This window comes from Phaenicophaeus curvirostris, chromosome 20 (assembly GCF_032191515.1).
Source record: "Phaenicophaeus curvirostris isolate KB17595 chromosome 20, BPBGC_Pcur_1.0, whole genome shotgun sequence".
NCBI lineage: Eukaryota > Metazoa > Chordata > Aves > Cuculiformes > Cuculidae > Phaenicophaeus > Phaenicophaeus curvirostris.
The window spans coordinates 8,405,222-8,515,327 of NC_091411.1; the positions used below are offsets into that span (position 1 = coordinate 8,405,222).

General features: G+C 40.3%; 1 protein-coding gene across 1 annotated transcript; it reads right to left on the bottom strand.

The window, feature by feature from the left end:
- Nucleotides 1–492: 492 nt before the first annotated feature.
- On the bottom strand, nt 493–82,244 carry MED27 (mediator complex subunit 27). The gene is made up of 8 exons (XM_069873373.1): nt 82,016–82,244; nt 80,270–80,414; nt 52,111–52,241; nt 27,528–27,621; nt 18,348–18,455; nt 11,948–11,989; nt 3,087–3,164; nt 493–987 (listed from the first exon to the last, which is right to left on the bottom strand). Exons 1-8 carry the CDS (start codon nt 82,219–82,221, stop codon nt 853–855), a joined length of 939 nt encoding a protein of 312 aa, XP_069729474.1. The 5' UTR covers nt 82,222–82,244; the 3' UTR covers nt 493–852.
- Between the last annotated feature and the right edge of the window lie 27,862 nt (nt 82,245–110,106).

The following is a 110,106-nucleotide window of genomic DNA, read 5'->3' on the forward strand; positions in this document are numbered from 1 at the left end:
ACAGTGATTACCGGGAGGGATTTTACTCCTTGCTGGTGCATTGCATGTACATTTTAACTCCTTTAGGAAACGTGCTGTATGTGTCTGTGCTGCAGAAGCTGTGCTTCAGGGCTGAATTATTTTATTACTTTCAGTTGTAGAACATGACGAATTACACACACTGTCACTGCTCATCACACGTTTTCTAACCACTTAATACATGCAGACCATGCTAACATTTTTCATTACAATTTCAGGAAAGGGAAACATCTGTTTCCCCCCCGCCTCAGAAAGTACATTGCATCTTCCAAGCTGCCACATGCCTTTGAAATTCCACATTTAATCAATGCCATACTCTCTTCCAGAAAAAGATCAGCACTCAGATACCACCCCCCATCATAGCAGCACGTGTGTTCATATGTTTCCAGATTTTCTAAAGAAAAGAGCAGCACTGTAAAATCCACACAAACCCCAAGGATTTTGTCAATCAAATAACGCAATAAACACCACAAATCCTGCAATACAAAATTTATTTCAAGCTTATAAAAGTCTTGAACGTTGCAAATTCTGTCATAAAACACAAACTGTACATGGGTATTTTCATTAGCGTTTAGAACAACAATGATTTCTGTCAGATCTCCCCAGACATATCCTTTCACCTCAGAAGCATCAAGCGATCACACAGCTTCTCACCATCTTCTTCAAAAGGCATCAGTCTCACGTGTGCTTCTAAATACTCAAATATATTAGGGCAACCTCATTACTTGGTACTGGATGAAAGGTTCATATTTGGAACCACTTAATTAGACATCAGCTCTTTTCTGAGCCTAAATGAATGCTCACTCCTCACGTACCGATGTCTGGGTTGGGCTACTATTGCCTGCAAGTGTCATGAAAAGCTTCAAGTGTTCGGAAATCCCTCCACGTGGGTGGCAGGCCATCCTGCAGAAACTTTCCGCAGCGCTGGCATGGAGCCTGGAACAGCTTTATGTAACTTCTTAACCAGGTCTAAAAGGAAAAGGGAGAGAAATTAAGAAAACTGGATATGGATGTTTGCCTTTGTCATCATTCTTGTCAAACAGTGATAGCAAGGACAGAGAATGTACTTTGGCGAGGCTCCAGCGAGGTATAGAGTGATTTTTATAAACAGAAACATGCAGAAGCTTACAAGGTCACTGCATAGCTGAATTCCCACTTTATTAATCATCTTTTGCTTTTTTTAGTCACTTAAGCAGATTTGTTAATAGAAAATTCATGCACTCTGAGCAGAAGGCATATGCAGCTCGAGAATCACGACGGAGAGCAAGTATTGTAATGCTTCTCATATTTTTACTGGAATATAATTGTTCTTGATGGGTACCTTCTTCAACCGAATATTGGTTTGTCTCTTCCTATGATCATCTATCACACCCCTGCTGCAACCATACTGCAATGGTCTGAAGTCTCCACGGCTGAAGATAAAAGCACTTTCACAGCAAGCTAACTAACTTCCTCTCTAATGTGATTTTAAGATCAATACTCATTGGTCATAAAAATACTGTACCATTTTAAATCTAATTACACCCATGAACATAAATATAAAACAGGAGTGCTGAACAACTCAGAGTAAGTTCAGATGTTCCTAGGTAAAGCTCCTGCTCTAAACGGGATTGTTCCCATCGCCATACGTAGCAATGAGCATTACATAACTCAACACCCAACTCAGGGAGATATACAGCTAAAAACACCAAGAGCAGCAGATTTATACTGTGAAGGATGCACATGAATCTTGTCATTTTAAGTCCTATTGAGTTACATCGATAAGAGAAAATTGTTCTCTGAAGAAGAGGTCAACGGAGTTTATTGAAACAAATCCTTCCATCTTCATCAGAGCCTTCTCTATAGCAACCGAACCTTTGGCCGTCAATAACTCTCCTCCAAAAGAACTAGATCTTCTCTGGTTTAGCAGTAAATATGGGGACAAGGGCAACAGAACACTACAAGTAAATTGCTGTTATTTACTTCAGCTTGGATGGGCTTTGCTTGCACTACAGAGAAATCGAATTTTCTGAACCATAACACAAAAATAGGTAAATGAAGTTAAATTGTGCACTTGAGACAACTGTTGAAAGAAAAATTGTGTTCTTCATTCCCGACAGAAAATTAGGGCTTCACTACATCCTGTCACGTGGATTGCACACCTGACAGGCAAAAGGACCAACCTATTGACATTTCTGGTGCACATCTGGTTTTGCTTTGTTAAAAGTTTTAGTAGTGCTTTACCAGATCAATAAGGCAGGCCCATAGCTTAAACAAACGCGCTGCATGTTCTATTAAACATTAATTTTCAGAAACATGTTGAAACATGGATTTAACCAGTAAGGGTTGCTTTCACCTTTCAAAACCTATTATCTTCAGATGCGCTCCAAGAGAAGAGACCTTCGCAAATCTCTCATCTTAGTAGCCTTTTCATTAAATAAGCAAATCAGCACAGCAGGTAAGGGAGCCTGACTGTTCTGTAATTACGCAATGGAAATTAGAGATAGGAAAGAACCAATGCTGTCGCGCACACCTAAAGACAGTGAATGGCAAAATTACAAGTTTGTTTTTAGAAGTCTCAACAATGTTGCTTCAGGTGAAGGTGTAACAGAATAGAAATAAGCAAAGGTAAGCCTGAAAATCAGAGGAAACCTCTCTCAAAAGCCTCCTCTGGAAGATAGCAGCAGAGAGAACAGCAAGAGTCTTCACGGCCAATATTCGCGTTGGTAGAAGGAATTCTGAATCATAAACCCTCGTTTTCACTCTCTGATTAACCAGGCTACAGAAGCTTATGAGTTTATTTTACAAATAAAATTCTAAACACAAGTAGAATTTGAGGTGACAAAATTAAACCAGTATACCAAAGTACAGCAGTACTTGATTGATTTTACTTAGCAAGGAAACTTCTGAATACATCAGAGAACAAACTCTTCATCCTTTCCAGGCATGAGATACAAAGAATTATAGTCATTCTCTACTTTCTAGCTTGTTTAAATAGATGAAATTACAACCGCATCAGAAGAGCTTAATGTCAATCATTGTAAGCGTTATGAAGTCTACCTGGAAATAATCTTTCCCAATACACTTACCATGAAAGATCTGACTACCACATCTGGCATTTGAGGCAGCTGGTAGTGCAACAGAGCAGTGGTTGCATGATCCGTAACCTGCATCAGATGAAAGGAGAACATACCCTTATTCATTCTGTATTCATTCAAACAGCGTTAATCTGCACAAAACCAGTAAAAATCCCATGGGAAAGTAGCAAACCAAGGACTACATGACTCAAAACACATTCTTGAAGTATTTTTGGGTAGCTTTTGCCAGCTAGCTTCCATTCCCTCTGCCAACTTCATGCAAAAGTCAGATGAAGCATTTATGGTAAATAACTTCTTGTGCATACAGTAAAATCAAACACACCTTTGGAAGTTCAAAAACGTGATAAAAGCTAAAAGTGTTGGTAAAAGAATCTAGTCTGATAGTTAATGTGAGCCAAGTGACAAGGAAGGCATCCAGCTCTGTGCCACATGGAACAACACTAACCTAACATGCTTCACCTCCCACTGTGGAGCACCAACCCAGCCACAAAAAGGAAAAACCCCATCCTCTGTACTGTATAAAATAAAAGCATCCGTAGCAAGTAATATGCCTAATTTTCAAATATCTACAGCATAAAAGCAGAATCTGTGCTTCTGTGATTGAAATCCCATGTATTCTGTGAAACCATAAACAAAGTCACTAAGCAAATCAGGTCAGAGGAAAGCACTCTGGTTTTCTCGTTCTATGTTCCTGTTTTTTTGCTCTGGTTATTTTTTGTAGAGAATATCTTCTCTCTGCCTAAGCTGATTTGCTCATCAAAAGAAAAAAACACCGTCAATAACATAGCTGAATAAAAAACTTCTGGAAGACTGACTTATTAGCATAGAGGTTATGACTTCCAAAAAAGCCAAAGCTTCAGGTTTGGTCTGTTTTATTAAAAAACAAATCCAAACCACTATGGTAAAACACCCTAATTTGAAAATACATTTTAATGGAAAAATGAGTGCGCTCCTCTCCAGTTTTTAATGGGAGAGCTTAAAGTATTTAACTCTTGTAGTCCTATTTCAGGTTGCTTACATTGAACGAACAGGAACTGAGCTCTTGGTTTCATTTCCTCTGAAACCAGAAATCCATTAATGTGATTAGGGTTTATGAATACTTGCATTAGTAACAGATTTCTGATAGAAAGCTTTTTTATTTCCCAGACAGAACCCTAACAACATCTTACATCTGGGAATTAGTTAGACATAATACATCTAAAATGTATATTTATAGCAACAAGACTAATTAAAGCAAAATTGGGAAAACTAAGCACTGCTTCGATAGATTCATTTTTTACTTAAACTGCTACCATTACTAAATTACTCTGGACACGCGCAGCTTATGAACAGCTATGATACAATTCACCAGCGGTGTCCAGCTGGTCAGCTGTAGGTTTATAGCTTCCTAAATCATCAGCTCGCTTCTTCTCCCAAGTGCTAGGTTTATAAAGCTGAAGGGACTGGCAAAATTCTCTGGGCTGGACTACTAAAGAACTCAGGACCACACAACTATGAGATCTTTAGAGGTCTTGCATCTTGGAACCTGTAAACCTATTTTTTTTGCATCTTAGAATCATAGAATAACCAGGTTGGAAGAGGCCCACCGGATCATCGAGTCCAACCATTCCTATCAAACGCTAAACCATGTCCCTTAGCACCTCGTCCACCTGTCCCTTGAACCCCTCCAGGGAAGGTGACTCAACCCCTTCCCTGGGCAGCCTCTGCCAGTGCTCAATGACCCTTTCTGTGAAACATTTTCTCCTAATGTCCAGCCTGAACCTCCCCTGGTGGAGCTTGAGGCCATTCCCTCTTGTCCTGTCCTGTCACTTGAGAGAAGAGGCCAGCACCCTCCTCTCTACAACCTGTATCTTGGAACCTGTAAATCTATTTATGGTCCCCATCAGTAATATCAAAGCATCCAACAAACTACAGAATGTGTGGTTAGTAACTAAATTGTATTTTCTGGTTTTAACATGGAGAAGTAGTGCTCTTCTCAGGGCTCATCTGTACGGTAGAGTAAATTTTGAGTAAGATGAAGCATGAGCTGAAATGATAATTGCTATTCCCAGCAAACTGTGCTTGTTCCTGATTTGTAACTAGTCAGTTCAGCGATGTGAGTTGTGCTAAAGTGCTCAAAACTTCCACTGGAGAAAGTGTGGCTCGTGCTCGAAGCTATTCAGGGAGGTGAATCTGCAAAAGATGTATTCCCAAATAAATCCGTGTACAGACGGGCTCTAATTCACACCATACAACTCCCTCCACAGAACACTTCATCAAATCAGTCTGTCCTACACCGAATCCAGTTTTAAGTCACACTACAGTTTTCGAGATGTATTTTGTACCCCATCGTTTGGGTACAACTGATTCCAAGAGCAGGTCTGCTCAGCGTGAATAAGGACATGTGATTCTGACATTTGGAAGGGAAAACTTTCAGGGCTTTGCACACTCTGGTGAGTTTGAAAAAATATTCACAAAATGGACCTCAGCCTGTTTAAGCCACTTATATGTAAGAAATATCAGCAATAAGGTGATTAACAGTGCATTAATAGCACAGCATAATTCAAATCAGTCACTTCCTTTAAACACATCTCATGTGGTGTTCAGAAAGGACTGTAATCCAAACCCTACTCACTATTAGAATTTTTTTTTCTTTTAAGATAGTGTTTTTAGAGGCTGGTACCTGACATGTCAAAGAATAGAAAGTTCTGAAGATATTTATGAGCAGCCGCTCTCCTTCTGCTGTTTTTCTACTTCTGAAAAAACTCTTTTTTTTTTTTTCCTGAACAACAAAGTTGTTTTCTCCTGGCACTGAAGAAAGTTGCTCAAAAAATATGGCTATTAACAAATTTAAATTGACTGGCCACTTTGGCAGAGTTGCACATATGCTCTTCCTATTTTAATGTAAAACTAATGAGATTCCACGGGGAGATAAAAGCCATCCCAGCATTGCTAGAACACTAATAATGTTTTCTGAACAAAAAGGAGGCGATTTCTACCATAAGCGAGTGCTGATAAAATGCTTGTAACACAGATCAAAGTGGGTGTCAAATGTGAGGAAGAGGAGCAGGGGAATGACCCACCTGGGCCAGCAAAGAACAGAGGAGAGCTGGGCAAACGATGAACCAGCCGCTGCATGGGGGGGAAGGAAAAATTACCACCCCAAGGTAACAGAGACAATGAAAGAAAACACAGATTGGCCAAGATTAAAAAAAGAGGGAAAAAAGGAAAAAAGAAAAAAGAGGAAGGGGTGAGGAGAGGAAGATCAATACCCGGCTTTACTAATGGCAATCCGATTGCACAACAAGGCAAAGCAAAACAAACTGCTTATGCGCCAGCTCACCTAAGGGAGACGCTTCTTCTTCCAGCCAAGTTGGAATCACAAACTAATTTATTCTGGGTGCAGGATGACATTTTGTACATTTCAGGCTTTTCTTTTATTAACTTCACTTTCATTGCTCTACCTTACCCACTGCTCTCCAAGTTAGCGGTTACTTTCTAATTTCTCTCCGTGTTCTTATAAAGGAACGTACTCCAAAGAGCACACATTGATCGAGACAGCTGCTGCTCTGGATCTTGAAACAGATTTTCAAGAGATCTTGCAGGAAAGCTCAATATATCACAATTCCTATATTGAAAAGCACTTGGAATTTTTGTCTGAAAAAAAGGCAAACCAAGGCAATCTCCTGAAGCACCATTTTGCTAAATAGAACAGCTATTGTTTTACTTTGAGACAGAGCAAAAAGGACTTGAGTTACATGGAAAAAAGAATTCTGGCAAAGTGACTCAATTTGAAAAAGAGAACTTCCCTTCTCGTTAATAGGCAATTATATCGCCCAAGATTTTTGTTTTCCTCTCCTTTTTGCTTCCAAATTCAAGTTGACACTAACCATGTACTCCTTAAATGTGTCTCTGCTCCTTGTCTAGGGTGCCGAGTACATTGGGAACAGTGAACAGACTGATACTGGATCAAACCTCTTCACTGCTACTTTGTGCAAATTCCATCCTGTATCTGTGCTGCTCTTGGTGAACAACTAGACTGCCACGAGGAGCAACCCACTGAGCTCACAACACTCTGCTCAGTCATAAGATTGGATATTAGGAGAAATTTCTTTACTGAAAGGGTTGTCAAGCACTGGCACAGGTTGTCCTGGGAAGTGGTGGAGCTATCATCCCTGGAGGTGTTAAAAAACCATGTAGATGAGGCACTTCAGGACATGGTTTAGCAGGCATGGTGGGGTTCGGCTGATGGACTAGATGAGCTGAAAGGTATTTTCCAACCTTAATGATTCTATGATCTCTGGTATAGCTTTGCTCCATCACAGACTAGGTATCTTCCAGAGATGGATGAAGCTATACCATGCATAAAAACTAAACAAGAAACCTACAAATATTGCATGACTGTATTACAGAAGCTGTTTCTCTCTCTCCTAGTATTTTACCTCACTGCCAGTAAATGTGCTCTTCAAAAGCCAGTGCAAAACTTCCTTTAAGAGTCATAACTTTCCTTGCCACTTACTTATTGGTTTATTCTCTCAAGTACGGCACTGACAACTCCATCCAATATAAAGGGATTCTCTAAATCCCCTGGAAGTTTTTTAATTTTTTTTTAAACCCTGCTAAGTTCATGGCCTTAACAGCAGACAGTAGCAATGAGTTCTGGAGGGTGAGCACAGCACTGAGAGCTAAAAGAAAGGAAGTTATTATATTAGTGTTTAGACATTTTACAGTGTGGAAAAATCACATGAGTGCTTTTGTTCATTTCCAAGGATTTCCATTACTCAATCTCCTCTCCAGGAACACATTTGAGTCTCTCTGGAAGGAATGTGGTGCCTGAGAGGTGTGCAGAAGGATGACAGATGTTGCCTCTATGACCAGGCACTGATGAACTCCACACAAATCCTTTATACACCTTTCCCCACTCCCAAGTCAATAAAGCATTACCAGACTTCTCTGAAGCGTAGGATTTATCCATTGTTTTCAGAGCTCACAGTGTGCTTAAGTTTCTAGTTTGGTTGTTCTGTCACTGGGTCACTGAGATTTGATTTCCCCTAAGCAGGTCAAAAGCCCTGATCATGCAAAGGAGCAATCACAGGAATGACCCTGGAACAGTCCATCTCCTCTCCTTGAGCAGACATCATCAACAGCCCGATAGCTGTCTCATGCATGCATTCATCTTGCAAGTGATTTTATTCCAAGATTATTGACAAGAATACATCTTCATACATTACAATACTTATGTGTCCTTGTAGTGGTGAAAATTGTGCTCCGAGTTCCACCGCTTTGGGATTGCACAACTCACAAACAGCTGGATAGGTACAAAGAGCTTCTCAACATTTAGGTTAAAACGTGCCTATCAAGCCAAAACAAAACCAGTTTGTGGCATGCCAAAACTAAACATTTAGGTGAAAAAAAGAATAGGACTGAGGTCAGAGAGAAATGTGTGGGTTTAAAGCCTAGGCATACGACTTGAAGAGCCAAACCGGTCGTATCACACAGCTAAAACAGCCATGCTGCTCTTAACTGAGACAAATGAAACAAGTAATTTTTGACACCATCTCCCACTTTGATGCACTCAGAGCAGTCCTACTATTTTGTATTTTTGCCTGGTTTTGAATGCAAAATTATAAACTTTACACCACTCTCTACTATATATATATATTCTCTATTATATACATATGTATATTTAATCCTCTGCACAATGACCTGGAATTATGCAGCCCTTGTACACTCTTCTTCCCACCAAGATTTAAGCCCCAAAATATTTCCTCCTCTTGTGCTAGTGGATCAAGAGATGCAAGGTGTTAAAATAAGAAGGTTTAAGATCAAAACAGTTGCCACTCCTGCAGAGTTTAAATGTCAGACCAACATAGAAGTCTGAAAAACCTTTTCTTTGCTCCTCGTGCTTTTGCCCTTTCAGCCTCCCCTCTCTTTTTTTCCCAGCTCCATTCTCTGAATCTAACCCTGCTGGTGGATTCAATGCCTATAAAGCTTATTCACCCCAGGATCAGATGCAAGAGGTCTCCAGGGAACTTGGAAAACGACTGCTCACTTTAACAGTAATGGGCCCGCCGGGAGCCGTCCCCCGTCACATTATACACACTCGGGGATCCTGCCTAATAAGAAGGAGAGAGAAAAGGCTTGCTGACACAGCCAGCGTTGGCAAACAGAAAGTCAGGACAAATTTAGCTTTGTTTGACAGGGTTGGATTGAAGATCAGAGGTCTCTGGTCCTTAATCCAGAAAGTCATGCTGCAGCCCTGTGAGAATTTGACAGTTACCACCGGCAGGTATCCCGTGAGCTCCAGATGCTGTTATATTATCATTGAAGATGGAGTTGGAGAACTCGGTTCCGTTTTAAAGAGAAACAGCCCTGCCCTTCAGAGGGATGATTGACTTTACAGCGTTAAAGGCAGAGCTGGAAGGGCTTTCCAGCCTCGGCAGTGGGAGCAGTTGCTCATCCTTCTCAGCACAGTGATTCTACATCGTGATACTGGTGACTGTCATGAGAAATACACTTCAGGAACATTCAGATGTGCTCCAACACATTTGCTGATGATTTTATAATGGCATGAAAACATTTGTTCTGGAGATCCTGCAGTATAGATCTTACACCTATAACAGTATCATAGTTTCTCTACCACTACTGTTTCTATTCCCTTCATTTCGCTACTGCTAAATCATTAGTCCTGGGTATTATAAATGGATACAAGTGCAGCTTCAGAGAACAGAGACAAAATCAAGTAAGCACAGCATCACAGAGAGAAAACTTACTATGCTGAACCACAGCATTTTTTATCATCTATTTGAAAACTTGACTTAGGTCTTTAGCCTTAACTTTAACTATCAGCTCGATAGTACAGAATCTATTGATTAGAAAGCACCATCACCTTGCATTTTTGTCACGTTTTTCATGCAAGAATCTGAGAGCACCAGGCAACCAATTCAGCAATAGCTCCTGTGAAGTCAGCAAGTATTACCCTAGCCTAAGGGATGTGGAAAACTGATCCAAAGAGAGGTTAAGTTGCCCAAGGTAACACAGTGACAGAGCTGGGAACACAGTGGATAAAACTACTATAAAAAAACCACAGGTAGTGGTTCAATTGCTCACAGGCAACCCTTCCTCCTGCAGTCTTATCTTTCTGTATTTTGCTGTAAATATTAATGCATTTGGTATTATTTACAGAACAAGAACTTTATTTTCAGGGCACATCACACTGTTTCAGGGAATTCGGAAGAGAATAAAGGTTCTTACTTATTATCCACAGTGCAGCCACACTAGCAGCTTACTGTTGCGTTTCACACCTTCTCACTGACCTCTTCCACTTTTGGCCTGCAGGCCACCACCTGGAGCTGAAGAAAAATTTATTTATGCTCCTCAAGTCCTTCACTTGGACTCCTAAGCAACCCTGTACATTTGTTCTACTCAGTTATCTTGCATATAGACAACTAAAACTATGTAACAAAAACCTCACTCTTTAGTACAAATCACACCAACATGCCTTAACCCTTCCAAGTTTTCCTAAACTAAAACATCCAGGAAGACAATCCTATGCCCAAATGAGCTTACAGCCAAACGTGCACAGGGAAACTGAGATAATGCACTTAATTACAGAACCTTAAATTGAATCCGTTGCAAACACTACTTTCAAGCACATTGATAAACTAAGTTACCACAACACATGCTGTTTCACTTCCTGCTGTATTACCCTACTTGACACTAAGTATTTCTGAGCAGCAAGAAAAAGGAATATTTAATCCACCAATCTCTGGGGTAAAGAATCAACTGCAGCAAAATTTTACTTTAATGCTAGGCAGAGAAGGAGAGAAACCAAGCTCCCCAAAAGCTGTCCTTTCATCTCTAGCAGGTTAATATCAAAGGTCAAACGTCTTCCCTTCTGACTGCATCTGAAATCTTTCAGGGAAGATGCGCAAATACAGCTGATATGCCACACTTTTGACCCCTGCTTTTATGCCCTTTCGAGTCCCTGACCCCCATTTGTTACACAAACTACCCAAGTAGATGAAAGGAAGCTAACGTGCTGGCTGGAGACTGAAGCTCCTTGAACTGTGCCTTGAAGGTAAGGAAACCGGAATTTAAACCCGGATCAATCTGAACTTACAGCATTCTGACAAGAGGCCTTCAAAGAGAAATCTTCTCTTCCCTGCCTGGAAAATAGCGAGATACAGATCCTTCCAAAATACACTTTAACCTTCTTAGTAGTTTTATACTTATCGCTCCCACTCTCTCATTGGTCTATTCTTACTTTCTGCAATGGCATTCCTTTCCGTAGGTTATTCTTTTAGTTTACACCATCATGGGAGGAGAGGCTGGCAAGATAATGTCATGGAAAATATTTCCAAACTCATTTTGAAAAGTGAGTTCTACTGATATATATCAAACTCAAGTCTACAGGAATGGGGAGAAACCAAATCCAATGAAAATAACAAAAGAAAATTCAAATGAACTTGAAATAGTCCTTCCTACCCAGAAAGATTTAAACTGAAAAAAAAGTACTTGAAGATTCTTCATGATGTTTTAAAGGTAGAGTAGAAGAATCTCCAACACCCTAGTCCAAACCAGGGACTGGAACTGTAACGTGGATTTATCTCCCATCAAACAGCAGCAGAAGAGATCTCCTTTTCTAGTCACGCGTTTCCACTATTACAGATTATTGTTTGTAACATGCAGGATGTAATGACAAAGGAACGGTTGGACTCGGTGATCCGGTGGGTCTCTTCCAACCTGGTTATTCTGTGATTCTGTGATTCTGTGAATAAATTCAAAATTCTTTTACATAAGAGCCCTGATATCTAAAATGATATCCACATATCTTCTATACATGATGTAGGGAGAAATAACATGGGCCTTACCTTCTGAAAAACTTGATAGTTGGATTTAGACCATATGTCAAGCTACAGTAGGGGGAAAAAAAGAAAAAAAAGAAGTGTTATATACACGTGAAATTAAGAAGCAGCTGTTCAAATCAAAAAAGCAGGCAAACAGATCTGTGGATACGTATTTCTCGATTTCTCAGTGCACTGTTTTGACCCATTGCCTTTACCTGTTGCAATCCAAGAAAGGGAATTAATGACGTGCAATACATCGCAATGAAGGATCAACGTTGTTCATCAGTTTCAGGAAAAAAATTATATGTACAAGACCTGTTGAATTAACACATTTTCTTAAAAAACAAGCAAAATCTTCATTTGTATGGGGTTGTGGCTGATCTATGCAAATATTCATCAACTTCAGTCTGTCTCTAAAATGAGGGCATTTTTACTAACTTTATGCTCGTCTTGTGTCTGAATAAGTGATTCAGTTACAGATGACACAAAGAACGTTTAGCTGAATTACGCCAAAGCAGTGGTCTGCTGGGGCTAAATAAAACGTCCCTTAGGAAGCTGCATTTACATTTGCAGACAAAAATCACACTAAGCGAGACTTAAGGTTGCAGATCACTGCATGCATCCATGACTCGAATGCATGCTCAACTATAGACAAACTAAAAGATCAATCTGGAAATGTTTTATTAACCCCAGAAAGCAGAAGGTAAGGCTGTCCTTGTTAAACGACCAAATAGCTCACACCTTAAACAATTTCAACTGACATGCTAATGTTCTTTTAGCCCAGCCCAGCAGAATATCTTGTACTATATCAAGGAAAAACAGCATGAAAAAACACGACAAACTTCAATCAGCCCCAAAGTTGCAAATAATTTTTTTTCTACAGATCCCATTGCTACAGTATTAACCTCGGGAATCTTAATTTAGACAAAAAATCCCATTCTTTGGAGTGAATTTTTGAAGCAGGTGCAGCTCCTCTAGTGCTTGATAATACGGTCAGGCACATGCTCTCCCACATGGGGGGTTCATCTCTTGACTATAAAGTACCACTGATTATGTCAATTCTGTCTTATAATAGTGCCCATAAGTTCTAGCTGAATTTACAAGTCTTCTAAAAGGCACAATATTTAGAGTCTGAAATGAAATACGAAGCGAGTAACACACACTCGAGTGGGTGAAGGAGGAGAGGAGGAAGGATGCTGAACCCAAGGAATTAATTCAGAATGCTCAAAGTTCCCATTCCTTTAAGAGCGACACTGTTAAGTGGCCCACATCCAAATCCTGGTACAGGAGTCCCCAAACCTCAGACTGGAGAGGAAACGACGTTAAAGACTAAAAATCACTTCAGGATAGATGTTTTATGGCTTAATACTGCTGACCTTGCCGCGAGACAAAAGGCAGCTGATGTCTCGATGCCTTTTCCAGGCTAGAGGAAGACAGAAGTAGCCCGAGGCATGTACCTACAGGCCTTTTTACATTTACTGGCTCTTAGGGTGGGATCAAGAACCTGTGTGAATACCAACCCCACTTATTCTCTAGAGCCCACAGCAGCGGTTCAGCCTGGACTTGGGTCTTGAGCTTGATTTAATAACAGCCCTGTGCCTGTTGGGAAAGAAGCACTGCATTTTGACATTAGAAAAGCCTACATTTGAAAATAAAAAATTAATGCGTATTTTTTAAAAAACTGTTTTCATGTAATTTAAGGCTTTCTCTGGACAGAGTTGCTATAATTGGAATACATACATGGTTTTGCTAATCTCTAGTGATCAAACCAAGTACGCGATCCTCTCTAGTTAGACTCAAGATCTGAAACAAAAGTCTGCTTCAGATGCTGCATCAAGATGAGTCCAACAGGTTCTGAATGTTCATTACTTGACATAAAGGCTGAAAAGCAGAAAAAGTAAAGAATGTTTGCCTTACAGACATGATGTTATCCAAGTTAAGAAAAAAATAAAAAAAGAAAAAAGAAAGATAAAAAGAAAAATAGAAAGAAAAGAGAAACAGCTACTACCCCCCAAACCACACACACACATCCTAAACAGTTGTGGTCGGACTTGATGATCTCGAAGGTCTTTTCCAACCAAGCAATAATATGATTCTACGATTCTAAACAACTGCCCACCTTTCCCCCTGCAAGAGAGGATTAAGGCAGAGGCAGATTAAAGAATGCATCGTTATAGGTCTATTATTCTTCAACTTTTCACTTTCAATCAAGACACACATTTGTAACTAAAAAACTGCTGAAAACACAATTTCAGGGCATCCTCTGCATGGGAATTACACTGGGGCTTTTTTCTCCCAGTGCCCCACTCTCCCCACCCTCCCCCGGCACAAGTAACAAGAGGCCATTTTCTGAAGGTCGTCTGAACGATTTCAAAGGCGATAACAAATCAGAATGTTCCCTGCATCTAATATCAAACAGGTCCGGTGCCAACACTTATTAGAGAAATCGGATTCAACCCCCCCGTCACCCAAACACACACACATCCAGCTTTGAAGTGGAAAGAATGCAGGGATCAGAAATTACCCGAGAGACAGCTCTGCCTGTCTTTGAAGCTTTCCTTTGATACTACTATTTCTTTCCCTCTCTTACGCTAGGAGGCTAAAAGCTGCCTTTTCTTATTGATATGGGGTAATTAATGAAGCCGTAGCATTAACATAACCCAAGTTCCTTAACATGATAATTCAACAGAGACTCTTACGTTTCTTTAGTTAAGTCTAATGGATGCAAAAATCAGAATTTGGCTAGGCAGCGATGCTAAGTTCCCACTCTCAATACACCCCATCAAGGTGGTTCTTGGTTTCTGCATCCAACAAAAAGCACTTTCTAATTATGCCAAAAAATCCCAATACGTTTTTATTTTTATTGGCAGCCTAGGGCTACTAATGGCTCAGCTGACAATAAGCCTGCCCTGCAGGGGTGAGCTGTACTGCCTCATTTATTCAGGAATCAGGACAACACCGGTAATTAATTACTATCCATGGTTAAATTCCAGTGCACAGTGAGTATGTCAGTCTAAAATTAAGGGTGGCACAGTGCCATCACTAAAACCACGGGGCTAATTAAAATGCATCAGTATGTGGTGGATGCAATGGGTTTGTATGGTAAGCAAGAGCGTCTGCAGAGCAATCAGCATCCAGAACCCACGACATGACAGAGGCTGCCAGATCTCACCTATTGTTTTTGCAAAGTGTCACCAAAAATGTCTAAGTTATGCAGCTGGCAACTTGGCAAAGACATATTCTGCAGGGTTTGTGAATAATTCATGAGAGAAGTACACAGAACACTCAAGAAATGCAATGATTCTTCGTCTGTATAGGCAAAGCCTGAAAATAAACCACCAGAATGCAATCTCTTATTTTACTCACTGCAACCTTAAGACTTTTTTCCACCTTAACTTTAGAAGTATTTAAATCTCTAAGAGGGAGTACCCAATTTAACTAGACTTCAGTACAGCAGAAACCACGTGAAGCTTTTCACCTGTCAACCTACACAGTACGATGTACAAGCACGCAGCAAGCTAAAGCAACCCCGATCATGCAATGTCAGCGTTCCCATGTAACTGCTCGAATGGCACCACGCACAATTCCACGACTATGAGAAACAACTGTATTTGTTTTATTTCTAGACTTGCCTAAGGAGCCAGAAGACTATCAACACCTCTGCTATTTGCACTCACCCCTTCCCTTTTTCTTCCCATAGTGTGAAATTTGCTAAAACAGTTGTACTTCCAGAGATGAATGATGACTCCCCTGACCTACAAGCAAATTGTTGGCCTCTCCTGTGCACGGGCTATTTTTCACTTACCATCTGTGCGATCAGTCTGCTAGTGATGGCCACTCCTTCTTTTGCTGAACACTGCTGGATATGTTTTGTCACCCCAAACCTTGCTCTCCACTTGGAGAAACTTCCCCCACTGAATTTTACTTGTTACTTACAGACTCTCCTGCCACGCACAGTTGGGAGGATTTCTCAATAGACCCTTGTTCACCTCCTTAAGTGTAAAGGACTATGACTTATCCACTGTGCCTTTTTCAACACGGCTTACGGAAAAGACAGAAGCTTCAGAATTGCCATACTGTACGCTACCACCTAGTTTGTCTTATTGCTGATGTTTACAGTTGTTAAATGTTTCTTAGGAACACAGAAACTATCTCCCAAATCAGCAAGGACTGTGTAAACTGCTGGCTGGAAAAACGATCACCTCCTACCGTGATCCCAAGGGTTCTCCATGTTTTTGTTACTTAATAAAAAAGATACTCGCTGATTTTCTCATTTTCATATTCTTCTGTGTCTCTTTGGAATGCTAGTGTATTTTCCCCCCATCAGGCTAGAAACTAAGAAGCCAGAATAGTACGGTGAAACCTCACTGGAGTACTTTCCCAACAGCATCTGTTGTGACAGAGCAGGAATTGGAATGGACTGTGTTTGCAATTGACTGTAATCGCTCATTCCCAGCAGGCACAGTAAGTAAAGCGAAGCATTGCGAGAGAGCACAATCTTATTCTTATTCTCCAATTACCAGTGTAGTTAATTAGTGAAAAAGAGGGAGCTCACTGTTTGTCAATATGTGCTCCAGTTGGCAAAATTTGCAAGCTACGCATTTATTCAATCTTCCAAGCCAAACTTACTCATGATTTAAGTGGCTGCAACTCCAATTCTACATCGGTCAAATAGAACATTCCTATTTATACCTAACAGGCAGACCGTCAGGTTTGTGAAAGCCCTGGGATGCCCCAATGGAACAGCAAACTGCCACGTAAAGGTCACGGGATCACACAGCCTCATGGAGGCAGTCGCATACCTTGGCTTTGGACACAGAAAGCTGAATCGGTAGAAAACAGACTCCCCTGCAGACTGGCTTAAAGCAAAAAAGTAAGCCAGGTGGTGGCACCGATGCTCTGGAGAAGCTGAACTGCTCCCCACTGACACAAGACAAAGGTTAGCGCCTTGTGCCCAAACCTGGTCTTGGCGAGTCCCGCTTTCCCCTCGCAGCAAACGATGACAGAGGAATGGTATGTGGCTCTTGAGAGAGTTAACCTTGAGCTAAACAGACGCCCAATGCCAGATGCTGAGTTTCACAAAGGAGCTCTTTTACTTAGCTTTTCGGCACATATAGCATTATTGTATTTCGAGGGAGCTTCAAAGGAAACTGGATTCATCAGAGAAAATGAGCCCACCCAAATGAAGTGTGACACAGGAATCCATCAAGCACTGTCAGTGCTCTTTAGGCAGACGATTACTTCACTTCCGAGCAGAATTTGGGGTGAAGAGGGGCTGAGGCCGTAAAGTCTGTATTTCTATGCTAATATGCAGGGAGTACAGTGCAGCTGCTTCTGCGGCAAAGTGGTATTTAAAGCTGCTTATCTGAATAATGCAAATCAAAATCAGGCAATTTTTATTTTACTACTTCTTAGGCCAATTCCCCTCCCTCGCGGTGTGAATCTCCCACCTGGGAAATACAGCTGCACTATTTCCTTCAGCAGATCAGCTCCTGGCCTTTTCTAGGGACCGGAGGGTTCAGACTCAGAGCTGCTGAACTCTGGGTCAGTACTCAACGCGCTTCTGTGTGCTACAAAACAGTTATCACTTTTGAAAGGGAAAAAAGTCTCACCTCATTATAACATGGCCTATGGGTGCCAAGTACTCATCTTGATATAATGAACTTTTTATTTTAATAGGCTTCATAATCGGAAAAGAAAGCTCCAGAGAGAAAATGTGAAACATGGAGGTATTTAGTACTGTTACTGGCAAAGGAAGAGTCTTGGCGGATGTCTCGATAAGAGAGACCATTCCACCCTGGAAGAGAAACAAGCTGAGCTGAAGGCCGTCAGGTCCCATTAACATCTCCTGATGCACTAAAGAGAGCCATATGGAGAGTGTGCAGTCAGAAGGAATTTGAGGGTTCAAGCAGGGTGAATTGTTCATAAAACAAATCACTTGTGGAAATGGATAACACTTGCCGTAATAGCTACTGTTCGAGAAATGCTGTTACTGACGAGCAAATTATTGACGACTATCACGCAACAATTCACACCGTTGTGTTTATCACGTTGAGCACAAAACTAGCCCAAGATTTCCCAATGGCTCTCAGAAAAGAGAAATCTGAACCTTGGGCTATTGATGCTCTGGCACACTGAAAAAAAAAATGTTTTCTCAGTAGGCATTATTAACGAGGCAACTGGGGTCTAAGGTGATGAATTAGAAATTCAAGTACAGGCTTCAGAGCTTAGAAAGAAGCCTGACATTTGGGTATGAAAAATCCAAGCAATGCACGATAGATTTAAACCTGAGCATTCTGCAAAACATCTACAGTCTTCTGACAGTTTTATGTTTCCAGCGTACTTGTGATGGGATTCCTGTTCCCGGTCATTTAAATACCAGGCAAAAATAAAACCAAATGCTGCTGGATATACAATAACCTACCTTGCCATCTTCAGTGTAGACATTTTCATTGTACCCTTTCACTATTGTCCGGTCAATGAAAAGGCTCCGCATCACCACTATCACTTTTAGCACTTTTCCCAAGGTAACCTGTAAAGAACAAGAGATGGGCAAAAACAAGCTGAAGGAGAGTGGATGGTGTCTGAATTCACGAGATCATCAAGCTAACAGCTTAAGTTGATGCAATTTGTTTTCAATATTTTATAGACAGACCAAAATAAAAGACCTAAAAATACTGCATGTGTTACAAGGAAGAGACAGACTATAAAGTGCAGAACAAACATTCATTTGCAACTGAAAATGTATGAATTCACAGAATTCCCTTGTGTAGACGTGACACTGCCAAGCAACTCTCGATTTTATTAACACCGCAACTCAATAACTTGTCAAAAACAATGAGAAAATGTGATTATTTTCAGTGTATTTGATATTCTCCAATATAAGTCCACCTAGTGAGAAATAATTTGAAAGAAGAATCAGACTCTTCCAATGCCAGCTGTTAAAAGCATGCCATGACGTTAATGGAAAACATTTTAGGTCCAATAAAAATGTAAAATTATTTAAAAGGAAACTATGGTTAAAAAGTAAAAATGTTACATTGTCAAAGGTTTAATTGTCTTCTGTGGAAGCAGTAAAGTGGAAAGAATAAAATTAGTAAAACAGAAAATATATAGAGTCAGAGTATAACAACAGAAATAAGCCTAAGTTTATATTATTGACAAAAATGTGATAATGAAGGCATTTTAATCTAAAAATCAATTTACATTTCAAAGATGAACTTGCATTTCAATGTAGCTGTGTGCCTAACAGTACTTCTTTGTGTTTTGTTATACAGAGATTATTACGGTTTTTCCTCATCCACAAAAGCATAAAAGTGAGATGAAAAAAAGAAGCAATTAGTTCATTTTACTATTTCCCAGCCAGCAGTGGCTCATTTTCCATTGTCTATGCTCCAAGGCTTCATTCACTATAGATCAACACATGCTAGAACAATTGTGTTTTTGTTGCTAACCTCAGCAAACAAACCCACACCCAAAGACAGGAGTCAATATGCATCTTCATTGATTTGTTACATGTTTCTCCATTTTAACTCCTGCTAATGACTCCTAACTACCACTTTGTTTCATCAGAAGCAACCTCAACTTGACACTGACTAACTAAGAGACTAACAATGGGCAAATCAACTCTGAGGTGCCAAGATCTTTCCTCCTGCAAGAGGAAAGACAGAAAATCTGGCACAAAGATTCCATCTCAAAGCTGAAGAAGGGGCTGTGCAGCTGACGAAGGATTAGGAGGGGAAAAGGTGGTAGGAATGGGATGATGATGCAGGACTTCGTAGAAAAGTTACCCAAACTACTCTAAAGTCTGCTTATTACATCACTATATAGCAGACAGTTAAAAATCCTGAAAGGAACTGATGACAGCTCTTTGGCATGGGACATAGAGAAAGCAACTCTAGGAGAGAAGAGTCTAAACAACAGGCAAGAGCAAGTTGACAGGGAGAGAGAAGGGAAAAAGGAGTCAACAACTTGCTGGAATAAACTGACTGCTGGCCACAAACCTCCCCACAACATTTACCTGCACAAAGTTTTCAAAATGCTTCCGCATTAGTTCACTGTTCACCCTTTAAGAATCCATCACAGCTACCCGGACCCCAGCTATCATCCATCATAAAATACTGAAAGGTCAAATTCTGCAGACCGGGCTGGGTCTGTAGCCTCAATCACCCGCTTGCTTGACTGTCAAATGAGCAGGGTTACGCACACGTGGAAAGGGCTGTTGAGACAAGGACCTAAGATTGTGAGCTCCCCAAGGAAGGCACTCCGGTTACAATCTCAACTTAGACAACGGTTTGTGCAAGCAGGTCTTCTCCAGGAGCACAGGCACCCAGGCACTGTGGTAACACGAATGACTGAATACATCGCAGCTTTGGCTGGGTTAACATTAGTACTGAAATAGCAAACCTTCCTATTTTGTGCCACTGTTGTTTTTACATGGGTTTCCTGTAGATTTTACACTGGCTGGAAGGGAGGTCAGGACTTCCTGATGATTTTTGCAGGACTGTGTCGTTAGTTAAGTCTGACAAAAGCCGAAATTTCGGAGAACTACATGTATCTCAGAGAAATTATAGTTCATCATTTTAACAGCACTGAAAGAATGAGGCTAGTAGCACAAAGAATGAACAACAGCCTGTCTCTAGACTAGAGGATGCTGTTCAATTTGGAAGCCAAAAGTATGCTCCACAGCTATTTTCAGGATAAAGCACATTCCGTATCGTACACAATAAATGGGATATCCTTTGTTTTTTCCTCTAATAATCAAGACTTGTAACAGTTTTTGGGGCTTAATGTTTTTGTTCACCTCAACCACATTTTACAAATCACGTTTTCCAGCAAATCATTTTCTTTCAATGCCTGTTCGGCCCAGCTAACTGGGGTCCATGTTCAGAAAAGATCTATGTATGGAATATAATTTGCACCTATAGTCATACAACTGCGTCCCTACAGATCTCCGAGAAAAAGGTAATAAAAACCTAATGGCTCTGGTAAAATGTAGCTTGATAGTTCTATTCCAGGCTCCAGTCCTGCAGGTCTGTCCTTCTGGAGGTCAAGACTCACCCAGATGGTCCCTGTTTAACGGCCACTAAAATGTCCCTGCATTTCCACAGGTATCAACTGAAACTTCTTTCATTATACAGAAAAGACACCTTTCAATTGTGACAAAATGGCAACAATTTCCTTTCTAAGCCAACTTTTCCTATTAAATTTCAACTTCTTCTGTCGATATCCTGTTAAGACAGCACTTGGCTTTTTAATATTTTGCCTGAAGGATATATGCCAACTCGTCCTTGATGTAGAAAATTTTAATTCAAATCAATACATGTACAAGGTCACTTTAAAATTCAATTAATATGAATGAAAAAACATGCCCCACAGTTCTGTGAGCTGAAAATGGAACAGTTGCAAGTTAAATACTTCTGTAGCTTCTGTTTTGGTCTGTGTAATAACAATGTACTTCTAGTTCCTTTTAACTAAAATATCCTAAATTCAGACAGTTAAGTTATTCATAAATCCTCTGTTTCCTAAAACGGCAAGCTCCAGAAGAAGGTAGGACAGGCAGCTGATTGAAATCTGCAATATTATGCAGCTTTTCTGACAAAGATATATAAAATAAAAATCTTCTTGAAATACCCCAGTTTTAAAAATATTTTGTCTATCACCAAGATAATTCTCAAAGAGCAGATGACAGGCAATGTGTGCCAAGAAAGGGGGAGGGGGAACAGGGTATCAGTGAGAATGGCTTAAATAATATCTTGTAAGACTGCTAAGAAAAGTTCATATTTAACACAGACTCATAGAATGGTTTGGGTTGGAAGGGACCTTAAAGCCCACCCAGTTCCAACCCGCTGCCTTGGGGAGGGACACCTCCCACTGGACCAGGTTGCTCAAAGCCCCATCCAACATCAATGAAAATTACTTATGATCAGAAGAGAAGTAAGTACCTCTCCAAATAAGTCAGAATCAAGGTCAAAATTAGTCTACAAAATGAAAACTATCAAAACTAATTGATCACGCTAGAATTCTGCCTGGAGGAAATAGTTTGAAATCCCCTCCTTTAATTTTGCCTCCTCAGTGATGTGGATACCACATGAAGAGCCCTATTATAAACAATTAAAAAAAAGTCATTAACAAATGCTCTTTCTTCTTATTTATTTACAAGATTTGTATTAGGAAAACGTATGCTGACAACACCAAGCGCCAACACTTTGCAAAAATTTCCTGAAGCTCCAGATTTCCTCTCAGTATCCCAGGGAATTTGCTGCTGGTTTAAGCTGCAGATGCTCTGCAATGCAGAGCCTGAAGAAAGAAAACATTACTTTTAGCTAACAGGGGTGTCTCCCGGCTTGTATAAAAAGGAGCACAAATTTTTAGGCTCTTTTTAGTCATGCTAGAAAGCAATGAGGCACCAAAGTAATCGAGATGTAACCAAGCCGTATGTATTTCCAGGAAAAGGCCAGACCTTCTCCTGCCATCCAGCAGCCTTAAGCTTGTCCTCCCACTTGTGTGTCTATCTTATTAATCACTACAATGGAAATCACATATATATATATATAAATATATATATAAAAATAAGGTTTTACATCAAAAATAAAGAAAACCCACCCAGACTTTCAACTAGGTCTTTTCTTTCTGATGTCTCATCTGCAGGTTTGAAGGCTGCACTTTTTTCCCTCACACGCTCGTTATTCTTTAATGATGCCTATTTGTAAATAGCAAGATAAGATGCAATTAAGCCATTAGAGTCTAAATAAACAAACATACTAATTAGGTTCTTTACAAGGATTTCTTTTTTTATGTAAGGGCTGGAATTTACCTTTCATTAATCTAATCTAATTGCAATAGTCCATGATAAAAAGTCAACATAAATGAAGGACTTCCACCATATAAGGGAAGGGTCAAGGATCCTCTCCCATGGCAATATAAGATATTCTCTTACTAGAGCCAACAAGCTGGCACAGAATATTGTTCAAAGATTAAAAGACAGATTTTGCCCACGGCCAGTCACACTTGGGAAGGGTCACCTTACTCCTGCATTGCTACAGATGATGACATCGACCCCAAGTGCTTTTTAAATGCTGGTTCTCAACCTTAAGATACTAACTGTGAAGCCACCACAATCACAACAGTCCCACTGTGAGCTCACAAGTGATTCCTCAAGATCCTGCTCACATATAAGAACCTTAAGCATCCCAACAGCTTCACCAGGCACCAAACCCAGCCTGTGTCTCCAAGAGACTAAATCCCTAAATTCATGTTCATCATATGTGTCTAAAATTAGGAGCCTGAACCACCAAACATGATCATCAGGTCTAGATCTCCATCACAAACCTGCCAACCTCTACCCAGTGCCTCTTGCACGCTGATTTCCTAATGAACCATCCAACTGGTGAGGATGAATGCTCACGCTGCTAAGCAATTGGAAAAAAAACAGATTGTTTTGAGAAAAACAGCATTAAATTGTTTCCGATCAAGTATGACATCAATATTGACTTCAAATTGCTCAGCAAATTCCCCTCCCTCCCCAGTTCTTCAAGGTCAGGCTCTCTTGAATAAAAATTAGTTCAGTGGCCTTTCTTTCTGGGCAAAGAATAACTTTCAGAATCCATTCTTCCAACAGAAAATAATAACAATTTTATGTAAACACTGATGAACAAAAAGGAGACACAGAAATGATTCCATTTCAGTGAACAGATGTCTAGCCTATTTGCAATTAATACAGCCTACTTCCATACAATGTGACTGTTTAAAATGCTTGGAACAAGACTTGAAAGTTGAAATGCAAATGTGTCTGACTTGATGGAGAATAAATAAATTTGTATAAAAACATGTTTCATATTTTTATATGAAAGATCTAGAATAAAACTAGGCATCAGTATAAAGTTACAAAATTAATTTATCATCAAAAATCTGTAAGGTAATATGAAAGGAAGAAATCATCTTTTCTGCCATAAGCAGAAATGTTTATCAGAAATAGTTTTGATTTTTGAAATTAGAAGTTAGTTATACATATCATGATTCTTTAGAAACAGCTCAAATTATAGAAAACTATTCAATTATCTGTAAAAATATTTACCCACTGTTTCTCACTTCTATAGTGGTGCTTTCCTGTAGCTTTACAAACACCGGGGAGAGAAGAGATTTAAAAGACAAAGTAGTTTCCAGATGAACAAACTGGAAAATTAGTTTCTACTCCTGACTAGGGCTGGCTCGGTACATGACCCTAAGGAAGTAATGGCTGCCAACTAGAAAAGCGAGGCTAATGGTTAACGTTCTCTAAAATATTTCTGAATTGATTCTACACAGGAATTAAATCTTTCACACTGAAAAAAAGTATTCTGAATTATAAACAGAAACAAGGCACGTGAAGCAATCATATAATTATCACACCATGAAGTTATTTTGTTAGTAAAATAGCATATATCTAGGAATACAGCTGACCATTCAAAACAAGCAAAAATCTAGTTATTTTTCATTAATTAAAAATCAATTAATGTTTTCTTAACATACAAGATGAGGTTTATCTCGATACAATTCCTGGCATTCAACCAGCAAAATCACAAAAAAGCTTAAGGACCCCGCAGTTCCCTCTGCTGCTGCTGGCAATTAATTTTGCATAACACTGTTATTAAAGCCGATATAATTCTATGTTTAGTCTTTTTTATGCATAGTGCGATTAAAAGATTAATTGAAAAATCACTAGTGAAGATTGGGATTAAACAGCACCTTGAAATGCGATGATAAACTGCTTTTAAAATCAGTTGAGGATTTCACACAGCTCTGGAAGGTTTCAATTATTTATGTATTTGGTCCATGTAGCATAAATCCAGCCTAATGAGGTGCAATTGCTGTGTATAAATCTGAAGTATAAAACCCCTCCTTATTGTCTGGAGGAAACTGTAACCTCAAAGGAGTAGGAGGTAGCAACCTTTCAAGACAGAGCATTTATGCTCTCAGGAATGGTTTATTTTTCTCTTTGCTGAAAGTTCTCAGCTTGTGTGAAAGCTGCATCGTGGTCAGGGAGAACTTAGCTTAACACAAAGGTACGTGCCAGAGGAACCTGACCAGCCGGCTCACACGGCTGATAATTATTCCTCTTGAAACACTGGCTGAACCTTAGACCGTAGAAGTCCCATCTCTGCCACTAAGGACATAAATTGATTTCTATGTGCACACAAAGTTGCATCATCTGGGGCTGAAATTTCTGCATTGGGGCTTTTTTATTTCTGAAAATGATTTATGTGGCAAAGCCTCGGGTCATTCTGAAACTTCAGAGAATCTCACAGGCGCTCCCCTTCCCTTTTTACCCCATCTCCTTCCAATCATTTGCACACGTTAAAATACACATGTTGCTCACCAGGGCCTTTGATGATGAACGCATGCTTTTTCTGATTAATGGAATGACTGTGTTTAAAGATACTTCAATATAACAACTAGACCTCTGTGTCCAAGGCCTTCGTAAGCAATCACAGGTAGGATATTGTTTGATAGGAATGGTTGGACTCGATGATCCAGTGGGTGTCTTCCAACCTGGTTATTCTATGATTCTATATGAACAGTCCAAGGATGGAAATGGTTGAGGCTATAGTTAGTTAATTAACTCTGGGCACATGGTATGGCCGTGAAGTGTTTTTAAATATATTTTTATCCGAATCCTGTGGTATCATGGCAAAACGCACTGCTGCAAGGGAGCAACTCTATATCTAACTTGGGAGAAGTTCAGTGAGAAATCACAAGTACTGGAGAAGCCTCCCTTCTTCTGGGGGAGGTGCTCTTCACACTGCCCATCCTGCAGCACCTTCCACTGAACGATTCGTGGCTGAAAACAGCAAAAGCTTTTGTAGCAGTCGGGGCCAGATGGAAAGTGCCATATTGGCAACATCAACTGAGACAGATGGGAAAGAGGGAAAACCTGCCTAAAAGAAAAAATTATAAACCCATCACACAATCACACACAAAAATACTTTAAAAACAATCATTTTGATCTCTGATCCAAGGAGAATATGCATAGCACTGGTTCAATACAGGGCTGCGGTCTTGTAGCAACAATAATGACCTTGATTTTGACATGGAATTCACCAAGTTACTAATGTTTGTAAAAGGGGCTTCTCTTCCAGTTCTCATTCTTCCAATCTCCCTTATTCCTAATCAGTCACATCCAAGATAATTTACCTAATTGTGCCTGAATCTTGAAAGGTGTCATATTTTCTGACTCAAAAAGCCATCAGAAGTGGAATACACTTACAATATGCAAAGAGAGGCTCTAAGAGAATGGAAAGGGTTTCAAAGTAAGGAAGTAAAACAAGACAGAGCAAAACAGTTAAACGTGAAGTCAGCTTAAGGAGGAATACAAAAGCTTCCCTGACTTATAGCTTCTTAAGACTGTAATGATGAATTCAATTCTTTTCTGGAATATATTGTTCCACTTGGTGAATCCAACAATTGCAGATTAAATTCTTTAATGCCAGCTGTTTATTTTAACCTCTGACTCAGTTAATCTCTTGCAAAATTGGAGAGGTTGAACAAAAGTTAATAATGGGATGTTATAGAGTTGATTAATTAAAACTAAACATAATCACAGCTATACTTTCCATAGAGAAATTAACAGAAGCCTTGAAAAAAATACAGGCAAAAATCTAATCATAACGATATTTTAAAGTCAACAAACTCTAAAAGCAAAATAAAATCTAAGAAGCAATCCCACCATTAATTTGCATTGAGTCAACAATTTTGTTTCGACAAAATATCTGATTTTCAGATACAATTTACCATTCGCTTGGAAACAAGAAATACACTCACATGTACGCTACAGCCAAGTAGTAGCATAGGTGAGAAAGTGGAAAAAAATACGAAACGCTATGAGAAATCTGAGGTGGAAAAATATTTATTTAGTCCTCACCTGTGCATACAGTGTATTTTCTAGTCTTATTTAAAATTTGGCATAAGAGGTGACTTCTGCCTTTCATTCTACAAAAGGAAAATCAGCATCCAAGAGCCATGCTACAGACTCCGCTTCCACGTTACTGTCTCTGAGTGAAAGCTTTAGAAACCCTTACTATAAGCACAACAGCTGCCTGTGAAAATTGATGTGAACAATAGGTTCCTCTGCAAAGAAATCTTGCTTGGTCAGGCAGAAATAAGTCGAATGTATTGGACTTGTTTATCTCTAATCCAGCCTTTACTGCTCATTTACTTCAAAGGCAAATTCTTAACTCCATCATATAGCAGAAATGCACTGACCCAAGAATAATCTGAACAAATTTAAATCATATTGGTTTTCTCCTCCTTTTCTTTCTCCCACCACTCTGTCCCTTTGTAATTGTCATGATTAAGACTCACTCATGGCCAAGACTGCTGTGAATATTTGAGATTGCGCTCATATTTCTACAACCATATCTAACAATAAAAACCAATAGATCTGTCATTTGAAAGTGAAATTCTTCCTATCACTCATTTGCCTAAGAGCAAGAAAGATCCAGCATTGCTGTGGTGAATGAAGAACAGTAGAGTTGTGAATAAAAATATCTTTAATAACTTGTGTTTTCAGAACAGTAATTCAATCCCTGAAGAAATTAATCTCAAGAGATTAAATGGTCCAACTTACCAAAAGCATTGCAGAGGTTCCGTTTGGCCGGGAGAGCTGGATAGACATTTCAGGAAACATCCTGTCAATGCGACTGATCACATCATCAACGTACCTACCAAACAAACCAAAACAGCAGAATTACCACGCATGCTCCTTGCCACAGACTTGGACTATTACTCCTTTTGAACAACATCCACAGGATTTGCCTGAATTAATTTCTCATCCTCACATTCTTTAAAAATGCATGCAAGCATAATTAAAAAAGTTATTGATACGAGGAAACATACCAAAGCCCTAAGTTGTTTTGAAAATTAATTACTCTGCCCTTAAAAACACACACTTGCTTAATTTTTCGATCAAATATTTCAGCTCCAAACTCCTACCATTATATTTCTATCCTTTAGCCTCTGGGGGTGGAAAGATACATTACCCAAATTGCTTTTCTAAGGTAGGCACTCATAGGTTGTCACCTCCTTACTCTCTCTAGGGTAAAGTAAACAAATTGAGGTTTTCTCAAAGTCGTCATACTGTTCATAAGAGGTTTTATTTATCCTGTATCTTTCAAATTTATTTCCCGCACTGGTCATTGATTTAAATTGTCTCAATTGGATCCACAATCCATGAGTTTCTCCAGGGTGATCAAACACAGAGGTAAACACCATCCTTTCTGCTGGGAAGAATACGTCGGCTTACGCACGTCAAAGCGAGCTGGCTCACGTTTGTCTTTGTTCCCTAGTATCACATCAAGAGCTGACAGCCATGAACAGGGAAAACTTCCTTTCAGAGACTTTGTTTCCCAGGACACATTGCCCCATACCACAGACACGCTTCGCATCCTTCAGTCATTCCTCTGGATACATTAAAATGCCCAGTACTGGCTTCAGCAGAGTTGATGTGTCAGTCTGCACCACTCGCGCACCTATCCAGCACCCTTTTTGGTTCTCCTGAAGTTTGTAGCAGGGAGGGGCACCACTGCCTTTGTTATCATCTGCATCTACAAACTCTGCAACTTGATCACTGAACCATGAATGAATGCATTGATAAAACCGTTTTCATGCTACCCCACACGCTGCGAAAAAAACGACTTTGGAAAAATCGGTTGCCCCAGTTACATTAACAGTAAAACTGGAAAAAATAATTATTTCCCTTTAAAATCTAATTATTTTCCTGCTTAAATCAAGGCAAAAAATGTTAACTTTCTCAAAATTATTCAGTTCTAATGTTAGTTGCTAAAAATATCCTAAGAAAAATGAGTGCTATGCTCCAGTTATTATTTTGCAAGGGATTAAAAATAATCAGAAAAAAACGAAAATAAAATAAAAAAAGCTACACTTGTACAGTTGGTAAAGTCAGCCCGCTTTTAGAAGTAACAAAAGAATGGAATTAGTTATGACAATCCTACATAAAAATCTTAATCCGACTTCTAGTTGCGCAGAAAAGTTTCTCCATTCATTTGAATGACTCATTAGCAGCTTGTGTGCTGATAAGCGAAGTCAAAACATCCATAAGCCAAGAACTTCCTTAGCGCGGTGAAAGAGGAGACGTGCAAGATGCTGCTTCAGGATGAATAAGCTCCTCACCAACAGCACACACCTGACTGACATTAAACATTACTGAACCCCATGCTTTCTTTTATAGAGCAGAAGAGTTTATACTGGCAAGTTGCATTTGTAAATGCATTTACTCCAGGTGAAATAAATTTAGCTCTCACTTGTGTGTGCATTGAGATGACTGAGAAACAGGCAAGAAGAGATTCTATGCTTCTTGACTGGTACGTGCTTAGCAACATCTCTTATAACAGCTTCGCACACAGTGATGCAAATTATTGCATAACTTAAGTTTTCTAATTTTCCAAGCTTTGGGCAGTAATAAGTTAAAACCTATCAAAATATGAAGTTGCATAAAGCAAGGGCTGCTTACACACCGACACAGTGCATATGCAGTAAGGGAGGAAAATTCAACTAATATTCAAACACATAAACAACAGTAGGACTTGGGCATTTGATATGCTTAGGTCTTACAGAAAAGTCCCAGGGGACATGTACATTTATTATCTGAAAGTGTGATCCAGGCTGGTTGGAGGTAACCATTTCTTCAACTCTTTCTTACATCTGATTACTTTTTAAATGTAAAAGTTACCTTGACCGCGTGCCTTAAAACCTGACTCCACGCCAACTATCACCTTCTACTAGCTGAGCAGTAAAAGGCAGAAGAGGGAATTCACAGAGAGCTTGTGAAAAGTCTTCAAGTGAAAACACACATACAGCAGAACCAAAATCTTCTAATCTGTATTAACCAGTTCCTGAAACAACTTTAAGATGAGTTCCTAAGATGCTCTGGGTTTAGAAGCCTGTTAATTTTGTACCAGACTTCACAAGTCAGTTGACAATAAAATTAAAACCATGAACTCCGGAATATCTAATGTTTTACTTTGGCAAGGGCTCAGCAACTCTATCAGGATCATCCAGCCAGCAGCCTTTTCATTCTCTTCTCAGTCAAGATGTCAAAAAAAATCCACAACCACCATGGTCAAAGAGCACTGATGTACACATCATTGTTTTGCCCCTTTGCCTCTTTTCAAGCAGACATCAGGGCTTCCTGAGGATTCACGAGAACAGAAAGATTCTTCAAAGATGCATATATAATTACTAAATTAGCCTGACTACACGGTGGCCTCAAATATAATATGACAAACAACTTCATCTAAGGCAAAATTCTTCTCTAGATATGCCCTTCAGAGAGGACATCTGGTAAAACATCTTGTTAAGGGAATGATATGATAAATCAGATGCAGTAAAGTACTGTAAAAGTGTAACTGGTGACGACTTTAGAGGAAACTGAAGAACATATGATAAAGACAAGATAAAGTACACTCCTGAGGCTGTCTGGAAAGAGGGTCAGAGAAAAAGCTGCTGTCTGGAACTTATTTTACAGAACTGAAATACATTAATTTAGTGCCAAAATAAGCAGAGTTACAATTTACTCATCTGTGCAATCAGTTTTAGCCTAAAAAATATGATAGTTCCTATTTAAGTCACAGAATCTCTTACACAGCCTCAGAGAAGCGTAGCACTTCAGGATGGAGAAGAGTCTAATTTTACTTTGCCAACAAGCATTTCTAACTTTTAACGTACTTACCACATCTCAGTTTTCTCCTCCTTACAGGAGATGCTGGCTGGAATGCGCATTTACACATCCAGGAGAAATAACAAAAAGCAAATGGAAATAGATTTGCTCAAATATTTATCATACCTTAACCTAAAGAAAAGAAATTTCATGGAATTCCCAGAATTAAATATGAGCTGAAATTATATGGTAGGAGCTTCTCCTCTTGTCCTAGAACAGGTGTTGTTCCACCTACAAAGGGTTAGATGGAGTGTCTAGGCAAACTCCTTCCCCACAGCTCCTCTTTCACGGAAAGGCACTCAAAAAGGTCCAAAGACAGATGGAAAACAACTGCAAAGATCATGCTATTAGCCTATATGTTCAATTAGAACACAGTATTTAAATTCTTTAAAGGCTGAACGTCTTGCTCTCAAAAGACAATACATTAACACCTTGTAATTGCAACATCCTAAATGAATCTTATTCCTTCAAAAAGCTTCAAGTAACTTAATACCTGTGTCCTAATCCAGATCCTTATGCACCTTGGTCAGAAAAGAACAACAGACTCAACTGACAGGACTTCTGATCACTAAATTGCATCAAATACTAAAGCAATTTTGCTAATATAATTTACTGGTCAGAGGGAGGATTTTAAAATAAGCTTTAATAGCAGATATGTGCCAACTTCCTTCTCCCGTTTTTAACTCATCCCTCTCTCCGTCATGACAGAGAGTCGTAAGATTTAAGAAGGTTTTAAAACCATGTTTTTGACAGAAAAACTTTATTTAAAAATTGGTAAACAGTACCATTCAGGGCTTCATCAGAACCAGACCCTGCTAGCAGGATCGGCTCTGACATCAGATGCTCTCCAGGGCTGTCAATACTAAAAATCCTTACTTTTATTTTCATGTAAAAAAGTTTTTCTACAAACATGCTATAGTAACACTGCAAAAGCCAAAACACAACAACCTACTTCATGATTTAGCAAAGACTAAAATTAATTTGAAATGTTATATTCCAAGTGAAGCCTTGTTACGAAGATACAGAAAAATCAACACTCGAATGCAGCAGCAGAATTACACTGTTTTGCCAATAACCATGAAGGATTTATCCTCCAGTTCATATCAGAGGAACAACACCTGGGACAGAAGATGTTTTTGGAGCTGATTAGAAAATACTGTTTATAAGGGACTAATGAGTTATGCAAAATGCTAAACAAAAATCTTCATATTAAAACATCGGGTTGATGAAGTAGAAATAATTCAGGAACCATCTTCATAGATAAATGGTCTTGTAACTTCTCTCTCATTCACACAAAGGCCCCCCAAAGAGAGTAATACAGAAAAGTAATTCATTATAAATGCCTTTCAATTCCACACTGGACAGATGGCTCAGCTCTCTAATGTGACCTCTCCTTTTTGTTTTTTTCTTTTATCTTTACTGGATTAGATCCAGCGATCCAGTGTTAGTGCGATGTTTAACAGCTTAGACAAGATTTAAATAGCATTTATCCCCCACAGTGTTTAACGTGCATGTTGTTAATTTTTTCCATTCAATACAACAATTTAAAGATAAGAAATATAAGTATTAATAATAATTTTCTGAGTAGGTCTTCTGAAAGAAAGAACATTTTGGTAAATGATCTTGGGAAGACAGAGAAAGAGAGAAAAACCACACATTTTTAATACGAAAGGGCATAATCTTTCCTATACACTCAGGGGAAAACGGCACATGTGAGATGAAGAGAAACTTTGACTCTGTTGAATCTGGATTTGTAACATTCTGGGAAAACTCTCCACCCATTCACTCACAGGCACAGCATTTACTTGCTCCCAGATTAAATTTTTTTTTTTTGGCTTTCAGTTACTGCTTTCACCACAGCATTTTCTCATTTCACATGTCTGATATTTCAGAAGCATGGGCTGGCCCTGCAGACTCTTGCTGGTAGATGTAGTGTTCGCTAATAAAGGCATGGGTGCAAAAAGCCTACCTGCACTCTAAGAGTCATGGAACAGCTATTTCTGCAAATCCAGATTCAAGCTTGGAGCAGTGGCAGGATTTTAAATATTATAGATTTTATAAAGAGACTAAATAGTTTTCAGGCAACCTGATTAAAGAAGTATTATATTTTAAACCATACAAGGTAGTCACAGTTTTAGTGTGATTTATTAATCAATGAATTAAAGTTTTAATTTGATTCAGCTACCTGCTGAGCAAGTCTCTGCAGGTAGCAAATTCAAGTTGATGGAAGGCTTTTCAGAAGCATCAATTAACAATAGTCATTAAAACAGTGACCCCTGCCAGATTTTGAGAGATGACACTTCCTGCTTGGAGCGGCGGCACGGAGTGTGAAAAGAAATTCAACAACTCTCATGCTGAGAAAGCGCCTTCAAGTCTCATGACTAAATTACAGCTGGCATAATCCGTGACATCCGTACATCAATCTGGGATGTCTCTGTCTCTTCCCCAAATTCCACGGGTTTTGCTGGTTTTTTTTTTACTGTTACTTCAAGCTTTCGCTCTTTTCTTCTCTAGAGCCTCTGTAATAATGCTCACACTGCCTTGATTCCAGTATTAAGATCACTCGCTTGTTTTGAGCAACTCCTCCTCCAGTTAAACGCTTCCTTGCCAGGCTGTCTTGTCTTACAGTTGTTAACACTGTCCTCTTGTCCTTTCTGAACAAACTGCTCCAGTGGTTTCTTCCTCTCTCTTTTCTCAGCCAACTTCAAACTTTCTGTTGGTGGAAGACTCCAGCCAGGCTCCTCCTGGCTCTTCTTGTTTCCTTCTGTTCCTCTCTCATCTGCACACTAACTCACTCTTCTGCTATTCCTGCAAAGCCTCCCTTCCCGCTGTGAAATCTTTATTCATCATGCAATACAAAGGAAAAATGGTACCTTTCTCATATAACTAACTGACTTTAAGATGAAGGCAGAAGGGGCAAACCTGAGTCTTTCGAGTTACATGCAGTCCATCAGTCTTGTGGCTACAACATACGATGAGCATGAGGGAGTTCTGGCACTGAAGTGTCTTGGTAATATGAATCCACAGCTGTGGGAAGAAGCAAGCCAGAATGTATAGATTGTAAGGAATAAGTTTGCTAAGGTAACTTCGATAAAGGTCCAAGGAACAAATTTGCTACGATCCACGCCTGACCCTGCTGAAATGGAGAAAGAGTCAACTCCAAACCTGAAAGGCAGCAGCTTTCAATTTATTCTCTCAAGTTAGTTCGTTTTCAACTTTGCTAGAGATGTTATTTCGGTCATAAAGGAATTGCATCTCATTATTGACTGAATGTAAAAGATTAAGTTATGTGCTTAAATAGTCTAGAAGTGTTTACATATAAACACAGGGTGGTCTGCTTCAAAAGCATATGCACATATAGCAGTACCAAACACTTAACCATCTGCACTTCTCACTCAAAAAAGGCCAAACCTGCTACAGCACTTGAGGATGCATGTGAAGTCATTTGGACAGTTCTCTAAAAGCCAAGACAGAGTGTTTAAGGGCTGGATTGACAAAGACATTTAGAAACCCAAGGCTGTGATTCAACAATTTTCAGTCTTCAGCACCAATAGTGACATAAGGCACTGACACATCCCCTCCCGCAGGCTGCGGCGTGCAGCCCCCTCAGCTGTGCTGGATCACAAAACTGAGCTGGCTTTAAAAAAAAATAATAGAAGAAGAATGTATTAGTTTAAAACTAAACTGGTTTAATGATTCAGCTCCTTGCATGGCTGCACACTATGTGCCAGCACGATTCCTGCTGGGACCACACATCACTGGCCAGGAATATTGTACACTGGGGTCATTCTATTCCAAAAATAAAATATTGTTTTATGGGAAAACATGTTACTTATACTGTATCATTTATACAACAAACACAATTCTGCATTCTGCAGTGCTACTGTGAATCCATTGATAACAGATGTAGTGCAAACCTGCGAGGAATGTCCTCGAAGGCATGAGCTGACAGTGATGTTACAGCTGCATGCAGGTTCGCATGCTGAAAGCTCATGAAATGCAAACCTGCCCCTTAATCAGTCTCCAGACATCTGCACATTTAAGTTAAATATGAACACCTCTTTCATGCACTCTGAAAACCCAGTTTGTCAGTGCACAGTTTGTTTTCCAAGACAGAGCAAAAAGACATCTGTTCAAAATACTGAATTCCAGTGCACCACCTTAAAAAGCATAACTTCAGTAAGGAAAACTTTGTGTTACAAATAGAGACTTTGCAGTCAAATTCCCATAGATATTTTATTATATTGTTGAAATACTCTTCTTTGTACTCAGTGGAATGCTCTTCAAAATGCCTTTAATTCACAGCAGTAATCAAGACAGGAATATGGATATTAGAACGTGTGAAAGCTGGTTAACAAAACAAGCAGGCATCTGCTTTACAGTCATCACCAGGATCTTGTCCGAGCCTGTTACTAGTCTGTGCTTTACGGAAAGCATTAACCCCTTTATACATACCTCAATAGGAACAACAGCCCTCCCTAACTGTGCACCATCAGTAGTAATGGAATTCCAAAAGCAATACTTCACAGCACATATGTATTGCTTATATTTCCGCTTCCTCATGAAACCAGGCATTGCTCCACAGCCCAACAATAAATGCCAACGACAGAGATTTTCGGGGGCCTGGATGAGAATCAGAATTAACTTCAGTGTTTATCTACAAAGATGGTGCTTGAATTATGCCTAACGTGTCATGCGATTTGTGCCCCACCTGTTAGCCTGAATTTATTTGCACGTGCACTCACATTTCCACACGGTAAAGCTAAGCCAAAGGTCCTGAGGAGAAACGCAAGCCAAGAGATCCAGCTGGTCTACACAGAAAACTGCTTGCAGAAGCTACATGCAGTTCTCCCACATGGGATTTCAGAGAGGTTAAGTCCCCAAACCTCTGCATCCCCTTTAGTTCAGCAGAGCTCATCTGAGGTTGCTTGGGTCTCTGCCGTAAGGTGAACCAACCGCTCTGCACTCCCTAGTCAGCCGTACAGCGAGGGAGAAAGGATTAAATTGTGACACCCTGATGTTCAGTAAACTCCACACGGTGCTCTGACAAAGGACTCAAACTAGTGCATCGAGTTCAGTCTTGCTCCCAGAAAAGATGAGGGGCAGGGCTGGTTTTCAGCCCAGCTGCCCAGTCAGATTCCCAAAAAAAGCACACGGGGTTCCCTGCAGATGGGAATAGAGTAGACTGGCTGCCTGATGGGATCCTGATGCTACACGCTACTCCATGCTGTCATGCCTGAATTCATCCTTCTAAAGCTAGAGTTCAGTATTTCACAACATGTTATTTTCAGCTCTGCTATTGAAGAATTACTTCAATAGCAAAGTCATCTCACTTACTTTCTTTGTGCTTTATTTCTCCCTCAACAGAGCAGAAATTACAGCACTTACCTCTGATGGAAAGCAACAGATGATGCATGATACCTATTATGTATTCTATACCTATCAAGAGCAGCAAGATTTTACCTCTGGTTGGAGAGATTGATGAATAGGAAACAACCGTGTTGTGCACAGTTAGACCTTTTCACACACTGTGCTTGACCATATGAGAAGCACTGCTGGAAGGATCCCAGCGATCATTCGTGCCAGGCACGTCAAGTCCCAGAACTCGGTGAAAGCAGCACGAATTCCAGAGGGTGGGAAGAAGGGAGACATAAGGATGTAACCCTCGGGGGAGTGGCTAAATATGGCTTCAGTTATTTAATCCAAGTCTTTGCATATAGACCTAATTTCTTGCTTTAAAATTATGTTATTATAGAACAAGATGTTGGAATACATAGGACAAAGGATTAAAGACTCAAATTTTAGGCCTCACTGATTGACTTCAAGCAGGCACTCAAAAAGAGCACTCACTTCAAGATCTAGCGCTGTACTAAAACCCTAAACTAGGGTGAAAACAGGCAAGTTCTAACAGCACCAGTTCTAAGGGTACTTAGCCTACTTGAAATCACCTTTAAGGACACTCCAGATCAATTTGTTCTTCTGTAATTAAGAGGGAAGTAAAGGTGAAGGAAATAGAAGAAAAGATTAAATACTCTTAACAAATGACTGCTTGTACAGCCCAGTGCAATTTATTACACAAACTTTTACCAAATACCCATTTCAATTTCTGTGATCACCTCCTTTCCAACATTTCTTGAGGGAATTTCATAATTAGTTCTTATTTTTTCTCTTCAGGATTATGCTGTGACCAAGTATTTTGATCTGCCTGGAATACTACAGAAATGAAAAATCTATCTTAAAACTCAGAGGTTTATCAAAAGACTCTTTCAAGGTCATCTTTACAACCCAGGATGAAAAGCGTGCATAGAAAGTACCACTAAACACTTAAACGCACGACTCTCCCAATACAAACATTTTGGGGCACGAAGCCCTTCAAAATATTATTTTCTAAAAAAATATGGTTTCCTCAATTCTTCCTCCAACACAACAAGCTCGTCCTTAGCTTGGACTTTTATAAGGCTCGTGGAAATTAATTGTGTGGCTTCCACTTAAAGTTAGTGGATACGCGCTGCGCTTTTTAAATGCTGGAGCCTCTGCTTTGCCTGTGTTGCTCCACTGTCCAGAACAGGCTGAGCAGAGCTAGAAGTACTTCACAAGGCTTAAACCTGGACAAAAGCCAAAGCAGTACCAAGGTAAGCAAATACAGTTCTGTTCAGAATTACCTTCTTCTACCTGCACCTTCTCACTCCACCTGTAGAGTTTCCTTAAAAAGTGAAACGTAAAGCATCTTTTATGCCAAATGTATCTGAGTACAATAACTCCTTTTGAACTACTGTGTCCAGTGCTAACAGGGAGAAATGTTCAGCCTATTAAAAAACAATACAATTCTGTTTATGTAAGTGCACTCACAGAGAAAAGTGCCTAAGTGAAAACCAAGGAATTAAGATCTCCTTCGGTAAATACAAACATGATTTGTAACACAGCCTAGCTTTGTTTCTAGATATGTCTTCCTAATTCTGAGCATCCACTTCATGAATATTGAGCCAAAAGCTTGTTAAAAGCAAGTCCCTTTAAGAATGTCAAGCTGGCCAGCCAAAGTAAAGAAATGCCATATTGTCAGATAATTTCTAATAGAAAAAAAGTCTTTGTGCATTCACAGTCCTCAATTAAATGAAAAAGAAAAAAAAGACAGATTGCCCTCTGTAATGTGAATCAGTGGCATGAAACAATCCAACACCTGATGGGACCGTACATGGTCCCAAGTGAGAACTCTGACTTGGCCAAATTGCATCTCGAAAGTTCTGCTACAGAAGGGACAGTAAGAGATTTCTTGCAGACGCTGACACCACGACCAGCCTGCCCAGCCTTTTCTAATCAGCAGCCAAAGTGTCTCGCCTGCCTGTCAGTGACAGCACCTCTCAGCAGGGAGTGGTTTAGTATTCTAATAAGACGCTCCAATAAAGAGAGGGTCAGCTATGAACCGCTACCATGAGAAGATTTAATTAGATTCTTACACTGACTAAAGATATTCCCTGCACACAGACAAAATGTTAAATATGGAGATGAATGATAGCGTATTTTAAGGCAAGGTTACTTCTGCATTTATTTTTTTTTTGTTTTGAACTTACTGTTTGTATTTTTCCTTTTCTTCAGATGGCTGTTCACATTACACAGATACACTGGCCAAGCTTCTTGTTTCTTCTGAAAAACAAGTCAATAATTTTTTGACAAAAAACTCTCTAGGCAAATCTTCCGAAGTATTCCACTCAGAGAGCTCTGTATTTTCCTCGGAAAAGGTCTGCTGACACCAGAAATGAAAAATCATACCCAATTAAAAAACATCAGAGTAAAGGCTACAGAATAGTTTGATATCAAACACATGTCCAATATATACCCATGTATTATTGTAGTACAGTGTTCGAATTAAAAATATACTACATAAAGAAGAGAGTGGGACTCAGCTACATTAATACCTACAGTTGCAAACTATCTATCTCTGCAGACAGAGCTCTCATTAAGAGTAACCTTATATCAAAAACTTCTCTAAAAGCAACCAGAGGAAAGTTGAAGTCGACCACAAGGGCCAGGGCTATTACAGCTATTTCCATCGTTAGGAAACCATTACCTCAAATTCATGCTGCTACCAGGATAGAGGTTCACCTACTAACATGACAGCAAATCATAGGATTAATTAGCTAACATGCAGCCATTGAGAGACAACCAGTTAGAGCTGATACCCTACAGAAACAGATTAAATATTACCAAGCGGTATCTATCACCTCAAAAGACTGTCCTGCAGTTCTGTTTCCAAGCAGCAGCGCGTTTGCAGGTGTTTCAAGGGAGCTCTCTGTTCACGCTCACTTTGCATTCACTGCTCACCGCACTGACATACCTTTCTGTATTTGACCTCTGCCTAATCATCATATTATTCTTCACTTTTTGCCTAACTGCAATCATGAAGTTTTCTGTAGATTCAAACCACAAACACACAATAAAATTGCAGTGAACTAAGAGGGCAGGCACATTCTTAATAGCACCTGATAGATTTTTTTAAAAGTGAGATAAACCTATTAGCCCTTGACTGCATCGTACAACCACTTTGCAAAGGACACAATGGGGCAAACATTGTAACATCTCTGAAAATGCAGCATAAAGACGGGAAAGCAGAAAAAGGAAGCTTGACTGAAAACAAATCAAATGCAGTTACAGTTCCACCCTTAGCTGCACTGCGAGAGGTTTGTTGCTGTGACTCTTCTAGCAGCCCACCTCATTATCTTGAAAAGAGACTTCTTCAAAAGCTGCAACAGATATATGTGCAAACAAAACAGAGGGCTCATGTACTTTGTTCAAGGGCCTAAAAAAAACCCTCAATTCTAAAATACTGGTTTCAATACATCTGTGTACACATTTCCCAGGCAAGAAGCAGCTTCCATCCTCACATACTACACTGCACCAGTGCCAACTGACACATCTGGAGGGGCTCCATGCCCAAATCATGGCTCGACTTTTCTCAATACACCCTGCCCTTCACACTCGGGAGATGGAAGCAGGCTGCTTATTTAGGATTGGAAAGCAAAGGGAGTCAGCTATTTGGACTGACCTTACATAGGGGAGAGAACACCTTTCTTGAAATTCTCCGAAACAACTTGCCAGAACAGGTTAAAGATAAGGAAATACCTGAAACAACTTGAAATCTAAGGACCACCCAACAACCAGGTTCTCTATATAGCTTGTTTACAGCAGCATTTTAAGATATGTGGAGAACTTCAGCACAAGGTATCTGGGAGACCTGCAAAATGCCAATCTTTCAGATCCAGTACACACTTAAACTTTAACAAAGCAATTCACAGCAAAAGAAAAGAGTGTTCACTTGCGTAAGAGCTTGCTGGTAATGGATGATGCCTAAAACATTATAAAAATTAAGTGACTTAAATACAAACAAACATAGAAGCAGATGTTTTGACCATGCTACTGTACCAGCAGACAAATGCAGAAGTAGATAGCCGCAGAGAAAGAAGGATATTAACACACTCGGGCCTCGATATCAGAATTTCTATCCCCATTGATGACTTAATAAAAAACAGAGGGAAGACAGCAGTTGTGGAACAACAGAAAGAAATTAGTAGCAACAGATAATATTTTAGCTGTACTAGCAAAAATTATAATTGATTTTCTGTCTGTGGTGTTAAAGTTGCTACCTTTGCACTGAAAATAAATTTTCATTTTAAAAGCATAATCACATGTTAAAATAGTTCTACCTGGCATTTTCTGTCAACAAGCTCATTTTACAAGTGGCATGAAAGAGCCACCACTGCTCTGTTATGCCGAGGAATTAATTTCACTTCCTCAGAAATACCAACGATTAGATAGCGTTAGATTTCCTTCCCATCTATTATGCTGCAAAATCAAGCTGAAGTAGTAACCTTTTGTCTAAATGAAGGGCAACTTTTAAAGTAGAAAGAATTGTGGAAGCATCAACATAAACTGCTTAAACCAACTTGGAGATTTAAAAATCATATTAATATTATTTTAAACTCCAAGCACTTGTTGTAGTGCTCCTTTCAGATCAGCTGCTTCTCACTGTCTGTTTTTCAAAGATTGTTCTCTTTTCTTTCCTTAACTTAAATTTAAAATTGAACCATAGAAAAGTTAAAAGGTAATAAATGTTTAAACTTAGGTATGCCTTATAATAAAGGTAAAGTACTGTTAGATATGACTATGATTCTTTAAACTATGAATCTGCCATGCAGCTGATTAGCCCCAAATTTAGATCCAGGTTTGATTTGTCTTTCAGTTCTTCACAAAAGGCTCTTTTATAAGATCTGTCTACAAGGCGCGTGCAAATTTGTCATGAGCAAAAGCATCATCTTTGCTGAGCAACTGTCAGAATGGAAAAGCCAAAATGAAAGGAAGTTCTGCATGTAAAACAGAAAGTAGAAAAGTCCAGGTTTTGGCTTGAGGGAAGCTCAGTTTTATGATGTATTTTGGACACAGACATTAAATTCTGGTTTAGGATACATCAAAACAATGCAGTATTTTTTGCCACTTCTAGAGCACGTGTGCTTTTGATACCAAGCACTGAATGCAACAATCAGCAAAAGAGCTCAACAACTCAGAGATTCGAGAAGTCTGGGGAGCTTGACACAGACTGACAGGCTCCAGCCAAGCCTGCTGTGTAATTATTTCATGTGTCTGCACTTTGTCTTCCATCACTGAAATGAACACCTAAAGGCAAGAACACAAAGGATACAGAATAAAACATCACCACTCATTTATCAGAATGAACGCTGACAGTGGGTAGTTAGAGATTCCTATTAGCTCTTGCAAGCAGGAATGATATGGTCATTCATTCTCATGACACGACACACTTGGACATTGAATTTTGCAAAAAATTAACTGGTCTTGAATAACTGACAATCAGTGACAAAAATCCAGACTTTTCCCCTGTATGCATTGTAGGTAATGCCTTCTCTTATCCCAGCTCTCTGCAAATATTACTTGAATCAGGCTCAGCACTCCTGCACAGTTCCCAGATAACACAATTCACGCAGTTCACTGGGGAAACCGAGGCACAGAGTAACTCAACAAAAGAGTCTTTTCCTCTGCAATAAATTATTCAGGAATCCGTGTGTCTTTCAAGTGCTTTTAAACGTACATGGTACTGAATGAAAAGGCCAACCTTACACCACAGCCATATTTTGTAAGACCAGGAAACCAAGTATTACAGGCAATAACAGCACAATGAACATGCACAGAATGCAATCCTCAATTCCTTTCATTCAAGGTGTCTACGTAAACTTAGGAAAGGTTAAATATGGAATTAACCACTTTACTGTGGTCTCTGTGCCAAACTCTTACTTTCTTTCCCCAAACTGAATTTTTAAAACACGATCCTGAAAAACAGAGAAGAAAAATTGAGTTTCAATGCAGAAATTGCTGCATGGAGATGCTACCGGTTGCCAAAATTAGAGGACTTAACAGAGGATTCCCCTGCCCATGACTCACAAACAATAAAGAGACTACATGCAGCACAGATTAAGTCAGGCAATGTTAATAAGGTTTTCTCTTTCCCCAGTGTTTTACTCCCTGTGTTATTCAAGCAAAAGACAGAATCATGGAAATAAACTAACATAAAAAAGCAAATGTACCTATGTCCAATTGGAAACGTGCATTACACTTAACACACTTGTTTTTGAAGTGACACACCCATACGACTGAGAAACATTACTGAAACGACAAAGACAGTGCTAAGGCTTTATTAGGCAAAACCTATACAGCAAAGAGGAAGAGCTCTACAAAATTAAACCATTAGGAATGAAAATAAGAGTAGAACAGCAACTATAAAGAGATGAAAACCAAACCACTCAGTGAAACTTCTAATGGTTGCACTTTATTTCTTCCTTCCACTGGCAGTTAGGGAAACGGGACAAGGGCAATAATTGTACCGAAATACTTCAAATCATTACAAATGAAGGTTATGTTTAGAGGAAAATGCTATGAAGTCATCAACTAGAATTTGCTAGCCAAGCTTTTTTCATTTAACCCATCCATAGGGTTCCTTGTAAACATATGAATACTCAGAGAATGCCCTAAAGTGAAATTAAAAAGTAATAACAGTTATTTTTAACATGAAGTAAAGAAAGCGGAGCAAAGCAGTTCTCCAACTCTGTATCCTTTCTAGTTGGGAAGGACATTTAGCTGTTTTTCCTAAACTCTAAAGCCCAGCAGGCTGCGGGGTGCTGAGCAAAGCTGCTCGAGGCAGCGCTCCAGCACAGCCCATCACCATGCACCGTGGTCCACGTGGAAGGGAACAGCCACTGTTACCCATGTAAATCCCCATCTGCAGCTCCTTACTTACGAAAACATCCCCTTTTTGCAGTTACTCACCAAACTACAGGGAACTTTCCAATTGCCTTTATTTTCAGGTACAACTTATATTTCAAGTCGTCCTTACTGGGATGCATCTACAGCTTCCTTCCTAACAGTACAGGTTTCACTTAAAAGCGCTTCGGTCCCCTCTCACAGGACAGCTGTTCAGTTTTCCTCTCAAACAGCCAAAGGTTACTTGGAATCTTGTAGAGTTACAGCATCAAGTATTTAATAAACACCTTCACAATTCATAATACTAGACGATTATGTAGTAGCGCCATTCTTGCTATGCCACCAAAACAGAAAGACCTTCTCCTTCTATCTTACTTCGTCTCTGCTCTTCTACTCGTCATCTTTGACAAGGGAATATGCAACCGATGCAGATGGAAACACCTGCTGTAGCGCGTCTCAGAATTTGGCAAGCGGCAGTTTTAATTTATTCCTTTCAGGTTGACTGTCTGCTGCAGCAAAGCAGCCTCAAATCATCCTCTCCCAAACAGTCCAGCTAACAAAACAGGGTTAAAGCAATCATATGATAAAATCACAGCTTTAATAAAAGCTTTGATATCATTCTTAATTTCATACAAATTTCCTCTCTTATCTAGCTTGTTCTTCACTGTCTAATTAGTCCAACCACTGGTAGTGTATGTTCCTTTCTCCCTTTTTTTTTTTTGACACAGAAACAAGCAGTTAAACCAGTATTTGCAGTCTTTAATTACACATTAAAATCTTCATCCTTAACTTTTTTTTTTTCCCACTGAAAGTACAGGGATTCCCTACAGTGCAATATTATCGTTCTGCTGTAAATGCTGCAAGGGCATCGTCTAACGGCTGGGACTGTGGAACAACTTCTAATTAATTGCCACCTTTTAATGGCACGGTTCTCACACAAACATTACCTTTAAGGCAATCATACATCAAAGAGTCAGAAATTCGCTGTTTTACAACAGAGCTGTGATCCCCAGTAACACTAACATTCACTGAGGGCTACACACTGCTCCGATCTGTGCATATTCTGGAAAATGAACATGCAGATCGAGGCCAGTAAAGGGCCTGGAGTTTCCAAAGCGATAGAGTGTTCCCATCGCCCAGCCATGGAGCGTTCAAGCTAACCTTCAGCAAAAGAGATAGGAATTACGTCGAATCACTGTGCTCAGTCATACAGGGCTGCGTATCACACTCGAAACACACCTATTTGCAGAATTAGTTTGTGGAGTATGGCACAGAAATATCAACAGCAATCAGCTCCAGGCCCCTTCTGGCTACTGTCTTCAAGCGAGACACGTTCATGGAGAGATTCACTACAAGGACATTCAAGTTAAGGCTATCAGTCCATAACAGCTCACAACACACCACCAAGTGATGCTTTATACACTGTGAAGAAATCATGGAATCTTAATTACAACCACTCTCCACAGCGGTTGGTTAGGATATGTGTTGAAAAGTGAACAAACAAAACAGATTTTCACTCCATGTTAAAACACACTGTAAAGTTTTACAACACAAGTAATGCACATTTCAGTAACTTCCTGGGGTTAAAGCAGCATCCAAGATCTTTGCCTTTTGTACTTGCACGGATAGAAACTATTATCTTGTTAATGAATATCATAAGGAACATTTGGCTTTAGTAAAAAAATCTTTTTCTTTGGACAGTCTGCATTGATCAATGCCTGCTGTTTTTTGTAATTACTTTGTAAGGAAATATGCAGCTGTAGGTTACTTAATGGAATGAAATAAAATTCAGCATATAACAACAGCCAAAAAAAGCACTGATCTTGTATAGCAAAACAAAGAGTATTATTACAGAACCCCCTGCTGCAAGATACGTCAGTGTATTAAGAGATTAGATCAAGATTAAAATTTTTAAGAGAATGGTATCTCTAAAGATGCACAGAACAGCCAAAGTGGTGACTCGGTACGGAGTTCCCAACCATTCTCTTAAAAATTTTAATCTGGGGCTCCTACTGATTGGAGATAAACGTAAATGAAAATCCACATTATATAAACACTGTAAAAGTTTCCCCTGTTTAATACTATTGGAGCGATTAAGTTTATAGCGTAAAAGACAATTGGATTTATGTCGTATTAGCAACCCCATATAAAAATTTAGAAGTCGGAGATGCAGAAGTGGGCTGTGGTCCCAGCAGCTGTCTGTGGTAAAACTGAGTGCTACTGCCCATTTTTATCACCTACAAACTTTAAAAGCAGGTCACATTGTTTCCTCAGATTTCAGATTCTCATTAAATCTGCATTGGTCCACTATTCAAAATTGTCCCTAACTCAAGAAACCACATACATCCTTAATAAAGCACAGAAAAGGACAATCAACTGACCTCAAGAACCCCACAGACTGAAAAGGAAAGAAAGACGGGAAGAAAAAATAAGAACAATAATCATCTGCCTGCCTTCTGTATCTTTGGCTCTGACCAGGATACAAGAGACATGTACGGTTCCAGATTTAAGACAACAGATAACCAGCAGTGAAATCAAACCTGAGACATAAACCCGATTAACAGCACTTTATTTCACAATTTACCTTTTACACCGAAATCGAAAGTTCAGCTACGTTACCCCCTTCTCTCTTTTTTGGGGCAGGGTTGATAAAGTATCTTTGGCTACAAAGAGTAAGATGACTGATCAGTGTAGTATCCCCGGCAAGTTATTGGATTTGATCTCATTGCAGCTGTCTAATAAAGCCCCTCATGAATCAAAACCGCACTTGGATTTTTTTTCTTTTCAGTTAAATTATATTGAGTACTAAACAGTAAATACCCCATAACTAAAAGAGACAGACTGCCACTACATTTAATAGCACACTGCTTCTCGTCCCTAATATTTAAACAAAAATTAAAAAGGCAAAGAACCAACTGGCGAAGAATAAAGGAAAGTAGAGTTATTTATCAAGCTGAGGCAGCACAACATAGAAAGTTCAGAAGTCTTTCTATTTAGTTGAACACAGTGAAATATTACAGACTTGAATACCTGTGCACGATCCTGCACGTTTATGTCCACATAAACTCTGAACATGTTAAAATCAGGATAACTGCAATCTCACTGTATGGCAAATACCCCACAATTAACACTACAAGAGCTTCACAAAACACCTGCAGGACAATGGTTCATGCATTCACTGAAAACTATGAGAAAACAGTACAATGTGCTCCAGACTGTGCACAAGATACTAAATACTAGTGTTCAATCTACATGGTACACAACTGCAAAATAATTAAACCCATTTGTGTAAATATTCTTGTCTTACAATATAAAGAATTAACTTTTAATCTCTTTTCTTCATATAAAAAAGGGATTAATTTGCAGAGTAAAAGGGTCGTGTACTGTAGCAACACGTTCTTTTACAGTTCCTGTTGCACTGTCTGGCTGAAGTCAAGCTAAAGGAATACCGTGAGAAACTTAAACATGAACAGGGATATTAATTGAGCTCCTAGTATTGAAAGTTATTGGAAACAGATCTCTTCCTTATTAATACAATTCCCCATCATGTACAAAAAGATATCTCCATGTTCCAGAATGCAAACAGAGTTTTAATCTTTAATTATATTCTCAACCTCAGCTCTTCTGGAGAGAAGTACAGATGCGGGCCTGAGGATTATTGCTTTATTACATTATCATCTCCATGGTATTTAATGAATATTGATACTTAAGGCAGCTTTGCCAGTAGGGGGAAAGAAGAATTTTAGAACTGCAGAGAGAACTTCTGATGACTTTTCACAAGAAAGAAAATACAGCCACACGCTTTGCTCTTTTACTCCTGAAAACTTCAAAGACGAGGCCCAAATGTCAGAATACAGCTCCTAACACTGGATTATTGCATTAGCAACACTTGTGTGTTAAATAATCACACCCCCCACAGCCTATGCACCATGTGTCCCACTGAATTAGTGCATTGGATCCTTGGTTTCCAAGTATGAAAGTATGAAAGCTAGGGTTTCAGACCTCTGTAGCACAGCAAGGTCAGACTACACAAACAAAATTTAAACATACAGTTTAAAAACCAAACAAAACCTATGAGCGTTTGTTAGCTTAAGCATGCTTTGTCATTACCTCTACAATAATCTGCCTCTTTCTTTCATAACGAAACTCCCTGAGCCTAGGATGCAATTAGATACTGTTTATAAAACAAAATGTTGAAAAAACCTCTTTCCTCAAAAAACCCTTGGCAAAAGGCTCATCTGGATTTTTCTTAACACAAAAATGATAATTTACACAAGTTAAGTTCCAAATAATTTATTCTGGCACATCTGATGCCTGGGTGTACAGTTTATATAAACACACACACCTTTCAGTTAACTGTTAAAAACAGCAATGTTTTTTGAATAATACACCACTGACTACTTTAAATGCAATTCTCTCCTCCAGACTTAATTTCTGTACCCTGAAGAAAGCTCTTCAATAAATACAATAGAATCTTACAGTACTACTTACATGACAGAAACATTAAAAATAAGGCATTAACATTATGAATGAACAACACTTGGACTGTGCTGGTACAGAATCAGCTACAATACAGAGTTTGGGATATCTGTACATTTATTTTCCTAATCTGGATGGCAAGATACCCACTGAGCCAATAAATTATTTTTTTAAAGGAGGCCACTCACTAAAGAGCATCTTTTACTAATGTAGCTCCAAAAGATGAAGCAAGTATAGATTTCTTTTGAACACATCCTCCTTCTCTTGAAGAATCCAGATGGATTCTGAGCTGTACAGAACAGAGTAAAGACCTCCTCCATCTCACCAAGAATGAGTGGCAGAAACAACCTGACCCTCTGGAGTCTCTGCCCAGCACTCTATCCTCAAGTCCTTATTATCTCCAAAAATAAAAACTGTCTTGACAGCTTTTTGTTGCTCATTTATCTGGAACAATATCACGGGCAGCAGTGTCTTTTCCTTTTTTTAATAAAAGAAAAGTAATTTTGCTGGTCTGCTCCCAGCAATAGAGAACAAATTCACAGAGATTTTTACTCAATCTATTACAATGTTTTCACCGTCGGAAAGGGCATACATCACAGCACAAGAGATTTACAAGACAAGTTGAAGAGCCCTAAAACAAAAAATTGGACTCTGTTTTAGTCAAGCCTCTGTCCACTGAGCCTGAAGTTGTCAAACAAGAATCAGACTTCCACTTATTTATTGTTTACAGCGTGCTTATTCCCCCAAAACCACAAATGTGACAACAAATGACCCTAAAAGGCACCATAAAGGGCATAAGTCTCTGTACCTTTTGTGGTGAGCCAATTCTTGTTCTGGAAATTTGCTTTCAGGCAGAGAAGAAAGATGATTAATCTGGGAGCTCTGAGAAAGCCTCATGAAACAGAGCTATCAAAATCACCAGGTTTTCAGCTGAGACCCCTAAAAATTCCCATTAAAACTAACTGACCCTCTTCCGTGTGCCAGTGAATGGAACCGCACACGGTCAATGTCCTGTGCTTCCTCTTTCCTTTCATCCTCCTCACCTCACCGTTACTCATTGCTGTCATTTTTCAGTCACAGACAGCACCGCACCAGTGTCTGCTGGGCTCCCAGCAAGATGGTCACTGGCTGAGACTCCTTTGCAGGTTCACTGCTCTCGGCAACTCCAGAGTCTTCAGAACACAGCATTGTGGAGCCACCTTCATAATTAGGGAATCTGCTTTTGAAATGTGATTCCAAGCAAAATAATACAAGATTAATTAACGGTGTCAATTGCTACATTTCAAGAAGAAAGAAAAAACCTAAGGAAGCATTATTTCCTATTGTATTTATGCATTTATTTCAAATCAGAAGCAGACATCCTGGTTTTCAGAGGGGTTGCGTGTATATGCTTTCCTAGTTGCTTGGCAGGAGCTGACAGCTTTCAGCACTTCAGCAAACTCTGCATTGAGATTTTTTAACAGAAGGATGGAACCAGCAGCCAGATGAGAAGCATGTGAGGGAACGCATCTATTAGCAAGTACAGGGAGATGTCTTGTTAATAGAAGACAGAAGGAGGGACAAAGGAGGGAGAGAAAGCAGCCAGCAGTTAGTCATTTTCTCATACAGATACATTTTGGCTAGAAATGAGATGCATATAAATCTAGTATTCCTTTCTGCACTTTCAGAGCCACTAAAACCCAGTGCTTAAAAGCAAAATACCAAAAGGTCTTCTTCAAAACTGCTCGGCACCTTTAGAAGCTCTCAGATAATGAAAACAGTGGGAAAACTAAAATGTTCCCATTACTGGCTGCATAGAACCAATATCTTCCATTTTCAACCATACCTTTTTGATTCAAAATTGCTGCTTCTGTTTCAGATATCTGCTAGTGAGCTTCTTGCTTCCAAACCAGAGCACATCAAGCGACGGCCTAAGGCTGGCAAGGGACTAATGAGTGGGCCCACCACAAATCACTTTGCCTTAGGCAAATCTTTCTCCAGCTGCTTTTGTAAGCATAAGGTAGGAAGAGATGGCTGAGTCTCCAAGACAGGCTGAGAAGGGTTTGGTTTGTTGTTTGCTTTTTTTTTTTAATTAAAAAAAAAGTTATTTAGGAAAGGAAAGGAGAGGGAAAAAAAAAAAAGCCTAGCAGGGAGAAAGACTAAGGGCTCTAGTGATGAGTTGACACAGGACAAGAATCGAGTTCTGTATGACCACCCTTATGAGAAGGGTCACCATTTGGACACATTCAGTCTTGTGGAATAAAACTCAAGTCTCATCACAGCAGTAAAGATCAGAGATAAGGATTAGCAAGATAATTGCTCAGCTTGCACCACTGCCATTAAGAGAACATCATGTGCAAGAGCAAAAGTTACCCATGCAGCTTCTTCAAGGAACAGGAGCATTAAGTAATGCTCATCAATGCTACCTTTAACTCAAATTAAGAGTAGTTTAATATCTAACTACCAAGATGAGAAAACTGCATAAAAATTTTTAGAGGATTCTTCGTTAAAACCATCACCTATGTTACCTTCTGAGCAACAGCCTTTCCTACATTCCCTTGCTGGCTCAAAAGGATTACTGCAGTGTTGCTATTTGCTCCTAAAATGACATTTTGGCACATAGCCGGTTTTAACTGCTTATGTTTAAGAAAAGCTCTAGATAATATAGTTGCTCTGAACAACATTTAATATACACTTGACTCATAGCACATTGTTACTCAGTCCAAAGACTTGTCACTGAACTTAATTTCAATAGCATACATCAAAGCAAAAAAAGACAATGTAATAGTTACCCCTATCTTGATTAATCAATAAAGCTAAAAAATAATCCCTGAATAGCCATGGGAAAATTAGTTTGCAGCATGCGCTTTCAAGGAGATATGTAGTTTTGCACCAGGATTTTTTCTTCCTTTGCATTTTAGAGAGAATAAAGAGAAAGAAAAAAAAAATATCACAGCATGATTCATCATTATTTGCATGAAACTACAGCAAGATCAAGATATTAAAGTCTATTTGCCATACTTTTTTTTTTTTTAATACTTCTCATAAGCCTGTTTTCATAAGTCTTTTCATAATCTGCTTCTGCCCTGTGTTGGACACATGATATTGCACTCAACAGGTATCTGATTTGATTTAATATAACTATTATTCTCTTCTTAAGACACACCAAGATAGCAAATAAGGACAAATACAGAAAGGTCAAAGAGAAGCCAAAGAAGAGGAAACTAGGGACAGATAAATGGTCAGCTCAGCATAAACATATTTACCCTGTGAATAATGCTGGATGTGGTAATAAGATACTGAAACATAATTCAACCACTGGCTAAAGTTTAGTTCCCACACTAAAATTTCATTCTGTCTGCAAATTCTAGATAAATGCATCATTGAAGAAAAAATCATCTGCAGACAAAAAGACATGAAATACTTTTCAATGTGTATATTACATACCTTATATTAAGATTTATACAGCTGCTACTGTTGAAATACAGACGTTTCTATTCAAAAACAGAAGCTAGCTCTTTCTCTCTCACTATACATAGTTCCAGTAACTGGAGAAGCCATGACTTTAAAAACCAGCAAAATATTTTAAGACCTCTGAATAAGAACTGTGACAACTGGTATCACAGTGCTCCCATTTATAGATTTCTTCGAGAAGTCCATTTTAACTACTGATAAACCTGATACCCCAGCAAAAGAAGAAAACTACTTACTTAGTCACAAAATACCCCTACTCTTTCACAGACAGAAAAGAAACAACATCTGGCTTTCAAATCTGTAGGTCTGCCAGAGCTAACAATTCTTCTTCATCTGACATATCAGTAAAACAACAGAACATTTTATGGATTCCCAAATTAGAAGCTTTTCAAAGTTCATATAAAAAGGGAAGGCTCTGTTGACTCTCATTTTTTTCTCATCTCACATAAGGAAAAATCCTCTTAAACTGCCTTTGATTCCTCCATTGACTTAGGCCCGTGGACTCTGGTGACAACAGGGAACTTTACTATTCCAACTATGAAGTTTTTAGTAGCACAGCGTTTATACATCAGTGGCTCTTGTTCTGTGCAAAAAAGCAGGAGGTTTCCACAAGCTGCAAGGATGCTCAGTACAATGAATAATTGCTTAAACTTCATTTTCTACATAATAATCATTTTCTTATATGTAACTAAATATTTTAAGCAGTTTATTAATTTATAAGCTTAGTTGTGGGCATCACTGTGGTTTTGGCATCAGTACACAGACTGCCTGAAGTGTTGATACTCTGTGTCCTCAAACAGTTTCTAAGTGTCCTCATAATTGCTTGTCACCTGTAAAAGAGGTTTAGATCCAATGCAAAATTAACATATGGTGAACAGATGGACTTGGAACAGGTGTTTGTCGAGAAAGTACTCACACCAAAGACTTTTTGGCTTCAGCCTTTTAGGACCTTCAGAAAAGTCCTACTTGAAACTCCAAGTCATACTAATGAGAGGAACATCATTCCTCAATGACAATCACATGTTGCAAAAACTTTTGTGACCTGTTACAAAGGAGAATTCTTGCAACATTCCTGTTGTCACAGTGCCTCCATAAACAGAAGAAACAAAATATTGTTTCCACAGGGTACCCCACCCACTCAACAAGAAGGATTCCACTTTTATGAAACAAAAATGCAAGCATAATGTGGCTATTATGATGATTTTAAAGAAATAATTACAATAACAAAAAATAAACACCGCCCTCCCTCTATGTAAACTCTTCAAAATATTCCATTACTTACTGAGGAGGTAAGACAAGAGTTGTTGGCTGGGCTTTTGGTCTGCGTTTTGCAGATAATCCCATCTGGTTGGCTGAACGTTTCAAAGACTGCTGGTTCAAAAGGCCAGATGCTAGCCCGGCATGGTACTGCAACTGGATAATAAAACACATATATATTAAAATACACACCACTGCAGTACTCGATCTATGTCAGACCTCTACTATCTGTACCACCTGATTCAAATTACAGCCCATCAGTAAGTTAACGTATGGTATTTCATATATATTGCTTGGATAGAAGATGATGCAAACAAAAGTCAGATGTGAAACAGATATTACAAGGAAATCATGCTATAGGGCAAGTAAGATGATGAATCGGTTTTAAGACAAAAAAGGGGAGATTTAGACTAGATATAAGGAAGAAATTCTTCAGTATGAGTGTGGTGAGGCACTGCACGGGTTGCCCAGAGAAGTTGTGGATGCCCCATCCTGGAGGTGTTCAAGGCCAGGCTGGATGGGGCTTTGAGCTCCTGATCCAGCGGGAGGTGTCCCTGCCCATGGCAGGGGGTTAGAACTGGATGATCTCCTAAGGTCACTTCCAACCCAAATAATTATGTGAGTCTATGAATCAAAGAATTCCCCTCGAGTCCAAACTCTCCCAAAATCTGGGCATGCTTTTAAATGTTAAGACTGTTTCTCCTCTCAAGAGATCAAGCATTCTTACTTTTTGGAAGAAGACGTGAGAAGTCCTTTTACTACATAAACCAGCTTTTTTAAAAACAACACTCCTTTTTTTTCTTAAACATAAAACCACAAAAGATTCACAAGTTTCTACCACTGTAAAGAAAACTCTAGCCTTCAGAATACCTGCTAGCACATCTCCACAGCATTGCAAAAGAGTCACATTCACTAGCTTTCTCCTCTAACCTTTTATTTTGCTTCCCAATGAAAGACAAATTTATGAAGGACACAATGTGAATCTGCAAGATTTTGAGTGCATTCCCACTGCTCACAGATTTAAGAACAGCTATCGTGCTGTGCCAGTCCTGAAAGCAGATACAAATGCAAGAAATTACAAAGCTCACCCCTAAATCCCTTGAACATTCCCATTTCCCCAGTTTTTTGAAGAGAAAGGGATGGGGGAAAAAAGCTTAAGATTCAGTGTCAGACAAATGCAATTCCCCTCATCATTCCAGTCCCCACAGCAACGTGTTCAATAAATTGTCTAAAGATTTGTTCTGAATGAGGTGAACTGTTTTAACCCATTAACAACTAGAATCCCAAGATCTGCATATAAGAAATGTCACTGTTTAGAAACTATGCCTTACAAAGGTTCAGAAAATCAAGTGGTCTTAAAGCTGTTCTAAACGGTGCTGACTGAAAATGAGGGAAACAAAGCTCGGCACAGTGATCTACTTGAAAATGGCTATTAAAATGAGTGAAGCCACCTCATGAGACAATCTGACTCAAATGTCAGTGCTCAGGGCATCTGGAAGGATTTTTCACGGGCTCCTGATTTACTTGGCTGCTTTGCCACGTGACTTTGGCTGTGGCACAACACGAAGACACATCGCATTCCTAATGGGAAGAGAACCACGCTCCGCTGGGGCGGGGGGGTTGGATTGCCCCAACAGCTCCACTTAGACCGAGGGATTTTACTCAAATTTGTTTTTCTCCAGCAGCTTTCTGAAATGAAAAAAATCAATGAGCGCAATGGACAGTACATGTTTGAAAGGCAATGTTTCAAAGTGTCAGGGGCTTAGTTTTCAATCTTCACTATCAGAATTGCAGCGAGTGCAATATGCAGGGAATTAAAGGGACAGACAGCTCTGGCAGAAGACCCCTCTGACTCCAGGACATGCTTTCCCTTCTTTTTCTTGCATCTTATTACGAGCAGCTTTCCTTCAGCCATTTTGTGCTGCTGACACCATTCACTCCTGTTTGCTGTGCAGAAAGACAGACAGGTATGTCAAGTAAATAACACTATTTGGACACTCACTCAAAGACTGAGGTAATCACAGGTGCTAATCATAGATAAATTTTAAATGTAACCTTTTAAAACATTTCATAACCTCCTGGCTCGTCTGACATTTAGTGGTCAGGCATTAACAAAAAAAGGGAATTAAAAATAAATATATTGTAAAAAACAATTCTGTCCTTCAAGGCTGGCTCCCAGTGATGAAGCTATTTTTATTAATTATAAGTATTTCTTTATAATCTACCTTTGCTCCCAGGAATGCAGATCCGACTGTCAAAATCTGTAAGGGCCATTAAATATTTACCAAACTATCCTTACAATGGGAGAAAAGGTCAAAGTTAATAAAACTGACAGGCAGCTTCTGTCCAGCTTGATTTATACATTATTAAAGTATCACATACTGTCCTGCAAAGAATGCATTCCTTTCACGGGGTGGAGGGGTGTTAACTGAAAAGACTGGGAAATTGTTCCTTAATCATTTGTTCTGAGGAGCAGAAACAAGATTGGAAATAGCGCCATAGCAGTGCCATGAGCATCAAAAGTACAGCCAGGAGATTCAGTGGTCCTGATGGATAATAAACCTGCCATTCAGTTCCTTTATCCTTAGCAAAATAAACATCTTTCTCATGACAGCAAATCACAGCTAGAAACATACCAATCCCCTCAAAATTTTTTCCTTACTAACAAGAGAATGCTATTTCCAAACACATCTTTACCTTGGGAACTCATGTGAAATATTCTGTCAGAGGATATTACGGGTGCTAAAAGGCTCATGGGGGCAAGCTGAGATGAGCTCTTGGCACACAAACCTTCTGAGGGTTAATAAACACAGAGAAACCACATTTAGCTCACAAAGTCTGTGAGCCAGATACGGCTTACGGCTGGAGGAGTGTCGGGGAGAACACTGCATACAGGCAGGTGCCCACAGCATCTGCTGAACAAGGGACACCAAAGGCTCGTGGTGCTCCATTCAACCTGGCAAAGCAGCTGTTTCAGTCAGTGTCTACCAAGGCGTAAGGGACCCTGCGACCCAACACAGCCAAGTCGGGCACCTGTGGATGGGCATGAGCGCCTTCTGTAAGTGTATTCCCAACAACCTTTCATCTGCTTTTCACATCTAAGCTCATTTAAACCAGCAGAACAGTAAACAGTAATAGCTTGAACCAAAAAATACGCTAAACTTAACTCAAGTATTGGTGCAGCACTAGGTGGTATTGCAAAACCTTTCTTTATCCGACACTAAGGAACTCCTCATCATTCAGAGGCTTTAATACAGCAAGCATCCACGTCTTTCAGCTTTGGGGAATTCCAGCTGGTTCATGCAAAGCTAAGCTCTTCGTTCCCTAATGAAATATTCCCCTGTAAAATTTCAACATTGATCTTTTTTGCCAATAGATGCAGATGAAACAAAATCTATTTCAGAAAACTAAGAAAAAGAAGAACAACAAAATCAATTTATAACGGTTAGCAGCTAGGATGTCCACCAGTGCCAACTTGTACAGTTCCATGACAAGTCTCATGATAGCAGATATTTTTCTTAAAACTGTGGCTCCACGTAGATGCGCGAATTCCACATTTTAAAAATAAAGACACCAACTCTAAAGTAGATAGGAAAAATACTGAAAATAACATTTCAGTACAAAAGCTTTGGCTGAAGGTAAATAAAAACAGAACTTGGATTATTTTTGAATGTCATTATTTTTGAGACTTATTGTTCTACATTAATGGCAATGTGACCCATACTTTCTAGAAGTAAAGATTAGCAGTAATGTTTTACAGGTGCCATGATTCACAATTTCACAACATTGCTGAGTATATAAATTCATATATTAACAGCTCTCAATCTTCCTCACAAAGTGAAATACATTGTAACAGAGATGGCACTTCAGAGCCACTTTTCTCACAGTTGAAATTGTAAGGAGGGCAATTTCTTCTTTTCTGTAAGATGGCTTTCACGTTAACTGTCTAAACAGAGAAGGTGTGTTAGAGAAATACAGACTAGATTTAGCTCCAAAAGCATTAATACTCTTTTAAATCTTAATCACAGAATATCTGTTATTTATTCCTGCATCAGGGATTTTCTTCTTATCAGAAACAAGGCAACATAACCCTAAAACAATGAAAACACAAAAAACACAACCCCTCCACAAACCCTTCACCCCTCTCCCCCCCCAAAAGATCACACTGTCCTCTGCAGATGATTTTGAAGGTCTGAAGGAGAGAATTTCTGGTACGGCCAAAGGACTTAGAATAATGTTGTAGAGGCCTGTCATTTGACACAAATGTACTGACTGTATCGTGCCAGATTATATCTGGGCCTATAGGGCTGCTCTACAGAGTATGTTATGAAACTTCAAACATGTACACAGCGTTAATTTAAAACTTCGAAAATTAAAGCTTCATCATTCATATCTGGCTGGGTCTAAAGGTCTTTTGCTTACATAATTCATGGGCTGAACATTTTGCATGTGCTGACTGCTGACCAAACAAGTCCTTACACTCCACTAACTTACAAGGCCATTTAAAGTTGCAAAAATCAGGTTGGATTGGAAGGTGGTGAGAATCAGGAGTGGGGCGGGGGGGGAAGATAAGAAAAAATTAAAATCTTATCACTTAGAGCATTTACAACTGGCTGTGTCAACTCACCGATGCACATTAAATTTAGATGCTACCACTATTTAAAGCTTTTTAAGCACAAAAGGTTTTATTTTAAGGTGAAGTCAGAATGACTTTTCTTTGTGATCACATTACCTTGTGATTTTTTTTCCATTCTCATGTAAATACTTACAGACTACACACAAACAGAAAAGCATCTTCTCAGGTATAGGTAACAAAAGATGTTTATATCCATTCCTCCAAGAAATGGAGTTTGACAGAAGTGGCAGACAGACACCTACTCATCATGGAATTCCTGGAGTTCACTGTGATACTGGTGAGCACATGCACATTTACCTCTTTTTAAGATGCACAGTACTTTGCCCCTCATCATTAAATTATTTCTCCCTTGCAGCTAATGAGGGGTTTGTCCATTCTGATAAAACTCTAGTCATTCTTTTGAAACGAGCAATGAGCAAGCAAGGAAGACACTCCCACAGTTTCATCTCTGCAGACTAAAGAAGGCAAGAGAGAAACTACATTACCTTAATTGATATTTTTAAGCTTCTCTCGGATAATGAGGCCGGTTCAGAAATTCTCTTCTCCAAACAATGTTTGATCATTTTAGGACAGCCGAATTCTTGACTTGGCCAAAACAGCATCAATAAACCAAAAGAGCAGGCTCCAATTTATTTACCCATTGGCTGTCCTCTTGTGGAACTGGGTTGCAGAGTTTTCAATTAACAGGGAAGACAGACATTGCCCCTTTGCTCCTTTGCTCTAGTTTACAAATTAATTAGGAGACTTTGTTCTAGTTTTTTCAAGCATTTATGCCCCCAAAACATTTTCCAGTTTACAAGAATATTAAGCAAATATCCCTCCACAATGGGGACAAACGCTACCCCATGCCAGTCTTTTTTAAATCCCTGTGCAAAAGTCACTGCATGTTTTTTTCCTAAACACCCTGATCTGATTCAACTGTGAAACTAATGAGCTCACACTTCTGTAAAAAGTCTCTTGCATGCCACAGCTCTCATTTGCATTGCACCGGGGTGCACAGTGCCACTGCTTCACACTGGTCAATAAACCAGGAGGTATGGTACATTTTGAGGGCATTCACCAGCACCTGCAATCCTGCCTTTCCCCTAGGTCTCTCCTTCTCCCAAGGCTAGGGAGTCGAAAAAACAAGTGTAGACATTGTTCTATATAAAAAGACACAATAGCAGGAAATGTATGGATATATATCCCTCTTTCTTTTAATATTTTGTCTTCACTACATCTTTTATTCCATTGTCTTTGAATTCCTGTTTTTGCTGAGAGCGCTGTTTTAATTAGTGTCAAGTTTAACCTTTAAAGTGTGTTCTTCCCATACTTTTCTTCCGAAAACATTGAAGTTCTGCTGATGAATGACTGTACCAATGTTCCCTCACTCCAATACTGCTTGCAAGTCTTTGGCTTTTTACCATGCAGAGATAGCAAATCTGGTGACAGTTCCTTCAAGGAATTGGTCAAAACTTCAGCATCTGCATCCTTGCTGCCAATAAAATTATCTGAGCTGTTCTAAGTCTCTGCAAAAGCCATGATTCCTCCTCCTTCATGTTCATTGGTTGTTTGCTTTTTTTAAAGTATTCTATTCTGGAATCCATGTAATAGTTACATCAGTGACATATTCTTGCCTTTTAGATAATGTCGATAGACATGAGCACCAACAGAGCCAACAGGCTCAGAGGTTTAAACAGATCTAGTATTAGAAATGGATAGAGTCAAAGTAATCATAGAACTGCTTGGAATCATAACGCTACCTTATTTACCTCTTCAGAAGCAGCATAAAATACTGTTAGTAAGGTGTTTACATACCCTTCCAGGTGCTCTGAAGGGTTGGAACATTTCTATTTCCTGACAGATAACTGAATGCACTAGCATTTCATTGGATATGCACCTACAACCCAGATGCATAACAGAACTGCAAAAAGCAGAGTACAATTATTATACGGCATTCACATCTAAATGACAGAATAAAACCATGTGCAGTAACAAACAGTATTTTCAAGTTACCTGGAGCTCAAGGGTAGTAGCTGGTACAGAGCTTGTCTACTAATACAGAAATGGTCTCAGTGTTGCTCTATGTGACACATTCACAGTTGCGTGTTCATTTTGTAGATTTCATTAAAGTCCCAGGAAGTGCACTTATGAATACTTGACAGAAAATCCAAATTCTTTTTTGACAGAAGTATTATCCCTGCGTAGGACAAATAATCTGGAGCTGGGAAAACTCATCATTAAAACTCAAGACTGAATAAGGGCATAATTAGCATCTTCCCCCAGTGCTGCCATGCTCCCTTCAACAGCCTCCAGAACTCTCAACTCAAGACACTGCTCTCATGGAGATATTAATATTTTCTACGGCCTTCAACTAAATCTTCGGTGTCAGGGGCTCAGGTGGCAGCTATGTCAGTATGAAGAATGGCCTGCTGCCTTGGTGACAGGGGATGCTCAGGTGCTTATATAAGAAATCTGAAGATACTTTAGAACTGAGTGATAGAATGAAGGCCTGGAATAAGTGACAGAAACTCTTCAAATTGCCTAGCAGCATGTCGTGATTTGCAGTGCTATGGCTGGGCTTTACCAACAAAGCAAACAAACTACTTTTCAGACAAATAAAGAAATTAATACTCCTCTTCAATGAAATGTCTACGAGGTTCAGCTTATCTGACTTCACTAGTTCCACTGCCGCGACAGGCAAAAGGGGAGAACTTTTCCCCTCTTCCCTTGCAGCAGTGTGAGCTCTTCCTTCTCAGAGAAGTTTCACTGAAAATCTCCAGCTAAAACAGTATGCGTTAACTAAGAACTCTAAATTTTAACTCTGGGATTTTTTAAACCTTTCAGAAGAGCCATTCATGACTTAAAGCAGGGACTTTCAGGATTATTTTCTGAAACAGAGCATCAGATTTCAGGAAAATTAGTTCTCTGCATTTAATTAGGGTGTTTTCATGAGAAACTGGATAATCATATATCTGCAGTCCTTGTCATTTGTATGCAACACAGAGAAATCATCTTACTCCATACTGCTAGAAACCAAAACATATTTTACTCCATCAGTTTGTGCAATGCACTATTGAAAAAAGCAGCATATGGCCAAATCTTATTTAAAAAGACTCCAGATCCTTAGTGATTTTTGAATGTCTCTCCTTTTAGATGACCACGCTGCGCATGGAAAAGCCAACTTGCGAAAAATCAGTTGAAAAGATACTTCAGGTCAGACATCCGAAAAACAGGAAGACATTTATAAATAAGTCTTAGTCGAATGATTTCTTTAGACTCCAAAGAGTTAAGTTATGAATGTTTTGAAGAATGAAAAAAGAATCTATCAGGTTTGATTGATAAAAGTGTAGCTTTTAACTAAGACTGAAAAAACTGAAGACTGGCAACATTTCTTCCAGAATAATATGCTTCCTCTGCTTTTTTTTCAGCACTATGCACATAAATCAAAGAAATGTTAAAGAGGCCCATACATCACAAGTTGGCATTTCTAAACTATTTACAAAATCTGTAATAGTCAAGAGGATGAAAAATACAGATGTGTGACCAGCAAAGTTGCTGGAAATAAAGAAGGCAGCTCTGCCATTCCAGCAGGGTTAATTAAGGCTGGAAACAACTCTTGATTGTAGAATTTAAAAATACTAAATCAACACAATCCTAATAATGCAGGGTTACAAAAACCAAACAAGACAATATGTCAGTCAAACCAGAAAAAGGTGAATTTGAGTAACATGCTTGTTCCACTATTAAGCACAGACTTCTGAGACTAGATAGAGCAAATGCTCTAAGGCGGCTTGATTTATGGTCAAACGCGGGGCTGACCTCTCATCTGGAAAAAGACAGCCCAAAAAATATCAGTAACTCCAGTGCCAAGCTGCGTATCCATCAAATTTTCCCACCCCGACATCCAAGCATACAACAGACTTTTACAGATGAGGTTTTCCTCAACAAGTTTTACAAATGAGAATCTCATCTCCTCTTCTGAAAGGAAAGACACGGATTATGGGAAGTTTATCTGTCCATCTGCTGCAGATGTCACATTCTGACTAGGGTGTGCAAAAAGCACAGAGATGTTTTACAACCAAATCCAAAAACTCACTGCAGTCTGAACTAGTGTAAAAGCCATATGCTTTGCAAAAACACCTCTTTTGCTACACGTTTTTTCAGCGCAGCACAAAGAGTAACAGTTTGAAAGCTGCTTTAATCTTTATTTCTGAAAATAGATCTCATATTCTTACTCTCATCTGCCACGATTGGGTAGGTTTACCGATCAGGAACCAGAAAAACAAGGAAAAACTACACCATGCACTGGAAGCTAAAGAAGACACAGGCCATGGCTAAAAGGCCCCTGCTGCTCACAGGTAAAGCAGCTCAGAGCCCAGGTCCAGGACACTGCACTGAACAGAAGCGTCAAGTAGAGAGGCACATGCAGCAGTTTTGCACTATTCTATCAATGTTGAAGACTTGCAGCAGGAGTATTTCAGATAAAGCCAGGGGACCTCAGAAATGTCTTTAGGAGTAAAGCAAATGGAATATGGTTCATATTACTTTCATGGGAGCTTATAATGATATTGTAATTAACTCAATTACACCACAAGATGAATAGCGTTTAAAACGCTCCCAGTCATTCATTACAGGCTTAATTAAAACTCACTTTTGGTGTTGAGCCAGCAAGAAAATGAAACTACTTGCTAACTACCTATACATAATTATGTATGGTATTATCTTTATCATGCCGTTTGTTTCCATGTTCACATTCCAGTGAGCGGTTTAGTTTCTAAAAAAAACAGTATCAAAAGTGGACAAGGTGCCACTTCAGAAGCTTCTACATCTGCAACAGCATAGCAGCTCACTAAGCTCACCAGTTTATTTCTAGTTTTGCTGCAACAGTTAAGGTCTTCTACAATAGCAGATGCCTTTCCTCCCACACATCAATTAATTTGCAAATGCACTCAGGTTGTAGAAATAATGAAGTGCTGAATGCTTTTCTATTGGCAAGTTTTGCTGTCAGGAGGTGGATGCTGTAGGCGAGGTGCTAAAATGTGCTGCTGCTATATGCAAGCCAAAGGGAAGACATGCCACATGAAACTTGGTCGACAGCTAACAGGGCACGTCAATTATTTTATTTACCCCTTTCTCACTGGAACCAAAAGGAAGAAATCCTCTCTTTCTATTGTATTTATTTAGGTATTTATTACACACCATTTACAATGAGATCTGAACTTTTAAGCTTACCCAAGAAACATTTCATGTTCAATAAGAAAAGTAGTGCTATGTATGCTAAAAAAGCTACTTTAAAATTGTTAAGGTTATAAATAAAGAATTCAGTAACTAGGAAGTGCTTGAATTCATATTGCCTAAGCAACATAAATCAATATGCTTGTGCTAAGGATTCAGACTCTGATTACGTGCTTCTCTCCAAAGTACCTCAAATTATGACAGTCTGGAGGATAGCACAGATGAAGAGGCCTTTTTTCAGCACCCATATTCATGCACAGAACGTTATTTACAATATTCTACACAATGCCCACACTCATCTTCTCAGATGTCTTCTATGATATTCTCATTCTTTATCTTGCTTCTTTACAAATACTGTTAAATTTACCTTCAGATTTCTTATTCTACTCATGCTGGTTGTGCATCTGTGGAATCTCAGCTTTTTAAGAATACTACATGTTTTTACTACTTACTAGATTTGTAGTAGAGTTCCTGCAGACAATAACTGAGTCAGGTGCTCAGCACATCTTCCAAGCAGCCAGAAAAGGCTTTAACCCAGCGGCAAGGTTGGAATCTCTACACCCACCTCTATCATTTGAAATAAAGGAGTAGTTGCTTGGAGTTCTTCACGGCTTTTCAGCTTTATCAGCCACCGATGGGAACTGAAGCACATATTGCTACCTGTTCTCTGAATATTCAAAGTTAAAAACTAAGATTCTGAACTTTCAAATTAAATTCTCCGCTTTGGAGGACAGCATGTTCTCGTGTGCAGACCATTCTAAGTCTTCTGTTTAATAAAGAATATAGTTAGTGAGGACAGGACAGATTGAAAAAACCCAAAAAAGTTACAGCTGGAGTTGATCCTTTCCACAAGCTTCCTAGGAAATCTTAAGTCAATCAAGAACATTTGTGAACATTTAGTCTTGCCCCTCACCTAATTCAAGTTACTTCTGTATTTATACTTCAGCAAATGTAGCTGGAAAAAGCAGAATTTGCATGTGCTCAGCCTTTCAAGTCTTCCAAAGAAGGCGAGTCCTGTACTACTCCCCTCCAGTTCTTCCAACGCTTAATTACAAGTGCTTAAACCATGCACCTCAGTTGTAGTTTGAATTTGTTAAACTTTATTTTCAATTACTAACTTTTTCTGTCTTTGTTTGCTATAATGAAGAAGCCTTGTAGTCACTTTTTTCCATTTCAATGAAGACATTGGTACAAAGTGAGTCATCCGTTATCTTTGCTTTCATAAGTGAAATAAATTGAACTTGTTTGATCATACAGAAGGAGCATAGGAACCCAAATGCTTTTGATCAGTTCTCATGTCTCTCAACTAGAAAACCCCAATCTAACAGGCACCTAGACAAATGATAATTAATTACTTTCGCAATTAAAATAATGATTAAAACAGTTTTCAAGTGTTAATAACTTAAAACAGTATTAGTACAGGTACAAACAGGTAAGGAAATTTGTTGTTAAAAATACATGATTTTCTGCTTCGTAGGATATTCAATTTTCAGGCTGACCTTGTCCCTTTTAAATTTTTATAGCATCTTCAGTTACAATTTTCATATGGGGCAGGCAAACCTTCTTATGTTCTATATTAAATGCAAGACACCTTCTTGGCGTGATCTGCAACATTAATAATATAAGAGTACCAATTTCAGGAGCAGCAATGTAGCGTTAACACACGCGTACCTACATGAATGGAAATTAACCATGTACATCATGGAACTCTTTAATACATAACAAAAAAAAATAAAGCAGGTCTAAGACAGCTCAGACACACTTTGAGATTTCCTCTTCTGGCACACAAACATATGACCTTGTCATGCTTCACAAGGTAACATCAACATAGCTGATGCAAGAAAACATATGCTTCCCTCTACCGGACTCAAAATAGGAATAGAGGGGAAAAAGACTGACACTTGGGGCCAAACCTCAGGTTTGTGAAGACTAGACTTGCAGCTGTCACTCCATCGAGCACAAACCCTCTCCACCCACACAAACCCTTATTTTCAAAAAATAATTTTTGGAAATGACAAACACTACATATTCGTTATTTAGCTAGGAATCTACACTGATGTTATCAAAAGAGTTTGAAGACTTTGAGGCTGAACCATTTTCAAGTTGCTGTGGGACACAGTTAAACTACAGGAAAACCTAAATGATTAATTTTTATGGATATCAAAGGAGACTGACACATATTTGACTTTTCATGCACCAGCTGGCTTGCAAGCACTCTTCAATAACCCTATTACCACTTAAATGTCTACATCTAAACCACAGACATTTCAGCTTCTCTTATAAAATTGGACATACCTTATTTCTATAACTTGATAATAACTAAGAAAATCTTACTGGATCAAAAATCAGCACTTTGATAGCCCAATATAAGGCACCAAGTAAACACCAAGCAGCTTACAGAGACTCAAAGCCTTCAGCTGGACTTGAGCTGCCTGACACTGTATCTGAAATACGTAAAGAGAAGAAATGCTTTCCTTGCTGCTCACAACGCATTCAACATACATGCTCTGCTTCCCTTCAAAACTTGCCATTCGTTAACAGCCAGAAAATGCTGTATCCTATATTCTCACTTATTCTTACCTTTCTCACCTCAAACACCAAAAGCAACCCCGTCTCCTCTAACAGTTTTGAGCAGCCTGGAAGCAAGCCCTGTATGGAGCTAAGCTCACCGTGGTGCCCAGCGCAGCAGCTATGGTGGGTGCAGAACATCAGGAAAATATCACAAGCAACTAATTTAGCCTGTGAATTGAGAATGTAAAAATACAGTTAAGAAAAAACCCTGCATCTTTTTGGTCTTTAAAGATAGAAAAGGAAATTGTATTAAAAAGCCCGCACAGCTGTTACATTACACTTCAGTTTTGAAACAGACACAAGCTGATAAATTGAGCGTGGAATTTCAGCATAAGTAAGTTTTCCAGTATCTCCTTAACTCTGCAGCAGCGCACATAGTTACTTAAGCAGCCAAAAATGATCTTTCTGTATGAAATCATATTGCCAGCAACATGACAAACTGGTGTGCGTTTAAGGAAACTGGGGCTGTGGGGGAGCAAAATATTGCTTTTTGCAAACCACGATCGCTCCTCTAGCTACAAAACCCTTTGTAAATGGGGACCCTACCTACCTACCTCTCAAACTTTATTTTATAGAGGTAAAAATTCAGCAACACGAACAACCAACAATTCATTCAACTACAGTTTTTGCCCAAGGCTTTAGTAAAAATAAAAGGGCAAGGAAAACTTATAAATGGTGCTGAGGAGCTGAAAACTTGCTGCTGGCACACTAAACAAAGGGGAACAACTGAAAGCCAGGGAGCAGTCTGTAATTTATACTACTGAGCCTAATGCTTGGACAGTAAGGAAAACAGATGGCTCTGCAATATGGAGATGGGTCCATGAAAAGCAATGGGCACAGGGATGCTGCAACAGCAGAGTAGCAATAGTTTGACTGGTTGGTGCAACAGCCACAGCCAATTGAATTGCATCATTTCAGGGTATACACCAAAAGTAAACAAGAGTAAAACAACATAGAACTTCTTTTTACAGTTAGCTTATATTCCTTGATAGAGCACGGTGTAGTTCAGGGGTTTTTGGACAGTCCTGTGTAGTTCTACGCAAATAAACGAGGCTGATCCTCCCAGCCTCTTCCTGTCCCGTCCCCCTCCCAGTAACTCTGCATCACTCCAAACGGCTGTGAACGTCAGCTATTTAGTTCTACTTTTAGCTTTGCTTTAAATAAAAGTGTGCGGAGTGCAAGCTGCATAATGAAGCCTCAAAACCATGGTGATGGCACAAACTGCAATTGGACAGCATCACCAGGCTGGGGGTGGGGTGGTATTTTTCATGTTTCATTCTAGCAGATGAATTGAATTTGTGCAACAAAGCCAAAATTTGCCAGGGTACTTTCCAGCTACAGGCTTGAGCTGACGAGCAGCTGGTTCCAAATGAAGTCCTGTTTTAGACCTCGAGGACAAACTCAGAAGCAACAGACCCACAGTGCACAGTCACACACGAACACATGACAAACAGGACCTTCCGACAAATGTGTAAGAAGCTCAAACTGTTTTCTTCAAGTATCATGCTTCAAGACCATCATGACTAAAGCAATAGGCCAGTCATGTAAGGACTTTTAATAACCTAAAAATCTAACCTGCAACTTTTCAGAAAAACCAAGTCATGATCAACATTTTGACCACGAGAACCTCTTAAAAATGTGTGTGTGTATATATATGCTTTCAAGGGAATCAAAGCACAGATGAAAACCTAGGTTTAAAGCCCAGCATAAGATTCTTCATCTTCTGCGGCTCTCCTACGATAAAGCAAGTTGTTTAAAAGGAAAGGTCAGTTAATTGTGGAGTTAACCATGCCCTGCACACCATGATGTGATGCCATCCAGCTACGGATGATGCCGACATAGTCTCCATTTTGGTAACTGGACTATTTTAATTTTAAAAAATCCTTTCAAACAGGTGCTTTACTGTAGAATATGTCTATTATTTTTCTTAAATCAAAACTAACTGACACAATCGCTGATGCTGGTAGAAGGCAGATTCTGTATTGAACTGTTTTCACACAAAACAGCAGTCTGCTGCTTAGAATTACCAGACTGAAGAAAGGAGCGATGCCTGTGAGGTGAAGGGAAAACAAGAGAAAAAGGCATAGAGGTCACACAACACTAATAATCCTAATGACAAGGTTTTTTTACCTTGGAAACTTCCTTCCACACAGAAGCAGTCTTTTACAACCTGACAATTGCCTGTAGCCCGGAAAGTTCATGAATGTACCATGTATTCTTACTTATAACCTCCCTGAAGTCCCTGCAACTACGGCTTTCTAACGTGCTGATCAGGATGACATACAGCTGCATACATTAAAAGAACAACCACATTTCCAGTACCCTATATGCTCAACTGCTGCACTTCAGAAAGTTAATTGTTTCCATAAGTACTCTCTTAATTAAGACAGACACCATTAAGGCTTAAAAAACCCCCATACATTTAAGCAACATGTAAGAAAACAAAACTCAAATCAGTCAGTCAGGGCACTGACTTCCTCAGCCACTGAGAAAATCACAAAGGATTTGCTGCTACTCTGAGCTGATCATGCAAGCCTCTAAAAAGTTTGCCTAGTCCATTATTTATTTAAAAAAATATTCCCTACCTACCATAAGCGTAGGGTACATGAAACATTAGTTTCCTAGACTTCACACTGTGGCTGACAAAGCAAAATGCACACTGAAGTTAGAAGGCCATCAAAGCAAGAATGCTGGAAAAGGCCACCTTAAATAAATGCACAATAAACCTCAGGCCTCTCAAGCAGAGCCTTAAGCACTGCTGTTATGTCAGTGTCTATTTTAAAAACAGGTCATGGATGCTCACAGAAAAGCCACAGACCCTTGATTTCCATACATCTGGGAATTACTACATTTTGCAAGTTAGCACATATGAAAATGCACTAAGGACAGTGCTCTAAGTTAAATTAAACTCTGGGAGTTCTACTACAAATAACCTTTGTAAAACAGTTAATATTCCCTACAATGGATTTTTGGGGAATGTGACCCTTGGAGAGTCATCCTTCCGTGTACTGTTAACGCAACAAAACCCTTACTCTAGCATGACCATCATCAAACATGTGTTTACTCAGCACATAACATCATAAAGTTACTTTGAAATCTGTTTGAAGATTAGCTAAAAGCACTTGCAATGCAGTATTCTCAGATTCAGGAACAGTTCCTATGCCATTAGTTTACTCCATTTTATGCACTTTCTCTTCTGTTGCTGTCCTGCTGTGCAGATCTTCCATAGAGCAAGCTTACCAGAAGAGAGCAAAATTTAACAAAGTCCTACCAAATTAATATAGCAATAACATGGTTCACAAGGGAAAAAATCTTGAAGAGTCATGTGCTTTAGTTTATCAACTTGAATGAAATTTTCTCCCTCTCCCCATCAACTCCTGTTTCATTTCAGGACTCCTTTTGCTTTGCTGCAGGTAAAACTAATTGTACCTGAGTAGGTGGATGTTGTACGTCCTCAATTCTTTGAGTTCACGCAGCTACAGCGAAGCACTTGTCTCACTTGGGTTGTTGCAAGAAATTAACCAGAAATTTATTCACCTCTGTATACAAATACACTTGCCCATTACACAGAAACATGACTCTGAAACACCATATTTACAAAACAAAATATGTCAAAGCTGCTTGGTCTCTATTGACAGCCATACAATACCAACCTGCTACATAAAACACTACTACTGAGATATTCTTTTGATTACCCACAATCAAAAGTCTCCACCCATGAAGTATGTTACACTCACTCTCTTTTGTCCATGCTGCACTTTGAACTGACAATATCATCCCTTGGATGTGTCACCTCTAGCAGCTGAACCGATGATCCAACAAGACAACTGGACTGCAGCTTTCCTCACAGCCTTTCCCTGGAAGAGAGATTTGTTTCTCCCACTTGGGTAGAGTGTAGTGGACTCCTTTGCTCTGCTTCAGCTCTTCCAAAGGGAAGGTACTGGCTTGGAGGAAGTACAACTAACTAGCATCCTCATTGACAGGAGAAAGCAAGCACATTGACTTGTGCCCTTTATGTATTGATGCTTTAGCTGAGTAAATTAAGATGTACAGGGGAAAAGCAAAGAGCACTAGAAGCAGGTATATGACCCAGAAAAGCACAGTAGCAATTTTATATCTTCTTCAGTCTTCCTGAAATGTGATTATAGTTGACCTTTAAATCTAGTAGATCAACGAATCAATTCTGCTGGAACAACCCTGTACGTGTGATCTAAGAGCATACCCACACTTAAGCTTCCAATGGCTGCCTTGGCGAAGTCATTTTATTTTGCTGTAAAAGTTACTAAGATTTGTCTCCATTGATTTTACTTGCAAGAAAAACACAACATCAGAACTGCAGCATCAGCAGACACTAAAGGTCTCAGCTTCTTGCAGGATGAATGCAATATCAATAGTTATTAGGATGTATTCATACAAGATACACAAGAGGGATAGAAAGAAGATGCTAGTAATCTCACTTAATCCTAATGCAGCCCCAAGTCAGGCTCTTCAGGCTGTGGGAAAAAAAATACACAAGGAAAAAGATAAACACTCTACAGTATTTGCCAAGCAAAATGCTGAATTTGGAACTGCAAACATCTTTAACAGTTCTTTAAGTAGTAAAGCTTTCGTGTCATGTTAGATGTTAGTTCTATTTCAGCTGATAAATTGTGCTTTAACAAAATAGCCCAAAAGAGGCTTCTGGACGGTGTTTGTCCTTAGTGGGCTCAGAACTGAGACCAGCACCCACCAGTGATCCTGCTCTGTGCAGCTGTCTCTCGGATTTCTCAGAGTAATTACTCCATAGCACAATTGTATGGAGGGAGAAAGAGAGACGTGCATAACACAGCAATGTGGGAAACCTCACCCAGCAACCTAAGGACAGTGGAAAGAAGAGGGAGTACAACTCCAGAGTCCCTCCAGTTCCACTATAAATCTGACAACACTTCCACTCCGGAAACCTTCACCTTCCTCCTCAGAAATAGTTTGAACTGTCCACACGCGGTATTGTCACACGCTTTTGTTCACAGTCAACCACATAGCAAGTTCTTTAATGCAGAAAGTCATTAACTCCATATTACCTGCTACGGTGTCCAAAAGAACCTGAAAACTAGAAATGAAAGCTTGCACTTTATGAGGCACAAGAGAACTTACAGACGTGATCAGCTCTGTGATCTATGAAATTTCTACAAACAGTTTTGGAAGACGCACCAAACAGTGCAGCCAACCCCCCCAAAAAAAGATGGCACTGAGCAAACTGAAAATGCTACACTGAAAATTCTGAAAATAAAAGATTAGACTCCAGAGTAAAACTGAACCATAAGGCGAGCCAGAGAACTTGTGAAGCCTAAGTGCAGAGACAACTGCAGAGAAAACTCTAAATAGAACCTAACTGAAAGCATATGGGTAGGGCAGGGAACGTCGGAATAAAAATCTAACTAATGGTAAAACACACAGGGATGTTTTTTCTTCAAGTCATGTAGGAAGAGAAACATATATCCAGCCTCATTGAGAGATAACCTCAGGGGGAGGAGGCAGCTATTTTTCTTTTAACTGCAGCTTACTTGGTACAACTGACATTTTCTCTGAATGAAGAATTCTTTTAACGTAAAGAAAAGCCAACTTCTGAAATGACATAGAGCCCAGTAACACTGCAGTAGTTGAGAATGTCATGAGTTCCATCAAAAAAACCTGTTTTGCAGAGATTAGGAACAGCTGTTTCAAACTGAATTAGACTAAAACTGGAAACAAGCTGTCAAGACCCAAAAAAATAATATATACATAAAATAATATATTTGATTCAGCTGTTTTATCATGGTGGTCAGCCAAAAGAGAGAAATAAAGTAACATTCTGAGATTCCAGACGTTGTCACAAAGACTTTCTCACTTTTAACACTCTTTATGTAGATTTATTCCTTTGAGCATTTGGAATAGGAAAAATGTCAAACAGCTCATATCACAGATTCTTGAATATTTTCAAACCATGGGTAGCTTAAAACAGTTTAAAGACACCTGAAGACTCTTTCTGTTTTAGTCTATATTCTCTACATCTTCTATAGCAGTAACAGGATACTGTTACAAGGAAAATGTACTCAATTGCTGTTGACATGGAAAGATTAAAATAATTCACTTTAATTCGCCACTTGTGAGTAACAGTACATGCATACAGCTCCTTTTTGTGCATGCTTGCAGATCCTGGGAGGCTTTTAGTGGGTATTTTCAATATCGATTTCCACAGGAACTGTAGTTTCATATAATGAGAAGTAAATGCATCTATTTTGGAATACACTGTAAAATGTCACATCTAGATAACAATTCCTTTGTGTCTAATGGCCCATGCAGCGTACAGAGCACCTCTTGTACTGTGCCACTGTCAGTTATAGAAGCTTAGGGAATCCAAATACAACCACCAAATTCATCAAGACTGGTGCTCGTTTGAATAGAACTATTTGTTCCAAAGAGCAACTCTGAACATCAAAGGTCCCTGTGATTTTATTCCATGCTGCAAGATGTAACCATTGCACTCCGCTTTCCAACTAAATACAAAGTAATCTTGAAAATACCCTTAACATTTCAACATGTCCGTTACTTTTCATAATAATGATAGACACTAATTTTCCCCAATAAGTAAATTAGTTATTCATGTCAGCTTCTCAGTATATTTCCTATTGAATAGGAGGAATCTGGGAACAAATTAACTCACGAGCATATAAAAATGTGCATGCTCCAAACCCCACATTTTTAACCCACTAAGACACCAAACAAGGGCACAACTGCAGTCTTGCTCCACATCAGCTTTCGGACTGCTCGAGGTATTAAACCAGAGTATTTAAGTGCTCAGAAACTTAGTGGAGCACCACAGCATGATCGAACACTTCATACTGCTCAGGGTACATAAACATTTGATCTCTCTGTGAAAAGATCAAAAATGTTAAAGGGCAGCACCTGCTAGTATCAATCAGCTTTCATTAAATCTTATAGTAATTCAGAGGACACTTCTTTGTAGGATACTGTAACTGAACAAACAACAGTGGCTACAAGATTTTGCTCACGGGTTTTTTTAAGTGGAAACTTTACATCCAGGCATTTAAAATTAGATAAAATGAACGGCTATACATGTTTGGGCTAATCTTGTATTGGCAGAGAAAGTGATAACATGTACTGATTAAGTCATCTTTATCTCCAGAACCTCAGGATTTTACAGCTCTGATCGATTTAAATGCTAGTTCTCACCAAGAACGATGTACCAACAACAAATGGAGTTCAGAGTTAAGTAGCTCTGAATGCAATGTTCATATTCTTGTCTCTACTCTACACTCCTACTGGCCCTCAAACCTGCCTATGGCACTACTCAAACTCCTAGGACAGCCAAGATATATTTCTGCAACTACAGGACAACTCTGACAGTCAGCCATAAAGTTATATAGGCTACAGTTCTTATTACCACGTTTAGAATATTGTTTTTACCACATTTCTACTCCCAGCTCACTCAAGACAAAAGAGCATAATTACAGCGAGTATGGGTGAAGTACAAACTCCAAGCCCATTTCTCAAGAGGCAGCATTTTATATCAGAAGCAGTCTTGGTTTTCTGCAGAAGAGTCATTCATCAGAGCTCCTGTAGAAAGCAGAACCTCAAATTCAAGTACCCCAAAATGCTGGGTCAGATAATCAGCCAGACCTGAAACAAAGTTCATCTCTAAATCCAAACAATTATTTCCAGAAGACGGTAAAATAACCACATCTACTGTAAAGTGCGGGCTTCCTTAACAGCTCGCTTAATATTATTAGTGAAATCCTACAGCTTTGGGGAGAACAGGTAGCTTGTTCCAAATCATTAACCAAAATTTTATTTTATAACAGGAATATTTTGGAAAGAGCAAATTTGCTCTAAAGGATCATTTGAGACCAACTGCACCTCTTTTTCACTACACCTCTACTTCCAAAGCAAAAACCAGTAACAGATGTGGACACAAACAGTACTGATGTCATGGTCTGTCATTTCTTATTCACATTCTTCAATTGCCACGGCATCAGAGCCACAAAGCGCCACAACTCCTGCAGGGCAGGATTATTCTTTCCTGCCAGGAAAACACAAACCAAGGCGTATTGATCCCAAGAGGCAAGAGATTCAAGAGTCACTACAGACCTTCCGGGCTACACCCATTCAACACCAGCAGCTCAGAATTAACTACTGCTGAATATAAAACCACTGCCACATTTTTGCTAAAAGTACATTTCCATGAAGCAGTAGCCCAGTGGTCTGAACCGCACTTTGATTACACACAACTCCTTACACAGATTATTTTCCATTTTATTAGCTTTTAGGTGATTTCCGTGTTTTGCAGCCCAGTTATCAACAGTATCTGATTAAGATACAATGGGGAAGAATTGAATATTGCTTATATGCAATTCTAACAATTAAATCACTCTGAACTCTCTGAGCAGGCCAACATTAGTAAGTCCAAAAGAGAATTCCAAGAAAGATTAAAAAGATAAGCACACTACTGTATTAAAAAAAAACCAAATAACAGTCACACAAAAAGACCAGACAACAACAGTAGAGAGCAGCAGGGTGACATCATTAAATTTTCCATTTTATTTGATTTCCTCTACGAGCCATAAAAAAAATAAAAATCTTTTCCACATAAAGAATACCAAAGGGATGTTTATCAGTTATTTTATATTAGCGTTCATTTTCCTTGAATGCCCTTCATATGAAGGTCCCCAAACGCTTTACAACATATTTAATTTGCCTCAAACAAAGTGAAATACAGCTTCGAGTCTCTAAAAACATCCTCTGTGCTTTCATGGTGGACACCATCAATGAGAAGGTAAGTCAGGCTTTCATCACCAGCAACAAGTCAGCCTGAGCCACCAAGAGCAGTGATAGCAGACAAACATGACGTTCAAAGGAGTTCTGGGTCTGAGGGTTTCTTACAATGCTTCCCTTGTTCTGCAGTCTCACATATTTTTCAATTAATCCCTAGACAACATGGATTTCCAATTATACTTTGTTGGATTTCTCAATGTTTAAAAGTAAAGCCTTTTCTTCTTATCTAATGGTTGTACCTCAACTCATTCATCTCTGTGCTGCATTCCTGTGCCTGTGCACGGGTTATTTTGATTCAAAGTCTGTTATTAATACAAAGCAATGCAGTTTTAACCCATTTGGTTGATGGACACATTATGCAGCTTAGAAAGGGAAAGGGAAAGTGATCACTAACTACAAACTACATAATCCAGCTACCCAACATCAACTATATGAAGAGTTCTTGCAGAGGAAAAAGGAATTAGGGGAGGAAGAACCAGGAGTGAGCAGGTTAAAACAAAACATCAATCATTTCCATTGTGAAATAGGCCAACTGCTAGAACACTAATACTTATCAAAGGAACAAGGAGAAAAAAACCACTCATTAGCAAATAAAGGTGTTGCAAAGCATTAAATAATTCCCTCCAGCTGACAAGGGGGCTGTGATTTATAATACCATGTATTGATATATCACTTCCTATAATTAGGAAAAGTGAGACTGGTACTGCATACAGCACTATTTTAATCAGAGCCTTGAAAAATACTGTTGAATAACAATAAACACCAGGCACAACAATAGAAAAATACCATGCCAGGCTCTCTGGCTGCTTCAGTCTGAAACCAAGTATTCTAACAAAATCCAGTCAGAAAGGCAAATTGTGCTTGGACACAAATAACTTTATCTCACAATAGCAACCTAGTGTGAATTATAGCTATAACAATTCTGGGAAAATCATAGATATAAAACATTCAAACCACATAACAAGCAAGCCAGAATAAAAAGCTTATTATTTCTCGTATCTTTAAGCAGCAAGATACTCATCATCACTCTTCTCTTCCTGAAGTAGCAAACTAACCTCAGTCCACTAAATCGTCAAAGAAATCCAACTAACCTCCTTACTGGCAGAAGGCAGCGTATGTAGCAAATTCTCACGTGCCGTAGCGCCTTTCCGGTAGTGCAATGGAAAAAAATCAGTAATATTCATGTACTTTTGTTCCAATTAGGTGTCAAACTCACTTTTACAGTTATGCAGGGTAACAATTTAAAGTTAAGATAGCCCTCGGTTGGACTTTTGTTCAAAATCAGCATAGGAATCACAGGCAAAAAACCATAAGAATCCAAGACTTCAAGATTCCAGAGACTCCAAGTGGAGGAAGGAAGATGTATCCTCCAGAGAGACAGACATAACCCATGTTATCCACCCCGATGCCCCAGTTGCTGTGTTAGGCAGGATCTCTAGGGAGAAAAAAACCCACCCAACATCAGTAGCTGGTGATTCTGCCTTTACTTTTACTGCCGCTGTTATTACAAGAGCTCTGTTTTCATTACAGTTTTCATCACTTTCACCATTTTTCCCTCTCACGACATTATTTTTTTTTCCACCTATCATTGAATAGCTCAGAGACATTCAGAAGGTCCCACCTTTTTCCTTCTTCAGTAAGGTATACTTAAACTATAGTAATTGCTACCCCACCCCCTCACATTTTGGTACAAGCATTTTTTTTCTCATCCTAGCTTTTCCAGTGCATTTTCCCCACCCTCCCATCACTGTAACATCAAGGATAATTTGCACCCTTCCTGAATTTGCCACTCCTGCCATTGCTGGTCACAAAAATCAACCCTGAAATAATAGAAGTGAATATTCTCCAGGCAGAGAGCTGAGCAATAATTAATAACTACAGCAGTTGGAAGCAGAGAGGTAACCACCTGTTTCCTAGTCACACTAAAACAAAAAAGAACATTAATGTAATTCTGAACAGCAAGGGCATTTCACCAAAACACTTGCCTAAAATTGCACAAAATTAAAAGCCCATAAAGGGCATTTTTCCAGCCTCCCAGGCAAACAGTATTAGTCACGAGCTGTAGAATACTTGGCATCTACAGAGCATTTCTGTCCAAAGAACCCAATGCACCTGAGACACATTTAGGCTAGAAACTCTCCCAAGAAGTAGGTTAAGTATTATTATCCTATTTTACCCGTAAGAAAAATGAGACATAGGAAAAATAACGCATCCTGCTCAAGGTTACAACAAAAATTAATAAGTAAAGTAAGAACAGAATCCAAGTGGCCCAGCTCCTATTTTGTGCCCCGTGTAGAAGAAAACACCAGTTCATGCATCATTCATTTCTCCAGTAATAGGAATACAAACTCCCATGGCTTATCCACACAGGAAAGGAGCTTGCAGCCAGTAATCCCTAAGCACCTTTCTGCTTCAGCTCCCTCTATGAAGCGCTGATTCTGCTCTTACAAAGCAGATTAAAATGTGCTTTTCAGAGTGCAGCAGAAATACCCTTGTAGGAACTCGTCACTTTGCTTCAATTCAAATCTTATTTTACTTTGTTATTTGTTCTCTTGTGTAAGCAAATCAAGGGATTTTGTCACTCCAGATCTCTTCTTTATGTAACTTCTTCAGAGCTCCTGCTCACTGAGAGTACCAGTAACTCCAGCTGTACCACTAACCCTTCCACTCTTACCCAGCAGACATTGGTGATGCTCAAAAGCGACCTCCAGAAGCACTGGGCAAGCAGCTGATCTTAGTAGAAAAAGCTGGATCTCCATGCAACAGTATGTCCCAGTATTCCAACACAGCATTTTTGTAAGGAAGAAGTCCTGAAAGGACAAAATATTGGCCATCTGCCTGAAGTTCCACTGAACTGCCAACATAATAATTCAGTTACGTTGTCCGTGCTACTGTAAAACTACATTAAACTCAAAATGTTTGAGCACATCTAAAATTTAAAATTAATGTTCCTTGGAATGAACACTTCGTTTTAAATCAAGTTGAACAAAAAAAAATTACTTCAACACTGTTCCTCTACCACCGTGATTAACATTTAATGTCATTTATTGTCATTAAACTCAATATTTGTGTCTAATCGATACTAAGCTACCAAGGGCAGTCATAACAAGTCTGGACTTTCTCTACAGGCTCTATTGATTTCTTTTTTTGAGACCTACAACAAACACAATTTATACAAATAATTTATCAGGGAACACATCACAATAATTTAATAAACAAAAAAATATATATTCCTTTTCTCTTTTGTCATGTGATAGAAAATCATTTTAACTCATTAATCCTAATGACCTCAACAGCTCAGTTTTAAACTTGCGTAAAAACAAGAGGAACCTATGAAGTAACAAATTTAAATGCAAATATTTTTAGTCAATTTCAACATACAGATCAACAGGTTGTTTATTTTCATTTTGTATTTGCAAGCCTATTATTTTTAAATAAATTTATGACAACTCCTGTCCAGCTTTGTTTACAATATACTGATATTGTAAAGGTTATACAAGTTGCCAAAAATCTTCTTTTCATAGACGAGTAAATTAAATTTAATCTAAATCCTATTCACTCAGAGTGTCATCAAATCAGAAAAGTTGATTTTTTTTTGCTTTCTGCTTGTAGTGGTAGGTAAGAGCCTTCAGAAACAGATGGTGACCATGTTTTTTAAGTACCATCTCATGATGACAAAACACCACCACCCCTATACACCTACCCACAGAGGTTCAAACTACAGAAATGCTGGAGTTGCAGTAGAGCAAACAGACAAATGCAGCTCTGGAAACAGTAGAGCAGGCAACGCTGCTCTTGGTGGAGTGACAAATGGAGTCTCGAGCAGGTGATGGGATTTTAATTTTTTTCCTTGACAAAACTGAAAAGGAGGAGTAAGAAAAATTATCAAGTAGACCTAAATACTGTTCCATGGCCCAGTGCATCCCACAGTCAAAGTAATGTACTTGTATGACTTCTACTGATATACAGAAGAAGCCAAAGCAAAGAAAAAAACCCAACATTTCACTCTCACTTACAAAAAGATTGACTTAAACTTGCTGTGTTTTTCAGCAATAGCTTGTGAGTTCTATTAAACACCTGGAAAATTAAAGTTCCTTTACAGCTGCAGGTGTATGTAATTAATGCATTTGACAAGTTGTTGTGTTCCCAAACAGCTGCTTCCATTATATGGACAACTTTACCATCTGCAAAACTACTGGGTAAACTACAGTAAGTAAATATCAGGAGAGCAGGTGCTAATAAACAACAAGAGCTGCCAAGATAACACACTTCTATATGGAAAGTTTTGATTTTTCCCACTATACTTTTCTGTACCCCTGCAGCAGGCAAACTTAGGATACTCAGAAACAGAGGAACCAGTGTTGCGACTCACGGAAGGAGCAAAATAGGGTTTGGAGCAAACACCTCTGAAATCACAATTAAATGCAATTCATCTTTACTGCACGAAGCCACAGAGTTCGGTCAGTAACTGTGCACCTAATTGTGAGTTTCCTCATAATACATAAACAGCTACACAGATCAAAAGTGGTAAAGAAAACAAGTTGACAAGTGTCAGGTCAGGTTACTCTCCTATGCTAACATTCATATCTTAAACAAAACTATTTACACTTGTGAGTATGATCTTCACTACACTTTACCTAGCTAGCACGGATACTTAACCCAAAAAGCTCGTCCCTGCATCCAAGTTCAGATCAAAATTTGGTATTTGCTTGACCCAGCATCAGAACAAAGCTGCAGACATAAATAAATAACAGCTTTAACAACCAGTATCTCATGAACCACAGGGAATTCATACACCAAAAAGAGAACCAATTTGGTAGTATTGTGCTTTACAGTGTCATGTGGTTTACAGTATTTGGAAGGCTAGTGCCACTGTATTCTTTAAAAACTAGCAGAGAATATCATTTCCAAAGCAGAAATATTGATATAGGCACACAGGCTATCATCTAGGACAGCTTTTGAAATGCAGGGGTTTTGGTTTTTTTTTTTGTTGTTTGGGTTTTTGGTGATTTGGTTTCTTTTTTTAAGAATTACCATTTCAGGCCTCTAACTGTTTATCCAGTTTTACATGAAAAATAGCGCAGAAAGCTCCATTCATCCTCCCCTGGCAGCCACGCAGCGATCCCGGCCATCAGTAATGCATGAACAACCAAACAGGGAGGAAAAGACCTTAGCTCAGCTCATCAAAAATACAGGCAAGGCTGCCCCAAAGGGGTCACAAATTAAAAATTAAATGTGGACAGACCTAAAGCGTATTGACACATCCCCACATTTAAATCCTCCCTTTGAACATCAGCAACATAGTAAGAACAGAAGGTGGCCAAAAGATGGAAAGAAATAACACTTACTCCAGAAATGTATTCAGCACTTAAGAATTCAGCAGCAGAGTATGAGCATCACAAGGGTCCCTGCTGCTAATGGCAAAACCAGCAGCTAATACCTCACACACGTGACATTTCTGCTGGTAGAAATAGGGGCAACCTATCCATGCCTGCTAGTTCTTACAAACCCTGGCAAGGATGCTATCAAAGTTCAGAAGTAGCATTAGGTAGAAAGTAGCTATTTAGATACAATCTAAACAGTATGTTTTATTTCAGCTGTAAAACAAAACTAAGAGATAAAAGAAAAAAAAAGTATATTGTTTTTCTCCTGGGACATTTATGGCTATAAGTGCACCAGAGGCTAAAACTTTCTGCTTTCTGAAACCTGAATCCAGTATTATAAAAACCTGCTCGCCAAAGCTCTGTAAAGCTACAAGTTAATAAAAAACTCCATTAGGACAAATCTGCCAAAGCTATTTCATTATCAACTGAGTTGACTCTGCTAATGACCTAAAGAAGTCATTAAGTGAAGAATTAACCGTATTACAAGTTTAGCAGTTTTTATGTATACGTGTCAGATGGGGTTTTTTTTCTGAAAGCAGCAAATTAATTATTTTTCTTCAGTGCCAATAATTTGCTGCTAACAGCAGCAAACACAAGCAAATAGAAATCATTTTCTCAATGAAGAAATTTCTACTTAAAAATCCTTCCTGTCCCTCATTTCCCAACCACACTACATTTCTATCAACACTAAATTCTGCTGTTTAGACACTAACACTTATTCATATTCTTTGACTTTACAAACATTAATGTTGCATTCACACGAAAATTACTGTAGCATTCTATTTTTAACTTGGAATAATATTAGACTGGTTCACCCAAATGTGTAAGAAAAATTTGCGTATGAAGTACTTGTGCAGTCTGAAAGCCTTCCTTGCTTGCATATTGCAATAAATAATTTAAAGTAGAAATGTTCCTTTTAATGCCCTAAATATTTTCAGATTTATTATTCTTGTTACTCCTGTTGTCTTGTATAAGGCTGTTGGAAGCTACAACTCTGGAATCTCTCACTACAAACAACTATCATAACAGAAATGAATCCATCTTTACATTTTGTTACAGCTCACTAGTATTGCAAAAAAAAAAAATTAAGAAAGTTTTTAAGTATTTGTTTAAATATTTCTATAAAAAGTAATAAGCATGCTCAAAAGCACGCTCATTTCCTCAAAAAAAAAAATCAGGTTAGGAACAGGCAACCTGAAACATAACGGTGCTCAGAGAGAGTCCAATAATAACTGCAATAATGCAATGTTTACCTGTTTAATAAAATCAGATGTGAGGTAAGGAACATTTTTGACCCACGAGCAGACTATGTTCAGAACAAAGAAAGAAAGATCCAATTTCTGTCCCTAGATATATTCAGCATGCAGGTTTGTGCTGATGAAAAAGAAGCTTCTTTCAACAAGAGCAATTTTACCCTTGAAAGGACGTTCAGGTACATATTTTGCTCCTCAATTTCATAAAAAAACTCAGCAATTTCAACAGTCTCAAACTCTCAGAAGTCCATTATGACAAAGCAAACATTCTGCAGGAATACTCAACTAAATTACACTGACGTGTTCCATTACCTTATTTGACCATTTGTAGGCTTGAAGAAGTTGACTGTAAAGTGGTGTTTTGTCCTGAACAGGATCGAGGCTCAGCAACCCACTATTGTGCAAGGGGTGGTTCTCGGATGGTTTACCAACCAGGTTGCTCAGACGCTCCAGTTCACTGAAAGAAAACAGAATTGCATTTTATTAAAGTCAGCTCTGAAGACTCCTGAATGTTACATACTACTCTTGAACTTCAGGTCTTCCACTAAATTAAAAGTGGGATTCGGAACCTTCAGAGGCCAACTTCTTAAAATCTCAATTTGCATTTAATGAAGGTTACAACAATAAATGCCAACAAGCAAGGAACTGACAGCCGAGACTACCACGAAATTCTCCTTCATAAATCCTCATTCCTTCAAGTTTCCATGGCCTACATGCTTTCTAAGCCTCTAGTGCTGTGAGCATTCAAGAACGTGCTTAATATTTCTTGACAAAAGAATAGACTAAAATACATATGAATGGACACAGTAACTAAAGAATTCTTGAACAAGGATCCCAGTCAATACTTTTGCAACAGGAACAGAAGTCCACTCAGTACACCCTGGAGAATTTCCTTACTACTGGAAATCTGCGCTTTCCAAACATGTAACAGAATCTATAACACTTGGAAGCTACATAAATCACAATATTTGGGGCAGTTATGTTTCAAAAAAGATAAATTAAATATACTCCAAAATACTCTTAAAGAGAATCCAAGAGTATGTAGCTGAACCCAGCAGTCTTCCAGCAGGATCCGTGTGGACCATGGGTGGACTTGATGATCTTGAAGGTCTTTTCCAAGCTAGTGACTCTGTGACCATTGACCTCAACAGCTGGTGCCCATTCATGTGAAACATGTCAGCTGTACTAAGCAACCATACTTACAGAATCATAGAATGGATTGGGTTGGAAGGGACCTTAAAGCCCATCCAGTTTCACTCCCTGCCATGGGCAGGGACACCTCCCACTGGATCAGGAGCTCCAAGCCCCATCCAGCCTGGCCTTGAACTCCTCCAGGGATGGGGCAGCCACCACTGCTCTGGGCAACCTGGGCCAGTGTCTCCCCACCCTCAGAGGAAACCATTTTTTCCTAAAATCTCGTCTCAGTCTTGCCTCTTTCAGTTTAAAATCATTCCCCCTCGACCTATCTCAGCTCTCCCTGATCAAGAACCCCTCCTCAGCTTTTCTGGAGCTCCTTTCGGCACTGGAAGCTGCTCTAACATCTCCCTGGAGCCTTCTCCAGGCTGAACAACCCCAACTTTCTCAGCCTGGCCTCAGACGGGAGGTGCTCCAGCCTTCGGATCATCACTTAGTTTCCATCCTTACAAGTTTTAGTTATAAAATGCTCATTCTTGACCTACTTGGATGTTACTGAACAGTCAGGGCCTAAAAAGCATGTTTATTTTGAATGACTTTTAATAGAAAACCTCGGGGGAAAAAAACAAACAAATCCAGGAAAATCTCCCTGAAACCAAAAGCAGCCACCGTACCAACGCGATCCCTTTCTTTAATACAAAACAAGAACAAAACGCAGGTAAACGAGCCATCCCCTCACCCCTCTGGGGGCTCGAGAAAGAAAAAGCATGGAAGGGGAAGGCGCAGGATGCTGCATGGGGGGCAAGCCGGCACGTTTTCGCGTTTCTTTGCTTGATGCTTCCCCGAGAAGCGGGGCCAGGCCCGGGGATCCCCGCCCGCAGCCCGAGGAGTGAGGGGGGAAGCGGCCCCGGGGCCGGCGCTCACCTCAGGTCGCGGCTGACGGAGTGCAGGCTCTCCTGGAAAGCGGCCACGAAACCCTTCTCGCGGCCCTCCAGCGTCTCCTTGTTCCGCATCCCATCCTTCAGGCAGTCGAAGACCCTCGTGACGCTGGAGCGCAGAGCCTGGATGGCGGCGATGGCCTGCGAGAAGGCCTCCAGGTTCACCCCGGGGCTCAGCACCCCCTCCGCCATCTTGGCGGGCCCGGGACAGACCCCGCCCTCCCCGGGGCGCGCGGAGCACGCTGGGAAATGTAGTCCTGGCCCTGACCTGTCCCCGTCCAGCGCTGTACGAGGCGCGGCGGCCGCGGGGCACGCTGGGAAATGTAGTCCCGGTTCCCGCCTACGGGGGGTCTCGGGGCCAACAGCCGCGGGGCCCGCTGGGAAATGTAGTCCTGGCTCTTCCGGGTGGGCTGCCCGGGCTGGGGAGGGGATGCCCGGCACAACAACTCGTTTTTAAGCCTCTTATCCCCTCGCTTTTATCCTTCAGCGAAAGCCACGCGCCCTGTGCCCACCGCCTGTGAAAGAGCAGCCAGGGAGATCACAGAATCATGGAATGGTTTGGGTTGGAAGGGACCTCCATCCCATCCAGTCCCCTGCCACGGGCAGGGACACCTCCCACGGCATCAGGGGGGCTCCAAGCCCCATCCAGCCTGCCCCTGAACCCCTCCAGGGATGGAGTGTCCAGCCCTGGGCAACCCGTGCCAGTGCCTCACCATCCTCAAGAGCTGTTCTGGGATGCGCATCCCTAAAACACCTCTCTTCTCTTCCTCGGAATAATTTGTTCCAGTCCAATTCTTTTCTTCTGCTTTCCTGTGCTGTGCATCATTCTCTGCTCATAACAGAGGGCATAGTCCTTCCTCTGGATGCTCTTAGTGGATTTTTCCAGGGATAGAGACAGAAATGAAACTATTTAGAATAAGAATCCAGAGCCTGTGTCTCGCTGCAAGTGTGCTTAGCTTTAAGCAGGCAAGAACACTTCCATGAACCTTATGCTCATGGAATCATAGAATGGTTTGGGCTGGAAGGGACCTCAAAGCCCATCCAGTCCCAGCCCTGCCATGGGCAGTGACATCTCCCACTGGATCAGGGGCTCCAAGCCCCATCCAACCTGGCCTTGAATCCCTCCAGGGATGGCCAACCTGGGCCAGGGCCTCCCCACCATCATAGCAAAACATTTCTTCCTACTGCCTAATCTAAATCTCCCCTCTTTCAGCTTACACTGTCCCCCTCATCCTATCCGTGCTCTCCTTGACCAAGAGCTCCTCCCCAGCTTTCCTGAAACCCCTTTCAGCACTGGAAGCTGCTCTAATATCTCCCTGGAGCCTTATGGTTCATGCCTCAGTCGTGATTGCTGCTGACATCAACAGAACAAAGACCCAGCCTCCATTAGTGAAGATTTGCAAAGAACATCACAGTTTGAGAGTGCTGTCATGGCAAGAAGTAGTGCTAGTTGTATTTTGTAGGGGCTGCTTATGCTTCCAATGCCACTGCCAGCCACTTTCACCCTTAGAGTGCAGCTAAAATAAACAGAGCTAAAACAAATGAAGTACTGCACAGACCACCAGTCACTGCACCCAGAGTAAATTGCAGCACAGAGGTGGTGGTTTTGTTTTCTCAGTTTCTAAAGTAAATACCAACCTCTTTCATAAAGGTATTAAATAAATTCAGTACAGACAATCCACACAGTCAGGTCCTTTAGTCAAGGGGTTTTTTTTTTAACATGTAAAATGGAAATGTATACGACAAGGACCAGCAGAGATGTCACTGGCCAAGTGAAGCGAGGCTTCGCCCTCCACTCAGTGACATGTTCCTGTCTATCATGCAGAGGGTTCTGAAAATTGCATCCAATCAATTCAACGTTCCCAGACAACATAGAATCATAGAATTATAGAATAACCAAGTTGGAAGAGACCCACCGGATCTTCGAGTCCAACCATTCCTATCAAACACTAAACCATGTCCCTCAGCAACTCGTCCACCCGTGCCTTAAACAAATAGGTGAAACCCTATTACTGAGCATGAAGAATGAGAAAATTAAAAGGCTGCGGTTCTTCTGCTCTTGAGCTTAGTAATGCTTTTGTATCTAAGTGTAGAGGTAAAGCAATCCTGGAAGCAACATGGTCTGAAGCAATGTAGGTCAGCCCACATAACCAGTGAAATACATAATGGTGCACTTCAAAGAATCAGCAGTGGACTGAGCACGCTTAATAAGGCAAATACGAGCAAGACAGGAATAGTTCTTAATATAATAAAGTATTGAATCAAGGAATAGCAGCCAGGGGCAGAAAGAACAGGGTTATCTCAGTCAGACTGTGAAGTTAACTAATATTTTACAGATGCATAAACTGTTCATGTTAGACATAAACCACCTTTCTTTGGACCATAATAATTTTCTCAAGAAGATACTATGTTATTATAAGGGAATACTCATAGGCTGAAAGATCCTTCCTGCATGGCATTACTCTTTTTTCCTCTCATTGCAAAGTTCAGATGCTGGGTGTACATTGCAGATGTCTGTGGATTCTTCTATATGCTATCCCTTGGAAATGGATGATTCTTTTCCATTTCTTCCCCTCTGATGTAAGATATATTACTTTCAAACTTATGCTTTCAGCTGTTAATATAGGGGTGTTTTGGTTTTGTGCCCAAGTACAAGGATTTCTGATTTTACATCCTACCTGGAACAGTAAAATGGCTTGACAGTTGTTTTACTGGTTTTTAAACTGCAAAACATGTCAAAACAGTGGCCTGGATACAAACCCATAAATGTATGAGGAACCATTTGGAACTTACCCCTAAAGAATGAAGAGAACACCGCAGCTTTGGCTTGGAAACTCAAAGGAGGACAATATTCACATTTTTTGCTTTAGGGATCTGCTTTCCTTGCATACTTAAGGAGCCAAGTTCTCCTGAATAGACAATAGGCAAGAACTCTGTTGACTCCTGGGGATTTAAGGCAGATTCTGCTTCAACATTTAAGGATAATGGTTAAAGAAGAGAGCAGGAGATCCTGTTCCTCGTACTTCTCCTCAATCTGTTTTGCCACACCTAAATGGAAAAGACTACCTAATTTAGGGTGCTCATTTGTAGGGCATTGCCTTGCCTAAATTGCTCATTGCTTTCTTCTAAGCAATATTCCTTAAGCGGCTGCTTGCCCAAACCAAGGCAATGTGCTAATTCATTTTCGTTGTAGGTGTATTGTAAATGGGCATTATGGATATAAAATAAGTGAAACCAAGATATCTCCAAGGTGCCGATAAAAAACCTTTGGCCTTGAAATCATGAGTAAAACATAAAAGCAAGAATCCAGCATCCACAAATCTTACTGTCTGACAGCTATTGAGTGGGCTCCTTCAAATTATTTGGGTGGCCCAATGTGGACAAATGTCCCTGGAGGTGTTTAAGGGACGGGTGGATGAGGTGCTGAGGGGCATGTTTTAGTGTTTGATAGGAATAGTTGGACTCGATGATCCAGTGTGTCTCTTCCAACCTGGTTATTCTATGATTCTATGACAGATATCAACATCTGAGCAAGCATCAGAACTAATATCTTTTGTTATCTCCACCAGAAGTTCAAGAACTTGGTGATCTCCCTCCAGAAAAAGATCACATTTAAAGTATCTGGGTTATATCCACAATGCACAACGCGGTGTCATGTAGAGAGATGCAAACTGCAACTGCAGTGCTGGAAGCAGCCTGCTCTGTTAGTTCAGCATTCTGACCAGACTAATAAACCCTGCCTCTCGGCGTTGCTAATGAGCTCTGGCAGACCCCTGTGCTAACACAGTGATACTACAGCTAGCCCAGTTATCTCCACACAGTGCTGCACTGTGCCGAGTAGACAGACTAGGAGATGAAATAGAGAAGACTGCAGTGAACTGCCAGTTCTGGATCTGTTCTGTGGCTAAAGAGAGAATTTCATTTTGGGTGCTGTCAGTCTCGTAATGTACATAAGCTCTGAACTCAGAGAGAAAGAAGTGGGGGAAAGTAAGAATCCAACCTGGCATCACTTGCAGCTTGACAAGAGCAGTGCAGTTCTCTTCAGAAGCAGAAACTTGACTGGGGAGCAAGTAATTAAGAGGAACCTTTCCCAGCAAAGTACGCTATGGCAGTATTACTCAAATTGCAGCTACTAAGAACCAAGTGGGCTGTAATTAATCAGCAACATCAAAGAAAAGGGTTGATTTCAGAATCCTTGCAGGCATACTGTAAACAATTTGTTAGGGAAGAAAGTGCCCAATTAGAAATGCATTCTCATTTAAGAGAAATTAATTTTGTTGTCAGGAGAGACAACTAATGGCGACTATTTTATTTCATACCGAGAGCAGATAATCTCTCATGAAATGTCTGGACAGGACTCAACATTTGGAATAACTGACATCATAAGGAACTATCTTTATCTTCCTCTGAGGCAGATAAATGCTGGTATTTGTTCTGGGCTGATATTCATCAGCAAGTCCTCTTTATTTCTTCATACTTCATTGCTACACTTTTGACAGCACTTCAGATAAATATAATAAACTGATTTTTTTTTGTTATTCAAATAATTGTGGTGCTCAGTAATGCAATTGGTAAGGTATTCTTGCTATTTTACGTGCCTATTAATTTCTTTTGGGTTTTCAGTCTTGAGGTAGCCACAGAGTTTACTACACGATGCATTATTGAAACAGAAGAGAAGCTGGGGGGTTATCGACTGATATTTGAGGCTTCTGCCAAGAGAAGGGAACGTGTCCTGCCTCCTTTTAGACAAGGTTGGAATGCCAAGACATTTTCAGATGTGGGGGAGCCCTCATCTTCAGTGCTAATTCTTCCCTATTGTTCCCTGAATCAGAATCTCCCACTATATCCAACAATAGTGAGTGAAAATCTTATCTGAACGCTCCTGCCAGAAGAAACAGTGAAATAATGAACTGAGCTGACAATGATGTAGTTATCATCAGATTTCCTGTGGGATGAACACAGTTAGCTTAGTATTGTTTCAGACTCTCAGGTGACCTTGCTCATATTCAAAAGGATCTTCCCCCCACATCATGTTGTATGGAAAACAGACCCTGAGGGAGCTGTAGGAACTACAATTTTCAGGTGGCTATTTGTTTCCTTATCTGGAATGTTTTCAGTTTACAGTTATAAAGTGTGCACATCGCACACAGAAAATCCAGCAGGTAACAGATTTGTCTACAGAACCACTAAGGACTGGATGGATTATGACTCTGCGATTCCCCCTCATCTGAGGAAACTGGCACCCTTGATGTCAGTTTTAAGATCGTTCCGAGAGATCTGCTGTTATTCTGGAGTTCCAGGCCCTGGGGAAGACAGCTAAACACCTTATCCCAGCACTGAATTTACATGAGAAGTGGAAGGCAAAATACAAAAAGTAAAGCGTACCCAGCAAAACTCATGCTGTTATTTTATGCATGCAGAATTCTGTCCCAAAATATGTCAAATTTTACTTGCAAAAAGAAAAGGCTGCTGTTTTCTTCTGTGTGTGTGCAATCTGCAGAGAATAACACTCAGCCACTTCTTTTACTTAAACATTCCGTGATCAAGTGTGGAATCTGATGTAAAACCTAATGGGAAGAAAGTATCATTATTTAAAGGCTACATAACTGCTTAAAATTAGAGCTGTGAAGGCATCAAAAAATACCAGAAATCACAGATGGTTTGCAGATAAATCCTCATTGCATTTAGTCCACTCAACGTCTAAAAAAAAACCCCTATGCTTTCGCCTTGATTTTCAGTCTATCTGTTGATGCCTGCTCAAAACATACTTTCTTCAAATTGGGCTTTGTGGTGTGCTCTGTATCCCAATACATTCAGATCCTAGTTACTTTGAAAAATCTGCACAAATACATGTATTTTTAAATGATGCAGTTAAAATTTAATGTATTTTGCACATTTCCAAAATGACAACTATCCTAGGCAGGTTAAATAAGACATTAACAAGGATAAAAAAGTAACAAGGATAAAAAAGTAGCAAGAACAGACAAGTAATTCTGCAATATGCAAGTGGCTGAGACAGAATGACCCACTTACTTCTTCTTGACTATATTGATGACTCTGCAGTATTAGAGTCAGTTAAACTCGTTGTTTTCCATATCCAAAGACTGCAGGATTGGGCTTTTACATAATTCTGGGTTAATTGTGTATTCTGTAATTTAACTAGTTAGAGCCTTTTTGCCTTTTTTAATGCCTAGGCTGTGTTTTCAAATGTTCTGTCCTGGTTTGCTTTGAGGAAAATTCCACTTTATCATGAAGGGCCAGGATTTGGCACAATCATTCCAGCTTCACTGCCTAGCAGCAGTCAGCAGAATTTGCTTGAATACATAATGCTTGGATTCCACTCCTCACCACTTTCTTGCAGAGGTAGGATTTTACAGGAGGCAAAGGGAAGCTTGAAACATAACAGTTATTCAATACATGGTTGAGCACATCCACCAGCTATTGCTCTTCATTGAACAGGCACATGAAAATTTTAGATAGCAGCGTATCCGCTGTTATGACAGTAAATATGATGGAGTTCATGGTACAATCTATGGTATTTCGTCTTGCCAGGAGCCAACGCCAACACACAACTTGGAAAGCTAGAGGCTGCTTTTCCCCAGGCTCCTTAAAAAATCTGACACATTAACAACCACTGAGACAAGTGCAAAGTGTTCTGGAGTTCCTGATTAGTAAATATTCTTTGAGAAAAGTGTAATCTCAGGACAATAAGGCCTGACATGAACCAGATTCAGGCATGACTTTGGCAATCATCAGCTTTATTTCCTCTAAATATGAACACAGCATGCCAAACAGCCACCCTGCCTAACTCCTGAGCTTAGCTTTCCCCCTTCCACCAGCCACTTGCCAGGAGTCATTTGCTCCAGTACTTCTTTGAAAAGCCAAGCTACTTCTCATAACTCTCCATCCTAATTAAGCTACTTGCTGGCTTTTATAATCAACTCTCCATAAACCAATCAATCTCAGCAGGATTCTTAACAGGTGAAACTGGGCTGATCTACCCTTAAAGCACCAGCCATCCTGAGGCTGAGGGGAGACCTCATTGCTCTCTACAACTCCCTGAAAGGAGGGTGTGGAGAGGAGGGAGCTGGGCTCTTCTCCCAAGTGACAGGGGACAGGACGAGAGGGAATGGCCTCAAACTCTGCCAGGGGAGGTTCAGGCTGAACATTAGGAAAAGATTTTTCACAGAAAGGGTGATTGGTCCCTGGCAGAGGCTGCCCAGGGAGGGGGTTGAGTCACCTTCCCTGGAGCGGTTTAAGGGACGGGTGGATGAGGTGCTGAGGGACATGGTTTAGTGTTTGATGGGAATGGTTGGACTCGATGATCCATTGGGTCTTTTCCAACCTGGTGATTCTATGATTCTACCTGCCCTGTTTGGTTGTTGCTCCACCAAGCCCAGCAGACCCAAAAGCAGTGGGACGGAGCATGTCTTGTAGGTGCTGTCCTGCTGCCGTACTGGCAGAGCAGCTAACAGCATCCAAGGGGTAGGAAGGAACCAGAGCCACGTGTGGCATGGTCAGCAGATACAGAATGGATTGGACTTCTTCCAAATGCTATTATCTGAAAAAGACTTTGCTTTATACTTGGGCCAATAAGGTAAAGTGCATCCAGTTAGCTTAGGGAAAGGTCAGAGATATTTTAAAGTAGAGAAAGGCCATCTCTGGCAGCTGTATCCAGTTCAGGGAGATATATTATCCCCAGAGGAATATGAGGAAAAAAATCTTTATTTATTTTATTTCTGCATATTCCACTTACAGTTACCCTGGTGCATGCATGATATGGAATTGAGCTATGTTTTCAAGCAGAATCCAGCCAGTCTTTCCTAAAATGAGAGAGAGATTGTCTAAACAGACAATCGCTTCCTGGAATTTGCCGGTCTAATTCCATAGTTGAGTACTTAAGGTCTCCAGATAAAGTGACGTCCATCTTCCCTCTTAAAAAAATAAGAAAGAAAGAAAGATTTTCCTTCTATCTAGGGATTATTTAGTGCTCTGTTATTGACACTGCTTCTATTGAAGGATTTAAAGATAAAAATGCAGTGTATTCAAGTAGCGATCATTTTTCATCGTCACTTAGTGACAGTACAGCCTGTAGTCAATCGCAGCAGATTTATCTTTTTTGCTATTGATCGTTATATGGGGCTCAGCTGTTTGCAGGTACCTGTTTGTTTCTTTTCTGAACTGCAGCAAGAAATGCAAAAGGAGCAGACAAGAGTGGTACCAAGCACTGTTGTTTTCATTCTATGGCTGTTGAATTATTTCCCAATAAGTGGTGAGATAAGCTGCTAGAAGAAGATTTGTTTATGGACACAGGGCTTTTCCTGCTGGACAAAAGGAATAGTGTATAAACACCATTTCCCTGTGTAGCTCAGTCTACAAGGTGTCACAGAGAACTGCGTTCAAGACACAAGATGCAAATGAAAACTTCATGTATTGGAGGGACAGATGTGTTGTGAAAAGTAGGGGCTGCCAGTCAGGTCCCTGAAGCAAACCTCCCATCACCTCCTGTGGTGAAGATGCTCTCTCATACTCTCATGAGGATTCCCACCACATCACAGAAAGATTCCTTCTGCTTTTCGAAGCCCTCTCTCTTCGAAGAGAATGGAATGTGTTATCTAGAGGGTTTGGAGCACTCCAACCCCGAGAGCTCCACAAACAATTTTTATACTTAAGACTCGGATTAATTCTGTTCACCTCCTGAGCTTAGAGTGAAGCTAAAGGCAAAAAAAAAACAAACAAAAAAACCCCAAACATTTACATGCAAAGTAGAGCCCACTTGTTCTTAAATAATACAATATTGGATCCCAGACTATTGTCTCAAACATAGCTACTATTTTAAACGGAGCCAGACTTCTGTATACGCTCTTCTTCACTTAAGCCAAATACATTGGTAAGTGCTGATACAGAGGCTGTGAACTTGATGGCTGAATAATGTTTGCGGGAATCCTTAAGAGACCAAGAAAGCTTTCTCTAGAAGCTGTCATGCACCTCCCTGATGGATCACAGCTCACAAGCCATAAATGCAGTTAGTACGGGGAGCAGTCAGGACCAGCTCTGTTATGGAGCTAAACGGTGCACGTGTGCTTGTTTCTCTCTCCAGGTACTAGCTGAACTATGAGCCAGACACCTTTAAAGTTTCTATATATCAGGTCTAAGTTTTAAATATAAGCTGAAAAAGAGGCATACATAGAACTTCAATGAATGAACAGACCATGGTGCCACAGCGCTATTTGCAGCTTTCTCATCCAAGTGATGCCATTTACCCACAGTCCTCACTGTGACTTTGGGATGCTCTTTTTTTGCGTATTCCCCGTAAAGCCTATAGATTAGGAAAGAGAAAAGCAAGCATTTCATAGAATCATAGAATCACCAGGTTGGAAGAGACCCACTGGATCATCGAGTCCAACCATTCCTATCAAACACTAAACCATGTCCCTTAGCACCTCGTCCACCCGTGCCTTAAACACCTCCAGGGATGGTGACTCAACCCCCTCCCTGGGCAGCCTGTTCCAGTTCCCAATGACCCTTTCTGTGAAGAATTTTTTCCTAATTTGCCATTGCCTGGATGAGATGACCTATTTTTCCCTTTTGTCTCCTGCTTTTTCCTTTCACTCCTGCTGGGGAGACCCAGCATATTAATTCTTACAAGAGCAAAAAGCCCCACACGTTGGAACTGCAGGAGTTACCTTGAGATGAAAATCATGTACTTTATTCTGGAGACAATGACTTCACCAAAACCAAACAAGCTATACAAATAAAACACATATGCATAGGTTCAACCCAAGCATAAACTTTACAACGTTCCAGGCTTTCCTTCCTTCCTCGTTAATCATGTGCTTCCAAGGTTCATTTTCTAATCACTTCTATGAAAGCCATTCTTCTCATGCAGAGACCTAATCTTTTTACACTCCTTTGCAGCTAGCTCTGACTCCCTTTTCATTTCCTTATCCAAAACCTTCTGATTAATCTTCTCTTAACAGGTTTATCAATCTGTTCTGAAGCTCGTACACAGGAACATACATGTTCAGCAGATATTTCCTCTATAACTTTCTCTGCTACACTATTTTGGAGAACTGTTCCAAACTGTGCCAGCTAACTCTTGCTATTTGCAGACATGGGAGATGAGATTCTAAACCATGAGGATTTGCCAAGATAGCTATATGAGTATACTAGCAAAAGGATATTTCTCCTACTGTATAGCTCATTCCCGTTCTTCAAATAAACTGTACTAGTAGAAAGACTTCCACTGCCTCAGCAGAGGGTTTTGTTGACAGGACATTAGTTTCACCTCTTGCATTGCAAACTAATAGAACAATAATAACACAGCTTTCAAGCAGGACCAGTTGTTTTCCCTTCAATATACGAAGCCTCCAAAAAAGGAATATGATTACTGTCTTAAAGAACAAAAAGTGGCTTAATTCTGTCCCTAAAGTAACCTACACTTTTGATCTATTCTGAAATCTTATTCTTGCAAGGCTCTCCTGCACAGATAGCAACGTTAAACAAATTAGCAAATTACCCTCTCTGCAAGAGCCAGGTCGTATTTCACCATTAGAGAAGGAGTCTGATTCTTGCTTGGGTGAAAATAAATCCACAATAACAGTATTTGCTATCATTCATGTCTCAACAATCCCCCTCAAAAGAGTTTCATTTTGTTATATTTAATGCCTCAGCATTACATCTTAAAATAATGCCAGTGATTACAAATCTCACTGTTTTATTTTAGGCACTGTTCTCCCAGAGCGACAGAAGCACACAGATTGAAAATGTTGCTGAAGAGAATGCTGGAAGGTAGGAAAAACACATCTAGGCTTTGCCTACATGGCAAAAAGGACACGCTCTTTGGACACAGTTGCAAGAAGGTACAAAACCACCTAATTTTCATCATGTGCTTAAAACCCAAGCAGGATTGTGTGGCAGCAAACTAAAGCATTGCAGTATCATGAATTCATGGTGCAATATTTTGGCCTTTGTGGGATGTTATACTGCAATATTGAAATGAAGGATCATACTTTGAAGTCTGCAATCTGGTGCCCCTCTCTGGCTGTCATACCCGATTCTAGACAGAGCAAACCAAATAAAGCATATTGATCAAACTCTGGCTGATGTGTCAGCTACAAAACAGTCCTTCATATGTAAACAAAAAACTACATAAACAAAAAAATATTTTCAAACCCTTCCTCTTCTGCAAGTTATTAAAGCTCTTTCAGCTCGTATACAACGAGAATTTTTTTATACGTTCCATGAGCTTCGTCACTGACCTACTCATTTTCTAATGCCTGAAAAGTACAGATTTCTCTTGCCCATTGAATAAAAAAAGCAAAGGCCTTTACAAGTCTATCAGGAAAATATTTACAACAAAGCACCGAGGAAAATCTTCCCATTAAATTTTACAGCAATTTCCTTGGAAGAGTCCTTTCTACTGAGAACAGCTGGACTTAATTGCAAATGAGCTGACTGAAGGAATTACATCTGATTGCAGATATAATAAAACTCATGCTTGACACCTTAATTTTTTTAATATATATTGGCCACCATCAAATCACTGCATTTGCTGGTTTGCAGGCTAAAGCTATCAAGGTTCTGGCAGGAGAATAGACAGGGAACGGAAAAGCTTGTGGAGTCCTTCAAAGCTTGGTGCTTAAGACATAGCTTTTTAATGCTATTGATTCCTAACAATCAATATTTTTTTCAATAAGAAAGTCTCATATTACCCCTTTTCCCAACCACCCTTCACAATGAACTTAGTTAGGATGAAAAAGCACTTAATGGCTTTCTTTTGAGGTCTTTTTTTTTTTTTCATGTTCATTGCAGTCTCTTTTTCCTTACAAAGTTCACCTCCCTCAGCCCTGCTGACTGATACTACGTGGTTATGGAGTGGTTGGCCAGATTTTCTCCAGTGTAACAATCTCTCACCACGTTATAATTTGACCCAGGAAAGCTAATTTCTTTGAAATTAATGAATTGCAAACAAATCAACCTACAGCCTTGAAGGTTACTTGCTTAGAATCAAAATGTGTTTCATCCTTATTCCTGTTGTGTTTCATCCTTATTCCCGTTGTACATCTGTGAACAACGAGCTTCATGAACAAGGTTTTTCAGTACCTTTTTTACCACTGCATTTGAACCAAAACTGTAATTTCTACTGGGAGTACCATATGATAACTTTTCAAAAAGTAAGGCTGGTCATCTCCTGTTAGCAAATGCAGCATCATGAGAATCTGAAACTTTGCTTGCAGAGAGAACAGGGGTGGTAGGACCCGTGATTGGTGCCACCTGACATTGCCTAAGAACTGAGCTTCATTGCGGACTAATTGCAGGCAAATTGCTTCTGCTGGAATGGATATTGAGTGAACAGTAGCAACGGTGTTTGCCTGTTGAGCAGGAAGTTTAACAAGGATGGAATAAATACTAAATGCTACCTGATTCCTCCTGCAGTGAAAGTATATAAATCACCTTTCCCCTTCAGTCTATGATATGGGAGAACGGGATCGTCATTCCATTCCTGACATTACCTCATTTCTGCTGAAGGATACTCTTCTGATTCTTTCCTGTTTCCTAACCTAACAGGATTATTCCTGGACAGAAACACACATTTCTGTGAGAGGAAAATAGTCCGCTTTCATCAGCATGCTCTGAGCTGAAATTAATGATCAGGGCTCATTACAAACAGAGGATGCTTTTCTTTTTTTTTTTTTTTCAGAGTAACACTGTGTGTGGCATCCCAACACTTTAAAAATAACCTGCTGTTCCACTGATACCTAGCATGATGCTAATAAGAGCTTCATATAAGGGATGCTGCAGAATCCATAACAAGCTTCATCTTTTAAAAAGGGGTAGCATTTGCTGCTTGCTTCTGTAAGTGGCTGTTTAACTAGGCCTACGGAACATTACATATATACACACAAATGCATTTTAATCAACCACAAAACCCCTTTGTAGCACAAGTAGCTCAGCAGCTATGCCCACAAGAGCACAGGTAAGTAGGCTAGTAAATATTTGATGAACTATTGTTGCATGGGATAGTAAACATAAATGTTTAGTATAGTTTTTATTTACATTTGTATCCCATGTTTAGAATAATACTACATTTAAAGACAAATAGACATTCGTATGTTTGGTCTGGTAATATAACTCATAGACATGTGCTTAGGTAAGATACTTAATACACTGTGATGATGCAGGCAACAAAATGAGAGGATCAGTTTATAAGTTATATACCCAGACACAGAACTATATACATATTTAGTTATCTTTTAGAGTAATTGCAATATAAATGCAATATAAATATCAACATCTCTTTGCAAGGTGGTATATGTTGGGCTTTTAACATACAACTTGTCAGTGGGTAGGGAATGACCTTGGGGCTTGCGTTACAAAATGCTGGACTGGCACGAGGGCAGATTTCCGATGAACGCAGTATGAAGTGCAAATGTCACTCCCCCAAGGCATAGCCCCGAGCACAGACAGATTTCATGCTTTTCTTATAGGGTAAAGAAGAGGTTTCACTGATTCTTTAGAGGAATGCAGGATGCAATCACTGCAAAGATAAAAATTCCTTGCCAAAAGCCCTGGGAATGCACTCGCTCCCTAGCAGGGCTGCGACTGATCCTCTGTGAGGCTGTCTTTTGCCTCCTGAAATGGAGGTGGCGTACAGTTTGACACATTAATATTTATTACAGCTTGCAGTGCAGCAATAGTCCTATATCAGAGCTGACTCTATTATAGAAAAGACCTGCATTATAGCAAGAGGTGGCCCTTTACAGGGATTTGGTTTTTCTGCCTGATAACACATTTTGGACTACAGAGTCTCTATATACATTGAAAATTCCTTGTACTGCTACATTGCATTTGTGATGACAGACAGCCTTTATCTCCAGTTGAGGGCATTTTCAAAGAGTTTCTTGAGTTCAGATTTTTTTTTAATGAATTAAATAAGATTTCTTGCAAAATATTTATCTGTATCTCTACGTGCAGGCTTGGGTGCTGTCTAGCCCCATTTATTTTGGACTCCTGACCAAAGCCACAATGTCAGCTTGACTGAAATATTTTGTGCCAAAGTTGAGAAGTCATCTTTAGAGGAGCAGTAAAAAGCATTTATTCTCTAATTCATGGGCTTACCTATGGCCTGTGTCACCTGGGACTGTTTTGACAAGTGCTCCGCGATGACCTCAGTGAGATGTGGCATGGCAGTGGTTCTGGTCTTATGGGATACCAGTTGTCTGTTGTACAAACAACACTGTCACTGCTAATATCTCTGCCAGAAAGACCTATGGGCACTGTTGGGTTTTGTCGCTTTTTTTTTTCTTAGCATGCACTGTCTTTTTAGCAATATGCCTGCTGAATACTAACCACCCTAATGATCCCAGCACAGCTCCGTAGCACTGCTGCTTCCTTTAGTCCTAGCTGATGTGATTTTCTGCCTTTGTAGCAGTTTTGGTACAGGGGCCAAGGGCTGGCAGAACTACAGCAGCCGAGCATCCTTCCTCCTCTTCGCAGGCAGCTCACAGCCAGGCACCAGTGCAGAGGCACAGTGTGAAACTTTGATTGCCATTTTACCTTACCAATACTAATCATAGAATCACCGGGTTGGAAGAGACCCACTGGATCATCGAGTCCAACCATTCCTATCAATCACTAAACCATGTCCCTCAGCACCTCATCCACCCGGCCCTTAAACCCCTCCAGGGAAGGTGACTCAACCCCCTCCCTGGGCAGCCTCTGCCAGTGCCCAATGACCCTTTCAATGAAAAATTTTTTCCTAATGTCCAGCCTAAACCTCCCCTGGTGGAGCTTGAGGCCATTCCCTCTCGTCCTGTCCCCTGTCCCTTGGGAGAAGAGGCCAGCTCCCTCCTCTCCACAACCTCCTTTCAGGGAGTTGTAGAGAGCAATGAGGTCTCCCCTCAGCCTCCTCTTCTCCAGGCTAAACACCCCCAGCTCTCTCAGCCGCTCCTCATAAGGCCTGTTCTCCAGCCCCCTCACCAGCTCCGTTGCTCTTCTCTGGACTCGCTCCAGAGCCTCAACATCCTTCTTGTGGTGAGGGGCCCAGAACTGACCACAGTATTCGAGGAGCGGTCTCACCAGTGCCGAGTCCAGAGGGAGAAGAACCTCCCTGGACCTGCTGGTCACGCTGTTTCTGATCCAAGCCAAGATGCCATTGGCCTTCTTGGCCACCTGGGCCACTGCTGGCTCCTGTTCAGTCGCTGTCAACCAACACCCCCAGGTCCCTCTCCTCCAGGCAGCTTTCCAGCCAGACTTCTCCTAGTCGGTAGCTGCTCAGGGTTGTTGTGCCCCAAGTGCAGGACCCGCCATTTGGCCTTGTTAAACCTCCTGCCGTTGGTCTCAGCCCATGGTCCAGCCTGGTCAGATCCCTAATTCTGCAGTGCCAATGCCTTTAGACCTGGGCTCTGCTCTGCCGTGCGCTGCACAAGCACAGAGCAAAGAGATGCTTGTTCCCCTTTGAGTTTATCCCTGAGAGCTAAGGACTTGCTTACACGACGAACAAGACAGAACACTTGCACAGGAAATGTACTGAAGAGCCTAATCTAGCTCAAGAGGGGGCTAGAAAAGTTGTTGAAGAATTCTGGAAGCCAAAACAAACAAAAAAAAATGTAATAGAAGACCATTTGAAATATCTTTTCCACAACCAGGAAATGCAGAATCTATAACCTTCCTCGTGGAGATGAGGAATGAGAAGGAACCACTTTAATCTGCCAGTTTCCTGAGTGAATTAGTTATTGTCAGGTAAGGACTGAAACCACAACGGCTCCTGGGTGGGAAAGTGAGAGGATCTGGGAACAGAAGAGGAATGCTGAACACAAATGCCTTGGCACAGGGTCTGTCACCCTGCTGCTCAGCCCCTCGCTGTGCTTGGAAGACGCAGGAAGGACTAAGAGGAGGCCACACTGATCTCTCCATGTGCTGTCAGCATTTTAACCCTTCAAGCGCTGCTGTTGCTTCCACCTCACCCAGCTGCAGTCAGGACAAACCGTGCCAGCCTGGGGAACTAACCCATCCAAGCATCTCCTAAAAAAGGATCTCTCTTCTCTGCCTCTTCCCCAGCTGCCCCCCAGCCCTCCCCCAGGCACAGTCCATTTTTCATTGACTGACTGGTAAGATTGTGCCTGACTTCATTGAGAGGCTTTTAAAATCTTAGTCTTTGCTATTAGTATTGATTAGTTTTGTCCTCTTAATGGGCTATTTCTTTGTCTCCTGGCTTGTTGCGTCATCGGGTTATATATTACTCTTCAGGGTTCTTTGTGTGGATTCATAAATGTGAATACAGTTGGCGACCAGCTCTGAGAAGAGATGCAAATCTTTACAAAAAAAACCAAACCCAAGCCACCTCTCAGTGTTTTGGAGACCATTCACAATGAGGGAAAAGAAAAAGATAAACAATCTGATCACTGCATTTTTCTGGGAAGAAATAAAAAGGAAAATAAAAAGAGAAAAGAGGGAGAGCAGGTTGCTCTTCCACAGGGAGAATATGAGTATTTAGTAACTTCGTGAGCCAATGCACCAGCTTTATCCCTGCAGCCATGGGTTCTCAGCTTAAAAGTACGAAAGTAGTAATTAATAGTTTGCACTTATATAGTTTTGCAGATTAACCTCGGCACCAAAAGTACACCTATATCTAAATGCAGCCATTTCTGGAGTGGAAAATAGCAGGAGTTTAATAATGCATAGCAACACCATGCAACGACTTGAGTCAGGAACATTATACAGAACTAAAAATACAGGGGCAAGGTTCACAGCGAGAGAACTCGGTTTCTCTGGCTAGAATTGCTTCACGCAGTCTGGCTAATAACCTGCCTTGCAAAGTTGCTGCTGAATTGTTAAAATATTACAAGTAGGTATTACAAGTACACTTGAGTTCCACATCTCATCTTACAGCTAGCATCTCCCAGAGCATGGTGCCTCCAATCTAATACCACTGCATTAATCCAATATTGATTGTAAGGAAACAGAGCTTCTGAGCCACCCAAACAATGTTTTTGCAGCAGGGAAGGTTTCCATTGAGATCTGTCCTCAACTGACTGACCCAGCTCCTCTGTTAGTTCGAGAGAGCTGCAAATATCACATTGCAAGGTGATGTGGGTGCAGCCCATTGATTTGATAGCCTCATCCTCTGGGAATGCATCCATTGCACAATTTACCTTGGATGTCAGTACTGCAGGCAAGAGAACTGCCTCAGAAAAAAGTAAGAGTTTTCCTGACCCCAGGTATTCCTTGATTGGACTCTGCTTTCCTCAAAATTCTCCCTTGAGGGTTAAGCTCTAATCAAATTAATCTGTTTCTTGGACAGTGAGGAATAACAGTAAATCTGATGTCCTGCAGGCTTATGGAAATTTGCCCACGTGAGGCAGATAATTTTTAAATATAAAGGAGGAACTGGATTTACAAAGGAAGTTTCTCAGCTGGCAAAACAAGAGAGCACAGCAAAAGGGAGAAAACAGTCTAGATTGTACTGCAACACAGCTTGAACACAAGGGGTTTGTCCGAGAAAAGCAGTTTCTTGTAATTTTACTGGAAAGGCATTTTCCTCTGAAAGTGAAATCTAGACAGGATGTTACTGATGGTCCATATCTTATTTTCAATAAGTGATGAACCTTCATGTCCCATGAAATGTGAAAGTAGAAAGCTGTATTCTATTACATTCAGCAAAGGTTCCTTTCCCCCCATTTTGTTTAAATATATCCATTATCAAAGATATAGTGCCCTTGAGAAGCTGAAGCAGTTGCTTGTATTGCTGTGCAAGGAATTTAAGATCCTTACTAAAGTTTTTAGAAATAATGATGCAGAGATGGTGCAACGTGTCTTTCAAGACCCCCAATCCATCTATTCAGAGCTGATACTTAAGCTGTAAAGAGACATCCTTGTCAAACTACTTATATATTGCATATACAATGAGATAGCTCCTTATTTCTAGCACACTAGTTGCAGGAGCTAGAATTTAAAGCAGCGGGGCTTTAGACCTCTTATTTCAGACTCTTGTGGCTCCATGTGCAGAAATCACACTGGCAATAATGAAAGTTCAGCATTTGCATTGAATACATGGTACACAAGAGGGCATGAAAATATTTTGATGAAGAAGAATCTGGCTCGATACAATAATGTTTCCACCTAGTGCTTCAGAAATTGTTAGTGTGCTACAAGCTGGGAGGGGGTGACATCCTTTGTTCTTTGCCCCGCTGTTCAGCAGTCACACTTAGGAAAACAAATACGTTTGTCTGTACCATACAACGCAAAAGAGAGAAAACTACCTCAAATGGCTGATTTCTGACAGTAAGCCTAATAAGATACTGCTTTTACTATTATTTCATTTTACTAAAACTTTTCCTAACTTCTCTCTGTCCTTTAGACACACCGATTACTACTCCATATAGGATTTTCATTTTTAACAGGTGTTATATCTTCACCTGTGGTTTAAAAGCAGGGAAAATTATTTATCCCCTCAAAAATAACAAATTCACCAGATTCTGGTCTCTGCTACGCAATCAAGAACGGGTGGCTCAAATGTCTTATAACCTAGGAACTGAAGCAACAAGAATTCGATGCCTAAGCTGACAGGAAGCTTTCTCCTATCATGTATTTCAAAGGAGAGAACTCTATCGGTACGTGGTGATGGGATACTAAAAGAGCTCCCTCTTTATGCCAGGTTTTGTCCAGGACAATTTCTCATCAGCAGCCACATAAAGCAATGTGAAAAATCTGAAAATGAAAGCGAACAATTCATTTTCTATATTTGCTTAATTAATATGACTATAATTATCAACAGTTTGATAGCGCCTGCTGGAGTTCACTAATTAAGTAGATCTCCCCACAAGAAAAATCTTTGGATAACATGGGCATCACCTGAACAGCCGAGTCCCTGCCAGGAACCGGGAAGAATTCTTAGAATATCAACAATCTGGGTGGCTTTTTTTTACAAACCAGTAAAAATTCAACTTCTGTGAAAAGGGTTTTCTGGGGAAGAACTCCTGGTGACAGCACAGCTCTGTTTTGGAGGCAAGCAGGAGTTGAGGATTTCCTTCTGCCTCCACAACTCCACGTGGACGGTGCTTTTCCCACAGCGACATTCAGAGAGGCAATAACACTGCCCAACACCAGCTCGGTCTCAGACAGGCAGCCTCCCAAGGCTACTTCAGCAGCTGGGAATCTTTAGAAGTGCTTTATAAATATGCCCGCTCTTACAGCAGGTGCTACGTCCTATTCCACCAAGGAATTTTCCTGCATCTGCTCCACAAAGAAATCCACGCGAGGCTGAAGGTCACAGCTCTGAGGAGTCCTTGCATTAGGTGACCTCAGCTGGCTAGGATGTGGTCCCGGGTAATGTCTAATGGGTTTCGTATGACTCAGGTTTTTCTCCTTTGCCCTTCCCTCTCCTTCACCGACGTGCATTTCCCTAGTTAGTACTTACACAGCAACAGCTGCAAAGCATCGTTTCAAGGCAAATTATTCTTAATATCACTTTGCCAAATTGCCACAAGCTATTCTCCCAAGCAGCCTGGTCACTGCGCGCCTCTAAGCAGAGCACGCATTTTTATTTTCTCATGCATTTTTATTTTCTTGTGCATTTTTATCCTAAATCCATGGCACATCAGGAGAAAAGTCAAGAACCTTGCCTGCCTGCCAGCAGAGCTCCAGCCAGCCCAGGCTCTGGCTCGCACACCAGCTACGGTTACGCTGCACAAGTACCAGAGGAAAAATTTGCTGTAGCGAGCGATGCTTCTGCGCTGTGGCAGTTCAGTAGGTGGCACATGAAAGCTAATGCTCCAGTGCGATACTAGAGGGCACTGTAAACCTGGCAGTTCTGGGACGAAGTAAAAATTGAAGTGTTTGCTATTTGTGGTCATTAAAGCTCTCTTGGTATTTAGTGCAAAATTAGCACTGACCCCTGGGTCTCAAACAAATTAATTTGTGGAATTACATTCAGCTGTCGTAGATTCCTTCCTTACACCTACAGTATGGAATCCTTATTCATTGCTAAGCCCTGGGGTGCTGCATCCTGCTGCTGGAGGGGCTCTGCTTCCAGTAAATGAGTGTGGTGCTTGGAGGAGAGGGGAGCAAGGACCACTAGGAGAAGTCAGGATGTGTTTTTCAAGCTACCACTTAACAGTTCATTCATTGACAGCCAGATCACTGCCTGACTTATTTTTTAAAAAATCCAAATTTTCTTTGAATTTGAATCATAGAATCATAGAATAACCAGGTTGGAAGAGACCCACCGGATCATCGAGTCCAACCATTCCTATCAAACACTAAACCATGTCCCTCAGCACCTCGTCCACCCGTGCCTTTGGTAGCAAAGGTTTCATCCTGTGTCTTTTGCATACGCCAACATCAGTTTTTCCTTGTGCCTGCTTAAGGGTGTGCACCTATGGAGAGTAGGAGAATTCCTGCACGGTGATAAAACAAAGTTGTTTTTAAGAGAGTCTTTTAAAACATATTGTAAAATAGGAACATGCTATTCCAAATGAAACCTTCTGATCAATGTGATTGATAGATTCATCGATTTCAGTATGTCTCCTCAGATATTCCTCGTACACCCATCACTGTAATTTATAATTCAGCATTCAACTTAAATTAGTAAGATCTAGACTGAAACAACATCTGGCTCACAAGAAAACAAAACTTCCCAAATGAAATGTAAAATGTATATTCAATACATAGAATCAAGCTCTCAGCTCTCACAATATCACTGCCACGCAAAATACACCTAGAACGATCGATAATGAGAGGGAAAAGGGATCTTGAGAGGTCACCTAGTCCATCTCCTTCCCCCAGGGTAGGATCAATCCTGCCTAAATCTGTCCTGACAGGAGTTTCTCTAGCCTGCTTGTCCCTGGAGGTTTTAAAGGAGATTCCACAAGCTTCCCAGATGGTCTATTCTGGGTGTCAGCTATTCTTATAGATGGAACATTTTCCCCCAACTCTAACCCAAATTTCATTTGCTGCAGTTTAATCCCATTACTTCTCTCCTACCCTGCTGGATGTGGACAGCAGTTTATTACTTTTGCAGCATCTCTCGCGTTTTGGGAGACTATAACTGTATCTTCGTCAGCCTTAAGTAATCAACCACAACTCTTTCCTTCTCGGTAGGTTTATTTTCTAGAACTCTGACTATTCTTTTCATTTTTCTTATGTTTCTGGAAATCTGAAGACCGAAACTGCTCCTCCCCAACACTCAGTGCAGATGCGAGCCATGTGCCGTACCACACTCTCTTCCCATACCCTGATATCAGCTTTGCTTTTCTCACACCAGGGTACCACAGTGGGCTCAGGTTTAATTTCTTGCCTACAATATTACCTTCTTGTCATAGAAATGCTGCCCACACAGCCATTTCCTGACATACATTTCAATAGTCATACATTTTGCTTTGCTCTTGTCCTTTTCGAACATCGGTCTATTCTTTCCAGCCTGTTCCTTCAGTTTGCTAAGATTTTTGAATCTTTCTCCTGTTCTCTGAGAGCACTTGCAGTGCCTCTCAGCTTGGTATTGTCAGCGGATGCAATAAGTCTACTCCATATTCCATTAACCAACTCACTAATGAAAATATTGAGTAATTCCTGACCCTGCACAGACCCCTGCAGCGCCGCACTCAAGCCATCCTTCCACTTCAACAACAAACAGCCGATAGCTCTTCAGTATGTTTTTCCCAGCCAGTTTGATACAGAATCACAGAATCGCTAGGTTGGAAAAGACCCACCGGATCATCGAGACCAACCATTCCCATCAATCGCTAAACCGTGCCTTACAGTATTTCTCCTCGACCACATTCCCCCAGCTTGCTCCTTGAACTCCATACGAAACAGCATCAAGCACCTTACTGCAGTCAAGATGTATCACAGCTCCAGGTTCTCCCCTCTCTGAGACCTGCTGCCCTGTCACAGGAAAATTAGATTGGTTTGACATGATTTATTCTTGATAAAACCTCGGCTTGTGGGGCCACTGTATACTTTATGGCATTGGCATGCCTTGCCTTTGGATCTGATGTACAAAAATCTGTCCCCACTGAAGTAGGGGACAAAGTTCTCAACATCCATGAAGGATTTTACCACGTCCAGATTCCACCCAGCACAAAGAAGCAGTGGAAATACCATTTCTCTAGGGCTCAAGGGGGTAAGCAATGGTTGGTTTCCACTGGGAGATGGCAGCTACAGAGCATAGTGCAGGGATACCATGCATGGTTTTGAGCCTCGTGCATCCCGAGTACCGTCGCGCCATGTGGATACAGTCCTCTGCCTCTCTGAAACTGCATTATCTGGTGCTACATCATTTCATTAGTGTCCTTGGTGCGGTGGGTCAGATTCGATATAGGTGGAAGCAGGTATAATTTACACGCAGAAGGGAGCTGCAGGAAGGTGTAAATTACTCAAACACAAACTACCTACGATTCACTTAAAATACACTCTGAATTTGGCACCAGATATATAAGGAATAATCAAGTTTTCCTTTTTGAGCTTGTGTATTTAAAACCTGCTGTGTTTAATTTTTCCAGTCACAACAATGCTCATTCATAAATATTTCCTAATGTCTGATCCTATTAGTATGTGCAGCGCCGTGTTTGATTAATGGACTAGAACAATGGGATCAAATATATTTTGGGCTCCGGAATACCACTTTGTAATGCCTAATATTTGATAAGATATAACAGACAGGCTTGTCTTCTGCCTAGATGAGATTGCACTCGAATTCTGAGGAACTCAGGTACAGATCTTGGATAAGATTTGAATTTCAAGTAAGTCCTAATTACACAGCATGCTGGACCAAACCTTGAGGTCTGCACATTTCCAGCGTTGGATTCTTCACAGCTCCGATGCAAATGCTGTTTCTTAGCCCTCTCTCTCAGGAATTTATAACATATTCATCAACTTGTAGTACCTAAGAGCCTTGTCCAAGTCTGTTTGGAAGACCTTAATTTGACTCCAGTAGGAGTTTAACAATATTAATAACTAGTATTAAACTGGATTCCTAATGGGGATGCTAGGACAACACCCTTTGATCACTGCATCAATGTGGTGCAATTGTGTTTATACCAGCCTTGTTCATCCCATGTGTGCTTAGTGCCATCTTGGCATGAATATGAATTATGCAAATCTCGGGGATACACGTTAATAGTGGATCCATCTGCTAGGATCTTTTATTAAGGAGAAGTGTGAAGGCAGTTGCCATGCAATCCACTCTTACACACAAAGACAATGAGTTACGGAAAACAAGAGAAAACATCTCATGCTTTTTCCTTCCTGGTATTTCACATTCATCATTTCTGCAGGCGATTTTCATTTTAATTTAGAAATTTTCGCAAAAATGAAATTTGAGTGGAAAAGCCCAACAGTTAGCAATGCCTGTGCGTATACACGCACGCACATCTCTTCCTCTCTAGTGACAGACAGGATATTACTTTTCCACTGCATATGAAATTAATACCAGAAGCATAAGGAAAAGCATGTAAATTCCAGCCCTTAAAGCCTGATCTGGATCCCAATCCTACTGCTGAAGAGAGCTATAACCTAGAGAAAATCTATGTGTTCAAGTTAAAAAGAAGATAATCCAGAGCTGCTGAATGGAGAGTCAAGTCAAAACTTCATCTCAGCCTTGAATATGGAGTCATAGCCCAGTGCCTTCATCAGATACAACTACTATGTGCTGCTATTAACGGCCTCAAGCTCCACCAGGGGAGGTTCAGGCTGAACATTAGGAAAAGATTTTTCACAGAAAGGGTCATTGGGCACTGGAACAGGCTACCCAGGGAGGGGGTTGAGTCACCTTCCCTGGAGGGGTTTAAGGGACGGGTGGACGAGGTGCTGAGGGACATGGTTTAGTGTTTGATAGGAATGGTTGAACTCGATGATCCGGTGGGTCTCTTCCAACCTGGTGATTCTATGATTCTATTTCACTCTTCTGTAATAAAAAACTCCTTCAACTCTCTCCAAAAAGAAAACCTCCCATGGCTCGTTATTCTTGTGAACCACTGCGTCCTTAGCTTGTCTCTCCCGTGGATGTGTGCTGCTACATGCTAATAGTTTGGGGGGAGCACGCTGTAATTTATTTAACTGTTGGCAGGTCAGACCTCTGTGGCCTAGATATGCAAGAGCTGATATTTGGGTGTGGAGCACAGAAGGTGGCTTGATGACACAGAAGTCAAAGTATCCATCTTGACCAGCATCCTTAATCCAGGAACTGCCTTTTGTCCGCCAGCCTGCAGATATGGGGAGCTTTTGTCACCCTAGCTAGTTCTGAGTCTCATACTCATCCCAGAAGGCTGGATTGTGCAATTGCTTTTTTATCCAAGGGCACTGAGGTCTAAAGTACAAATAGGGCCCACGTTCTCCTCCTTGTTTCACAGATATCTGAGTAGGCAGGAGAGTAAGCAAGAAGAGGATTTTTTTTTCCCATATCTTCAATATGCAAATAGATTGGTGAGCTCAGCTCTCTATTCATTGCTTCCAACATACATGACACAGATGATGCTGTTCCCATTGTCAGATTAAAGCTGGGGGCTTGATGACAAGAAACTCACTGAGCTACCATCTGCATAAAGCTGAGATGGTGGTTGGGTAAGGAAAGTCACTGCACTGGAATCTGTCAGATCCACTGCCTACATCCACAATTTATCAGCTGTGTTTGGGATCTGAAAAGCCAGATAGACACCCAGTTATTCCTGCATGATCAACTCTTTGTGCTACTTGGTCTGGCCTCGTTTGTATGTACCCAAGGGACTGTCACCTTTCCCCCTTGTGCAGACACAGCTACTGTAATCTGGGCTACCACCAAGGAATGACTGAATATTCAGCCAGCACGAGACTCAAGAAAAAGTTAAGTATTCAGGTTGATTATATATATATTCATTAAGTTCCAGTCATGCAAATAGCATATTAACTGTGTCAGTCTTTTGGCAATCGGCACATGTGTGCCTGGGAGGGAAGCATGTGCCTATGTCTGCTGGTTCTGTGCTGCTGAACACATCACCTGCTTGGAAGAGAATAAACATGTTTACCCCACTGCTAAGGAAAGAGAGAAAAAAGAACAAGTCAACCTTCCCCAGCTAGCTGATTATGCATTTTCCACATCAAATTGTCAGCATTTATTCAATTACTTCACTCATTACAAGTGTGTTCTTCAACCACTAACCTAAAAACCCTCCCTGCCGCTGTCAGCTCCATTAGAACTGACACGTTCCTTCCTCAGATTAAAAGCGTTTGTGGAAGGCATCTCCTCCCAGCACGAGCGAAGCTTGGGACTGCTGAGGAAACACAGCCCTGTGGTGGGAAGGATGCTCCTCTTCCCATCGCCGTCCACCCCGAGCAAGACCAGGGGGGCATTGCTAGGACTTCCCATGGTCATCAGTCCATGGGTTGAGCTGAGCCCTCTGTGGGGTGGCAAGAGCTGGTTTTAAAGCACAGAATGCCCCGAGGCAGCGATTAGAGGAATTCACAGGGCTCTGCCAAGGATATGGAGGAGATCCCCAGGGCCAAACCCGTATAACTCTTGAATACTTACATTTTAATAGTAAATTAAAAGGGAAGTTCCCTTTCTGAGGGGTTTTTAATTATAGATCCCTTCTTTAAATGCTCCTCCTGTTTTCATCCATACTTACTCCCCCACAGCTGGTAAAGATAAGGAAAGCTCTACCTTCCCCAAAAATCACACAAATCTTAAATGCTTCCTGAGCTGATTCACTTGGCTAAGCTCACATTTGATATATGAAACAAAAGACAAGGCAAAAGACAAGGCAACAGAAAGGAACATCTTTTCCCCGTGTCAAGGTGAAGCGCTTCCCATCACCCTGCCAATCTCTGCTGGGGTTCATGTGCATCAATAATATTTAAATGATCAAAGTTTTTCAGCAAAGACAGCGGTGTTTTTTCTTCTGGCTTGTCATGCTTGTTTTCCTTAAAGAGGCGATGACCGCCCGTAGTTCAGGCTTGCAGTTTGGCACGCAGGAGCGTTTTGAGAAGCGTTATCTCCCGAACAGAACAGCAGCCTCATGTTTCCCTGCACAACAACCTTTCTTAGCCTAAAATGCTTTGCATCCCATTTCCTTGATCTGGCTAAGTGCTTGCATGCTGAAAATCCCACCCTCCCTCCAGCTGTCCTTCTGGCAGGAAAGAGACAGCATCTTCTCTCTAGAGAGTACAGTCACTGCTCCTTTGGTTATCTAATCAGGGAGGGCAACATCCACCAAGGGCCCTGTAAAACCGTCTGAGCTGCAGAAAATGCATCCGAGGTCTTGTGCGGGAGAGTGTGAGGCAGGGAGCTGGGGGGAAGCCTCCCCTCCCAGAGCAGATGCTTTCTGCCATCTCCCCAGTAGCTATCACAAAGGAAAAAAATATATAGAGGACTCCAGGGACTGAAACATTCAGCTCTTCCCTCTCCTGCTCGCTGGGGTACATGTGAGCCTAAGAGCGGGGGACAGGACCGCCTGCTAGTCTGGCCCCAAGACGTGCGGGAAGGGCAAGAAAATAACTATCCCCCCACCCACCCTCCTGGATTGCATGCACGAAAGCTGTCTGTTGCTCAGTTTCCCAGGCTTTGTGTGGGTTTTCCAGCATTTCTCCTAACTACAAAATATTACGTCTCTCTTCCTGGGTGATTTTGTCGTGCACCGAGCACGAGGAACTGGGAAGAACAAACATTCCTGTTCTGATCAAGCTGGAAGCTTTCCTCATGTCCAGTTTGCTAGGAGCAAAAGGACAGTACAAGGGGGGTGAGATGAAACAAATCTCCCTCAGTAAGTGCAAGGCTCAAGCAGCCTTCCCCTCCACCATCCCTAAAACAAAAGCACCTTTGGTTGTTTTCTCCTCTTTTCTCTACAAACTTCTCCCCGGAGGTCCTGGCAAGCTGGAGGAAGCCACCTCTCACCAAGGGTTTGGGCTGAGCTGTGCTTGTCAAATATTCCCTGAGACTCTCCCTTGCAAAGGGGTCTCTCGCCGGCTCCCGCACTCGGAGCACAATTATGAGCCGTGTATTTCCACCTAATAAAATGCTTACTCACTTGCAGCAGGCACTTTGACATCCTTGGCCGCACATTGCTAGATAAGGACTATAAAAAGAATGTATTGCTATTACAGGTGATACAGCAATTTGTAGCCTGAAATGAAAGATCCTTTATAAGCCTGGTTATTATTCTGTCGGTAATCGTGGGTCTCTCTCCGCAGACTCAACTCAGCTCAAGTGTTAGCAAGCGCGTCGCCACTGAGAACAGGGACTGCGAGGTGTCACGTCTACCTTCTGTTGTTTCAGTATATCCTCTGTCATCCCAAGTCGGGAAAACACTTCGTTCTTCTCCCGCGCATGTCAAAAGCACCATTTGCCATTTAGATGTAGAGAGCCAAATATAGCCATCGTATAAACACGTGCGAGCCTGCATATGTCAATAGAATTACACCTGCCTGTAATGGGTTTACATTTGGCCCTTGAGCCCCAGGGATCCCTTTGGGAGCAGAGGTTGTATTAAATATTAAGGGCCTTATTCTCCACCCCTGCCTATGCTGTAGTAATTAAATCTCAGTGCAGACCCATTGATTTTCAACCGCACTCTCCTCGTGTGAGAAGGTAGCGGGAGGGGGCAGAGCTGTCCCCTCAAGGAAAAGCACATCCATTTTGCTCCTTGCAGATATTTCACCCAGAGGGACAATTTCACCTGGCATTAAATACCTGCAAATTTTTCTCAGGCAAAAGAATGCAAATGGTCTAAACCCAAAGACTTAGAATCATAGAATCATAGAATAACCAGGTTGGAAGAGACCCATCGGATCATTGAGTCTAATCATTCCTATCAATCACTAAGCCATGTCCCTCAAGCACCTCGTCCACCCGTCCCTTAAACCCCTCCAGGGAAGGTGACTCAACCCCCTCCCTGGGCAGCCTCTGCCAGGGACCAATCACCCTTTCTGTGAAAAATTTTTTCCTAATTGACTTGGGGCAACTCTTCCCACTCTTTCCTGCCTGGGACAGCAGCACTGCCGGCTGCTTTGCAGTCACTTTCTTTGCGCTCCCATGTCTAGGAGTGGCACAGACACTCTCCTTCCCAGCATAAGGACCTTTGGAGACCCGTCTGCTTACCCAAGGAG

What these genes read in the sequence shown, in the direction of transcription:
- MED27 (XM_069873373.1), bottom strand. Translation starts at nt 82,221, where the DNA reads ATGGCGGAGGGGGTGCTGAGCCCCGGGGTGAACCTGGAGGCCTTCTCG. An exon ending in ACTATCAAGTTTTTCAGAAG is followed by an intron (nt 3,165 to 11,947) that starts GTAAGGCCCATG and finishes CATCTGATGCAG; the next exon opens with GTTACGGATCATGCAACCAC. An exon ending in TGGTAGTCAGATCTTTCATG is followed by an intron (nt 988 to 3,086) that starts GTAAGTGTATTG and finishes TTTTCCTTTTAG; the next exon opens with ACCTGGTTAAGAAGTTACAT.